The sequence below is a fragment of the Prionailurus viverrinus genome, chromosome A1 (genome assembly GCF_022837055.1).
Source record: "Prionailurus viverrinus isolate Anna chromosome A1, UM_Priviv_1.0, whole genome shotgun sequence".
Taxonomy (NCBI): Eukaryota; Metazoa; Chordata; class Mammalia; order Carnivora; family Felidae; genus Prionailurus; species Prionailurus viverrinus.
The window spans coordinates 25,881,411-26,025,589 of record NC_062561.1 but is presented as its reverse complement, the minus strand read 5'-3'; the positions used below and the strand labels follow the sequence as shown (position 1 = coordinate 26,025,589).

At 42.2% G+C, this 144,179-nt stretch overlaps 2 protein-coding genes, 1 non-coding gene and 1 pseudogene across 4 annotated transcripts; 1 reads left to right on the top strand and 3 right to left on the bottom strand.

Annotated features, from left to right (window-relative positions):
- Nucleotides 1–40,766: 40,766 nt before the first annotated feature.
- TRNAE-UUC (transfer RNA glutamic acid (anticodon UUC)) lies at nt 40,767–40,838 on the bottom strand. Its single transcript has one exon. It is a non-coding gene; the product is annotated as a tRNA-Glu (tRNA).
- A 13,368-nt stretch (nt 40,839–54,206) lies between these two features.
- On the bottom strand, nt 54,207–54,973 carry LOC125163520 (60S ribosomal protein L37a-like; annotated as a pseudogene).
- Nucleotides 54,974–69,074: 14,101 nt separating this feature from the next.
- Nucleotides 69,075–108,773, bottom strand: NUFIP1 (nuclear FMR1 interacting protein 1). The gene is made up of 10 exons (XM_047860373.1): nt 108,330–108,773; nt 106,224–106,306; nt 104,084–104,182; nt 103,282–103,344; nt 102,419–102,495; nt 90,393–90,485; nt 84,128–84,321; nt 75,674–75,790; nt 70,680–70,897; nt 69,075–69,356 (listed from the first exon to the last, which is right to left on the bottom strand). Exons 1-10 carry the CDS (start codon nt 108,730–108,732, stop codon nt 69,240–69,242), a joined length of 1,464 nt encoding a protein of 487 aa, XP_047716329.1. The 5' UTR covers nt 108,733–108,773; the 3' UTR covers nt 69,075–69,239.
- Nucleotides 108,774–108,851: 78 nt separating this feature from the next.
- Nucleotides 108,852–143,969, top strand: GPALPP1 (GPALPP motifs containing 1). 2 transcript variants are annotated; one of them, XR_007152453.1, is made up of 11 exons: nt 108,852–109,042; nt 112,239–112,371; nt 113,147–113,245; nt 115,249–115,357; nt 118,845–118,976; nt 119,427–119,591; nt 127,765–127,863; nt 131,452–131,670; nt 140,774–140,891; nt 141,426–141,481; nt 143,759–143,969. XR_007152453.1 is itself a non-coding variant. In XM_047860376.1 (9 exons), the coding sequence occupies exons 1-8, from the start codon at nt 108,955–108,957 to the stop codon at nt 131,668–131,670; spliced, it is 1,044 nt and encodes a 347-aa protein (XP_047716332.1). In that variant the 5' UTR covers nt 108,853–108,954; the 3' UTR covers nt 132,838–134,119. The 2 variants fall into 2 exon arrangements, 1 of the variants encoding a protein (XP_047716332.1); XM_047860376.1 differs by lacking the exons at nt 140,774–140,891; nt 141,426–141,481; nt 143,759–143,969 and adding an exon at nt 132,838–134,119 and having other exon boundaries at nt 108,853–109,042.
- Nucleotides 143,970–144,179: the final 210 nt, after the last annotated feature.

Sequence of the window (144,179 nt, the reverse complement as noted above, 5' to 3'; positions counted from 1 at the left end):
ATGGTTCCTCTTCTGCTGGATGTGGTTCTTCTTAATGCAGTATGGTCCCTTTTGAGGCAGAGATTAAGTAGGCATAAATTGGTATACCTGCCTAGGTATAAATTATTGCAGCCATCCCATGCCTGGATAGAGCTCCACGTCACTGCAAGGGGAATCATCATCCCCCCCTAAGAACCACATCTGGGGTCTTTTCTTAGTTACAGAAGGTACACATAATATAGAGAGAGCCGGAAAGCATCTGCCGCCCAGAGAGAAGGGGACAGTGGCACCATATGTAGTCAGTCAGACACAGGGCTCTGAACAACAAATACCAAAGGATAAGGCCAGCAATGCTCTAGGGACACAACGGGCCAACTTTTGTGTTTCAAAACAGCAGGCAAAATGTCAAGTATGACAGCATGCTTCAAAATGGCACTCAGCAAGAAAGCCAGGGAAGTGTGGGTGAGGACATAGGCTCAACCCAAGGATGGAAAGGCGTTCGGTCAGGCTGGCGGTAGTCTGGAGCAAACCCTCCCAGGACCCAGTCAACCCTGCTTGGGACATGTGGGTGAGCACAGACACGTGGTTGAAGAACGTAGGCGGCCCATGTAGTACACCTTGACCGAGCACGGCACCGAATGAAGAGTGGCGCTGCCATCTTTCCAATAACCACTGAAGCCTGCGCAGGATGAGGACCAGCAGGGGAACCATCTTCGTCGAGGAGCAAACCATGCAAGACTCGTCTCCAACAGCGACACCGTGTGGCAGTGATGTGCAACTGTGAGCATGTCTGCCTAGGCTCTCTTCAACCCTGTGCCTCAAGCTTGTGCAGAAGCTCACATCAGTTACATTCATTTCCATCTCTCTCACAATTGCTGTGTGTATAAGCACATAAATAGCTTTTAGCTGTACCGGTTTGTGGGTTACTTGTGCTGAATTTCTGGCTTTTCAGTAAATGTCAGGGCTACCCTTAAATGGCCCCAATTTCAGAGAAGGTCTCATGGCAGTCTCTCGAAGGCAGCCAGCAGCAACGGGGTACACACTGCTGGAAAAGTACAGTCCCTCCCCTGACTGGGTGGCAAAGGGACCCAATACAGCCAGGAGCCCACTGGCTGCTAGGTAATATTAAACCTCTTCTCTTCAGCCCCGTGACCGTCTACATGGCCTGCGGCGACACAAAACTGTGACCCCTGAGTCTACTCTTTGGCTGGAGGTTCTCATTCCACAGGGTCTCAGGAGGACTACAGATGCCTTTTGCAGCTTTCTAGCATCTTCCCAGGACGTTGTGAGCCTGTGCGGAGAGGGAAGCTGCTCCTGGTTCACTTGGGGACCAGGCAATCAGGTATCAATCAGACAAGCATGAAGACAAATGTCATCCCCTTTCTTCCCTAAAGTGACAGAACGTGCCCAAGAAGAGACCAAGGGGGCTGGGCTAGCCTTTGGTGTTTTTATATTTCTCAGTTATGCAGAGGCGCCACTTAAAGGTGAGTTTTAAATGGGGAGAAGGAAATGGATCTGGCAAATTAAATGGAAAGCTATTTGAAGCAAGATGAAGACAACACTCTACAATTTGCCCCCCAGCCTCAGGTCACAGATCTGCAGCTTTCCACTCCATTTCAGCGCGTCCCGTCCTTAACTCAAAAACGCGGAGGGCACCTGGGTGCCTCATTCGGTTAAGCATCTGACTTTGGCTCAGGTCATGATCTCACAGTGCATGGGTTCAAGTCCCACATCAGGTTCTCTGTGGCAGCACACAGCCCACTTTGGATCCTCTGTCTCCCTCTCTTGCTGCCCCTCCCCCCCCCAAAAAATCAACAAATTTTTAAAAAACAAAAACAAAACAAATGAACCAAAAAAGCAAAATGCAGGCACCAGGTATGCTGGCCGTTCCAGAAGACGATGAGTGAATATGAGATTATTCAGACCTTGCCACCTGTCTTAGCCTGGATGCCCCAGAAAGTAGAATCTGAGGCAGAGGGCTCACATGATTCAAAACTTTCTTAGGGAATATAATCGCCTAAGAATTCTAGGAAGCAGGAGTGAGGAAGAAGGGGAGGGAGGCAGAGAAGGAAAGAGAACCGATTCAAGGATGCCAATCACGGAGCTGCCTACCTCTACTACGTGCAAATGCTGGCTACATATGTGGGCATGCATTCAAAATGCATTTCTTTAACACTCATTAAACCCTAGGTATTACGCGAAAAGCTATAGAGTCGGTGCCTGTCCTCAGCCCCTGGTGGGTGGGGAGGGAGTAATTTACCCATCAGCTCTTGCCTCCCATTGGCTGAAGGTTCGCCCCACAGGACTCCCCCCGCCCCTGGCCACTTCCAGTTTGCACATGGTGGGCATGAGGCAAGTCTCATGGAGGCGTCAACAGAGGTGCCTGGAGCAGGGAGCTGAGAGGTGACCAGCATGCACGTAGGCAAAACACCGCTGTACCCACGTGAAGTCAACTGGAACCCAGGTGCCACGGGCTTGTCCACTGGGACAAGAAACAGGTAAGGCCAAGAGGATGGGAAACACCAGCCATGGGAAGAGTTAGAGGGACGGGACTGTAGCAGCTGTCGCAGGTCCACACTAGGACGTCTAGGGCTACGTGTCTCTGCCACAGCCAGCACAGCGTGAAGGGGCCAGACTCTCTGAGACAGACGGAAGGGACAATAAGGACATTCTAAGTCTGCGGAGCGAATGGCATTTCACAGGCCTCCAGGGTCTTCTCAAAATGTGCTTTGCTCTGACTCATAGTCCGTGTCCTCCACCATTTGAGGACCCAGCACAATCCCAGTTCCCTCCCCCTGGGAAGGCAACAAGGAAGTTTGTCGGCAGCCTGTGTCCCAGGCCCAGGTCTGCCATCTACTGGCTTTGTGACCTTCTGCAACCTTCTGTGACCTTCCTAAACCTCAGCCTCCGCGTCTTCATCTACAAAAGGGGAAACTGATACATCCACTGAGATCATTCAGTGTAACATTTAGCCCATTGCCTGGCCTACCATAAATTCGCCATAAACAGAAGCCACTGTGGTTATTATGGCACCAAATACTGTGCCTCCAGGAGTATCGTGTTTCTCTGGGAAGAAATTAGGCTGGCATGGCACTCAGAGAGGGTTCTAAAGCCTGAAATATATCAACTGCTGCTATTTTAACACCGCTGTGAGCAAATAAAAAAAAACTTGGCAAAATCACCTGAAACAAAAATATAATCAAGTAGTAAAATTAGCATCACATTTTTCCATCTTCGCTCCAGGGCACAAGTGCTCGCCAACCCCCCAGGAGTGAGTCAGTTCTGGCAGAAGAGAAATGAATGCATCCTGAATGAGAATCTCTTATTCTTTACCCCACTAATCCTTTTCTTTCAGACTCAGTGTTTCAGCCTTAAGGAGGCTGCTTGTGAATGACTACATAGGCTTAGGACTTGGCCCCACATGTGTAACTTTCCATAAACAGAGATACCTACTCCGTGACACTCAGTGGTCCCCCTCTGCTTTGTTTTTGGAGTGCGTGAGACTCTTGTTACAGCTTTTTTTCTTGCTTTCAGGGATAGATGAGTGACCTCTATCACTCACCACTGATGAGATATCAGTGATGAGTTTATCACTTCATTAGCATCCCCCAGATGTCTACAGAGCCCTGAATTCGTGCCAGGCCCTTGGGGATACGGAGGTGAGTCTTTAGGGGAAAACAGCCTAGATGGGGAAACATATGGCACAACAGGTGAGCCCAGGGGCTCAGGTGTGTGTTCAATGGATACTCACTGAGCACTTATCAAGCCCAAGCACTGTGATAAAAGCCATAGACGTGGTGCCTGCCCTCAGGGAGCTTGTGAGCTAGAGGAAGAGACTGACTAATAACAGATGATTACAGTACAAGGAGATGGACAGTGTGCCTGGGGGAAAGTGCCATTGCGCCCCTTCTAGATATCTATTCCAGGAATCCGCACCAGACTGCACTGTGGCTGAGCCACTCTACACTCAATTCTCCGGCACATCTCAATCTTTCAGTCTCTGGGTATTGGTTCAGACCATTCTTCTCTCTTGAATAAGATTTTTATGTTTATCAAAGAGGGCAAAGATATTTTTTAAGGGTTGATAAACAAGGGCGCCTGGATGGCTCAGTTGGTTAATCATCTGACTTTGGCTCAGGTCATGATCTCACAGTTCATGGGTTCAAGCCCCACACTGGGCTCTGCACTGAGATTCTCTCTTGGGAATTCTGTTTGGGATTCTCTCTCCCTCTCTCTCTGCCCCTACCCCACTGGCACTCTCTCTGTCTCAAAATAAATACATAAAAATATTTAAAAGAGGTTGATGAATATTCCTCTACAAGATACTTTCTGTCTGGCTAAAAGCCACCAATCTGGATTAACCAAACTGTCTCAGAGCCCTAGGCATAAGAGAGGGAGAAAGTTTCTCACCCTGTAAAAGACCTGCCTAACAAATTCCCATTTCCAGGCCCTAGACTGCCTCTTCCCATGTGATGACAGGGGAAAAGTCCACTCCTTTCAGTGGAGACCCCCTCCTCCCTGCCAAGCCTTTCTCAGTCTAATTAATACCCATGCAGCAGCTGTGGTAAGAGATTTATCTCTATCTCCCTAAATTACCAAAAATCACCCAAAAGTGGACAGGTCCTTTCTTTTTAAATTTTATAAATTCTTTATTGATACATACCATGCATATAGAAAAATTGCATAACTCATAAAGCATGTCTGGATGAATTATCTCAAAGGAACACCTCCCTCCCATGACAACTACCTAGGTCAGCAGGTATTTTCAGTTTTTAAATGTTTTTTTTTAATTTAATGTTTATTTATTCTTGAAAGAGAGACAGAACATGAGCTGGGGAGGGGCAGAGAAAGACGGAGACACAGAATCCGAAGCAGGTTCCAGGCTCTAAGCTGTCAGCACAGAGCCTGACATGGGACTTGAACTCACGAACTGTGAGATCATGACCTGACTCCGAGTCAGAGGCCCAACTGACTGAGCCACCCAGGGGCCCCTGTTTTCAGTTTTCTTACGTCTCAATGCTTAGGTTATTCCTAGACCTAGAGTTGAGATTCACCAAACCCAGTCCAAGTCTTTGTTATGGCTCCTTCTCCAGCATGAGGCCAAGGTAATGCCGGCATCCTCTTCCTCGGTCATGCCCTGCGAGCACCAGAGCTCCCCAGAGCAACAGTCTGCAGGCACAGCACGGTTTGGATCCATCATGGAAGAGACGTCATTTCCCAAAGGCAACACTGGCTGCGGAGAGACATCTCTGCCTCCCACAAAGAGCCTTTGAATCATTACACAGAGCAGCAATTAACTGCCTCAGCTCTAGCTTCATAATTTAATAGCCAGTTCAGGTGTACTTCCCTGAAAAGAGAAGTTTCCATCAAAGGTACATTCAAGGCCCTACCTATTGTATAACCGAAAACTATTGAGAGTGTGGAAGTGATCTTTTCCACATCTTTTACCACTCCCAACAAGGTGTCAAAGAACTAACATTCAATTCCACTTCCCCCACAGAGGGCTCTGAAAGAAGGACGCTCCTTCCCAGCACAAGGTCAAGGACAGGGAGCTCCACAATCAGCTAAACTCCCATCTCTGGTCAGCTTTTTGTGCCCACTCCAAGGGCCTCATCTGATATTTGTCATCTACTTTTTCACATGCCATAGCATCACACTTGACCTGGCACTTGATGGCCATCCAAGGTTGAGAAAACCAGCCATCCTAGACATCAACTCTGGCATCAGATACTGGGTTAGGAGCCAGGAATACAAAGATAAATGTGTCTGGGACGGCTAGCTGACCCACAAATTTCATATCCCCCACCCCCTTCATAAAGTTGTCACAGAGAACTGACATCCCAACCAAGAACAACATTTCCCAGTGCCCCCTGCATATAGATGGGACTATGTGACCATTTCTCAACAATGGAAGATGAGCAGAACTAATATGTGTCATTTCTGAGCCAAAATGTTAAGAAGTGTGGCTTCTCTTCCCTTATCCAATACTGAATACAGGATTCCCAAGACTTAAGTCATGGAAAATCCACAAAAAGGAAAGAGTCAGGGTCCCTGTATGACCATATAGAGGAAAACCCTCCATCAACCAGGAATATCTATTTTATGAGACTGAGAAATGAATTTCTGCTGTGTTAAGCTGCTGAAACGCGGGACGTTGTTACAGCAGGTGACATTACTCTAACTTTTACAATGAACAAATAAAGTCTCTACCCCCAAGATGCTAATACACCAGAATATTTGACTTGCATTTTAAAAATCTCTTTCCAGAGCACTTGGGCAGCTCAGTCGTTAAGCATCTGACTTCGGCTCAGGTCATGACCTCACAGTTTGTGAGTTCAAGTCCCACATCGGGTGAGCTCCAGCCCCACTTTGGATAAAACATGAGCCCCGGGTGAACCCCACTTTTCTCTCTCTCCTTCACTCTCTCTTTCTGTCTCTCACTCACTTGTGCCCTCTCTATCTCTAAAGAAAAGACAGAAGAAAAGAAAAGAAAAGAAAAGAAAAGAAAAGAAAAGAAAAGAAAGAAAAAAGAAAAGAGAAAAGAAAAGAAAAGAAAAAAGAAAAGAGAAAAGAAATCTCTAGCAATGGGAGGGAGAATAGACTGAAGTGGGACCAATTAAGAAAGAAGTCTGGTATATAATAAATGTTTTTAATGCATGTTAATGCATTTTTATAACTATATTGTGTGTGTATCAGCTATTTTTTTCATTGTTTCAGGCCCAGCATTTCTCTCTTCTTATAACAACACCCTAATTTTCCTCGATCCATGTAGTTTAAGTGTTCTAAAGGTTGGTTTGGACATCAGAGCCAGGTAGAGATATACTGAGACTTATTCTAGAAGAGTGACAGAAAGGCATTCTCTTTTTTGGTTGGGTTACTGAGAGGGTGAATTGTGGGACTAGGGCTCAAGGCAGACACCTTGCCTCTATCAGGGGAAAAATTGTTGAGTGGAAGGGTTGAGGTGGAAGGAGTTAAAACAGCTGGCCCGTGACCCATTTCTTCCCCAATTACTAGAGGGATCCCTGCAAGAGAAGGCAAGTGCAGCCTGGTCTCTTTGTAAGCGTGATAACGGACCTGATAATAGTTAACATTTCAAGAAGGACAGTCTTTATCTACGGAATGCTTTTAGCAGGATGTCTGTGGGTTTGGATTGTTTGTGGTAAACAACTCTAGAATCTATGGCTGTCTGAGGCACGGTTCCCTGAAAAATGTCACGTAAGCTCAATAATAATCTTGCTGTAAAATGGAGGTATTCAAACGTAAACCCTTCTTGCTGGGTAAGATGAGTGTAATTATTACCTTCGACCTCATTTTATTAAAAGCGTGCTTAAGCAGGAAGGAAGGGCCTGGTGAGCCACATGGGATGTCCCACACTTTTCTGGGTATTCACCTATCTAGTGCTGTGCAACAAATTCCCTCAAGATTTAGTGGTTTAAAACATCATCTCATCATCTCTTACAGTCTCTATGGGCCAGGAAGGTGACAGGGCACAGCAGGGTCAACATGTCTCCGCTCCATAACGTCCTGTGGGACGCGGGGTGCACAGCACAGCTGGGAGGACTTGAAAGTGGCTGACGCTGCAATCACCTGAAGCCTCATTCACTCACATATCTGAAGGTCGGTGCTGCCTGGGGAATCAGCCGTCGCCAAGGAGGGTTCCACTCCACAGCTTATTCGGCTTCCTCATGGCACGATGGCTGGGTTCCAAGAGAAAGGGTCCCAAGAGGAACAGAATGAAGCCATGCCACCTTTTATAGACCCAGACCCAAAAGTCACGCAGGGTCACTTTGCAATGGTCACAAACCTGCCCAGATGCAGTAAAAGGGAATCTAGACCCCACCTCCTGAGGGGAAAAGTAACAATGTCACATCATAAGAGCAGCATGTAAAACGGGAGATCCAGTTATGGCCTTCTTGGAAAAATGCAACCTACTTATGCGGTTTGATTATATTTTTGACATCACTGGTAAAGATCACTCATAAAGGTAAGATTGCTGATCTGACAGAGGAAATCAGGGCCAAAAGGTGATGAACCAGAGAGAGCCACGTTGACGGTGTTTGTGCTCTATTTTTTGGCTATGTTTTTTGTTTGTTTTGTTTTGTTTTGTTTAAATATTTCTTTATTTTTGAGAGAGAGCACAAGCGAGCCAGGGGGTGGTACAGGGAGAGAGAGGGAGACACAGAAGCCGAAGCAGGCTCCCGGCTCTGAACTGTCAGCACACAGCCCAATGCAGGGCTTGAACTTGTGAACCATGAGATCCTGACCTGAGCCAAAGTCGGATGCTCAACTGACTATATTTGGCTATGTTCGAAGCCAAAATCATTCTCCTGCTGCCCAACTGCATGAACCAAAAATGTCCTCCTTTTTTGTTTAAGTGGGTTTGAGTTTTCTTTCACTTGGAATCAAAAGATTTCAAATTAACATAGTGTGTATATATTATTTACCACTTTGGTGATATTTTAGGCTTCTTCTAAAAATACACACATACCATGCAGCAAGAAAAAAATGTCTTTTATTTAATTTTTAAATTTCTTTAACACTTATTTATTTTTGAGAGACAGAATATGAGGAGAGGGGCAGAGAAACAAGAGGACACAGAAGCCAAAGCAGGCTCCAGGCTCTGAGTTGTCAGCACAGAGCCTGACCCGGGGCTCAAACTCATGAACCACGAGATCATAACCTGGGCTGGTGTTGGATACTTAATCGACTGAGCCACCCAGGCACCCCCCAAAAAATGTCTTTAAAATGAGAGGAAATTAAGACCAAGAGAAAACAATAGAAAAAATTTTAGTTAAAGTAAGGATGAGATTGGAACTCACCGCTCATGCCGGAAGACCAGGAACACTTACGAGAAGGAAAGGAGACCAGCTGAGATACTGTAGAAATAACCCAGGTGAAGGTGAGAAGGGACATGAGCAGATGGATTCATTAGGGTTTGTTGACTGACTAAACGTGAAGACTAAAGGAAAGAGTAGGATATAGCACAAGTCCAAAAAGGTTCTTAGGTTTCTGGCTTGGATGATTGGGGCAGACAGAAGTACAACTCACTGAGATAGGGCTATCTCAATGAAGTATGAGTTTTATGGGGTTTACTTGCAGGTAAGCAGTTCTTTTCAGACATTTTGAGTGTAAGGTACCATGAGTTTGCAAGTAGAGATGCAAATGCACAGTTGGTTTTCTACGATAACAAATGAGGACTGGCTCTGAACTACAGATGCAAATTTAGTTTACAAGAAACATTTTTTAAGATTTATGATGGACAAGGCACCGTGTCAATTACTGGGGCTAACTCGATATGAAAAATAGGCAAGATTTCTGTCCTCGTGGAGCTGACATTCTAGCAAAAACCATCGGCAGATAAGTGATGGCTGAGGTCATGGCTGTGCAGGAAGTCACCCAGGAACATTGTCTTGGGCAAGCCATGGAAAAGGTCGCACAAAGGAAACTGAGAAGGTGGCCAGAGAAATGTGAGAAAAACCAGAAGGGATGGTGTAAACGCCACCCAGGAGAGAGAATGTGGACTATGCGCAAAAGGACTTAGTAAAGCACTATGTAAATATGTTTTATTATTATCATCTCTGGCTCTCCTCTCTCTGCCTTTTTCTAAGACCATCTTCTAGGTACTCGCCTTACCTACATCTCTTGAGGATGGGGACATTTTTCACCTTGGTGGCCCTGAGTGGCCTGGCTGGTGTCCTGCATTATACTCAGTCAGTGCCTGTGGAAGTATCGTGCCTGTTCACTATTATGAGTGTGAGTGTGTGTGCTTCTGTGTGCAGGCGTGCACACGTGGCCCTGCCTGGTCTCCCTAACCTGATCAAACTGCTCGAGAACAGGGGCTGGACAGGACCTTGGGTTCTTTGTCATCAGATCTCCATTATGTCTCTAACATGTTAAGTCACTCAATCAACACGCGTTGAACTGAATTTTCTCCCCTGTTCCAGAGGCTAAGCATCCATGTCTGACCTCTGAGCACAAATGTACTGCCTGTAGGGAAAAACAATTTGTTTTCTTCTCCCTGATCCCTGTCGTTCCTTTGCACAACATGTTCTCACAGGGCTGTTTTTATGCCAGTGTTGGAATAAAGGTTTCCAAGGTTAGTAAGCAGGGCACTTAGCCTAACCAAGCCCCAAACAAACCAGGTCTGCTGGGATCTGAAAAGTCAGCCCTAGCAACACAGAATTCAGAACCAGAGGGATATAGGAGATCATCCGGTGATGGGCTGAGTCTAGTCCCGCCTCTCTCTTACCAGCAACGGAACAAATACAGAGACTATTTCCAAAACTTGTCCAAGGACACAGCTAGTTAATGGCAGAGCTGAGATTAGACCCCAGTTCCCAGGCTCTCAGGCCTTTCGTCCTTGAACTACACACAAGTTTTCCTCTCAGACTGAGTTTTATCTATAAACCTAGAGTACTTTGCCCTAAGCTATTCCTGTCACATAGGATTTGAATAATGCCGCAGAGGGACTAATACCCAAACAGAAGCACAAGTTGAGGACTCATCACAGCATTGCGTGGAATACCTTTCATTTCCATACTGTATTTGCCACTGTTGCTACTCAACATTCACTATGGCATAACATTTGTGAAGACCGGAGACTAGAAGTTTCTCCAGACTCTTTTTACAAGACCTTCAGACTACCGTCTTTAACAGGCTGTCACTCCAAAACCTAATCTTCTATTCACAACGTTAGAATCCTCTCCAGTGGCAACTGACTGTGGTGTCACAAACAAAGGATTATAACTACTTGAGGAATAAGCAGCGGAGAGGCAAGATCCTGTTTCCGTATCAGTGTTTCTGGAAAATTTGTTCTTAAAGAAGACACAAAACACAGCAGCCACTTGATCCTCACATTTAATAAAAACAATAACGCCTAACATCTCTTGAGGCTCTTGGTGAATCCCCTGTCACGTATGTGACCCCAATTAACCTATGCAACAATCGTTCAAAAGAGAAATTATGCACAATTCACCACAACGGAAAAGCAGTTAGAAAGCTTAACTAAATTGCCTACGTTGTTATGGACGGTGAATGGCAACGCTGGCCCTGCCTCCAAGAGAGCTGGAAGAGGCAATGAGATATTCAAAATATGAAATACGATACGGACAAATTGCATAGCCTTGTTCTGAAAGAAACCACAAACGTCAGATAAAAAGGGGTCGTCCCTTTCACAGACAAACGTCCCAAGACCTGGAGAAGTTAAGGGACTGTTTCCCAAACTCCCAGAGCTGGTAAGTAGCAGAAGAATAAACTATTCGTTTCTCATTCACACTCTAGCACACTGGCCTCTAAGGTAACCTCAGTTATTACCAAGCACCCAGTGTATGCCAGGGACAGATCTGGGTGCTAACTTACCTCACTGAATCCTTGCAATAATCTCACAGGGCAGTCATCACAATACCCATCTTACAAATAAAGAAACTCACAAAGATTGGAAAGTTAGAATATGCCAGAACCTAAACACAGGGCCGAGTCTCCCTACTGCTGGCTTGTTCCCTTTATCTAGATCAAAATATGTACCACCGCAATTTTTTTTTTTGAAAGACTGAATTTGCCTTCATCATCGGGGCGCCTGGATGGCTCAGTCGGTTGACCATCTGGCTTAGGCTCAGGTCATGATTTTGCACGGTTCGTGAGTTCGAGCCCCGCCTCAGGCTCTCTGCTGTCAGCGGAGAGCCTGCTTCTCTCTGCCCCTCTCTCTGCACTCTCTCAAAAATAAACATTAATAAAAAAAAAAAAGTTGAATTTGCCTTTATCATCATCATCAAAAAAAAACAAAAAAATTCCGCCTACCTACCCCTGTGCTTCCAAGATCCACTATGTGATTCATTCTTTCAAAATCATGATATTATGGAAGAGAAGGCTAATTGTCCCTCGGCTTCCACTTTCCCTCCACATTCCTTAGCCCAACTTGCAGTTAGCAGTGGATTGTGAGAAGTGGACCCATACCATTCTGGCCTGAGCCCCAAGACCACGGCTGTGCCTCCTGGGCACACTTTCCCTTTCTTGATGGCTGCGTGTTGGCATGGAGTGAAGGAAACGTCACCTATGCGGACAAGGACAACACCCTAGGAGAGGGAGGAGACATGCAATGGAAGAAATGGAGAAGAAGTGAATGGCTGTATGGAGCAGACCCACATGCCAATCTGGGACACCTACCTCATACTATTATCTGAGACAGAAGTGAAATTCTGTCCTCTTCAAGCCACCAAATCGCTGAACAATAATACCCATTGTTTCAAGCCACTGAGTTATACTGTCACACAGCAATATCTGCTGATGCAAGTAGCAGATGGGACCTCTCTCAGGAGGCCTTTTCATGGTTCTGGCAACAGGAAGTGACTGACCAGTTGAAGCAGGAAATAATCTATTAAGAGAATAGTGAGTAGTTTACATGATCAAGGGAAGGCCGGAGAGGCTGCCTCGGGAAAACAGGCAGGGAAAAGGGCCCTCGGGCAACTCGGAGACACACTCCTGTGGCCACTGCTGGACACTGACTGGACACCAGAAATGACACTGGGGACTGGACCCCACTGGGGTCACCATGGCCACTGCTGCCCTGGAATCCACTGTTGTTGCTGCCAGAACAAACTCCCCCACCATCCCCTATTCCTTTTGCGCGCACGCGCGCGCGAGAGAGAGAGAGAGAGAGAGAGAGAGAGAGAGAGAAAGCGTGAGCGAGCAGGGGAGGGGCAGAGAGAGAGGGAGGGAGAGAGTCCCAGGCAGGCCCTGTGCTGTCAGTGCAAAGCCCGATGTTGGGCTCGAACTCACAAACTGTGAGATTACGACTTGAGCTGAAACCGAGAGTCAGACGCTTAACTGACGGAGCCATCCAGGTGACTCCTTCCAGATTCTAAATCCAAGCCAGACGATCTAATTGGCCACACCTAGATGAAGTACCCAAAGCCTTGCCTTCGGGGGTATATATCTGGCTTTTCCAGCAATTCTAGGCCCACTACGACTCCTTTGGAAAGAGGTTCAGATGTTGGGCAGGCAAAAAAATAAGTTAAAATAATAATAATAATAATAATAATAAAAGCTGCAAAGCGTCCTCCCAGAGGAAAAATGCTTCTACAGCAATATGGTTCTGTAGAAACTCCTCAGTTTGAAAAGTGCTCTCAGAGGGCGCGTGCTTCCTCCCAGCTCATTATATCCAACCTCCTGGTTTGTCTTCACCGGGACTCTCAGTGACAAATGACTGAAACATAATTAAAACTATGTTATGCTTTTTAAAAAGGAGGAGAGTTACTGGCTCAAATAAGTAAAAAGTACAGACATGTTGGGGTTTGAGGCCTGAAAGGTGTCACTGGGGCCCACTCTTTTCTCTGTTCTGCTTTCCCTGCAAGGCCCATCATCCCCACACACCTCCCTGTGTACGAGATACCTTCTGCATCCTGAGGCCTGTATCCTGTTGCAGGCTTTTTTACCTCAGACCTGGCGTTCATTGTCTCACCGCTCAAAGAACGAAGAGGTGGACACAAAATAAAATGAGCAGCAGGCAAAAGTTTGTTAGAGTATAAGATCAGACAGTAAGAATAGTATAAAAACCCTTTACAGAGAGGGGGCATCCAAAAGTGAGTGCCCGTGGACTATAGGCAAGGGACAATGTTTTACAGGGTTTGGGTCGGCCTCCTGTCCTTCTCCCCTGTTTCTTCTCAGGTTCTACCCTCATTGGGTAGGTAACTCTAAATGTCTAGTCGTTCCTTGTTGATCGGCTCATTTCTATTGTATGGGGGGCGGTCTATGGCCATACGTTCCTTGTGGGTCATACATTTCATGGGCTGCTACTTCTTTTTAGTTAAATTCCTGAGGGAAACTTGAGGGGGAGTAGGTGGGGTCCATTACATTCTTAAAAGGAACCTTAAGCCTGAGGGAGTTTGCCATAGTCAGATATTCCCAGCATTGTTCCAAAATATATGTTTTTCCCCACCCAGCGACCTCGGGTCCTAACGTTTCCCTCTCTGCCTACTGAATCCTGTCTTTTCCTATCATATCCTCTCTCCTCAGTGTACCCAGAGAAAAATGAAAGCCTCTCCCCCACAGTTTATAGAAGCTCTGGCACTAATTGGCCCATGTCCCTTGCTGACCAGCCACTGTGGGCCTGTGGTACAATGGTCACATTCCCGTATCTGCTTCCCCACAGGGACAGTGAGTGCAGCAGGGCAGTTTTCTCAGAGAAAATCAGGATACGACCACCAGAGGAAGGACGAAAGGAAACAAGAGATGTCTGTCAAAGGGTTGAATTGACATCTAGCCTAGGGCCCTAGGGGTTGCTAAAGAGGTTGAAGAAAAACATCATCACACAATACAAACCAAATAAAGAAGCCCCCCTAAATCGGAACTTCCTCCCATCTTCTGTGAAGCTTAGCTTTGCATCCACAAGTCAGACCTGAATGTTAGTCTAAGAGGATAAACGCTGTCTGCTTGCCAAATGCCCCTTCAGGGCAGAACCGCCCCCCCCCCCCCCCCCCGGGGGAAAAACCACCCTATTACAAGGCACAAGAACAGAGAGGAAGCATTCTAAATCCTCACCAGGAACAAACCCGAGTCTCCTGGTCCAGGCGGCCCGCCCCTTCAGCCCTTTGCTGGGGGCTGGGGCTGGCGTCAGCCTGCCAGGGCCTCCCCTGCAATTCAAGGTGCAGGCAGTCACACGTTTTACCATTTACTGAGCGCCAGCTGCAGACGAGGCACCACCGGGCGCCTGCCGGCCCTTCCTCACATCACCGCTCTGCCACAGATGTCAGCTTCCTTTTACGAAGGGGGAAACCAGAGCTCTGAGAAATGAACTGCCCCCAAACCACCCTTAGTAAACGCTCGAACCGAGATTCGGAACCTTGGCTATCAGACCAGAGTCCTCGCCTTTTCTGATGCGCCCTGCAGCCTGTTTCCACTTCAGATGGCTCTTTGCGTGCAACCTACCATAACTTACGATTTATATGCCAGTTTCTATTTTCTTTGAGGTCTTATTTTAGATTTTCTTTTTTTTTCTCCTGGCACTTTTTGGTTTCTGCTTCGAGAGTTTAATGCCTTTATCGCTGTGGACCTCAAACAACAAAGAACCAAATAACAATAATGCCTTTTGCTCATCCTCTGTGAATGACCATACTTCCCTCTTTCTCTTGAAGACTGGGTCACTTTCAAGATGTTGTTTCATGATTTCGTTTGGAATTCGGGGTTGGGGGGGTTCAGGCCACTGCCTGGATTTAAATTTATCATCTTAGAGAATTCATAGTATAATGAAGGGGCTTAGGCTTGGGACTCAGAAGACCTAGGCTTTCATGTGGGCCCTCCTACAAACTTGCTGTGTGACCTTGGGAAAATGATTTAACGTCTCTGAGTCTCACTTTTTTTTTCAACTATAAAATAGGAGGCCTGGACGTATTAATCTACAAGTACCCTCCTAGCAATCTGATGAAGACACTAAGTCTGAAATTAATTCCATGAAATATTTAAAATAGTCTGCAAATAAGTAGCAACTGCCGCTTTGCAGGGAAGACACTGGCAAGAGCTCCTCTGTGTGGAATAACAGCTCACAGCTGACTTTAGCTATGTTCCAAGAGGACAGAGAAGGGGGTAGGGCCGTGTCACCTGAGTCTTGATATAAAAGTTAATTAAAAATGCATGCCCAGGCTGAAGGAGGACACCTAGTGAATTAGTGATGGCCCTCGGATGTCTACATTTCAGGGGTGACAGCATGGGTACAGAAGGCACGAGGTAGGACCCGGAGTGAGACCCCACCAAGGAACTGTGTAACCGAGCACCTGGCTCAGGAGGCCTTCCTCACCCGGTTTTGGGTGTAGCCATGGTGCAGAAGGAGCCTGCCTCTGAGTATTAGGTTAACATGATTCATTTAGCAGGAGCAGGAGGCAAACTCCGTGCCTCCCACACCACCAGGGCACACATCTCGTCTCGCAGCCTGCTGGCTACAGAGAAAATACCAAGCCTGCTGTCAAAAAGGGGAGCCTCGCAGCAGGAGTAGGAACCCTACAGAGATGACAGAGTAGTCGGACCCCCCCCCCCACCCCTGCCAGGAGCCCACGACCTCTGGAAGCAGGGGAGGAGTTTGTAAAGTGGGGGCACACACACACACACACACACACACACACACCCCTTCCTACCTGTCCCTGGCATTCCCAGGCCCTAGCACAGCTACTGGCAAAATGATTCTTCCGTTCTGAGTCCTCAGAGGGAGTCTCCAATGGATCCTTCACAGTCCAAGAAGTTGAAACCCACCAGAGCTGGAGGGAACCCACCTGCTTTCCGGAGTAAAGGTGGTAGGAGGGGGTTCAAGAAACCCTCCAGGGAGTAATCAGAGAAAGGAGCGTCTTCCTCTTTCTGTTGTGCTGTGGGCCCCGGACTGTGAGCCCCACCTGGAGGGAGAAGACCCAGAGGGTGTTGGGAAATTACCCAGGCCCTCCCTGGCCCCTGGAGTCCTGGACAAATCCACAGGCCCTGGTCATATGCACAGGGAAAGTCAGTCCCAAGCAGTAGCTGCGAGGAGACAGTTCAGAGAATGATTTCACCGAGGAAAGCAGGGAGAGGAACGGCCCCGGGGCTGGCGAGGTATCTGGAAGACGCCAGGCCAGTCACCGAGGTTGGGAGGTGGAGAACCTGGAACTCCGGGATCACTGAGCATTTTGGGGTCATCAGCCACCAGGGAGTTAACGCTTGGAGGGTGGATGAGTCTGTACAGAGTGAGTAGATGAATAACAAAAAGCCTCATCCTAAAACATCCTTTGTTGAGATGCTAGGTTTTCTCTGCCAGGTCACTTTCCAGTTTTTAGGAAGGGCAATGGTGATGATTATCACATATAAACTTTGCAACAACTTTAAAGTCTCAGTTAAAAGAACAGCCAGCAGGCATTCCTCGGCACCTTCCAAGCTTTGACAGATATGCTGGGAAGCTTCCCTGACTCCCCCAGGCCCAAAGGGGGCTTCCTTCATCCACTCAACACATACGTCTTTGATTTTAAGCCTTCATGTGCTCAGTTTATCCTTGTATCGCAAGTGCCAGAACAGTCTCTGGGGCACATGGAAGGGAGTCGATAACTGTTTTATGAATGAATTAATGATTTAATCATCAATCTTTCTCCTAAACACTAAAACCCTTTTTAAAAAACCATTTCCAGGAGCCTGGGTGCTCCGTCAGTTACGTGTCCAACTTCAGCTCAGGTCATGATCTCAGACTTCATGGGTTTGAACCCTGCTTCAGGCTCTGTGCTGACAGCTCAGAGCCTGGAGCCTGCTTCAGATTCTCTCTCTCTCTCTCTCTCTCTCTCTCTCTCTCTCTCTCTCTCTGCACCTCCCCCACTTGGGTGTGCGCACTCTCTCACTCTATCTCTCTCTTAAAATAAACATTACCAAAAAATTAAAAAAAAATTTCTCTATCCAAAGAGCCTATACCAGTGCCTGTCATACAACAGTTGCTGAATAGGTGTTTCTGAATGAGGTAAAATTATCCAAAGCCAACAGCAGGCAATGTTTGCTCTCTGGCTGCTGGGGGAACAGTTTGCTCCCACCCAACACTCCCCACACCTCCCCTCATTCCTCACCTAAAGGTGAGGTGAATTTCTGAGTTGTTTTCTAGACAAGCAATATAGTCACTTATTTCTCTTCTAAAGACATGTGTGCAAATTATTTCTTTTGGCTAAAGATAAAACCAGGCAAGTGTCTACCCCCTCCAACAGCAGAGAAATAAACACAGGACATAGTAAGGATACAGCATAAAGGAGGAGAATATGTCTACCTGCTTTAGTTAATTTGAAGTGCTGATTTCCTAAGCAACTGTGTGTTTGCAGAATTATAACTGAGGATGTCCAGACCTCCCAGGCTTTATTTGGTGGATGCTATCAACCGCCTCCATTGATCCCCTCGGCAGCACGGGCTGAGCAGGACAGCACCTTCACCACCAAATCCGCATAATAAACATAATTACTACTATCAGGGTGAGTGATAGAAACCCTGTCATTAAAACTGTTGTGTAATCTTCCTTTTTTGTTTTCGCCTATGGTAAATTAAGACCATTTTCCTCCCCTCTTGAAAGGATTCAGCTGTCCTTCTCTTTCTCTCCCCCCACTCCCATTCCCCATCCCCTGATATTCCAGCCTTCTGCCCGCCCCCCCCCTTTGCTTCTCCCTCCCATTCCCACATCCACCAACCATTGACTCACCTCCCCACTGTTCCTCTCTGGGATCTGACCAGAAGCCTCCCCTTTTCCCCTTTAATTTAGAGTTGCCGCATCCTCTCCTTTAGTTAGGACACCGGGAGCCATGACCCACCAACGCCCACCCCAGAGGACTACCCAGGCCTCGCTTCTTGGAATTTTCTTTGAAGGAAGCGTTTCTGCCACGTGCAGGCTTCCGAGGGGAGACCTGTGCGTCGCCCAGGATTGCGGGCTGTGGTTTCGGTGGCACGGGAATGAAGCAGTCTCGTTTGGAACCGATTGGTGAAGCATGTGGCCGAAGGTTAGCCTTCTGCTGCAAGTTAATGGCCAGCTCTGAAAAGCAAGGAGTCTGAAGCAGAAACTAGCAAGCCCACGTGTCAACAAAAAAACTAAACCCGATTATAACATAACCATTTGTATTCATTTCCTAGGGCTGCAATTACCACAAATTAACCACAAACGGCAAGGCTTAAGACAACAGCAATCCATTCTGTCGGAGGTCTGGAGGCTATGCGTCCAAAGTCAAGGTGTCCAAAGTCAAGGTGTCCGTGGCTGTCGTAGCTCCCAGGGGGAAGATGCCTCCTTGCCTCGTCTCCACTTCTCTGGCTCTGGGCAATCCTGGTGTTCCCTGGCTTGTACTGTGTCACTCCAACCTCTGCCCCCTTCTTCACATGGCCCCCTTCCCACTGTGTCTCTGTGGGTCTCCCCTTCTTTTAAGCACACCATTCACTGGGTGTAGGATCCACTTTCATCCAGTGTCAACTCATCATAACTAATTACGCCTGCAAAGACTATTTCCAAATCTGAGGTTCCAAGCCGACGTGAATTGGGGTGGGAGGGTGGGTGAATTTGCGACTCAACCCAGTATACTATTTAAAAGACTTAGGAAGAGGGGCACCTAGGTGGCTTGGTGGCTTGAGCATCCAACTTCATTCAGCTCAGGTCATGATCTCATGGTTTGTGAGTTCGGGCCTCACAGGGGGCTCACTGCTGACAGCATGGAGCCTGCTTCGGATCCTCTGTTCCCTCCCTCTCTGCCCCTCCCCTGCTCAGGATTTCTCTCTCAAAAAATAAATAAACATTAATTTTTTTTTTTAAGACATAGGAAGATAGGTTTTAAAAATACATTTTCTCCATGGGGCACCTGGGTGGCTCAGTCGGTTAAACGTCTGACTTCAGCTCAGGTCATGACCTCACGGTTTGTGAGCCCAAGCTCTGCGTCGGGCTCTGTGCTGACGGCTCAGAGCCTGGAGCCTGCTTCGGATTCTGTGTCCCCCTCTCTCTCTGCCCCTCCCCAGCTCACATTCTATCTCTCTCTTAAAAATAAATAAACTTAAAAAAAATGTTTTAAAAAATACATTTTCTCTGGAGTTCTTCATATTCTCTTGCATATCTTTCAAATATCATCTAGAGAAGGGAAGCCACGAAGGGATATATTTCAGGGGGTGTTTTGAGGGGGAGTTAATCCCAAAGAGTTCCCACAAAGCTAATTTAAATTTAGGGGCCTGGAGGCACCTGGGTGGCTCAGTCGGTTAAGTGTCCGACTTCAGCTCAGGTCATGATCTCACGGTTCGCGGGTTCGAGCCCCATGTCGGGCTCTGTGCTGACGGCTCAGAACCTGGAGCCTGCCTCGGATTCTGTGTCTCCCTCTCTCTCTGTTCCTCCCCTGCCCTCACTCTGTCTCTCTCTCACTCTCTCAAAAATAAATAAAGATTAAAAAAAAATTTTTTTTAACAAAAAACAATTTAGGGGCCTGAAAAAAATCTCAAAACAATCCTCCTTAATGTTTTTTCAGCTCAGCGTACACATCTCCTTGCTGGAAAAGGGCCTTTCCTTCTGTGCCCCACCTCCCCCACTCCCCCTAGGGGTGGCCTTAAGGAGCTCATCCACCCGAGTAGAGGGGGACACACTGTAAGAAGACCGAAAACATCAAGGGATGGCACAGCAGAGGAAAGATCCCTCAAAGCTTGCAAAACTTCATTTTAGAGTGAATTGAAACTTATTTGTATAAGCTTTTCTTTAAGTCAAAAATATTCAGTAACTACAACTTAAGGTTGCCTTCCTATTTAAATCTGGAGTTCCTACGTCCATACAATCACAGTGAGAGAAAACAGTCAATGATCAAGATATTTCAGGTCCAAAATCTGATTTCAAAAACAAAAACATAAAGATAAACAAAACCTTTTTTTTTTTTTAAAGTAGTGGTTTCAACCAGAAGTGATTTTCCCTTCCCCCACCCCCTAGGACATTTGGCCATATCTGGAGACATTTTTGATCATCAGGACTAGGAAGGGTAGGTGCTCCTGGCATTTAGAGATCAGGGGTGCTGCTAAACATCCTGCAGTGTACAGGATCCTTCGCAACAAAGAATGATCTGGCCCAAAGCATCAATAGTGCCAAGACTGAGAGGCTACTACCTAGTTTGTAGAAAATCTTTCTAAAACCACGCTTCGATCATGCCTCTCTCCTGATCAAATGGCTGTACATGATCTTTGAGAATTCAAGTCCCTTTGCCTTCCAGAAGTTTCCTGAGGTTGCCTTTCCAGCCTTTTCTCTCACTCCTCCCATCAGGAACCCTTCTCACCCACCATCTTGGGTTGGCACAGTCCTGGCTCAAGCCCCTCAGAGCTCACCCTACTTTGCAAATGTTTCCCCTCTTGCAGACTCGAACCTTACCTGTCCTGCAAGGATCGGCTCAAGTTCCACCCTTTCCAGAAAACTCTCTGGGACCAGCCTTGTCCAGTCAGTCTCATCTTGCATCATGTCCCCTCACTCAAAACACTCCGGCCACACCAGACACACTAACACACAAGCTCTTTGCCACCTCCCTGGCTCCTGGCTTCCCATGTGGCTGGCTTCTCATCCTTCAGGATTCAACCATCACTTCAGAAAGGCCCTCACTGACCCTCCTATTCACTGCCCAAGTTCTCCATCACCGCTCTATTTAGTTCCTTCAGTATTTATCACTCTATAGTACCCTGTCTGTTCACAGGCTTGCTTTCTTCTTCCCTGACTTTTTCCTCACACTAGAATATATGCTCTGAGGCAAGAACCTTGTCCTGCTTGTTCATCAATGTGTCCCAGTACCGTGGGTCTGATTCAAAGTAGGGGTTCACTAAATAGTCGTTGAACGAATGAACAAATGAGTGAATGCCCTCATTCATAAGCAGATGTTCTGTCACTGAACTCGTGAACATACATCTCTGTCGTTCTCAATATCACAGCTGCCCCACCCCATAGGCCAGCTTGGTGCAGTGGGTACCTAGTAGTTACACATCGAGTGAATAAGTGCCTGCCACAAATTGAATATCTCCAGAGCTTACATTCTACTATTTCTAGATTTAGACTCCACAGCAGACCTGCTTTATAGTTAATTCCAAATGGTTGATGGTGGAAGCAGGAAGCAGCATTCTGACAGACTGGGTAAATTATCTGGTAGGCGCTGCATTCTGATGACTTCAAAACAGCTACTTAGGGGTGCCTGGGTGGCGCAGTGGGTTAAGTGTCCGACTTCAGCCAGGTCACGATCTCGCGGTCTGTGAGTTCGAGCCCCGCATCAGGCTCTGGGCTGATGGCTCGGAGCCTGGAGCCTGTTTCCGATTCTGTGTCTCCCTCTCTCTCTGCCCCTCCCCCGTTCATGCTCTGTCTCTCTCTGTCCCAAAAATAAATAAAAAAACGTTGAAAAAAATTAAAAAAAAAAAACCAGCTACTTAGGGTTTATGGCACTCATATGGCTTATTATCACTGGGCTTTATATTCTTGCCAGGGAGAAATGTGCAGTGGTCTGTTTATCAAAATCTATAGTTTGCCGTGCAAAGACCTGGCAGACAGCCGAATGATTTTCCTCCCGGGGAAGTTACTTCTTCCCGGGGCCAGTTGCAAAGGATAATCATCATCGTATTCACAAGGCAATTTCTTCCGCTCACCTGTGACAGAAATGCCGTTTCCTGATACATCTCTTCCTTCTTTTTCACGGTTGTGGAATTTTTAGGTGGGACACGGCCACCCAGTTCAAGACCACATTTCCCAGACTCCTTTGGACTGAGGTATGTCCACGGACAAAGTTCTGGCCAATGGGATAAGAATGGAGAGTACCCGTGCACCTTCTTCGTGGTAAGCTTGAAAGTTGAGCTCCTTCCCCTTCTTTTCCTCTTCTGGCTGAAATGTGGATGTGGTAGTCCGAATGAGGGCGAAGTCCAAAGACGGCAGAACAATGAGGAAAAGGCAATTGGATCAATGACATCATAGCTGCTGTGCAGACCTGTATTGCTTAAGCTCAGAATTTTATTTAATTGACTGTTATTGGGGGTATTGTTCCACAAGACGGTCTGACAGCCTCACCTCTTCCTACCTTCCTCACTAACACCCCTGTTTCTTCAAACCGAGGTAAAGGGCAGGGGAGGGGGCATGCCCACATCGTTCAGTAAGATCAGCAGAAATGCTAACCTGGAGCCAGTACCTCCTGGGACGTGTTTTCCTCAGCTTCCTCTGCCACCCAAGCTTCTCTTTTACTGCCTATCCTTGGCCTGCTCCTAGCCCCTTCCAACCCTGAGCTTGCCCATGGGCACTGATCAGGTGGCACAACATAATCTGAATAAAGGATATTTTGAGAGACCCCGAGCAGGCTTATCTCCTGCCAGCAGTGCTTTTGGCATTCCCAGATAGACTCACCGGATTCCCTTTCCTCAGCTTTCCCTGAGGTTTCCTGTACTGCAAGACAGTTCCTTCAGCCTCTGGATGCCTCCAGAACTGGTGATCTGAGCCTGTCACTGCGGATTGTTTTCAGGTTATCAGAAACACCTCAAAAATTAAGACTATTTACGGAATATCAAAGGACTTTCAAATGGTCTCCATTTACCTTTCCTCATTTACCATGTGTTGAAAATAGACGACTGTAGTGTCCGTAAGTGTTCTAAATGGAAGCAGCCAAGGAAGAAGGTGGGGCGAGTCAACATAGTCACACAACAAATGTATACTGAGCACCTGCTCAGGTGCCGTCCCGGGCACTGAAGATACGTCTGCAAGCAAGACCGATAAGGAGCAGCCTCATGGAGCTCCCATTTTAGTGGGGAAGACAATCAAGGAAGAAGAGGCACAAGGAAGGAGAGAGAGAGGAGAAGGGGAGGGAGAAGGGAGAGAAGAGAAATTAAACAATTTTGTATTGTGATGAAAGCACCATGAGGAAAACACAACAGGAAATGGGTCAGGCAGGCCTCTTCCAGGAGATTCTGAGCTGAGGCCTGAATGACACCAAGCCAGTGGTGGGGATGATGATCTAGGAAAGGGTTCTGGAAGACAGAACGGCAGGTGCCAGCGCCCTGGGGTAGGAACACCTGAGTGGGTTGAGGAGCCAAGAGAAGACAAGACCACCGTGACTACCGTGAAGTGAATGAGGAAGATAAAGGCATGAGATGGACTTAGCTCGAGGTCCTTCCAGCCCCATGAAAGTTCACACATGGAGTTGGAAAGGTGTGCCTGGAGTTCAGGAAAAGAGATGAGAAGCTTCCCTTTATTTTATTTTATTTTTTAAATTTTTTTTAAATATTTATTTATTTTTGAGACAGAGAGAGAGAGACAGAGCATGAACGGGGGAGGATCAGAGAGAGAGGGAGACACAGAATCCAAAACAGGCTCCAGGCTCTGAGCTGTCAGCACAGAGTCCGACCCGGGGCTCGAACTCATGGACCGTGAGATCATGACCTGAGCCGAAGTCGGACGCTCAACCGACTGAGCCACCCAGGCACCCCGAGAAGCTTCCCTTTAACTAGTGTCCTTCCTGAGAAGAGTGGAGCTTCAGAAATCTCTAGAAATCTGGCTTCAGTTGAATCCATTCAATGTCTTCTAGAGAACATTCTGCCTGTGTTCACATTTGCACATCTGGTGCCTATGGTCATGATGGTTAAGTATTGATAACTGATAGCATCGCTTGGCTTTGGTGTTGAATGTATCCTCTCCCGCCGTCTCGAAAATATGTACCTTCTAGCACAAGCTGAAAGTAAAGCTGCTTCTGCTAAGCCTGAGTACTTAATAGAACAATTCATTCTGAAACCAGAGCCTAGACTCTAAAACAAAAGATTCTTGCCTTAAAATCCTTTCTTTCCTGCATTTATTCCTGACATTACAGCCCAGATGGCCCAATCTCAGCCTTGACTGACCCAAAACAGAGGTTCTGATTGGATCTCTGGGATGACTGAAATGAGTTCATGGGAGTCACTTTCTATATCTGGGCCTCATTTTTATCGTTGAAATGAATACAAATACCTTAGAGACTAATGTTAGTTAATTGGCAAGTAGACTCTAGAATCTTTTTTTTTTTTTTTTTTTTTTGGTAAATCATGATGACTTCTGCCTCTCTCTGTGGCATACCTCCCATTCTCTATAATTTCACCAAAATTACTGATCGTTGTTCTGTGGTTAGTTATTTATTCATTGCCTGGGCAGCCACAGGGGACACCATGATGGACAGGATTGCCATGGATCCTGCCTTCAAGATGCTAAGGCTAGTGGGGAACACAGATACTGAGCAAGCAATTTCTGAAGTAAGTGCCATGCAAGAGAAAGTCAGGTCCCTTTGGAAACAGCCATCTACGATGTCCAGGCCTGAGCTTACAGAACTCGATTCTCCTTGAAGGTCTCATCCACTTTAAGAAATTTGGTTCTATCCTTTGAAGATTGTGTTGCTTCGTGATGAATTGAAGGAAATATAGGAGCACCTAGTTTTTCTTACTATCACACTGTCTCTGGAACCATGGGCCTGCCCACCTTTCTCTAAATATACTTCTAAACGATGTGACAAAAAGTGATGTGGTGTGGTGGAAAGACCCAGCATTTGGCCCAAGATGATCTGGGCTCAAATCCCAGCTCTGCCTCTGAGAAGTCCCCACACACTCTGAGGATAATAACTACCCCACCCCCAGCCCCACCCCCACCCCCACAGGATTACTGTGAGCATCCATGTGATCATTTACATGAAAATGCTTTGCAAATGACAGAGCATTATTCTCATGTCAGCTGCTATTTCACGAGTCTTAGCGTATTCTGGACTTCAGTTTTTCTGACACTAATATACAGATTCCTGCTATTCTTTTGTGACACCCTTCATGTCGTGCCCCTCCTTCCATCTTTTGTTTGTGTTCATTTAAAATCAGAGCTATGGCGGCTTTCCCTCTACACCACATTGCCTGCTTCTGCCTTTTCTTTCTTGGGATCTTTGGTAACGGTACAGATAGGATGCTATTTAAAGGTTCATAACCTTCCCAGGTCCTTTCCGTCATCCACAAATCCAAACCGCAGACATCCCCTTTTCCTTTGCATCTACCAGCTTGGAAAATCAGAAAACTCCTTTTAACCTACATCAAAATTATCTCTCTTGGCCTGATGCCAACTAAGGATTAGCACAGCCCTCAGCTTTTCCATGAAATCTATCCTGTTTGGTGGTGGTCCCGGAAGAACTACATGGAAGCCATGAGGACCAGAATTTCCTCAAGAGTCTGATAAGGCGGCTCAGACAACCTAGCAGCGGTTTATCTGGGGACTCCTCTCACATCCTGAAGCTGTGTTAGGCCTCCAAGACACCCGTCCCAACAGACCTCATCGAACCCGGAAGCTGGGCCTCTGTTTGCCGACCCTCCACTCTAGAACTTGGCCTCGGCCTCCCAGGCAGCTCAAGGCAGGATGGGGGCAAGGTGGGAGCCAACTCCTACCTGATGTAGGAGGCAGGCCATTTCTCCCAGCACCCTCCAGAGGCAGCTCAGGCGTGAGCTTCCCTTTTTCGTCCAGACAGGCCAGCACTGACCCTGGTGGCCACCAGCCAGCAGCATTATCACCTTCTCTGCTCCTGACAATCACAGGGGGCTTTGCACTGGGTCGCCTGGCATCAAAGCAAGAGTGTCATAATCCTCCACTCGGGAAGTCCCAACGGTTGCCGGGTAACACGATAGGCCCGGACTGGGGAGAGTTTCGGAAGGCAAGCAAAGAGAGGCTGTGGATTAATCCGGAGTTTGACACAAACACGCGAAAACTCAAGAGAGGAAAAGCCCACAGAGAGGAAATTGACATCACTTTTTCCCACTTCAGTGGAAGAGATCTCTGGGTGATTGCAACTCAGACCCAACTTCTTCACCGGAAGTGTCTTGCTGCCAATGACAGTGAACACGGAAGCCAGTAAGATGGGTGACAAAACTTCGGGTTGTTACCAGGAGGGAAGGGGGCAGCCTGGCGATGCCGGCATGAACACTGCTACGGAAACAGCCCTTTCTGCGCTGTGGGCACCTCGGCTGGGGTCCTCATCCCAGCATCCACAGCCTGCCTCTCTGCCTGAGCCGTGTGGTCCCGGGAAACACACACAAAGAAACATACACAAAGGGCAGCCCATTAAAAGGATGCAACTCTCGAGCAAAGAACCAAAGCATGGAGGGGCTGTGGCCACACATGGGCTCTCAGCCTCTGACCTCTGCTTTATCAGGGGACAGCACCTTTCTCTGGGGTGACTTATGAGCAATCCCGGGGGGAGCGTGCGTGTGTTTTCAAACAAAGACACTGGAGCTCTTTGGTCACTGCTCAGGACCCAGTCTTCTTTCTTTTTTCAGCCTTCTTAAATCAATCTACCCATCTTCCATAGTCATTACCAAATGTCACCGAATCCTCTGTGGCCAGAAACAACTACTGTTTGCTTGAAACACAGCTTCGTTTATATGCTGGAATATGACACATCTTAGAAACGGCAAATCAAGAAGCATTCTAAAAACTAAGCACTGGCAAGAAAACAAAATGTAACTTTATATTGTCCGAAACACCAGACCGGGAAATACCATCATTTTACACTCGCTGCAATCAGAGCCATTAATGGACCTCATCTTTCTAATTCTGAGTACACTTTTAAAATGTGTGCCCTGTAAGTTCCGGCAATTAAAGCCCGGGGTTTTTGTTGTTGTTTTGGTGACGAGTGCAGAACTGTTTAAGGATTTCTTGGAGTTGTTTAAGTGTGGCCTCATTTTCTCTTTTTCTTTCTCTCTTTTTTTTGGGGAGGGGTCAGGGGGGTGGGGTGGGGTGGGCTATGGTAATATTGACCCATGAGGATTTACTTAAATCCTCCTTGGTTATAGGCCTCCAAAGACAAAGCCATATCCATGGCAACCACAGGCGACCCAGCAGAAGAGAGAGCACATTAGAGCCCGAGCATAATAGCTGTTTACTGATGACTAAGGTCTTGAAAGCAATACTGTACATCCCAACTCCCGGCTCAGGCAGGACTCCAGCCCGTCCTCATCCTCCAGACCCAGCAATCTATGATCAGAGACACAGAAAGGAAGAGAAGCCCTTTGCCCAGCCCTCAAATGTTCCTCCTCCCTGGGAGGGAGGAATGTGCCCCTTCTCACAAGCCTCGAGATGATCCCGCAGGAAAGGAAATGGTGGCCAACATGAGAAGAAGGCAGAGATGGGGTGAGTCGTGGGGGTGCGGTGGAAGTGCACCTGCTGGAGCCCTCACTGCCCTTGGGCTTCCCTGCCTACCTGGGCACCCTCTGAGGGCGGTCCCTTCAGGAACAGCCTCTTGCAGAGCCAACCCCCTGAGGTAGAGGCGCACACAGAGGCCAGTTCACACTAGACCTTAGTGCACAGCCAAGTGTCTTGTGATTGACCCTGTGACCCCCTCCTTGCACCAGCGTGCCTAATCCTATGTCTTTTTCATGTGCCAATAAGATCTGGTAGGCACACCAACTTGAGCAAAGAAAGGGCTGTGCAGTCCAAATATTTCCCCCGTTTCTGACGCAGGAGCACAAAACAAGAACCCTCACTGCTCTCGTCCAGCTCCTGCACAAGAACATTCGCACCTCAGGCTCAGCAAGAGCTCCCAGGCAGCTAGTCCCACTGTTCCTCAGAAAAGTGAATTCATCAGAAAAAACACCAGAATAGAAAGAACTCTGACTCAAAGTGCTTTCATTTAAACCCAAAACACACCAGAGCCCTCCATGGGAAGATTTCAGTTGTCAGGATCTGGGAAGAGTGGGGAGCAGCACGGGGGGGGGGGGGCACCAATCAAAGGTGCCCCTATTCCACAGGGTCTCCCAGCACATGAGAAAGCCCACCCCGATGGCACTGAAATTGCAGGAAGCTTCTACCAAGGAGAAGAGGGGACAGAGCAGGTGCTTCCTTGGTAGCAGCTTGGGATTTTTATCTGTTTTCTATGTTGGGCTTCTACATACACATTTATTTGAATTTTTAAAAAGTTCCAGCAGTGGGGAGCCTGGGTGGCTCAGTCAGTTAAGCGTCTGACTCTTGCTTCCAGCTCAAGTCACGATTCCACAGCTCATGGGTTCCAGCCCTGCATCAGGCTCTGCGCTGCCTGCTTGAGGTCCTTTCTCTCCTTCTCTCTCTACCCCTCCCCTACTCAGACTCTCTCACTCTCTACATAAATAAACATTTAGATAGATAGATAGATAGATAGATAGATAGATAGATAGATAGTTCCAGCAGTTAAAACAGTTTGAAAATCATAGCTCTAGAGAGAGGAGAAGGGGGTGGAGATCAGGAGGAGAGAGAGGGAAGGCTAAGACTCTTGGAGTGCCTCCTGGGCACCTTCCGTGTTTATTCATTCATCCTCACATTGACCTTCTCACACAGGCATTGTGTTTTTACTGTTTTTTAGATGAAGAAGTCAGATTTGAAGAAAATACAGAATTTCCCCTAAGGTTACACATTGGCAGATCTCTTCCAAGTCCTCTGTCAAAGTTGAAGCTGTGCTCCCCCCCACCCACCCACCCCAGGCTATTTGATTCACTCCAGCTTTATTTCTCTATAAAACTAGTAGCTGTTTGCCTATTACTACAGATGACAAAAAGAAAGGTTACACAGTCTGGGACAGCTTTGCCAAGAAATTCAAAATATTTGGGGACCCACTAAAGTCCCAGCAGGCCCCAAGTGGAAGCAATCACTGTGACCAAACCTTTGATGCCAGATCTAAAGTCTGAAAGCTCCATGCTGAAAAGTGGGGCCCTGTTTCTTGTCACGAGTGCCCCAGGGACTCTTTGTTTTAGATCCCAGTGATCTGAAGATGTTTAGGCTGCTCCATTTTTGCCATCACAGAGACAGAACTTCGTAGAATTGCTAGGAAATAGAGCCAGCTCTCTATGTCCGGGGAATTTTCCACAGTGTCCTTGCCAGAAAGGGAGCCTGAGCTCGAGTTACAGGGTAAAGCAAAAAGGATTTGCCAAGGGCTCCATTCAGAGCTGTGTGCTGGGCAACCACTCACTGTGTGGGACCAGCTTTTGTGCTCCAAAAGCCTCGTGCAAGTAGCCAAGGCTCCCTGACCAGAAATGCTGGCTTTTTCCAAGTTCAGACTGGTTGAGAATTTTGCCAAAAAAAAAAGTCTGGTCTAGCTACAGCATCCAGGGCAGGCAGAAACCGTGAAGCGACATTGTCCCGCGGGCAATGCTTTCTGCTCAGCATCTGGTCACTGAGGTCATTTTCCTCGCCAGTGGCTTGTGGCCCAAGCAGAAGCTGGCGAACGAATCCATGACATGAACTTAAGAAAGAGTCTTTCGTTGGCTGCACACTTGATCCCTCAGAACACCCCCGAGAGTCGTTATACTTGTTTGACCCGACTCGGCACTGGGCGTTGGGCAAGTCAGTGGGTAAGGAAAGGAACAGAGGACCTCGAGTGTCCACAGTGGAATTCAGCTGCAATGCCAGGGACAGGCATCGACACCTCATCCTCTAACAGTAAACAACAAAACAAAACATAACCCCGCACAACCAACTCAACTGCCGCCCCTCCTCCCCAACCACACCTCACCCTGAAAATGTTCAAGGAAATACAAGTGTTGCTTCCTCTGTCTCCTGGTGGAAGAGTGCAACCCTAGGTTTTCTCTTCCAGTGTCTCCGTATGCTCTCCACCGTCTACTTCCAAGCCCATTACCCTCCACCCACCAGCATCTACCTTGACCTCTTGGTCACACACCTGAGGACCGCAGCAAAGTTGTAATTGGTACCTTGAATCTACATAATCCCCTGGCTCCTTATGTTGACCCTCGTCACTTAACTTCTTGTAACTTTTTGTTTTGAAATAGTTACAGACTCACAAGGAGTGGCAAAACATTTAAATTTTAACAGTAATTTACCTGAGGGAAGAGCTGTAGCCTTGTTCACTATGTCTCCCTTCCCTAGAAGTCTCTTGACCCTGTGGTGGATACAACCTGAGGAAAGGACTCGTTGGATAGGAGACTGGAAATGTATGAACTCTTGGGGTCTAACTTTCTTGGAAGAAGGGTGATTACCTATGTATATATGTATATGTATGTAGCTGTATTTATATCATGCCCTCAGAAGATCATCTTTATTTTTTTTAACGTTTATTTATTTTTGAGACAGAGACAGAGCATGAACGGGGGAGGGGCAGAGAGAGAGGGAGACACAGAATCGGAAGCAGGCTGCAGGCTCTGAGTCGTCAGCCCAGAGCCCGACGCGGGGCTCGAACTCACGGACCATGAGATCGTGACCTGAGTTGAAGTCGGACGCTTAACTGACTGAGCCACCTAGGTGCCCCGTGTTTATTTTTTTTTTTTAAGCTTACGTATTTATTCTGAGAGAGAGAGAGAGAGACAGCAAGTGGGGCAGGAGCAGAGAGAAAATCCCAGCACAGAGCCTGATGCGGGGCTCAAACTCACAAACCAAGAGATCATGACCTGAGCCGAAATCACAAGTCCGATGCTTCACCGACTGCGCCACTGAGGTGCCTCAAAGATCATGTTTAAAAGGTAGAGAGCTCTTTCTGAATATCCAAGTTTTTCACTGTCTTGTCATCACTGCGGACCCTAATATGGAATGAATTCTATTTTCCCCTTTTATTGTCTTATTTGCAATATCTGACATTGGCCTCTTTACAACTTGTGAAAGTACCAGTTGTTTCTGCTAACCCTCAAATAAGAACTCAAATTATTGTGACTCCCAATATAGAAATTCATTTTGATAAAACTCCCCAGGGCCTTCCACATCCAGCTAAGGAGTAATGGATCAAAACTCAACATGAAAATAATTTTAAAAGGAAAAAACCCGACTTTTTCATTTGTGACTGAGCACTAAGGCAAGGCAGTGCCCTGAAAAGAAGTTTCCAGATGAAGAAAATCCAATCAGATCTCAGTCAGGCACTTAAAAAGTCTCTCAACTCTGGAGGAGGGCTCTTACTGAAGGGTTACCAGATAATCTTGGTTTATTAAAAGAAGGTCACATAAGGGGCGTCTGGGTGGCTCAGTCGGTTAAGTGTCTGACTTCAGGTCATGATCTCGTGGTTTGTGAGTTCAAGCCCCGCGTCGGGCTCTGTGCTGACAACTCAGAGCCTGGAGCCTACTTCGGATTCTGTGTCTCCCCCTCCCTCTGCCCCTCCCATGCTCATGCTCTGTCTCCCTCTGTCTCTCAAGAATAAAATAAAACGTTAAAAAAAATTTTTTTTTAAAGAATGTCACGTACCACTCACCATCCTGGCATTTCCTGTGAAAGGCCTAGGGCAATCCAAGGTTTGTTTCTGGATAAGAAGATGGACTAACCATTCCTCCCTGGGTGAGGACACAAGGGACTGGTATAGTGGGCCTGGAGCCTTGTCCCTTCACTGCCGGCCCCACCCACCACAGGGGTCAGCCCAGAACCCCAAATCTGAAGGGTGAGAACAGTCAGTAAAGGCTGACAGAAGGCTGGAGAGCTCTGAAATCCCCTTCTGCAGGGTTTCTGAGAGCCTATGAAAGCCCCTTTCATACTACTCAACACAGATTTCTGGGTTATAGCATTTTCTAAAAACATCAGCCTTCTCCTGGTTAAGGAGGGCCTAAATCGATTTTTCTTTTTCCTAAAAGTCTTGGCGTTCCCACACCGGGAGTCGAACCCGGGCCATCTGGATTTATTTCAGGGGGAAAAGTTTGTGATTATAAAAGCAATTATAGGGGCGCCTGGGTGGCGCAGTCGGTTAAGCGTCCGACTTCAGCTCAGGTCACGATCTCGCGGTCCGCGAGTTCGAGCCCCGCATCGGGCTCTGGGCTGATGGCTCAGAGCACGGAGCCTGCTTCCGATGCTGTGTCTCCCTCTCTCTCTGCCCCTCCCCCGTTCATGCTGTGTCTCTCTCTGTCTCAAAAATAAATAAACGTTAAAAAAAATTTAAAAAAAAAAAAAAAAAAAAAAGCAATTATATACTCACTTCAAAGAAGTTGGAAAATTAAAATAAGTGTAAAGGGAAAAAAGATCACTTGTAATTCTGCCATCTGGAAATAGCCACTGTTAACTTTTTAGCGTATTTCTTTCCAGTTTTTACATGTGTTTACTTACATAAACATATTAATACGTGATACAAAGTTGGACCCACACTATGCATATAGTTTGGGATTCTGCTTTCTTCTGTATCATAAAATCATCTTGACGGTAAATAACAGCAGCTGTACAATATTCCATCATATGGATACACCACTTGTTCATTCATTCTCCTATTTTTATCATTTTATCGTTTTACACATTTTTTGGTAAAATTTTTTAAATGTTTTATTTATTTTTGAGAGAGGGCAAGTAGGGGAGGGGCAGAGAGAGGAGGACAGAGGATCCAAAGGGGGCTCTGCACTGGGAGCAGTGAGCCAGATAGGAGGCCGGAACTCATGAACCATGAGATTATGACCAGAACCAAAATGAGACACTCAACTGACTGAGCTACCCAGGTGCCCCTCACATATTTTTAGTGATAGATGATGCTGTAAGGAAAAATACCCTTGCTCATAAATCTGTCCTTGTTCATAAATCCGTTTCTTTGCTCTTCTCTGATTCTTCCTTTGATGCTGATTTCTGGAAATAGAATTACCAGGTAAGGGGAAGAAACATGCTTTTGGCTCTTGAGGTATATTATATGCTAAGCGGTATTCCATGAAATTTGTACAACTCACCTTTCCGGGGTGTCGCACAATTACACACACAGCACATGCAAGAAGCTATGTGCAGATGTCGAAGTGCCCAATTTACAAAATAATTAGTAGCAGAGGGTCTGTGACTCCTCACATAATGTAGCAAGATCGGAAGGGACTGGAAAATTTGCAAGACTTATAAAAAAAAAAACCTAACAAGCACCCCAGAGCCTCTGCTAGCTCATACAGTACCTTTGCACAAATTAGAAATAGTCACACCTTCCTCAAGACGCTTTGCTGCCATCTGCCAGGAAATCGTCATAAGAAACATCAAATCTATGGGGCGCCTGGGTGGCTCAGTCGGTGAAGTATCCGACTTCGGCTCAGGTCAAAATCTCACGGTCCTTGACTTCGAGCCCCATGTCGGGTTCTGTGCTGTCAGCCCAGAGCCCGGAGCCTGCATCGGATTCTGTGCCTCCCTCTCTCTCTGCCCCTCCCCCACTCACACTCTGTCTCTGTCTCTCAAAAAATGAATAAATGTTAAAAAAAAAAAAAAAAGAAAGAAACATCAAATCTATGCTGGCTGCAATGGGACCAGAGCCCCATGGAGCTCTTGAGATGTCTGTCACTGCGGGTCAGATATACACAGCACAACCTCTACTACCTTCCTTTGCACACACTCGTCCCTCTCCCCCTTTTCCACCACCCACCGCTTGCAACAGCCAGGCACCATTCAGTGAGAAACTCCTAAGCCTCCTATTTGCCTGAAAATGACAATTGCCCCCGTAGGTGTCTCAGCTTTCACAGGTGTTCCAGCCTGGATTTCCTGCGCTCTTAGGTTGCTCCATTTAGATGTCCCGGCAGTGCCTCAAATTTGTCAGAGGAGACAAATCTCATTCTCTCTGCCCCACTTCTCTGTCTCTCTGGGGATGCTTATCATCTCGGGGTTGTCAACAAATCATCCCTTCCCTTCACACCCCACCGCTGAGCTGTTGCCAGCTTCTGATCGTTCCTCCTTTCCTTCCCTTCGTGCGCCACTTTCTCTGTCTCCCTTGAATCCATTAACCCCAATCAGGACATTAACGAGCACAGGTTATGGAAAATTACTCCAGCTTCTGATAACTGTCAGGTTCACTGTTTCCACCTCCACTCAATGAACACATTTGATGCTTACAGAATCTCCTGCCTTCCTCTCCACTCCCCCGCTTCCAATCTCTCTATATTAGAGCTTAGAATGGAAAACAGCACTAGACCAAGAAGCACCCAGAGGCAAGAAATAAATGATAGGGGCCATTGCCTTTGGCAGATAGATGTGGGAAGTTTATACACCGTGAGAAGACCAGGGTAGAAGGTGATGCAACCAGACTGCTGCAGATGTTGGCTGACGTACCCAAGACCCACAGTGGCGGGGGGGGGGGGGGGGGGTGAACTCCCCAGGTGCCAGACCTGGACAAAATCCTTACAGGCCTCCAAATGCCGCATGCAAATCTGTTTGCTTTCGAGCTTCCAGTGGAAATCCTAATGCAGGTGACATTCCTCAAACTAACCTGTGGTTCTAATGAGGCATTAGGCACACCCCAAGGGCCCACTGTTCCCATTTAAAAATCAGAACATGGGGTTGTAAGGCAGCCAGCCGAAGAGCGTGGGCCTCAGAGAAAAGCTGCTATTCCCCACAGCCCCTCCAAACCCCTCTTTTTGCAACTTCCCTCTGGGAAGTCTAGTGAGAAGCTGGGAGGGAGGCCAGAACCAGAATGAGCTGCTGTCCTGAGCACTTACTGATGTTTTTGGCAAACAGTCCATGGCAATAACCAATCTTCTCTATCTCTAATGAAGAGACACTTAGGGAGAAAACATGCTACGTAGTAAAGAATCTGGACTTGCCCAGAAAGAGGTCTGGCCTTTACCCTCAGCTTCTGGGATGTAATCTATGTCATACCTGATAGGAGTGTCTTTCTTTAGGAGCAGGTGCTGGAAACACCTGATCATTTTAGCAGGGAGCTCATCCTGCCAGAAAGACCATGTGACTTAGGGTCAGGGCTCTGGATCATTTGTTATCAGTCAACCTAGAGACTGATTCAACCATGTGGGTGATCCATCAATCACGCAACACAATAAAGCCCCAATAAAAACTAGGATGAACTTCTCTGATTGGCAATATTCAATGCACACTGTCACACATCGATACTGGGAGGGTAATGCATCCTGATTCCATGGAGAGAAGGCAATGGAAGTTTGGCATTTGGAACCCTTCCAGACTCTGCCCTGTGTGTCTCTTCCTTTGGATGACTTCATTCTGTATCCTTTCCCTGTAATTAACCACAACCATGAGTACTACAGATTTCAGTGAGTTCTGTGGGTCCTTCTAGCACAGCATCAAAAACCTGAGGGACCGCAAACTTGCAGTCCAAAGTAAGGGCAGTCTTGGAGCAGCTGGGTGGCTCAGTTGGTTAGCTGTACAACTCAGGCTTAGGTCATGATCTCCCCGTTCGTGGGTTCAAGCCCTGCATGGGGCTCTGTGCTGACAGCTCGGAGCCTGGAACTTGCTTTAGATTCTGTTTCTCCCTCTCTCTGCCCTCCCCCACCTGTGCTCACTCTCTCTCTCTCAAAAATAAATAATTTAAATTAAAAAAAAAAAAGTGATGGCAGTCTTGGGGACTGTGCCTTCCAACTTTGCAATTTGGCTGATTTCGGGCAAATGGGCTGAAAGCAAAGTGTAATGTTATCTAGGTTAGCCCAAAAGGAAACTTTATTTTATGACAAAGTTGCCAAGTTCTGAAAGTGAGGTTATCGACGCCATCTCGAGAGACTTGTTAAAACATTCTCATCTTCCTACAAAAGTGTGGTTGGTGCTGACCACAAGCATAGCGCCAGGCAAGAAAATTCTCAAAGCCAGGGAGTCTCCTCATCCTGGGGTAGAACTTTTTCCATACTTAAACCCCCAGAGATTTCTCACCACATTGAGAATGAAATCCAAACTTCTTTTTTAAAATAGTCTTTAAATGTTTTTTTTAATATTTATTTATTTTGGGGAGCGTGCAAGTGGGGGAGGGGCAGAGAGAGGAGGGGGACAGAGGATCCAAAGCAGGCTCTATGCCGACAGCAGCTAGCCCGATGCAGGCCTCGAACCCCCCAACTGTGCAATCACAACCTGAGCTGAAGTCAGACGCTCAACCAACTGAGCCACACAGATGTCCCTGAAACCCAAACTTCTTGTCTGATTTGTGTGTGTGTGTGTGTGTGTGTGTGTGTGTGTGTGTGTGTGATTCCCCCAACTAAAATGTAAACCTAGGTCAGTGCTGGCACATCATAGGCACACTATAAATGTTGGCTGAATAAATGAGTGGCTCGAATAAAAGAAATATAAAAATGTTTCTTTTGCCAGCAAGATTTTTATCTCTGGCTTACTTTTTTCTATTCTTTTTTATTGAGAAATAATTCACATTTCACAAAATTCAGTCTTTCACAAAAGAGAGATTTTTAGTACATTCACAAAGTGGTGCCACCATCACCACTATTTAATTTCTCTGGCTTCATTTTGATACCTATTCCTCCTTCCTCTCCACCATGTGATTCCAGAGAGGGCTGCCAACCATAATACCCCACGTGCATCAGCCATCAGAGAGCATAGGCCCGGGTGAGGCCGAATTCCTCCCCAGCACTTTCCAACAGAAACCAAGAAATGCCTTCCTTCTCTGCTGGGAAAGACGCAAGGAACGAATATAGAGCTGGCAGTGTCCAGATCCCTTGCCAGGTGGAAGCGGCTGCTCCATAAGAGATGAGAGCAAATCTGACAGAGAGACTGAGGGAGAGGGAGAGAGAGAACACTGGCTCCGGTTGTTCTCGAGGCCAGCCTCCCTACCCCTCTCCCACAGTTCTGTTATATAAGCCAATGATTCCCTGGGGCCCTAACTAGTTCCAGTGGCTTTCTGTAACTTAGAACCTAAGGTGTTCCTTAGGACAATACAGTCCTTGTCTGGCTCCCACGTTCCCTCAACACGTTTCTTAAGTATTTACTGTGCACTGGCCTTGGAGCCTGTCATCTAGTGGGGCCGTGGCAAGTGCGGTAAATGCAGTGAGAGAGAAACGTGCAGAGTGGAGCATCTCACCTACTCTTGGTGGGGCAAGGCAGACCTGCGGAGGAAATGACATCTAAGCGAAGACCCGAAGTTAGACAGGCATAAGTGTCAGAGGGGAGGCACACAGGATACCAAAAGGAATCAGAAGAGGTTCCCAGTGGCAGGAAAGGTAGGGGGAGTTCCGTGAAGGATGGGACATGTGAAGTAAGCCTGAAAGGATGGGTAAGATGCAGATATTTGGAGAAAGGGCACAAGAGCATTTCAGCAGAGGAAACACTGAGTAAAAGCAGAGAAATTAACCGGAATCTGTGATGCACGGAGGGAAGACATAGGAATTAGGCTGCAAAGGTAGGTGGGGAGCTCACAGCAGACAAAGCGGTAGAATGAGAGATGAAGACATGGGTGAGACGGGGACAGAGGAACCAGTTCAGCGCTTATTCCAACAGTCCAAGGAGCAAGACAATCTGACCCAGCAGAGCGGCAGGGGAAATAGGTGCCGACACACGTGGGCACCACTGAAGAGATAGAAATGGTCAGATTTAACACTGTGATTGGAAATACAGGAGAAAAAGGAACCAAATGTGGTGATGTTGGTGACGTTCGTGCTGATGGCGAGGGCAACCCGTGGCCACCGGCCCCGACCTGGGCCAAGCCCTTTACCTGATCCAATCTTCACAACGCCATGAGGTGGGTCCTATTATTACCCCCATTCTAGAGTCCAGGAACCTGAAGAACAACCGATGAGGTCATTTACGTAAACAACACCTGAATGACACTTTAAGGAATCCAAGCAGAGGCCTGGGAAGAGCAAGGTCATTTTTGCACAGACTGAGTATAAATTGCCCAACCTGGGCGAAGCCCAGCCCTGAACTTGGGTTTGACATGTCCCTGCCAGACAACAATAGCCTTCCCTATGTTTTCTTCATGAGGACACAACAAAGTGCAGAATCCTAGGGTTTCTTAAATCAGGAGAGATTATCTTGGCTGCTCCCCCCACCCCCATTCCACTGTGCCTGTCACTCTGGGACAGAAGGAAATTAGATTTATCCGATAAGCTTTGTTCTTCACAAAGCTATGTGTGATGATTACCCAGTACCCTGTGGTCTTCTAGGTGTTTGCAAATTGATTTTTTGATTATTTGTTCCAGTGATTTTCCAAGTATTCAGTGTTTTTCCAAGTTATTCAGCTTTACAATGTGGGTGAGTAAAATTTTATATTTGCCTTCCCTTTCCTGTATTAATATGAAGTTTTAATGTTGTGATTAAGATACTTTTTGCACGCAGCACAGATCTCTGAGGGAAGATACATACAAACCTATATGACTATAAATACACGTGTGGATGGGCATACGGCAATCTTTATGCAGACTCCCTCAGAGTTTATGACCATATGCAGAAATGGAAGCATATTGAGAACCTGTGACTAGTTCAAATATCCAAATAAAGATCTTCACTTTCTAGAAATGTTTATATAATGAATTTTTTAAAAACTCAAAAAGTGTTATGACCATGCTCACATAGCTACTCCGGGAACACTGACCAAAAAGCCTGATACAAAATTTAAAAATTCATGTTTCTTGCACCCAATCCCCCTCCCTGACGACAGGATTAGGAGAGAATGGTGTCTGGTCAGGACACCATACAGAGATTCCATTTTTTTATGGCTAAATCTACAGTCCAGTACCAAGGAATCAGAGGAATAAAATCCCAGACCCAGTGCTTCACGACTAAAATAAGGGGCTCAATTAAGGCACTGTTAAGGAAATTTGGAGCTTAAATAAGCTATGAATCTAAAGACTGGTTATGAGGATGATTAATGAAAATTATGGCAAAGTGTTTTGCAAAAATGCAAGGCTATAAAAATGCCAAATATAACTCAAACAACCATCTCTCCACAAAATTAAACTCTTTCATTTTATTAGGCATGTCTTTAGAAGTATCACCTATGGACTGAGTCTCAAGGACCATAGGCATCTAAGTATGTAAGTGATGAATCACTGGGTTCTACTCCTGAAATCAATATTACACAGTATGTTAACTAACTTGAATTTAAATAAGTAAATTATGTACTTAAAAAGAAAGGTTTTGTCAAATCCGAGAGCCCCCAAATCTATTTTATGAAAATGATTTATTCATAGAATGAGTACATTTGACAGCCTTCATGTGAATGGAACTCACCTGCTAGATAAAGGCAAAGTTTAAAAACAAATGAAAAAGCACAGTTCCCCCTCCATGCCCTCCCCACCCCCCCCAGCCCTCTCCACCAGCAGCCCTCCCTCCCCTCACCCTGAGGACTGATGCATTATCCTTTGTTTCCCTAAACTCTAAATAAACCTTCAATAGTCCCTTTATTAAATTCTCTGCTCAGAATTTGTCATCAGTTTCCTACAGGGCCCCTGGCTGATGGAGGCATAATAATATTAATAACAAAATAAGAATTCAATAGAAAAAGGTATATAAAGCATTTAACCTCATTCATAGCAAGTGCTCAATAACAAGTGCTCAATAAATATTACCTATTATGATGATTGGGCTTTTTATTTGCCTATCAATTCTCTCCTAATTGATTCCATAAATGTCAATTACCTATTGATGATAAATCTCTCCTCCAAGCCGTTTGTTAGGAACTTTGAACGAATGTATAATTTCACCTAGTAATTTTCTTGTGAGGGATGACATTTGTTTTTGCATCCCTTAGAATCCCAAAGGACTTTTAAAAAGAGAGCAAATTTCAAAGTCGCATGGACACCAAGTTATTTTCACAATCATTCCTCAGTGTTAGTGGCAGTCTGGGAACAACTGGGGAAGCTTCAAAAAACTCGACACCAGTAGGAAAGGGGTGTGGCTTCTGAACGCCTTGAGTATTTTCCGAATGGCAAATGTTTGGAAAAATAAGCATGATAAACGATTAAAGCAGAGGAAACACTTCTTTGGGTAACAGTTGGAAGCTGTCTTGTGACACACCAACGCGAAGATTCCTAATTCTAGCTCGCATATCATGAGTTCCAAAAGTTTTTAAAACAGAATGTGCCAGAGAAATGTTAGGGCATGAGAAGTAAGTGGTTTTTTGTTTTTGTTTTTGTTTTTTGTTTTTTGAGGGTTTTTTGTTGTTGTTGTTTGTTTGTTTGTTTGTTTGTTTTGCCGTCGCCTCACTCCTCAATATCGATAGGAAACTAAGTTTCTTTTCCCTTCCCTCTCCCTCCCCACACAATTGACTTAGCGAACTCTTCGAATCGCAAAGGCTACAGGCTGTATGCTAAACTCCATCTGCCCTTAATAGTGTGTCTTTTCTGGCAATCTTGCTGTCCTTAATGGAATCGTTTTAGGCAACTTAAAAGCCTTATAATGTCCCAAAATGCATCTTTTCTTTTGCTTTCAAAGAAGAGCACTTTTTTGGTCATTTGCTCCATACCCACAGTACAAGGAGCAATTACATCAGAAGTACCAGCTGGAACACGTATCTTAGCAAGGGACCGATTTTCTTCACCTGGGTTCAAATGCTGACTTCTCACTGCGGGCACGCTACTGCCTTCCCGCCAGCGGCACCGGGTTTGGGGTGGGAAGCCTGATTTCCCTTCAGCCCCAAGCTTTCTGGGTTATAGCATTTTCTAAAAACATCAGCCTTCTCCTGGTTTAGGAGGGCCTAAATCGATTTTTCTTTTTCCTAAAAGTCTTGGCGTTCCCACACCGGGAGTCGAACCCGGGCCGCCTGGGTGAAAACCAGGAATCCTAACCGCTAGACCATGTGGGAGACGACGAGCGTCGCTGTACATCTAGATAAATTGAGTCGTTCACGGTGGCTTCCGCCCGCCCCGACACACCCGGCCTCCGGAGTCAGAGCTGTTTCTGCGCCTGCGGAGAGCCTGAAACCCCTTAACCCTTTCCAGCCCGCGCTCTACTCCGCTCCTCGCGTTGGACAACTGAAATCTTTCCACTCTCGCGTCCTTTGTGATCTCATCCAGTCTCCTGGTTCTAGACAGCACGTCTACACCCAAGTACACCCCAGATTGGATGAGTCATTGTTCCTAGTTCCGCACAGGAAATCCCGCAGGGTGCAGAAGGACTGGTGTTTAGACTCGGGAATAAGAAACCACTGCCGCGTGGAGTCGTCGTACCGCCACTGCGGAGGCCAGATTGGAGCGGGCGGCGCTGACCCCGAGGGCCGCTGCCTTTGCGTCCCAGCCGCTGACCAGCCGCTCCGAGCCCGCCACCCCTGGCTCCGGGCCTCCGCCTCGGGAGACGCTGCGCGCCGGCGCCCCCCACCCTCCCCGCTGGACTTGCGGGCCGGCAGCCCCCCTCCTCACCGCGCTGCTCGCGGCTGCCCCCCCGCCCCGACGCGGAAAGTTGATCTTTCCTCTCAAGAAATGGGAACAAGGGCTGCCTGCAAGCCCGGAACATTCCAGGCTCTGTTGATTCAACCGCCAATGGCAGATTTGTGTCACCAAAAGTAGGCGATGGTGGTTTGCAAAAGTAGCTTATAAACCTGGAGAAAGCCCCTCCTGCAAGCAGTCCTGGTCGATGGAAATTCTTTGTGGTTTCCAACCCGTCCTCGGGTTGAAGGAGCATTTCATGCGGAGCAGTTTATGCATTACCGATCTACTGTTTGGATTAGGCAAGTACAAAGAGTCAGTTATTCGGGACAGCCAGGGTGGGGGAGCTATGGTCCTGGTGTCCTCGTTGTGGCTTAAGCTACACAGAAATTGTTTTTGCAAGCGGCGGACACTTTGGAGCCCATTTAAAAACCCACTCCCCACCTGCCAAAGGAACGTGGAAGGCCCTGGCCATCCCCCTACCTAATGAGGCTCTCTAAGGCTTCGATTGTGACATTCATCAGCAAGAGGGGAGCGGCGACGAGAGACCCGAAATAGAAACTATTCTGCCTAGCATTTATTAACACAGATGAAGCTCCTTAACAGGGAGGGAGCCTAACCCAACACCACCGGAACTTAATGAAGCTCGGAAGAAAAACTAGAACCTACTGACTGCAGACCTACTATGTGTGTTAGACACATTCAAATACGTCTGCTCTCGTAATCGTCACATTATACCTATGAGAGAGGTCTTATCCCAGTCTTTGGTGGTTCTTCCTGTACTATCTTTGAGCAGTTTCATTGGTTCGTTTTTTAATCAGTGACACAGTTGTCTTCCTTTTGGGGACATCTGTTTGGGAACACTAAAGAAAAGTCTCCAAACGAACCTCATCAATTAACAGAATCCCTTACATCATGTGGTTCTCAATTTAGGGCCAAGATTTCTCATGTACCTTTCAGTTTTGTATTTCCATTTGATGATAATCTTTTTAAAAAGTATCTTACAAGTTTTTAAGATAAAATTTCCCACTGTAGCCCATATGTCGGACAGGCACCATCTTTAGGATATAACCAAAATGCAATTTTATTTTTGTCTCTGACTATCCCCAAGCTGAAATTTATTCAGTTTTTCTCCGTGCCACTGGGTGAAAACTTGGGCACTAATAGAAAGCCCTATAGTCACTTTAAATAATAAAGCACAGCCCAGGACAATATGCTTTTCAACAACTCAATCTTCATTCTAGATAGTTCTGCCCCACCATCCCAGCTTGAGCACGATTTCAGGCTGGGAACACTGGCGTGAGCTGGCTCAGGGTCCTGTCAGCTCATATGATCCAACTGCGGGCTTCTCTCAGCTCTGCGTTCAGTGACATCACATCGGTATCCTGAGATAGCCATGCTGGGAATATTGCACCACAGAAATCGGCAAATGCACCAAGGCAGGGCTTTTTACCCGGGGAGCTGGTGTGCTGGTTAACAAATAGTGGTGTACTGGTTAAATATTTACCAGCACCACACTGGGCCAAGGTCTACTGTGGGGGGAACAGGGTGTGATCCACTTCTTACCTCACTCCATGCCCTTCCTTCTGAGGCTCCAAGGCCCTCCAAGATTGGAGTGTAGGGAGGGCAAGAGACTAGGGAACTGAAAGTTCCTCCTGGACTGGTGCTATCAAAAGTCCGCTTCCTGCTTTCTGGGCCTGCATGTGTTCTAGGGCTGACTCTTTCTCAGTGGCTCTCTGTGGCTTCATCAGAGGCTTCCCTGCTTGGGGCCTTCCCAGGAAGCCAACAGTGTTCTCCCAGTGTGGGTCTTACACCAGTTACACCAGCATCACCAGTGAGTGGCATAATTTAACTGCAGATTCACAACTCTACCCAGAACAAGAACCTCTGGGAGTGGGGACCTGGGAGTCTGAATTTTAACCAGCACTCCCCCCTGCAGTGACTCTGATGCCACTGGAGTTTGAGAAACACTGAACTGCATAACTAAGTTCCCTAAAACTGCTAAAGTCTTTAAAAGACCATGATCCCTAAAGCACAATGTCCATCATTTCCCTTTTCTGCTCAAAAACCTGAAAAAACTGGCTTCCAGTTGACTATTGAGTATGTGAAAGGTGAAAATGAATTGGGTTCACTTACGTCAAGGGGTTTTAAAATGGAGCCAGGAGGCCATTAAGGAGATAGGCCTTATGCACATCCTCTCTAGTGGAACCATGAACTTTTGAATTGGGCCAAACTGCAAATATTCCAAGGGCTGAGCCCCAGCACCTGCAACTTGCTCCAGTGAGAGAGCTTGCTTGGTGAGAGCCTTAGCAACCAATTATATTCAGTGAAGACTAGCTTCCTGCCACCAACACCAATCAAAAACCCTCTGTAGGGGCAAAGGGTGGCTCAGTCACGTGTCCAACTCCAGCTCAGGTCATGATCTCAGTTTGTGGTTTGAGCCCTGCACTGGCAGTGCAGAGGATGCTTGGGATTCTCTCTTTCTCTGTTCCCTGCCACTTGTGGTCTCTCTCTCTCTCTCTCTGTCTCTCTAAATAAACTTAAAAAAAAAAAATTCTTTGTAAACAACAGATACAAGAATGGAGCGCCTGGATGGCTCAGTCAGTTGAGCATCTGACTTTGGCTCAGGTCATGATCTCACAGCTAGTGAGTTCAAGCCCCGCATAGGGCTCTGTGCTGACAGCTCAGAGCCTGGAGCCTGCTTCAGATTCTGTGTCCCCCTTTCTCTCTGCCCCTAACCCACCCATTCTGTCTCTGTCTCTCTCAAAAATAAATAAACATTAAAAAAAAAAAAAACAGTGGATACAAGCATTCCCTTTTTGCTTTAAAAATCCTGACTTTTGCTCCCTAGTGGGACACTACTTAGGTTGCTACGAAAGTCTGTGTACCCTGAATTGCAAGTCTCTGATCCCTGTAAAGGCACAGTCTTGCTCAATTATTGCCTCCTGACAATTTTAGGCTGACAGGTAAAATCTAAATTCCCTGACCAAGGCTTTCACGCTGTCCACAATCCAGCCCTCCCGTACCCGGCTAATATTATTTTCCCATGTCCCCCTTCAGTGAGCACATTCCAAATCACCCTCCGTGCTCTGTCCCACGTGTACCTCGTGCTTTCCCGCCCTGACCCCTTCACTCCATCTGTGTACTGCCCTCCCCTCTTTTCTCTCCACATCTGACCCCAACTCCAAGGCCAGCTCACTCCCGTGAAGCCGCCTTGGGTCCTCCTGGTCACAAGTCACTCCCGTTTCCTCTGAATCCCAAAGTGCAGGACTTTCTAAAATGGTGACGTGGGCTAAAATGCCTTATTATTTGAGTTATTTAATAGGAAAGCCCATGAATAAAAACTGGACTCCATAATCCCCCTGGGAACCCAGCCCTGCGCTCAATCATTCTACCAAATAGTCCTTCCTTGTAACCAACTTAAATACTTCCTGCTGCACTTCAATGTGAAAGCTTCCCCCTTTTAACCACCAGCGTGAACAAAATGTTCCTGGGAGGAGAAAAAAAAAAAAAAACGCACAAATTTTTGAAGTTTAGCCAGACCAGTGAGTGAGCTGTGTTTCTTTAGCTCTGCACACACAAAACAAGCCTCCTTGTTGACATAGGAACAGCTCTTCCTGTTCCCATGCGTCTAAGGCTGCCTCGCCCCAGCCTCATTGATACTGGGAAAAAGCCCCAAACATCTTGTACTTGCTGGGCATCCATATTAGCCAACGTGCTGGGTGCGATTCAGGTCCCTGCCTGCAATCACTTAGGAGTTAGGATGGTTTCCATTTCAGTGGGCCCAGGAGTCACCCTTTCTAAGGGCATTGGAAATCAGCACCAATTAAACTCTGCTCTCCCCGGGGAGAGCTCTGGCCAGCACAGATCCAGCTATGGCACACAGTTAACCTTAAAGCTCTTTTGGGTAACAGCACCTGCCCCTGCTGACCAGTTGGGGTGAGTTAATCTTTGTGGCCTAACACTAGGTTCAGTTTCTAAAATTGGATCCAAGCTCAGGAGGCCACCGGGATGACAATTTCCTCAGGGCTGGTTTAGATTATATAACTCTGCCCTTCACCTCTACCCCAAATCTAGCAACTCCTAGTCGTCCTATGACTCAGGGCAAATACCCTTGAACTCCTGGAAATGGGTTAGGTGCTGTTCTGTGCACACATCCCATTAATCACTGGGCTGGACGAACTCCCTGCTTCCCTCTGTATGGTGGCCTGTAAACTCCGGATGGTTGGGTCTGGTTCTTACTCTGTTGTATCCCCAGCTTCTGGCACAGCGCTTGGCCCACATAACCATTTACTGAATGAATCAATCTCCTAAAATATCTTCGGTTCCTTGGGGACCCTCATATAAGGGTTACTTTTTTCCTTAAATCAACAGATCACAGGAAGAAACTACTCAATCAGGTAAAAACATCTCCACAGCACGGTACCTTCCCTGGCAGATCAGCAACACTCAGTAAATGTTTGAGTGGTTGCTTACTTGATTCATTCGTTCATTCAGGAATCAGTCAGTCAATCAGTCCCAGAGGAATAGTCTTGGTCTTCAGTTAGCACGTGAGTGGTGAGCCAACGAAGAGTCTCAGTGGACCATAATTCCAATATCTGATCAACTACAACATAGAACAAGAAACCACAGCGCCGTCTGCTAATATCCTTCTCTACCTTGTAGACACTTTTTCCTAATGCCCTCCTCTCCTCTGCTTTGCTCCCACAAGACAGGGAGCACTCTGGCAGACCATCCTCACACTCACCCTGTATGTGTGTTCCTACCCCGGATGAGCCCTGGGGAGAGACAGAGTTTTTTTCATTTTTCGGGAGAACCACACTCCGGGCTGGTGTGAGTCCAGGGACCCCATAGCCTGGCATCTAGAAACCGTGCTCAGCATTGTAGTTTCCCTTCCATGTGGCAATTGTTCAACTATCGAATTTATGGCCCTCTGAGACCTTCAGTTCGTTTACTCTGCCACTCGAGTGCTAGGTGGAAATCAAGCTGCATAGGAGGTTAAAACCATTTCTGGTTCATTTTCCCACCAGCAGTTCTGGGTGGAGTGAGCTTTCTAAAGTCATTTTCTTCTTTCCCCTTGAGATACTCTGTCTCAATTACCATCAGTAGGTCCACAGCCAGGAATTATGTCAAGTCCAATGTTCATCATGGCACCCGGTATATATCTGACAGTGCTTGATATAAAAATAATAGCTATCACATATAGGATTCACCACATACCAGATAATTCTAAACACTTTAATATATTAACATTTTGATTCTCACGACTCCATGTGATAGGGACTAATAGTACTCCCGTTTTACAGATTAGAAAACTGGAACACAGGAAGGTTAAGCAACTTGCTAGAAGTCTCACAACTTAGAAATAGTAGAAGCAGAATTCAAGAATTCCAGAATCTGAACTCATACTAACTGCCCCCACTATTATACAGAGTGCCTAGAACCGGGGGCTGTCATTGACAATAATAACCACAGTGCCTTCAACAATGACAACATGCATTCCGAGGCCTGATGGCATCTTCAGGGGAGAGGAAAGATGTTATAGGCTCTTTTTAAACCAGTGAAAATAAGCATATCATGACCTAAGGCTTCATAGATGCTGACCTTGGCACAGAGATGGCACCCTGGCCCCTTGTGTCTAATCAGCTTCCCATTTTCAGAAATACCGCCTTCACGGTTATCCAAAAACAAATTGATGTTCTCCCTCTCTCACAGTCTAGGATGAAAAATCTCATAACCCTTTCCCCTAACCTCTATTCAGAGATATCGTTTCCTGTTGATTACTTGGTTGATTCATGCAATCAGCAGCCTAGGCACAGATTCATGAGGGGACATTCTGCCCTTCTGAAGCCACAACCTCCTTGCGATCTGCACGTGGATGGCTACTGAGCATCTCAAACTGAACATGTTTATTTATTTTTTTATTTTAGAAAAAGCACACGAGTAGGGGAGGGGGCAGAGTGAGCGAGAGAGAATCTTTTTAATGTTTATTTGTTTCTGAGAGAGAGAGAGAGAGAGCAAGCAGGAGCAGGGGGAGGGGCAGAGAGCCTGATGCAGGGGCTCAAACTCACAAACCATGGCATCATGACCTGAGCCGAAGTGAGACAATTTTTTTAATTTTTTTTAATGTTTTATTTATTTTTGAGACAGAGAGAGACAGAGCATAAGCGGGGGGGGGGGGGGGGGGGGGCAGAGAGAGAGGGAGACACAGAATCGGAAGCAGGCTCCAGGCTCTGAGCTGTCAGCACAGAGCCTGACGCGGGGCTCGAACTCACGAACCACGAGATCATGACCTGAGCCGAAGTCGGAGGCTTAACCTACTGAGCCACCCAGGTGCCCCAAGAGAGAGAATCTTAACCAGCCTCCCACGCCCCTGGGATCATGACCTGAGCCGAAATCAAGAGTCAGACGCTCAACCAACTAAGCCACCCAGGTGCCCCCCAAATGGACATGTTTAAAACTGAGCTCCTGGGGCGCCTGGGTGGCGCAGTCGGTTAAGCGTCCGACTTCAGCGAGGTCACGATCTCGCGGTCCGTGAGTTCAAGCCCCGCGTCAGGCTCTGGGCTGATGGCTCAGAGCCTGGAGCTTGTTTCTGATTCTGTGTCTCCCTCTCTCTCTGCCCCTCCCCCGTTCATGCTCTGTCTCTGTCTGTCCCAAAAATAAATAAATGTTGAAAAAAAAAATTTAAAAAAAAAAAAAAAAAACTGAGCTCCTGAGCATCCAGCACCTGCATTCCCCCCAGCGAGCCTCTTTTGCCATCTTCCCCACTTGAATTAATGGCAGCAACATCCTCCAAGTTGCTCTGGCCAGAAATCCGGAATCACCCCGGATTCCATTCTTTCTCTCCATCCAATCCCTCAGGAAATCTTATTGGCCCAATCATGAAATCATGAAAATATAGCCAGAATTTGATCACTTCTCCCCATTCCTCTGGCCCGAGTCCCCATCCGCTCTCACCTGGATCACTGAAACAGCCTTACTCCTGCTTCAGCCCACAAGCTCCCCACCCCCGCAGACTATTCTCAACACTGCAGTCTGAGGGCTTCTTTTAAAACAAATCAGATCATGTCACTTCTCTCCCCGCAACTCTCCAGTGGCTTTCCATCTCACACAGAACAGAAGCCAAAATCCCGACTATGATCTACAAGGCCCTACAAGGCCACCACCCCCTCCCCTCTCTTATCCCCTCCCCTCAGCCAAGTGCATTGGGCTTCAGACACACTACTCTCTTATCATCTTCACGTCCTCTAGATATGCTGCCACCTCAGGGCCTTTTCACCTGTGTGGGGAGAAAAGCGCTTTCCATAGCAGGGGAACATCTTCATAAGCTTGCTCCCTGAGCCCTCTCAAATCCTTTAGAGATTATCTCAGTGAGACATTTTCTGCCTACCCTACCCCAAATTTCAGTTACCTGCCTTTTCCTGCTTTGCCTTTTCTCATGAGCACCTACTGGCACTTGATATACCATGTGTTTTATGTATGTATGTATGTACGTATGTATGTATGTATGTATTTATCTTGTTCATCACCTGCCTTTCCTACCAGAATACAAACATTTCTGCTGTTTTGATCACTGATATATCCCCTGCCTCGAACAAAACTGGGACTTTAATGGGCATTCAGTAAATATTCGTTGGGCAAATGAACAAAGGAAGACAGTTAGACAGATGTGCCCACTGAAGGGCACTCTGGGTGGTGTGGACAATAACCACTACAAGAATTAAGAGGTAAAAGATCACTTCTTGTAAGGGCAATCACAGAAACAAAAAGGACGTAGAATCTGAGCTGGGCTTCTAAACATGAGGAACCTTTGGGCAGGTGTAGGTTGTGGGGAGAACATGGCGTGTGAGATTGTAACATGAGCAAAAGCCTGGAAGCAAGTACCTACAAGACACGCATGTGCACGCAAGGTGCCTGGAATGGAGGTTCCTGAGGAAGGGAATGCCGAGAGCTAAGCTGAGGCGACTGAGGAAGCTTCGTGTGCAAGCCAAGGAGCGTGGGCTTCCACATCAAGCCTTACTTCCCACTTCATTTGTCCCCGCTGTAGTCATAGCTGGCTCTGCAGCCGCAGCGTGTCAAACACCTGATGTGATCATAGGGCACAAGAAGAGTAGATATCCCGATCTCTTGTCAGTCAGATAGCCATGTTTATTGACCATTCACTGTCCTCAGAACCTGTGCTGTTCACTTCCTGTTCCCAAGCACAGAGTGGCAGCTTCAACCCAAACATCTGGAGGCTGGGACTAGGACTTTTAGCAATGCACAGATTAGCATTATAAACAGAAAACTCAAGGACAAATTGGAATTCTTCTTACAGTCAATATATTTTGACTGTATATATTATTTTCGTTTACTACCATTAGGCATAGATGGCTGAGACTCAGCAAATTAGAAAGCAGTCTAAGTAAGTATTGCCCCAAATCTTTAAGCAAATGTGATTTTCAGAGGGGGCGTTCAGTAGAACATATAATTAACTTCCATGCAGCTGAAAGACAGTTCCCAACAATTAGACACTGTGGAACCACAATATATTTCTTTGGAGCCACTCTTAGAACAATAAAACTTTTATAAGGAGGACTGGGATGTGCTACTAAGTACAGGGTAAGTCAAGAGGAGTTGAATGTCCCCTTAGCAATCCTTTAAAATTATAAAGCTATTCAGACCACATCAGAACAGCGCTGTCTCCCATTGCCCGTTCCATGTGAGCCCATGTTCTTGCCACCCTACCTAAAAGGAGACACTCAACAGCATTTCCTAGTAACCCTAAAAAAGCAGACTTGCCTCGGCATTGCTGTTAATCTAACTTTTTCTATTATTTTCTTTGGGCAAAATGCCAAGCAAAAGACAAACGATGCTTGTTAAAGTAGAAATAGAAACACAAGGGGGAAGCTGTGCAGCACATGAATCCCGACCAGCAGCAGCAGGATATTCCTGTGGAAATAAAGAAAGACCAACCAAATGAGAAAAGCAAAGGCTATTTTGCTCAGAGCTCGCTGGAGCAAGGTTGTCAGCCTCTGTCGCTTGCGTTCTGGCAGGGACTCAAAGGCAGGCAGGGGAGAGGGTGAGTTTTACAGTGCAACAAAGGGAAGGCTGCAGGTGCGCCCTGGTTGCAGGCTGTTGGGGAAGCTAGAGGCAGGCTAACTAGAAGCAGGTCGTCCCATGGGGTTGGGTAGAGGGTGCATATTTGGCTTTCTCTGATTGGTCCCTAGTTGGAAGTGGAGATAAAATAGGGCAGCTGTCAGTTATTAATCAAGTTCTGGCCATTTGGGGCTGATTGTTACAGGGGTAGGTGTTTAGCTTCCTGGATTGTTAGTAGAGATAACAGTCGGACTTCCTACAAGCCTGACCTGTAGCAGGCTGCCTTCCCGGGTGTTTTCTTGGAGAGCATGGGTTGCTTCCCTGGAACCTGTAGGGAAGCTTCCCTTGGAAGCTGTAGGGTGTGGGTCAGAGTTCTATGTCTATATATGGTCTGGCCACACGGTCTCTGATTACCCAGAGAGTTAGCATCTCTGGCAGTTTCAAAACACCTCTTCAGGCCAAGACACATAATCCAGCTTCTCCTCACGCCTTCCTTCTGCTTTCCAGACTTGCCCCTCACCTGTGGCTCGGCAATGTGGATTCTTCCTTCATTCTGTCGGAACCATCCCTCCCACCTTGTCTACATGGGCAAGAGCTCTCCTTTACACTCAAAACCACTTTGAAAGCACCTGATGACAGGCCTCCCCGGAAGGCTCCGGTTCCCCTTCTTGCTGAAGTGTTCACACGTCATTCACTTATTTACAGGCACTCGTACTTATCATATAGTGTTAACATAAACAACAGTGACTGTGTCCTTTTTCCACGACTGTCAGGGGGCTGGGACAGTGCCACTATCAGACAGGCGTATAGCAGAAGATTGGCTCTGATGCATTAGGAGGGTGGGAAGCAATTCCAGTCCAGCAGTCAGGAGCGTTTCCAGTAACCTGTTCAACTTCAGCTGGTATCTTTCTCTCCTCAGGCGCTCTTGTTAAATTTACAAACGCAGCAAAGGCATTCCAGACGTGTATGCATCCTCTATGTTTGGGGGAGAAAAGTTTCCCGGCTCTGTTTGAGGAGTACTTATTCTGTATACATATCTTATCCAGCTACTGATTCAATGAAATTTTCACTGATGATAATGTTTTGTTGTTGTTGTTTTTGTTGTTTTTAGAGAGAGAGGGAGAGAGAGGGAGCAAAAGCAGGGGAGAGGGGTAGAGAGGGAAAGAGAATCTCAAGCAGGCTCCACGGCTCAGTGTGGAGCCTGACATGGGGCTTGATCCCACGACCCTGGGATCATGACCTGAGTTGAAATCAAGAGTCAGACACTTGACTGACTGAGCCACCCAGGCGCCCCACTTGTGATAACTATTAAACTAAAAGTCATAAGGCAATAAGAATGAAATAGGCCTCCCCACATTCATAATCTAAACAACAAAATAAACTGGGTAAATATAATAAAGGCTGATATAGCAGCACCCCGTTCTAACCATGCCTATCACATGAAACACCTCAGACCTCACCATTATCCACCAGGAAAGTCTGATGTGGCATGAGCTATTGTCCAGCTTCTGGTACCAGACTCTAAATACATTCCATTCAATTAAAATAAAATGGAGTTTGATGGGGCACCTGGTTGGCTCAGTTGGTTGAGTGTCCTATTTTGGCTCAGGTCATGATCTCGCATTTGTGGGTTTGAGCCCCGCGTCAGGATCTGTGCTGACAGCTCAGAGCCTAGAGCCTGCTTCAGATTCTGTGTCTCCCTCTCTCTGTTTCTCCCCTACTCACGCTCTGTCTCTCTCTCTCTCTCTCAAAAATAAATAAACATTAAAAATTGTTTAAAAAAATAAAAAATAAATGGAGTTTGAAAAGCATGTCTATTATTAAACTTTCAAATACTTACATAGTCAAAGTCAGTCACTGCTGTTTCAAATACATGGACTAATGCCCTCTATTGAGATGTATGTCTAAGTTATCTGGGTCCAAATTCTGACTTCAAAAAAGAATGGTCAGGAGGGCCATTATTTATAAACACCAAATCTTAAAACTGTAAAACTGCTCTGTTAATTTTGTTAAGTTCTGAGCTTTTGCTCTCTGTTCTATTTATTTCCTCTGAAATCCTCCCTGGGATACAGAAACCTCTCTGGAACTCCGCCAAGGACCAGAAAGAATACAAATAATAAATACCACTTGTCGTTTGCATTATGCTTTACTGCTTATAAGTCAGCTCATATACAATGAAGTCATGTGGACCACAAATTATGGGTGAAATATAATCAAACATCTGTGGTTTTCTATCTCTTAAAAAGGTATGAGTCTTTATCAAGGTGTGGGCAGATATGGGAATTTGCACAAGCCCATAAAATTGTATGCAATCTAATACAGTTGCCAGTGGGCCTATCTCCCTGGATCATATGAACATGTTCCATCCAGCGTACTCCACAAAATAGGCCAGGTAATTGCCCACAGTACCAAGTAATAATACAGGATATCCAAGTCAGCCGTCCATGGCTACTCCCTTCCCTGACCTAGAGAAAGATACTAAGTTCAAGTTAATGCTGGAGACTCTTCAGGCAATTTCCCAACTGCCCCCAGGTAATAAATTATTTCCTTCTCTCATTTTGCAACCTTTGGTCAAAACAGGCTTTTAAAAATCTTGTGCTGGTTCTTTCCATCCTCTGTTCTGTGATGCTGGGGCATCACTCTGTAGCCATGCCTCTTTGCCAGCTGGCTTCCTGTTTGGTTCCGTCGGTAGGAGGCAGCAGGAGGACACTGGGAAGTTGTTTACTTCCAGTTTCCGAGTGTGACCATGACCACGAAACACTCTTCATCCTAGCAGCAGCAACTGTTCCCAACACTTCCTGAACAGCCTGATCACTACCACCCCTCCCTGTTCAGAGACCCCCACATTAACTGGCCAGCATCCCCTCCTCAGACGTCTGAGTACCAGCTCAGCAGAGCCCTCCTCTAAGCTTCTAAGTTTCAAAAACTCCCAGCCTCTTACTTTTGTTACCCCAGCCCTAGGCGTGACTGCCATGATTCTTACCGCTATGAAACCCCGGTGCCCCCTCTTTGCCTTTTCTCTTCTCTAATAACCTGGCTTATAATCCTTTATATTAAGTTCTTCACAAAAATACCTGCTGTGGTCTTTGCCTCCTGATCGGATTCTGACTGATGCAAGGCCAGAGAAGGAACCCTTTCAATCTGATTTCATATAAATTCTCTAAGAACACCACTGTTGGTTCTGTCTTCCAGAAGGTCTTTGTTTGTCTCTATTAATTCATTCCCCAAGGCCAGGAACTGGTCCTCAGCTTGGTAGAATCAGAATTGACAATGCCAGCAGGTAAAAGCAAATCAGTCCGTCAGTTCACTGTCATAAGGGAAGAGACACGCAAGTCACCGTGACCATAAGCGAGCCAGCTTTGGGTCAGCCAGTTTCATGGATGCCAGAAGACACAAAACTCCTGGATCAGAGACAAACGGTTTCTACTCATGGCAATAGTAGTAGCCAGAGTGTCAGCAGGGCGTCAGCCCCAGTTCTCACATGACCCTGAGAAGAGGGCTAGGTGACACCTGCACATGCAGTGAGGTGAGTTAGAGGACAGGAAGTCTAAGCTTAGGGAATCTAATTTTTTTATAATGTGCAGTAAGTTTGCTTGCCCTGTGCTCCAGAGAGCTAGTATGTCTTTCAAGGCCAGTTGCTATATATTCTTTTTGTTGTTGTTTTGTTTATTGTTATATCAATTAACCCATTTATTATAAGTAAGCAATGTTTCAAATGGTGGAGCTTCTTTCTACTGGTCCTTCAACTCCTTCAGTCTCCTGATAGCCGACTTTACTGTGACAGTAGAAATGGTGTTGTAGGTCCAGGTACCACCTGCTATGGTTTTCATGCAGGAACCACAATGTCAGATCTCCAGAGCTCGTCTTTTCATCTTGGTTTTGCCACAGAAGGAGCAAGTGTACTTGGCGTGCTGGCTTATTTCAATCTTCTTCACCATTTTCCTGAAGGAGGTACCATAACGGGTCCAGTATTTATTGGCAATTCTGACCTTCTTGGTCGTGTTTAGCCATGTTGCCACAAACTAGGTCCGAGCCCAGAGAGCTAAACATTCTTGAAAAGACAGTCCAGAAAAAAGGAAACACTAGAGACCCCGGGAGAACTCAGCATTCATCTGAAACTTGCATGTAAACACATATTTACATAAGAATAATTAATTGTATAATTGAATTGCTTATGTTTCCACACCAGCAATTTCTCTCTAGGACCTAGAATGGTTGAGTCTTTGGGCCGGCGTCTCTCCTTTCTTATTTAGTGTTCATATGTCTCTTTGAATCTATTTTTCTAAATTATAGCCTATCAATCCCTTTTCTTATTGACATAGATGTAATCGGGATATATATTGTTACTCAGGTCCTGTTCTGGCCAGTAACTAAAGCATCCTGTCTCTACAAAATGAATGCACTTTCCAGATGTTACCCATTATAAGATTCCACTCTATGGAGAGAGCAGTCACGTTTGCAAGTAGTTAAACATTACCTTACTCTCCCTTGGTACCATCTATCCCCAATCCCAAAAACCACTTCAGAGACGGTGGCTTGAGCATAAAATTGCTTTCTGCTGCTCTTCCTTAATATAGCATTAAGGAAATATATCTTCTATCTATAGATCCTATCTTTATAATACACATTGGCTTGCAGAATCATAGGAAAAAGTAACACCCAAGATATTAGCAGGCTGAGATTCTTGACTTCCTAGATCGGTGCCCAACATGAGACTACATAGCTGGTGCTTCACATATGTATGAAGCACTCAATAAATAGCGTACTGTAAGGGCTCTGGCAAATAACAGAAACCAATAAGTCCGGTTGCACAAAACAGGGAATTTATTATAAGAATAACTGTCTTCTGGAAACCCACAGGCAGGAATGCAGCCAATTTTGGAATGCCTACCCTGCCCTTACTGCTGTTTGTATATGTGACCCCGTTCACCGCTACTCATGCAGCTACTGTGTGTCAGGCACAGTGTTTGTGTTGTGGCCAGAACACAAAGGGAACACAAACTGATCGACTTTTTCACAGCTTGAGTCCCAGGGTTTATAATCTAGTAGAGAGACACAATTAAGTTATCACACAAGTAGATATAAAACTGCAGGCACGTGGTGCTGAGTGTGTAAAAAGGGAGGGCCTGACCTACTGAGGGAGGTCGGGAAAGACTTTCCTCAGGAAGTGATTGCTGAGCAGAGATCCAAGTTTAAGCAAGCAATAACGAGACGCAGGGGAAAGGGAAGCACTCTCCAGGTATGGAGGAGAGAAAAGGCATCCTGGCAGGAGGGAAGCATGGCAAGCAACCAGGACTGGAGCTCCATGGCTGGAAAGCAGGTTAGGTAACCTGCCCAAGATCACAATAAAACCAGGGTCAAGCACAGAAATCTCAGCCCAGATCTGCACAACTCCTCAGCTATTTTCATTCCCCTGCCCAGCCACCCTAACCAGCGAACATCATCTTCTTTCCACTCGAAACTTTTCTCAGGGATAGAGGTCTATCAATTAATGCTCACTCCAGAGGAAGAAAATCACCAAGTAGAACATGACAAAGAAACGCAAAGGCTTGAACCAAAGAAACCCAAGACCTTGCCACAGAATTCGGTTTGTTGTTTCCCAGTCTGGGACTGGGAAGTCTTGGGAAAGATCCATGTCAGTAGTTCTCAAAGTGTGTTTTCTGGACCAGCCAAAGCAGCAGCAGGGAACTTAATAGAATTGCAAATTCTCAGGCCCAATCAGAGACCTAGGAGTCACACACTTGGGAGGAGGGGGACCCAGCAATCTGTATTTTAACAAGCAAGATGTCCACACACACGGGGGTCTACATCAGTGGTTCCCAAACCTGTCAGCCCACATTCATCACCTGCGGAACTTGTTAAAATATTCTTAATATCTACAAAAACCAGAATCTCAGGGTAGGAACCTGTATTCACATCATCAGCCTGGTTTGGGAGCCACTGGTTGATATCAAATAATAGAGTCTCACATGGTGAACAATTAATTTTCAAATGCCATTTTCCCTTTCTACGCAATTAACGGTAATAAATACCACAGGCTCTACGAGTCTGACTCGGTACATAATTTGACTGATACCTTATTTTGACTTGATACCTTTTTTCTTATTTTGATGTTTTTTGATGAACGTCTCCTGTCTCAGTTTTATATCATCATATCCACCAAAAATAGTGTGAGATCTAATAAGTGCCTACCAAATTCAAACCTTGTTATTTTAATTGTAGTCTAAAAATCTGTCCTTGAAAATGTCCCCAAGTTTCAAAATACCCAAAAGAAAGCACCCAGCCTTGTAATACAAATATGTATCTAATTCAGAGCTTTTTCTTTTTCCTGCTTCTGTAAGGAAGTAGATGTTCTAATATAGTGATTCAGCATTGTTTTAAATATATATACAAACAAATATGGGAGGAACCGAGCCAATATTATGTCTAAAAGCAAAATCCAAAAATACTTTCCTAACTGAAAGAACAGATACCATAGATTCATTTTCAAGCAGTAACATTTTCAAGAATTTTCCCATTTTGGAATCCTTCCATATTTTGGGATTTATGCGGCTCATCTGCAAATCATATTGACTGGTCTACGGTAGCTAATTTTGTGTGTTTTTAGACAAAATAATAATATATGACTTACTTCCTTCAAGATATAAAAACGCCACAGTCTAGTGAGAAAGACCAAAAAAAAAAAAAAAAAAAAAAATCAGTGGTCATTGTGACATTAAAAAAGGCCCCAGTTATTGGTTATCTTCAGATAGTCTGGTGTCTGGGGCCAGCAGTCTTTGTGTAAAATCAAAACTCGTGAAGTAGTTGCTGCTACCATTCCAATAACACAAGGAAGCAATTACAGTAGTTTTTAAAACATAGAAAAGAGGGGCGCCTGGGTGGCTCAGTCAGTTAAGCGTCTGACTTCGGCCCAGGTCATGATCTCGTGGTCCGTGAGTTCGAGCCCCGTGTCAGGCTCTGTGCTGACTGCTCAGAGCCTGGAGCCTGTTTCAGATTCTGTGTCTCCCTCTCTCTCTCTGCCCCTCCCCTGCTCATGTTCTGTCTCTCTCTGTCTCAAAAATAAATAAACGTTACAAAAAATTTTTTAATAAATAAATAAATAAAATAAAACATAGAAAAGAGCATGGGAAGAAAATGCAGCCTTGATTAAATATCTCTGCCTCTTATGACATTACAAAAAAATCACTGTGGAATTACATAATAAACATGGATTGTTTCCTATTATATGGTATCATCTTCAAAGAAGAAAACAAAACAAAACAGAAATCCTTCTATAGAGCACAGAGCCTAGAAGGCAGCATCAAGATTGACACTTTACCTGTAAAAATAATAGGATTAGAACAACAGCAAAAAAAGGTCGAAGCTCCTCTTCTATAGTTTTATCGAATAAGGACATAAAAGTAACAGATCCCTATATCTCATACTATATGCAAAATAGATTAAATCAAAATATAGTATCACAAAAGTTTTAGAATATATCTATGTATGAGGATGACACAAAGCCACAAAGCCATCGAAGAAAAAGTAACAGAATGAACTTCCCCCCAAATTAAAACACTTGCAAGAGACTGCAATATTTAACAAAAGATCGAGATCCATAACTAAGCATTTGTACAAGCCAAAAAGAAAAAACCAAGCCCCCAACAGGAAAATAAAGAATCGGAACACACAAGTCACAGAGTGCAATGGCCAAAAAAAACATAGGAAAAATGATTAGCCTCACTAGCATCGGGAAAATGCAAAACAAGATAGCATTCTCTCACCTGACAGAGGGCTATTTTGAGATGTTTTTGTCCCTACACAAGGTTGTCTGCATATAACCTGTGTTACATGTGAAAGGTCCGACACCAGGGACCTACTCCTGCTCTGGACAGGCAGCTGCTGACAGGCCCAACTCACGGGTAGGAGCATTCAAAGGAAACACACACCTCCTCCACAAGGTGCTACCTGGGATATGGAAGGGGAAGCCCGGGAATCACCTAGTCCTTCTTAGAATCTAGAACCCTCTTCAAGCATCTATACGGAAAGACTCATTGAACTCTGCGGAAATGTTTACAATTTTTTTTTTTAACTTTAAGTCTTACAAACACCCTGGCACATCTCATGCACCAGGAAAACCAGTAAAAAGATGTATAATACATTGGTGAGAACATGAGTAAAAAGAAATTCTCATGTAGTGGTCAAAGAATAATTTTCAAGAAGTTGAAACATTACATAGTAAGCACAGGTCAAAAGATGTCTTTAACTTATTACCAGAGGACCCCAAAGGATGACAAAAGAAGATACTAGAAAAGAATGTGGGAGAGTAAGATTACAAACAAGTCAGACAATTAACGTCCCACGAGGCTAAACAACTATACCCTCCTTTCTACCAGAGAAAACGAACAAGTCACTCTACCAAAAATAAATCATTTGCAGCTTATCAATATTGTACAAGTTAACATCAGGCCTTACAGAGTCTGGGCCCCAATCAATCAGTAAAACAGAAAGGGTCAGTTAACCATTAGGTGGATTTTTAGGCACTGCTCTAGTTCAGTGACTTCCCAAACATTTGGCCTAAGGACTCCTTCACACTTTTAAAAATAATTAAGATCTCCAATATGGGTTTATATTTATTAATATAATGCTATATGCACCAGAAATTAAAATTTAAACATATATAAATGGGTTATATTTATTAATAAACATAGCATTAGAAATTAAAATTTAAACATTAATTCAATTAAAAACAATAAACTACATACTAACATAAATAACATTTTTTAATCTCTATTTTCTACTGCAAAACAACTATGAGTGAGCTGAGTGGCATCATTTTTAAAGTTTTCCAAATCATTAGCATTTCAAAATAACAATTTATTGATGACATTAATTCAATAATTACAAGGTTACAAAGACTATTAACAGGCATAACCAAAGATAGCTTAGTAAGAGTACTGAGAACAACCTGAGTCAAGCTCTAAAAACTCATGTATGTTTATTCTCAAACTACCACTTTAGAAAATTCTAGACAACACAAGAATTGCCAAGGACACCTCCCAGTAGCTGTCATAGTAGTGACAGCATCACATATCATATAGCTTTGGAAAACTCTACACATTCATAAAAGAATGAGCATGGTAAAGGCAACTAATGTCCTAGAATTATGAAAATAGTTTCCATTTCACACACCCTCAAAAGGGTCTTAGACACTCCCAGACGTCTGATGCCACACTTTGAGAACCACTGCCTTTGTGTGACACTGAAAGAGGATGCAGTAATCTATTTTCCTTCTTTCAAGTTTTGATATGTTTTCTAACCATATTTTTAATAAGAATGTAATCTGATAAACAGCCTTTTAAAGGCAATTTGACCTTTGAGCCCAAGACTCCTACAGAAATATTCATAGACACACACACACACACACACACACACACACACAGTGAATCCCTGTAAATTCAGCAGTGTTCACTGTAGTCTCATTAACATTAGAGACAAATTGGAAACAAGTTTCCTCACAGAGGAATGATTTAAAAAGTGAAAGCATATATATGCATACATGCATATATTTACATATGTATGCACAAACATTCCTAGCACACTGCCAAGTGAAAAAATTTGCAAAGCAAGATCTATGATGCTTTTCCTATTTAAAAACAATTTATATGAGCATATTTAGATATTTGTAAATATGTGTAACTGAAAAGTCTGGAAATATACACCAAACTGGTAACGGTGGTATCTCTGGGTAGTAAGAGAATAGTATAGGGCAAAACAAACCTCATTTTTAAAATTTTATATACTACTAGATTATTTGAATTTTTACAATGAGCATATCACTTTTGTCATTAAAAAAAAAAAATGAAAAACAAGGTAACCAAGAGACATAGTGACTAAATGCAATGTGGTATCCCAAACTGAATCATCAAAAAGGACATGATGGAAAACTGGCGAAATCCAAATAAAGCCTCTAGTTTAGTTGTACAAATTAAATAAAAACATTAATATATATAGATAGATATAGATAGATAGATATTAAACTGCAAATATTTGACCCAGGAGATGGTGGCACTGTCCTCCAATAGCCAGAGACAAAGACTGCCAGAAACCACTAATTGGAAACCACACCCCCTAAGAAAAGTTCTCAAGTGGACACCGTAGGTTGTCCTTGGGGTATACAGAGACATTTGAGAAAGTATTCCAAACACCAGCCACGCTGGTGTTTCATAGGATGCAGTGCATTGCAGGGCATAGTCTAGGGCAACAGCTGTAAAGAACAGAAATTTCAATTTAGGGTCTTTTTTTTTAGGGTTGTTTTTTTTTTCTATATGCTCTTAATATCTGTCTTCTTTACTCCTCCATATACTCACATGTACTGATTTTCTCCTCTCTCAATTTTGAAATAATCATCGTTTCCTACACCACTCCCAAGAAGCCTCCAGCTATGCTAACAGGAGAAGGTTCTGGAACAAGTCTGCCCTCTGAGAAGGTTCTGGAACAAGTTCGCCCTCTGAAGCTCCCGCTTCCATCACAGTTGAAGTGGCTTCTCCTCTCCCAGAATGACCATTCAGTCCATTGCAGCCTTGTGTATCAGGGAAATAGTTACTGGACAAAGTCCGTCCACAGGGCAACTTTCAAATTCTTATTAAATATGTGGCAAAACCCCCCTGCCCTGGTCTGTACCTTCAGCAGGACTTTTCTATCTTCCTCTCCCCTGGGAACAATAGTAACGCCGAGCGATACAAAATGAAATATACAGAACAATCTCAACTATGTTATCTTTTTTTAATTTATTTTTCAGTTTATTTATTTTGAGAGAGAAAGAGAAAGAGAGGGGGAGAGCGAGAATCCCAAGCAGGCTCCACACTGTCAGACGTGGGGCTCTAACTCATGACTCATGAGATCATGACATGAGCCAAAATCAAGAGTCAGAGGCTTAACTAACTGAGCCCCCCAGGGGCCCCTCAACTATGTTATCTTAACAAGTTATAGAAAATTCATCTGACTGGGCAGTCGATTATTATTAAGGAATTATTGATTTTAAAGACATGAGGGAGAGGGCACCTGAGTGGCCCAGTTGGTTGAGTATCCGACTCGGTTTCAGCTCAGGTCATGATCTCAGTTTTGTGAGTTCGAGCTCCACATAGGGCTCTGCATGCACAGAAACTGCTTGAGATTCTCCCTCTCTCTCTGCCCCTCCCCCACTCATACTCTATAAATAAACAAACAAACAAACTTAAAAAATAATAAAGATATGGGGGGGGGTGAAGTCTTACCTTCTAGAGATACATACTGAAATACATATGAATAAAAATAAGATGCCTGGGCATGTGCTTCAAAATAATTTCTGGCAGGGTGGGGAGGAATGAGTGAGGTACGGATGAAAATAAGATTGGCCACAGACTGATAAAGTATTGAAGCTGCGCGACAGCTGGGAAGAGGGGTGTCATTACATTACTCTCTATACTTTTACATGTTTGACATTTTCCAAAATAAAATGCTTTTTAAAAAGCCATAAAAAGAAGAAGAATCTTTAAATAAAGATGCTTACTCTAAAACTGAGGAACACAACGAATGAAGAAATTAAGTTAAAAGTCTAGGTTAAAGCCGTGGACTAGCCCTCTCATGCTCCAAATTCCTTGAGATGGTATTTTTAAAAAGAACTGGAGATTTACAACAGGGAAGGAATACAAGATAGAGGGTAATATTGGGGTGCCAGGGGTTTTGAGAAACTCCTAAGTTCCGCAAAATGATTCTCAAATGTGGTCCTCCAGACAAACCTCATCAGCATCGCCTATAAACTAGTTTTTAGAAATACAAATTCAGAGGGGAGGGGCCCAAATGGCGGAACAGCATAGAAGTCTTTTTTGCAGCTCCAGTCCCTGAAATACAGCCAGATCAACACTAAACCATCCTGCACACCAAGAAAGCTGATTCGAGGATTAACACAACAACCTGCACAACGGGAACCACAGAACTCAGCAGGTACATGGCGCGGAGAGGTGAACTGGGGGAGAGTGAAGCCACGGAGGTCAGGGAACTGTTTTTGCTTGTGGAGAGAGGACGGAGACCGGGGGGAGAGTATGGGAAAAGCACCTCCCCCCCCCGCCCCACACACACACACAAAGGCAGCTGGAGAGAAAGTCGAAAAGTGGAAACAGCCGCAGGGACTGAACAAAAAACGGAGAAAGGAGAGGGTTTAAACTCCACTAAGACTCTACAAACAGGGGGAGCGCGGAGGCTGAAACTCTGCAGCTCTTTACCTGGTGGAGCTCTGGTGGGAAGGGCGAATCCCCAGCAGCAGAGTGAAGTTCAAGGGTTCTCAGGCCACGGGCAGAGGCGGTTCACCTGCTGGGAGGACATCTGGTAGAGGCCGTGCCACACGTCCTGCGAATGTTCCTGGGTACGGCCGGCACCCGGCGGTTGCTTGGTGAGACCCTCCCCCAGAAGGTCTGAGCAGGTCAAAGCCACAGTCCCTCGGAAGTGAGGGGTCGGGAAACAGCCGCATGGGAGATAAAGCTCAGGAGGGAGGTGCCGCCTGGCAGCCTGATGGCTGGGCCACAGACAGTGTAAAGGCGGGGAGTGGATGGAAGCCGGAGCCAAAGGACGGGTGCGGATGGCTGAGCCCAGAGAACAGAGTTCCCATACTGGAGACTGGGTAGTTGGGTCACGCCATTTTCCCTCCTCACAGGCGCATAGGGACCGACAAGCGCCGCAACAATCCGCCTCAATAAGCTAAGCAGCGCCACCTAGTGGAGAACGGAGCCATTACACTAAGCCCCGCCCAACTGGGCCACCCTCGCTCTTCAGGAACACCGCAAGTCTCTCTGCCTGCTTAGTTTACAGACTGTAACGTGCTTCATAGTTTCACCTCTAGGGGAAAACGATGTAATTTCAATTACACTTCAGTCTGTTGGCTGGTCCATCTATTCAATTTTTTTTTCTTTTTCTTGAATACAGAAAGAAAAAATTTGTTTTTATTTTCAATTATTAAAAATATTTTTTAATTTTTTACTATATTTTTTACTTTTTTGTAAATTTTCCAAACTCTATTTTACTTCCATCTTTTCATTTTGTTCTATTTCATTGTATTCATTTTTTCAAATTTTCAAACTTTTTTTTTCTTTTCTTATCTTTCCCTTTTTTCTCTAATCTATCGAGCTCCTTTCAACAACCAGACCAAAATACACCTAGGATCTAGCATCATTTATTTGATTTTTAAACATTTTTTAATTTTAGGTTTTTTGTTTGTTTGTTTGTTTTTTACCTTATTCCTTTTCTTCCTTCAAAATGATGAAATGAAGGAATTCCCCCCAAAAGAAAGAGCAGGAAGCAACAACAGCCAGGGACTTAAGCAAGCCAGCAAGATGTCTGAACCAGAATTTACAATCACGATATTAAGAATACTAGCTGGGGTTGAAAATACATTAGAATCCCTTTCTGCAGAGATAAAAGAAGTAAAAGCTAGGCAGGATGAAATAAAAAATGCTGTAACTGAGCTCCAATCTCAAATGGATGCCACGGCAAGGATGGATAAGGCAGAGCAGCAAATCAGCAATACAGAAGACAAACTTATGGAGAATAATGAGGCAGGAAAAAAGAGGGAGATTAAGGCAAAAGAGCACGATTTAAGAATTAGAGAAATCAGCAACTCATTAAAAAGGAACAACATCAGAATCATAGGAGTTCCAGAAGATGAAGAGAGAGAAAAAGGGGTAGAAGGGTTATGTGAGCAAATCATAGCGGAAAACTTTCCTAACCTGGGGAAAGACAGAGACATCAAAATCCAAGAAGCACAGAGGACTCCCATTAGACTCAACAAAAACTGACCATCACTCTGGAAAACAGTATGGAGGTTCCTCAAAAAATTAAAAATAGAACTACCCTACGACCCAGCAGTTACACTACTATGCATTTATCCAAGGGATACAGGTGTGCTGTTTCAAAGGGGCACATGCACCCCACTGTTTATAGCAGCACTATCAGCAATAGCCAAGATATGGAAAGAGCCCAAATGTCCATCAATGGATGAATGGATAAAGAAAATGTGGTGTATATATATACGATGGAGTATTACTCAGCAATCAAAAAGAATGAAATCTTGCCATTTGCAACTATGTGAATGGAACCAGAGGGTATTATGCTAAGTGAAATCAGTCAGAGAAAGACAAATATATGACTTCACTCATATGAGGACTTTAAGACACAGAACAGATGCACACAAGGGAAGGGAAGCAAAAATAATAGAAAAACAGGGAGGGGGACAAAACATAAGAGACTCTTAAATATGGAGAACAAACAGAGGGTTACTGGAGGGGTTATGGGAGGGGGGATGGGCTAAATGGGTAAGGGCCATTAAGGAATCTACCCCTGAAATCATTGTTGCACTATATGCTAACTTGATGTAAATTTTAAAAATAAATAAAGGGGGGAGGGAGAAATGCAAATTCACAGGCCACATCCCAACCTCCTTAATTATAATCTTCAGAGGTGGGGACCTGCAATCTGGATGCCCACTGAAGTTTGAGAACCACTATAAAGCTGATCAGACTGACAAAAAACAAGAGTGGAGAGCCTCAGCCCAAATCAGCCCTGGAGACACCAACAGAAAAGGTAAAACCAATTCCAAGGATACTCTAAGCTGAGTCAACAAGGGACAGAAGGTGGAGGCCTCCAGCTAGCTGCAACTGTCAAGTCCTAACCTTGCCCACCTCCAAAACCAAGTGGTGGGTACAGTGTGAGAGCTCTGCCCCACATAGAAGAGCTATATCCTCAGAAGAAAGCCCGGTATATTTTGGCAAAGAGATGGGGGTGATGATGGGACAAGAACCTAGATCTCCTGCCCATTCCCCATCCATGTATTCTAAAAAGTCTGCATGAACAAGCCCCCCTTTCTAGGTCAAAAGTCTTTTGGAGACAAGAAGGCTTATACCAATGTGGGGAAAGTCCACACCCAACTACCAATACATTCATCAAGTAAATCTTTCATATGTAAGAGTGACCCTTTAAAGACAACAAGTAGTGGTAAAGATAATTAATAAACTGAACAAATTAGAAGTTGGCAGTAGGAACAAAAGTAATTAGAGGAATAGAAAATAAAGTGAAAATCCCAATTGCTATCCTCAGAAACAGAAGGGTACTCCAGCTATGAAAAAAGCAATTAGAACAAGAAATCTTGAATATTTAAAAACAAATTACTAAACTTAAGATGAAATGGAAAAGCTAAAATACTAATGTCATGGACACACCTGAAGAGAGAATCAGTGATCTGGAAAATAACATCTGAAGAAGTCTTCCAGAATGGAGCAAAAAGACCAAGACAAAATATAAATGTCCAATGACAGAAGATGAAGGCAGGAGGTCCCACAGTTACCCAGTAAGAGGTGCAGAAAAATAAAACAGATAAAATGGAAAGAAAGTCATAAAGGATGTCTTTCTAGAAGCTGCCCTCAGTGCAAGAATGGTCCAATTCTGCAAAGTGAAAGGACCATGGGGTATGGGAAATGTTCCACATACCCAGACACATAAGGGTGAAATTTTAGGACTCAAACCATGAAAAGAAAATCCTAAAAGTTTTTCAGTGACAGAAAAGCAGGTTTCTACCAATAAATAAAAAGAGAAGGTGAGAGAATCAGATTGGTGTCTGGGTTTTAAATCAGCAATACCAGATGCTAGCAAACAATCATGTTAAGGCTTTACAATTCTCAAGGGAAATGATGTTGAACCTAACACCCTAAACTCAATTTTAAAAAAAATTCAGGGGCGCCTGGGTGGCACAGTCGGTTAAGCGTCCAACTTCAGCCAGGTCACGATCTCGCGGTCCGTGGGTTCGAGCCCTGCGTCAGGCTCTGGGCTGATGGCTCGGAGCCTGGAGCCTGTTTCCGATTCTGTGTCTCCCTCTCTCTCTGCCCCTCCCCCGTTCATGCTCTGTCTCTCTCTGTCCCAAAAATAAATAAAAAACGTTGAAAAAAAAATTTTTTAAAAATTCAAATGGAGGATTCAACATTTAATGACCTGATGATATGCTTCAGTACACCAAAAACCTCACCCTGGGATGCAAGAAAAAGCAGTGAAAAGGACACAATAAAACTTAGTTGTCTAAATAACGACGCATACTGTTAAACACACACAAACACACACACCAAGATAACAGAGATTAATCTGAAACAAATACATGATCACACCAGGAGAAAAGGTCCAGGTGGGCAAGTGCAAGAATGCTAAGGGAGAAGGGTGGAGGACATGGCCACTGTAACTGCAAACACAGAGAAAAGGGTAACCACTAAAGGAACAGCAATATGGTTAATTATTTCCAAAGCACTAGAAAGAAAAACGAAGAGAAAAAAACAACACTCAATCGTGCCACTGAAAAGCTGAAATAAAATGGCAGGGACAGTCCAAACATTTCAACAATTTCCATTAAATGGATTAAATTCCCCAGAGACTATTAGACTGAACTCCCAAAAAGCTGTTTTGACTAGAGTAATTAGGGAAAATAGAAGCCAGTGCAGGACTGAGGACAAAAAAAAGAGCACTGCATAGTTATAAAAAGCACAACTCAGCAAGAGTCATCATAGAATGCTTTCACATCTCAGAAATCAATTTACTATATGAATAGGAGAGGAATGCAGAGGTGCCTGAGTGGCGCAGTCAGTTAAACATCCGACTTCAGCTCAGATCTCACAGTCTAGGAGTTTGAGCCCCACGTCTGGCTCTGTGCTGACAGCTCAGAGCCTGGAGTCTGCTTCGGATTCTGCGTCTCCCTCTCTCTCTGCCCTTCATGCTCATGCTCTGTCTCTCTCTGTCACTCAAAAATAAATGAACATTAAAAAAAATTTTTTTTTAAAGAGAGAGAGAAATGTAGACTGTATGAGCAATTAACAAGCTAAATCCAAAAATCCTTCTATCCAAGAACAGGCACCCCTCCCCTCAAAAAAACTCACAGAACATTTACAAATATTGACCATGTATTCCATGAAGGAGAAGCAGTATGGGCTGTATTCTAGGTGCCTGGAAATTTTAAATGCACTTGAATAATTCCTGGGTTAAGTATAAAGGTAACTGAATCTGAAATTACCCACTAGAAATTAACAGCAGTCACCAGAGCTCAAGACTGCCAGACGCAGTCAAGGTAGTACTCAGAAGAGCATTTTCAGTCTTAAATACATTTATTAGAAAACAAGAGAAATTGAAAATCAAACGTTGCACGATACACTTTAAGGCAGCGGTTGTGCACATCCCTGGAGACCCAGGGGTCTGTGAAAGTAGCCCTGGAGTCTGGAATCATTTATGTACTTACAGCCTATGGAATGTGCATGCCAACCTGTGATAAAACTGCAGACTAAGTCATGTTTTACAACATCAACCCCATTTGTAACCCTGGTTACTTCATCACGATGAGATGACGGGTTAAGAGTCACAACTATGAATAATACAAAAATTAAACTGAGTTCCTTAAAGTCAGGCAAGGCCTCGTTCATGTTGATACCTTTAATCCATGTATAGTGGTGGCACATAAGCAAGCACTCAACAGTACTGTATGACCTGAATTAAGTAATGTACTGGACAGATGATTTTCTAAAGCATTGGATTCACTGGAAGAGGAGAATAAAAGAGACTAAAACGGTCTATATGGTGGTTACAAAGTTGGGACACACAGACCTAACATGAATTTTAATCTCAGCTCTGTAATCAAATAATGTTACATGCCAGGTGTTCCAGGATTCTGGATAAGATGAGGTCTTCCTTCAAGGCTCCCATCAGCTTTCTTGCCTTTTTCTTGCAGGCAAGATTCATAGACTTCCATAATCACCATGTCAGATAAAATCAGTTTTTCAACTACAACAGACTGATTTTTAAAAACCCAGTCAAAAAGGGAAAGTTCCTGCTCTAGCTAGCACAGGTGACTACAACGTAAAATCAAAATCTCTGGTAGGACAGGACTCAAAAAGATCTATTTATTTAAGACATTTTAAAAGGGTTCAATTAATATGTTCATAGGATGAATTTTAATTAAATCTTAAAACTGAGGCTTTCCGTTATTTCACAAACTACTGTTTTGGCTATAAATTAGTTGGACCTCATCCAGTACCATGCTTTACATAGTTTTCAACAGAAAAATTAAAAAGGTACAATTCTGAACTATACCAAAAAGAAGTACTTTCAGTGACTCCAAACACACATGGAGGACATATCTATATTAATATACCAAACTTGAACATTAATTAATAGACTTGAATTACTTAAGTAGTGCCAATAGGTGAATTTCAAAATGTCCTTTGAAATAAAGAGGGAAATTTTAAATTTCAAGACCTTCGAGTTGAATTCATTGATAGGGTTTATTTTTAAAATAATCCCCCTTGCTATAGTTAAAGAATGATTCTTGCTCTCCGGCATTAAAAGCAAAATGACTGTATTTCTCTCCCTAACCTACAGCTTAGCTCAGCTGAATTCAACATTTTTAAAGCTTTTTTCTCTACTACTAAACCAGTATCTTCCATTCTTAACTGGTCCAAGAGCAAACTACCTTATGTGACAGCAATACATACAAATAAATAAAAATAAAAAGTAGAATTCTGCCAGCAATTATTATGCACAACCCCAACAATACAGACACACTCTTAAAAATCAGTGATGTATTTATTTGCATAGATTCAAAGGAAAGAATTAAAAATCCAACATAATATCCCATGAGGCTGACAATTTAATTATTAATCCAGTTTTCTTTTAAAAATGTTTTCCTCTACTAACTTTAGGAGTTACATGAGCGCTGAAACATCAGGTACCTATACATCTTTAGTTTTTGCAGAATTAGTATTAAGTCCAAAAAAGTCATTTTTGATGATGTACCGAACGCACTGCAAAATAACATTTCTTTCATGTCGAATGTCTGGAGCTAAAAGCTAAAACAAAAAACAAAACAAAACAAAAACAATAAAATGATTAGCTGGTAAATAAAACATATCCAAGAAATACAATCTAAAATATTATTATATTTAAATTATTTGTTAAAAAATAATGCAGGAACATTTCCTTTTAACTTATACCAAGACTATCTAGCTTTTTAAACAGCACCAATGTTCACATTTGGGGTCCTCTCTAGGAATATCTAACAAAGGACAGGAAATATAGGTTTAAAAGTCTGCAATTCTTTAATCTACAAATCCTGTCAAAGAGGACCCTCCTAAAACCAAACCTACAAACAGTATAGAAACTGATAAGCAGATATATAAATACAGTAATAATGAAACCAGCAGTAAAAAATCCCAACATTCCTGGAATGTTACAACTTTTCATTTTTGTGCTTATTGTAATCAAAAGAAATCTAAAAATCCCTGATTTTTAGAAGAAACACATAACCAAGGAATCATATGTGATCTGTAGAAAAGAGGAAGATCACTCAATTTCTTTTCTGATGTCATTAGTGTAGTCTAGAAACATCACAGAGGAACAAATGTTCAGTGGAGAGAGGATTTAAGTTACTACTTATAAGGTAAGTATTTTAAAAATGCAATTTATATAAACACTGAAATTTACATTTCACATCAATTTTAAGAAGAAGCAACAGTGTCTACATGTAACACCTCAAAGAGTGCAGGCACAGAACACTTTAGCTACAGCATAAGCACTTACCTGACGGAGCAAAAACAGACTTTCACACAACAGTTCAACAATGTCAACAGTTCTACAACTCTAGTAAAAAATTTGGAATATTTTCTATCACTCTTAGCATGAAAGTCCTGGGTCAATGAACAGCTTCATGTCCATTACTTAGAATCAAAAGATGTGATGCTTCCTCTTTTAAAATTTGTTGAAGAAATAAGATTTTTCAGCATATCACGCTGAGAATAAAGTCAATAACGCACAAAATAAATGCATAAAAACCTCTTTCTCCCTTTAGTCTGCCACTGCATTTATCTGTGCTTTCAATGAAAACTTTAAGAATGTCAGCACACCTCAATACATATTTCCTTGCCAATCAGTTAAATCTAGATTCTCTTATTTTAAGCAGTTTTGAAAAGTGTAACTATTCTACACATTTACCAGACGTCAGCTATATGTGAAATGAAGCTTCAAAGTTAAGATACACAGTTGAGTCGTCAGGGAGCAAATGTTGTTGGTGACCTTAAAAAACACGCATCGTGAACCCACACACAAACCCAGTGGCTCTGTCTTCATCATCTGAGAAAAACACAAAGATTACAATGTAAAGAACAGTCATTTACCATTTCCAGGAGATATGGATGGTGTGTTCTTGGTTCAAATAATGTTTGATAGTTGTGATAATCTTTTCTCCTCTTAGGGTTTGTCTTTTTAAAACTTTTCTTTTGGCTCTCATACTTTCTAACAGTCACTTTAACATCTTGACTTGGTTTCTTAGGAGTTTCACTATGAAGAACCTCATCTTCCACCAGAATGTCTGCTTCAGTCTTAATGGGAGCTTCTAAATGTGATGAACAAAAAAATACAAAAATAAATAACAAAAAAAACCTGGTAAACTTACAATAATTAAAAAAAAAAAAGTCAATAATTCCCCCCCCCCCCCAGCAGCCATAATACTGGCTACTTAGTAATAAAAACTAGGCATTTATAATATAGCACAATATTTTTCAAGTTGGGAATATAATTTGCCAAGAATTGAAGAGATTACCATAAAGAGCTACAGAAAGTGATCCCTATGAAGGAAATAATACCAGATGGAAACCTGGATCTACACAAAGAAATGAAGAGTGTCAGAAATCGTCAATATGTGGATAAATACAAAAGACATGTTTTCTCATTTGCAAAAGGTTTTAAAGATAACTGTTTATTCAAAGCCAAAATAATAACAATGTATGGGGGATTTATAACATCTCTCGGAAAACCCATGATAACAATAGCACTAAGGAAGGGAAGAGGAAAGTGTAAGTATATTGCTATAAAATTCTTAAACTATCTATGAAGTGGTGCAATATCATTGAAACTATATGGCAACAAGTTGAATGAAGATGCATACTATAAACTCTAGACCAATTCCTAACAAATAAAAAAGAGGTTCAACTAATAAACCCATATTTGCACTACCCTAAAAATAAGACAAGATAAATGCAAAGGCAGGAAAAGAAGGAAAAGAGAACAAAAAACAACTGAGACAAAAAGAAACAAGCCAAATCAATTACCATATATATAAATAATTTAAACATCACACTTAAAAGGGTGAGTGGTCAGACTGGGGAGAAAAACGCAAGACCAATTACACAACGTCTACGAGAAACCAACCTTAAACTGTAGCCAGTCCTTGCCTTGCACAAACAGGAATGACATTAAATCTCAGTTACCAAGGAAGTACTTGCCCCAAGGTGTTGGCACGTTGATTTTGGCTCAGGTCACGATTTCATGGTGTGTGGGTTTGAGCCCCGTGTCAGGCTCCCCACTGATAGCACAGAGCCTGTTTGAGAGTCTCTCTCCCTCTCTCTCTGCTCCACCCCCACTTGCATGCTCACGTGCTCTCTCTCTCTCTCTCTCTCTAAAAATAAATAAGTAGGGGCACCTGGGTGGCTTAGTCGATTGAGCATCCGATTTCGGCTCAGGTCATGATCTCACAGTTTGTGAGTTTGAGCCCCACATCAGGCTCTCTGCTGACAGCTCAGAGCCTGGAGCCTGCTTCGAGTTCTCTGTCTCCCTCTCTCTCTCTGCCCCTCCCTGCCCCTGCTCATGCTCTGCTTTCTCTCTCTCTCAAAAATAAATAAACATTTGGGGCGCGTGGGTGGCTCAATTGGTTGAGCATCCGACTTCGGCTCAGGTCATGAGCTCACCATTAGTGAGTTTGAGCCCCGCGTCGGGCTCTGTGTGGACAGCTAGGAGGCTGGAGCCTACAGCCTGCTTCGGATTCTGCGTCTCCCTCTCTCTCTCTCTGCCCCTCCCCAGCTTGCACTCTGTCTCTCCCTCTCTCAAAAATAAATAAACATTAAAAAAAAATTTTAAATAAATATATAAACATTAAAAATAAATACATATATAAATAACTTTTAAAAAAAGAATTCAAAGTGGTTTATAGAGTTCAAAACTATGGGAATAATAACAAATGGCAAAAAGGGCACGATTTTCTATTATTTCCTTCCCCTCCAAGTATTGCTCTTTCAATTCAGGAACACGAAAGTCAAATGGACCGGAGCTCACACTGTCAATCTTCTGCTAAGGAATGAGGAACTGGGACCAGTTATGTTTTTCTTGAGGCTCACAACATTTCCCAGCTTAGTGTCATATTTTAATGCAATATTTATCAATCCAAATGAATTTAAAACATAACCGTTCAAGTTTTTCAAACCTATAAATCATACTTTTTTGGTTTGTGGCCTTTTAAAATGAGTTTTCAGTTTAGAGGACCACCGGTCATAGCCCAAACCAGTTTGAAAAAACGATTCTGAAGAGCTTATAAAACTGCACTTAACTTCTAACATGGCAAAACAAAAACAAAAAGCTAACATGCAAAACCCAGGACAGATATCAAACTAACCCACTTGGAAACATTATTCATTGAAATTTTCTTTCCTATGTATATCTTAATGATTCGGAGCCAAGCACAGCCTCTTGTTTTGCTTCAATGTTTCTTGAGGGACCCTTTCCTTTAACTCTTTCTGGAAAAGCACTATTCATGTTTAAGATCCTCTTCACACCTTTGTATTAATTCCTAAATTGAGACCGATCTTAATTATGATGATACAATTGTTAAAATCTGTGATGAATCAGACTACTCCTCTCTATTTAGAATCCACTTGAATAAGCAGCCTTCTAGATGCTATTTCATGGTTCAGCGAAAGCCCCCTTTATTTCTTTGGTTTACTTCTTCCGAAGTCCCTCTGTGTCAATATTCTATCCTGTGGCCCAGAATTAACCATGAAAGTTGGAAACTTGCTAGTGACCTGGGCGACTATGTACAATAAAGCTGAATTCAAACTACAGAAAATAATTCTTAAGCCTTAGGAATGTGAAGCAAGGTCTTTTTCCTTTAGGCAGGGAATTTTAGACAATTAGTAAAAATAAGTTCATATAAAATCAAATGTATCTTTTAATAGATGATATCTTCTATTATCTATAAGAAAAGGCTATGCATTTCTGTTCAGGAACACAGAGCATGACTATAATGAAAGGCAATATAGTTGACTTTTTTAGATTTTTAAGTCCCTAAACCTAGGCTTTATATCAGCTCTGACACATACTAACTTCACAAACTTGTCTTCTTTAAATTTAAGTTTCTAGGGGCGCCTGGGTGGCGCAGTCAGTTAAGCGTCCGACTTCAACCAGGTCACGATCTCGCGGTCCGGGAGTTCGAGCCCCGCGTCAGGCTCTGGGCTGATGGCTCGGAGCCTGGAGCCTGTTTCCGATTCTGTGTCTCCCTCTCTCTCTGCCCCTCCCCCGTTCATGCTCTGTCTCTCTCTGTCCCAAAAATAAATAAACGTTGAAAAAAAAAATTTTTTTTTTTAAATAATAAATTTAAGTTTCTATAAATGAAGGAGTGGGACCTCTCAGTTTCCTTTCTTCCTTCTAACTGGAAGATGGTGGCAGCCTCAAAATGAAGACATGAGAATGAAAGTATCAAATGTTTTATCTTAAGAGAGAGAGAGAAGAGAGCATTAGTGCAGCTTGTTTTTATGAGATTCAGTAATCTGGTAACAGCTTTCATTGCTATCACCTGTCATAAATAAGAGTGATAAGCAGGAAATACAATATGTGTTTAAAGAATAACTCCATAATCGTATCAGTGTATTGGAAACAAGAGTAAAGAAATAAATACTTTTTCTTAAAGTAAAAATAAAAATAAGAAGAGGCAACCATCTGTTAAGAAATACTCTGATAAAGCCAAAGTAGTTTATATATCAAAATTCAAGTAGCTTTTAACCAGCTACCATAGTAAATTGTGGTCCATTAAAAAAGAGGAAAAGTCCCTATGTTACGGATACATCTAAACATTATCCTTCATATTAAAGCCCAACTCTTTCTCCTTCAACATCTTCCAACTATACAAACAGTGATTACCTGTAACCTAATTAATATTAAAAGTGCTGCCTTCTTCATCCAATTACACTCAAATCCTCCCTTCTTTCTACACACTCACTTGTAGACCCTATATTCTCATCTTCGGTATAGCTCCTACTGTGATTACACATCTTGTCCAGAGACACACACAAATGAATTCTCTCATGGATGGTAAAGCCCAAATAAATTTACCATGCAGAGCCAGGGTTCCACAACAGAAGGACACGGGCTTACTCAGTAAGCATATGCTGATTATTTATATATGAACCCTGGGTTTAGAACTGCAACACTACGACGATCAATAACCTACTCACAACTCTTTTAGGTGGCCCTAAAAAAGATGCTAGATTAAGCTGGTTTGTCAGCATCTTTAAAGGTTAGACATGTATCCTGTACATCACTGACTTCTCAGAAAGAACATTCAAGGATTCCATTTCGTCCAGTCTTTAAAACACATAGGCTAATTCAACCACAAGTACAGAGTTACTGTGTTCCTCAAATGAGCAGTTTACATAAATGCGCTCTGTAAAGAACAATGCTCCATACATATCTAAGGAATTCTATTATCCATTTGGTCACAAATGACCTCTCTCTACCTACCAAAGGTGCTAAATAATTTTTTTTTCTTTTTAAAGTTTATTTATTTTGAGAGAGAAAGAGCGAGCGAGCAAGCATGCACACCAGGGAGGGGCAGAGAGAGAAGGTGAGAGAAACCCAGGCAGGCTCCAGGCAGAGCCCGAAACAGGGCTCAAACTCACAAACTGTGAGATCATGACCTGAGCCAAAACCAAGAGTCAGATGCTTAACTGACTGACCTACCCAGGCATCCCTGAATAAACATGTTAAGACAAGTGTTCTTGAGAGTAAAAAAAAAGAAATTAACTTTCTTTGTCATATCTTTTAGAATTTTTATTTCCTTAATGGAATATTTCTCTTTCTCTTTCTCTTCTGTCATTATATTATTTTTGCTTTTTTCTCCCAGGCCAACAATACATTTCCTCATTTCTCCAGTTTTCCTTTATCCTATGCTAACTTCACTTCTGAATCAGATGAAAAAAGTGAAGATTAAATAAAGAATATACTTGACACATCTTGCCCTCCGAAACACACACATGAAAGGATGCTACTGATGCACAGTATACACCAAATTCAAAAAGCACCAAAACAAAACAAACCGCCTGTAACAACTGAAGCCACAACTTACCTTCTGGCTCACTCTCTGACCCTGAGAGACTGCCATAGCTGCTCATTAGTGAGCACAGGGCTGGTGTTACTTCCTTAGGTATGACGGTACTCTGTGGTTTCTCCTCTTTATCAGACTCTGAAACAGAACAGGAAAGAAGGGAAACAGTCAACCAGAAACATCCACTGCCATATTTAAGAAAGCTGACAGCCCCCCACTCCCTCAGATGTTAATAAAAAGGAAGCAATTTCTGATCATTTCCCTAATCCTCCCCAAAAACAAAATTCAGGAAACCTAAAAATGTCCCTTGGTTTGAAACCTTCATGGTCAAAGAAGCTATCTGCCCCAAAGAGAAGACAGAGGGTCAATGGAAGCTACAAAGAGCTCAGTTACTTACCATGCTTCACAGGTTATGGAATTTGGGCCTTCTCTAAATTAATTACACAGTCTTTGCTATTAATTATTTTACTTCATTTATGCTACTGTGCTAATAATTAATTTCATTAAGGCAGTGGAAAGACCAAGGCCAGAAATTTATTTAACTTCACTAGATTGGGATGGTTGACTGTAAAAATTAGATTTAGGAATAAGTAAACTATGAAAAAAAAAATCTACCTCTTTTGTTTTTAAGACTGATTTTGAGGGCACAAGTAATATTTAACACACTTTATACATAAAGGATTACTCAAAGAGTTACACTGAAATGAATTCACCCAAAGTTTTTATTATTTAGAACTTCCAAGAACTTAAGTAAACAAGTTAAACCAGAGAATTGAGCAAGTCTCAAAGAGCCTGCCAAAGGTAAAGTGTTTGATCATAGCCCAGTGAACCTGGCAGTAGCCTCAGGACACTGCCTATTACATGTGTTTTTGGCAGCTCTAAAAGTGTATTAAATCTCTTCTAACCAACCAATAAAAAGAAAGCCTGACTGAAGAATGAAAACAGGAAGTAACCTGTCTATGTAATAATGAACCAGCTCAACCCACAACCAATATGAAATGTTTCAAGACAGCATTTAACATTCACCAAGTCAGCCCAGGGGAAAATGAAACATGCTAGTAGGATATGGGGTATACGTCTATGTGAACACGGAACTACCACCTGCTGATGTATGAAGTTAAATCCCCTCTCCTCCACCCATCCATACTAATCAGCACCACAGCCCCCAAAACGGCTCCTTGTCAATTTTAAGCTATTTTATTATCTCTTCTCATGAATTAAATAAGGGAAAAGAAAAATACACAGTTTTATATACAAATTTCTAGTGGACTAAAGAGAAATCTACAGCAATATTAGTATGGAGACTGTTCACCTCATTGTTTGAATGATGAGATGCCAAACTATTATTTCCTTCTAAGACCCAAAGAGAGGTACTGAAAAGCACAACACAGTTGACTATAATGCTCTCTAAAAGTATAAGCTTGTTTAATTCTCAGGAGGTGTCATATGTTTTCACTATTCATTACAGGTGATGAAATCAAAATTCAGAGAATCTAAATTACTTTTCCTTCAGGTAACAAAACTATACAACAGTTGGATCAAATTTAAATCCGGGCTATTTGACTCTAAATCCCAATTCTTAATTAGTGGGCTAGAATATCTCCTATAGATACATAAAGTCCTCTTCTTAAAATGAAGCCATCCTACCAAAATGTCTCCATGGACGGGGCACCTGGGTGGCTCAGTCGGTTGAATGTCCAATTCTTGGTTTTGGCTCAGGTCATGACCTCACAGTTTGTGAGCTGGAGCCCTGCATTGGGTTCTGCACTGACAGTGCAGAGCCTGCTTGGGATTCTCTCTGTCCTTCTCTCTCTCTGCCCCTCTGCAGCTTGCTCTCGCTCTCTTTCTCTCAAAAAAAGAAAACTAGGGGCGCCTGGGTGGCGCAGTCGGTTAAGCGTCCGACTTCAACCAGGTCACGATCTCGCGGTCCGTGAGTTCGAGCCCCGCGTCGGGCTCTGGGCTGATGGCTCAGAGCCTGGAGCCTGTTTCCGATTCTGTGTCTCCCTCTCTCTCTGCCCCTCCCCCGTTCATGCTCTGTCTCTCTCTGTCCCAAAAATAAATAAACGTTGAAAAAAAAAAATTAAAAAAAAAAAAAAGAAAAAGAAAAATAATAATAAAAAACATAAAAAAGTTTTAAAAAATTTCTCTATGGTCAATAATAATGCTAAAAAATATCTTCTTCCAGCTATGGTTCCATTTCTCTGTTCCTTATTCTAGCAAAACTCCAAACAACTACCTGATCTACTTGGAGGTCAACAAGCACAAGTTACAGGGGGGAAAGGGTTCGGCTTTGTTCAGTACTGTATCTTCAGAGCCTAAAACAATACATAAATGTTCAACAAATATTTGAAGAACAAACTGTTGCATGAATGAATAACGACAAGTTCAAAAAAGGCTAACTAGTACAGAACAATAGGGTTAGGAAAAGGTAGAGCCTCAACACAAACCTAGTTCTGTCTGGATTCAAAGCTTTTTTTTTTTTTTTTTTTAAGTAGTCTCCACGGGGTGGAGCCCAACCCGGGGCTTGAACTCACGACCCTGAGATTAAGACCTGAAATGAACCACCCAGGGGCCCTTCTTTCTTTTCTTTAATAACATGATTCCATTTTTATTTTTAAAAATCATATACACGTGATAAGAAAAACATTACAAGGATATACAACAAAATGTGAGCAGTGGCTGTCTCTGTAAGTTAAGAAAAAGTAGGGTGGGTTTTTTTTTTTTTTAATGCTTTTCAGTTTTTTCTGTTTTTATAATCAGAACATAATAGAAAAGCACAGGGAAATAAACCCTGGAGGATAGTGTTTCCTCACAACTCAATTCAAGAAGTGGAGGGCAAGGCTTTGATTGGCCTACATATCACACCTTTTCCTGCCTTTTGTTTTTTTATAAAAAACTTTGTATTTGAAACAATTTTAGATTTACACAAATGTTGCAAAGATAGTACAAAGAACTTCCACATACTCTTCACCTAGCTTCCCTTACTGTTAACATCTTACATAACCATGGCACATTTCTCATAGCTACCACATTAACATTGGTATAATACTACCTAATCTACAGATTATATAGTAATTTCACCACTTTTGCCACTAATGCCCTTTTCTTGTTTCAGGATCCAATCTATCATGTCACAATGCGTTTAGTCATTACGACTCCTTATCTGTGTCTTCTCCAAATTTGTGACAATTTGTCAGGATTTCCTGGTCTTTCATGAACTTGAAGATTCCAAAGACTACTGTCATTGTAGAAGGCCCCTCAGCTAGGGTCTGCCTGATGTTTTCTGATGATCACACGGAAGCTACAGATTTTAGGCAGTGCCGTTCTCATCACATCATTTCAAGGGTCCATGACATCAACATCACTTATTACTGGTGACATTAACCTTGATCTCTTGGTGGTCTGACTGGTTTCTCTGCAATAAAGTTACTACTTCTCTCTTTTATTATTCTGTTTTTTCAAATCATTAAGTCCAGCCCACATTCAAGGGAAAGGGAATTAAGCTCCTCCCTCTTAGATAAGGAATATCAAAGAAACTTGGACGTATGTTAAAACCACCACAGTATTATTTTACTAATAATTAATAAGGGGGAGATATTTTGAAACTATATTAATGCCCTGTTTTACATTAAAGTTTTGCCACTAATTTTACCATTCCTCAGTGGGTCTTGCTTGAAACAATTACTGCTGTCGTGTTTTAATGGTAACTTTCTATTTCCTTCATTTCTCCTACTTTTATCAATTAGAATTTGTCTGTAAAATCTGTTCTTCCTTCCTCATTTTTTATTTCTATCTGTATGGACTCATGGATATTTGTTCTTTGGGTTCTAATCTATTATTCTTTATTTTGTGGGTAGAATTGTTCCAACTTTGGCTCTTGGGAGCATTTTCCAGTTGTTCCCTACATCCTTTGGACACGTCTGCATCCTCACATTTTTCTGAGCACTTTCTTCCCTTCTGGCACTATTAAGGTGCTCTACGTTCACTTTGTATCTTCTCTGTCCCAGCTCTACAGTCAATCATTTCTCCAAAAGGCCCTGGTTTCTTCAGTTTGACAACGGTAAAACCACAATATGGATGCCTGGTGAACTCACTACCAGGACTGTCACACAGTTCGCTGTACTTGAGTACCCTCCCCATGGGTAAGAGCTAGGAGTCCACACAAGTGAACAATTGCTCCCCGCTTTCGTTCTCCCTCAGGCATGTTTTGGAAATCCATGATATGCAATAACACTTTGAAGAGGGGGATCGTCTTTTTGCCCCTATCAAAACAGTCCTCGACCATGACTTTTCATCTAAAAAAATAAATAAAGAAAAAGCCATTCCCGAAGTCCCTTGGATCTACCAGCAGTTCAAACGCAGGCATTTTTAGCAGCTGCAAAGAGTATGCTGAAGGCATTGTACTGGCTGACAAAATAATACTCAACGAAAACTCACTCACTTTTTAACAAAAGCAGCCGAAACACCTCTCTAAACCAAAAATGCCAGTATAAAGACAGGAGCAATGAAGATGATAAAATCAAACTTTAAAATGATTACAAAATACTAGCTCAAATAATTTCTCTTACTGTTAAAACCCTAGCAATACTTTCCTTAGGGTAAACCTCACCTCAATCTCTCACAATACATATCATATGCCCTCTGACCAAAATACACATATATGTAATAATCTAAAATTTATCACTGGACTATGAATTTCTTGAAAGCAGGGAGAAACTTCTCTAAATTACAATCCTGAACAAGCAGAATGTGGGACCTCAAGTAAATCCTTACTGAAATGAAAAGTGGGGAAAAAAGGCCCTCTGTAAGTCTTGCAGACTTTGTAAGTATAAACCCTAGGTGTAAACGCTTCCCATCTGGCTTCTTCCTACAACTTCTTTCTTTACGTGTCTCTCGCCTTCGTCCCCCTCCTATTTCCTATAGCCTTTATGAAGCAAAACACAATTACACGCTCTAGCTCCGTGAAGATTTATCGATTACGTACCCTAAAGAAAACGCAGTATGTTGAAAAAGTCACCCTAAAAAATGGAAACCTTGCTTTACAGTTTCCAACTCTCAAAAACAAGTATTAACAACAAGCATTCATGGCAACTGACATGCTGGCTTATTTTCTTATTTTCATATCTACCTTTTAAACGCCAGAAGCCCACCTACCTTAATGTCAGTGTAGAGACTGATGTCCCCCAGCGTTCTATGACAATAGCTATATTTATACTATACGACTGACAACTTGGATCTTTTTTGTTTTGTGGATGCTGAGGCACTTCAGTCGGCGATGCTTGACACACACCAGTTCTTTTCTTTCTAGCTCAGACAACACTTACTAAAACCACATGTCAGGAAAGCCATAAAACATGTTGTATATATACTTAAACAACAAATAAACATGGTCCCAATGAATGAGACACCAAAAACAGATTTGCGACAACACCTTGAGAGACGGGTTAGCAGAATATGCAAGGAACTATTAAAAAAAAAAAAAAATACAGCACCATTAAGGACATCTAGTAACAACAGGCCATATTCAAAACTGATAAACTGGGAGACTCCAAATGATAGGCTTTCCCTGTGTAACAGTATCAATCCCCAGCTAAAGCACCTGCCCAATTAATGAGTGTTCACATACTGCCAACTATCACAAAAAACACTGGTTTTCTAAGCATGATCTGAAGTCTATAAAGATCCTTAAAAACTGTCCTTGTTTAAGATGTGAATGCTGATGTCTACATAAGGTTCTGAGCCTAAAAAAGGAGAGAAAAAAAAAAAAGTAAAGCATTGAGAAGTCTTCATTGTAAAAGTGAAATTAGTGATGAAAACTGCCACCTGAGAGCATGAACAGGGCCATATTATTACAATGGTGCCCTGCCAACGATAACCTGGATAATGAGCATGACAACCGATCGTAAGATGGGCCGGCTCAGGCCCATGGAGAAGGAAGCTGCCTGCAAACAAGTGTAGGACTGACAGATTGGAGAGCAGACATGCTGACAATATCTGGGCATGTGAAAATACGGTACACATAGCTTTTTGTAGCTACAACTGGAGTGAAAAGTTGAAGAACCAATGCTCTAAACATTGTTTTGGAAAATATAGAAGTCCAGAAGAAATCCCAGGTAAAGGATAACATAAATTTAAATGGAATCTCTCCCACAAAATAAAGCTGCCCTAATTTGATCAGTTTTTTTTTTTAATTTCCTTAAAGAACATTATCATAAACTTAAAACTTACTTGTAAGAGTTTTATATTCAAGACTTACATAATCATCTTTGACCCTCAATATAGGTACATTGCTATCTTTGATCCTCAGTATAGGTAAAGGTTTCAACATTTAAACCAAAAAAATTACTTGAGATCCCTCATTTAACTGCTACTAGGAATCTGACTAAATGCTTTCTACCATGAAGATGAAGGTATTTACATTGTTCTCGCATCTAAAGTATCTCCTGAATACCTACATACAGGTTTAATAGAGCAAAATATATGATCATCTTTTTGTTGGTATTTCACCAGATCACCACATACTAAACTACTTCTTTAAAAATGAGAAAACAGAAGGGGTTCTTTCTGGCTCAGTCAATAGAGCATGAAACTCTTGATCTCAGGGTTGTGAGTTTGAACCCCACATTGTGTATAGAGATTACTTCCAAAAAGAGAAAGAAAACAGAATTACCCATCTACCAAAGCTAACAGGATGAAGACTATGCAACATTACAAAGTCCTTCAAATGTTCATTTAGAAAAGTGCATGAAGAATTACATAATTTTCAAATTAGTAACTTACTAATTTTAACAGTAGTCTTTGTGTTTCAAGTATTTTAATGACATGAAAGTTTATACTTGAATACAGATGGTTTTTATCATCAAGGTCACACATTGTGAATCTGATGAAGTGTGTGTGGGCTCTAATATCTTTGAAGGGAAAAAATCAGTGCCCAAGAGTAAACAGCCCTGGCCCAGATGTCATCTGCCTTTTCCTTGCTATCAACAAGGATAAAAAGTTGCCTTTTCTAAACTCTCTCCTACATCTCAACTATCCTAGGCTCGTACAATATTTTTTTAGATAAATTCAGACTTCACATTTAGAGGAAGTATAGTGTCCGGTCGAGTCAGACTCTTAAATTCAAACTTTGGCTCTGGCATTAGCTAGCAGCTGCACTAAGGTAAACTCCTTACCCTGCGTCCCTCAGTTCTAAAATGGAAGTAGCAACAGTACCTATGCATTTGAAAAGGTTTGCGATGAGAAAAAGAGTTATTAACACGTACAAAGCACGTAGAGCACAGTAAGTACCTTACTCAATAAGTGTTAGTTGGTGTTAAAATAACTACTATCATTCTAACTAAATTCTATCTTATTCTTAGCCTAATACTCTCTTATACCAAGATCCCTTCCATCCTGATTCAGTCACTGAATGAGTGACCCCATCTCTTGCCATCCGTAAGTTTAATAATTTGCCATGTGATTATCACAGAAGCCATTGTCTTCCAAGCGGAACAGAGCTTGCTAGCAAACTTCTAATGTAAAACCAGTCCACTCACTAATAACACTCCTTTGCAGAAGAGAACATACATACGTTATTGGAAGGAAAGATGGTAGAAGTATTTACACCTACATTTTTGTTTTTCAAGACACTTACATCTACATTTTTATTTTTCAGAAGGGAAAATGGAGCCTCAGAGGCTGGAGGGTATCTCTATGTGGTTAGCAGCATTCTAGTCCTTTAATTTTTCAACTTATTAAGCAAGAATAAGGGAATTTAAGGCTAATATAAATATATTCTATGGGCTGAGGAAGAACAGTATCAAATACACTGAAATAATATCATTTACCCAAAGAGATTATGTTCATGCTTAGCTGCATAAATAATACTGGCTTCCGCTGGAATTACCCACTTCACTGGGGGAAAAATTAACATAACTGGAAGATTTTGAATCTATAGCATTGACACATTCAGAACAATCTTAAGAAAGTTCCCAAGGGGCGCCTGGGTGGCGCAGTCGGTTAAGCGTCCGACTTCAGCCAGGTCACGATCTCGCGGTCCGTGAGTTCAAGCCCCGCATCAGGCTCTGGGCTGATGGCTCAGGGCCTGGAGCCTGTTTCCGATTCTGTGTCTCCCTCTCTCTGCCCCTCCCCCGTTCATGCTCTGTCTCTCTCTGTCCCAAAAATAAATAAACGTTGAAAAAAAAATTAAAAAAAAAAAAAAAGTTCCCAAGATTACACCATACTATGAAAATTATCCAATAAATACAACCTTCCTTTCATATCTGTCTGCCTCATGCACCCACTCCCCAAGATTCAGAAAAGATGACCTGAAATGAGGGTTTTGACAAGACACTCCCATTATGAAGAAAAAGAAAAGCATCATTCTACTTTTGTACATATTTGCCATTAAACTCTCCACAAATAACACTGTGAAGAATCAAGTTCAGCACCATGGCCTGTAAGCTTATCAACATGCTGCTTGCCTGTTTAGCTTACCAGAGTCCGTGTTTACCAAAACACCCAGAGGGTCTGCATTTGCCTTGGGCGGATCTTCAGGCTTCGAATCACGCAAGCTACTACCAGATCCAGTGGCTGCTGTCTGTCCAACACAGTCATTTTTCCATTTGTGATGCCTGCCAGGACTTCTGATCTTTGCCATATGTGAATGTCTGGACATCCCTTTCATCTTGCTGGAGTGAGAAAAATGCAATTCTTAATATGAAAGGCACTGACCCCCCAAGAAAAAAAAAATTTTTTTGAGAGAGACCACAAGAAAGCACCAGTGGGGGAAGGGCAGAGGGAGAGAGAAAGAGAGAATCTCAAGCAGGCTCCTGCCCAGTGGGGAGCCCAATGCAGAGCTCGATCTCAGGGCCATGAAATTATGACCTGAGCCAAAACCAAGAGTCTGACGCTTAACACACTGAGCCACCCAGGTGCCCTCCCCCCAAGAAAAATTTAAAGGAGAGTACTGAATGCAAAAGAAACCTAGCCACCAAATCAATCATTTGTAGCCTACTACATTCAAGAGATAAAAGAAATAAACTCAATGGCTTCCAAGGACAGGGAACTTTATGGCAGAACTTTAATAAAATAACACACGACAATAAATACCACTTTATGAATTCCAAGATGCACATTTCCTCCCGTATTTTAGCCCCTCTGAAAAGGGTCTATGTTGTATGATCAACAGGAGGTGAATTTAACTGGCAGAATTTTCATTCTGATTGTGCATAAAAGTGTTTCTTAAACTTACAAAGTGTGTTGACTCTTGTCTATTCATTCTACAGGCGTCTTAAAGTTTCTGACGCACTTACAAATATGCTGCCTTGTGTGATCTTCATGACAGCTCTTTGAAATTGGCTAGACAGGTACTACTCTCTTCACTTTGTAAGAGGATAAGCTTAAAGATCATAAACTGAGCACGGTTTCACAGCCATCTCAAATCAAGTGCCCTCTCAATGACTACAATTACTCCTCTTAGAAGGAAAAACAATGCTTATACAAGCATATTCTGATGTAAGCTACGTATAGGGAAAAATTTCAAAAAAAGGTTTGTTACACATTCTCAATAGAAAATACAAAGTATCCTTTGGTGGGGATGAATTTTCACAAAAAATACATTTTTTTTTCTAATTTGTCATTTACCAGAATTCTTTTTTTGTTGGTTTTTGTTTGTTTGTTTTTCATTAATAATGGAGGCTGCAGTTAGGAATATAGAAATTAGAAATCTGGGTTCAAATCCCAATTTTGCCACTTACTAGCTGTGCCTCTTGGACAATATTAATATCCCTGAGTCTGCTTAATCCCTTGTTTGTAGAAAGGGAATCATAGACACATAGAATTAATATAAAGTGCCACACTGAGCCCTTAATAAATGATAGTTATTACCATAACATTTTCTAAATAACTTGCTAAGCCAACATATTCGGTTAATATTTCTGTAATCCAAAGGTTCTTAATTCTTTTAGGGTCACCATAATCCTTACAAAGTCTCATTCCAAAAAATCATATACAGGCTCCAAATTTTGCAGAAAAGCATGGACCAATTTCTAATGTGCAACCGCAGACGTCAGGCCTCAACAGTTTCATCACAGGTAAAACAAGTTAAGAGTCTTGCCTCTGGCTCACAGTCCCCATGAGGATGATGAAGAGATGCCACTTTCCATAGGCTCCCATTCACAGAAGCCTTCCCTGTATTCTGCTCCTACAGCACCTCACCACAGATGACTTCTAAATGATCATTTTTAAGGTATTCAGTAATAAGCAATGAATTAGAATGACTTTTTTTTAAAGATTTTTTTTTCAGTAATCTCTATACCCAACATGGGGTTCGAACTCACAACCCCAAGATCAAGAGTCTCATCATCTACTGACTCAGCCAGCCAAGTGCCCCTGGAATGACCTTTAATTGATGAGATCAATAAGACTTCACTGAAAAGTGATGTATCTGGAAGTTGCACTGCCCCACCTTTGAGGGAGTAGTTCCTTTACACAGTTGTCTAACAATCATTTACAGGGAAAAGTTTAGGGGCGCCTGGGTGGCTCAGTTGGTTGAGCATCTGAGTTCAGCTCAGGTCGTGATCTCACAGCTGGTGAGTTCAAGCCCATCGAGCTCGCTGCTGTCAGTGCAGAGCCTGCTTGGGATCCTCTGTCCCCCTCTCTCTGTACCTCCCCCACTTGCACTCTCTCAAAAAGTAAATAAAACATTAAACATAAATAAATAAATAAATAAAATAAAAAGTTTATTTAATCAACACTTTAAAACACTTAAAGTATAACATAAGTTAAAGTGTAGATGCACATGAAGTGGAGAGATAAAGGAACATTTACAACTAAAAAGCTAATAGAGGGGGAGCAGAATATTAACAAATTATTCAATTATTCCAAAAGGAGGCAAGGAAGGAAACAACAACAAAAAAAACGGGACATGTAACAAAAAAAATTAGGGCACCTGGGTGGCTCAGTCGGTTAAGTGTCCAACTCTTGATTTCAGCTCAGGTCACGATCCCAGCCAAGGTTGTGGGATCGAGCCCCTCATCAGGCTCTGCGCTGAGGATGGAGCCTCCACTTACGATTCTCTCTCTCTCTCCCTCTGCCCCTCTCTCCCACTTGCATACTCTCTCTCTCTCTCTCTCAAAAAAAAAAAAAAAAAAAAAAAAGGATACGAAAAGAAAGGCAAAGAAAAACTTTTTCAGACACACAAAAGCTGGAAGAAGTCACCTCCAGCGGTTCTTTACTATAAGAAATGTCAAAGAAAGTGTTTTAGCAAAAGGAAAATGCTATTAGACGAAAAGATGGGTCACCATTAAAGAATGAAGAGTACCAGAAATGGTAAATATGTAGGTACCCCAGCCATCAGCCAGGGTAGGTCAGCCATCAGCCTACCAAACCCCAGCCGTGACTGAACTTTGTCAAGATCTAACTGAACCCCAACTGACTCCAGATGTCTGAGCAATTAATACTTGCTATTTTATTGGGGGGAAAAAAGGACACTCATTAAGAGAGTAAAAAGGCAAGTCACAAGTTGTGAGGGTATATTTGCATACATACACTCTACTCAAAATAGGATTTGTATCTAAGTAAATAACTCCTACAAATCAAGAAAAGCAACCCAATTAAAAACTGGTCGAAAACTTGAACTGGCACTTCACAAGAAAATAGCAAAATGGCCGATAAGCAAATAAAAAGGTGTCCAACATCAGAGGCACCTGGGTGGTTTGGTCAGTTGAACGTCCAACTTTTGATCTGGGCTCAGGTCATGATCCTAGGGTTGTGGAACTGAGCCCTGCGTCAGGCTCTGCACTGAGCATGGAGCCTGCTTGAGATTCTCTCTCCCCGCCCCACCCCTCTTCCCTGCTCACGCACTCTTGCTCTCGCTCTCTCTACCTAAAATAAAAATGGGGGGGGGGGGGTGGTGCCTGAGTGGCTCAGTCAGTTAAGCGTCCAGACTCTTGATTCTGGCTCACTCACGGTTTGTGAGTTCAAGCCCCATGTCGGTCTCTGCACAGCCAGCATGGAGTCTGCTTGGGATTCTCTCTCCAACCCCTCTCCGCCCCTCCCCTACTCACGCTCTCTCAAAATAAATCAACTTTTTTTAAAAATAAAAAGTAAAATAAAATAAAAATTAAAATAGGGGCAACATGGGTGGCTCAGTTGGTTAGGCATCTGACTTGATTTCGACTCAGGTCATGATCTCATGGTTCATTGGATTGAGCCCACATCAGGCTCCATGCTAACAGCATGAAAGCCTGCTTGGGATTCTCTCTTTCTCTCTGTCTCTGTCTCTCTGTCTCTCTCTGTCTCTCTCTCTCTGCCCCTCTCCCACTCATACACACTCTCTCTTGCTCTGTTCCTCTCAAAATAAATAAACTTAAAAAAATTTTTTCTTAACTTTTAAAAAAGGTGTCCAACATCATTAGTCAAGAGGGAAATGGTATGACATGAGGAAAAGGCGTAACTAAGCATTAGTCAGGAAACAAGGGCAATTAGATACACAATCAGTACGAGTGTAAATTGGTACAACCATTGTGGAAAACTGTTCGACTTTACCTATCAAAGCTAAACATACAGATGCCCAATGATCCAGCATATATATGACCAGTGAAAATGAGTACTTATGTTCCCAAAAGACATGTAAAGGAATGTTCGGGGTGCCTGGGTGGCTCAGTTGGTTAAGTCTGACTTCCACTCAGGTCATAATCTCACAGTTCGTGAGTTTGAGCCCTGCATTGGGCTCTGCACTGACAGTGCAAAGCATGCTTGGGATTTTCTCTCTCTCAAAATAAATAAACTTTAAAAAAAAAAAAAAAAAACGATGTTCATTAGTAACAGCTTATTCATAATAATCCACACTGGAAACAACCCTAATGTCCAACAGTAGAATGGATATTCTTACAAACGAGTTCTACACAAGAATGAACAGTTTATAGCTACACATAAAATGAATGAATACAACAAAATAATTCTGAACCATAGAAATCTTACACCAAAGAACATATATTATATGATTTTTATATGAGGTTCCAAGAGCAGGCAAAATAAATCTGTGATGACAGAAATCAGAAGAGAGGTCATCTTTGCAGAGAGGCATCGAACTAGGGAGAGCTTAAGAGAGATTTATGAGACGAAGACATTTTGTATATTAATCTGTGTGGAGGTTGCATGGATGTATAGGCGTATGTGGGTATGTGTATAAATCCGAGTTGTACACCTGAGATTTACAGATTTTATTTATATTAAAAATAAACTTTAGCAAAAAAATAAAATGGAAACAATTTTTTTTTTAATTTTTTTTTTTTAATGCTTATTATTTTTGAGAGAGAGACAGAGAGCAGCAGGGAAGGGGCAGAGAGAGGGGGAGACACAGAATCGGAAGCAGGCTCCGGGCTCCGAACTGTTAGCATACAGCCCGACGCGGGGCTCGAACTCACGGACCGCGAGATCATGACCTGAGCTGTAGTCAGCCGTCCAACCGACCGAGCCACCCAGGGGCCCCAAAATGGAAACAATTTTGAACAAACTTCTATGAAGGTGAGGGACTAGGGAAAACAGGGCGTCTCATAGACCGCTGGTGGGAGAGCAAGCTATGACAGTTATTTGGCAGTTAACCATTAATACCGCAAATACACATTTTATCTTTTGACTCAGCACATCTACTTCTAGGAATCCATCCTTAGAAGTGTTTGTACATGTGTAAAATGTATGTGCAGGCCAAGCACGGCATATTTTTATTCGTAAAAGATTGGTAAAAACTTAAGTACCTGTCACGGGAAATTAGTTTTAGAAAAGAAAAAAACAAAAACAAAAACAATAAAAACCCTGTGGGTTACCCTTAGGGTTCTATACATCCTTGAAGAATGAGGAGGCTTGTTATTTATTAATATGGGACAATCTCCAAATATATCATTTGGCTAAAAAAGCAAGATATAGAAATAGTGTCAAAAAAGGAGAAAGAGAAAAAAAAGACTACTATCTTATGTGCTACATGAAGTATCTCTGGAAGGAAAAATGGGTTGTCTCTGAGAAGGACAACTGTTTAGCTAGGACACAAAGACAGAAAATACTTACTAACGAGTCTTTGTGAAAACCACGTGAATATGGGGTATTATCTGTTTAAAAACATAAAGAAATCCTGAAGTTAAAAATTTATGAAAGCAAAGATTTCAGATTCAGAAATGTAGAAATTTTAAGATTTTGGTGTATGCTCGTTTATTAATTTTAAGCATACTCGTTTAAAATAAGCATTGAGGGGCGCCTGGGTGGCTCAGTCAGTTAAGCGTCCGACTTCAGCCAGGTCACAATCTCGCGGTCCGTGAGTTCGAGCCCCGCGTCGGGCTCTGGGCTGATGGCTCAGAGCCTGGAGCCTGCTTCCGATTCTGTGTCTCCCTCTCTCTCTCTGCCCCTCCCCCGTTCATGCTCTGTCTCTCTCTGTCTCAAAAATAAACATTAAAAAAAAAAAATTTTTTTTAAATAAATAAATAAAATAAAATAAGCATTGAGTTGGGGTGCCTGGGTGGCTCAGTCTGTGGAGCCCCCGACTCTTGATTTGGGCACAGGTTAGGACATCATGGTTTGTGAGTTCAAGCCCCATGTCTGGCTCTGTACTGAGAGCATGGAGTCTGCTTGGGATTCTCTCCTCCCCCTGCCCCTCCCTGGCTTGTGCACATGCGGGCACGCTCTCTCTCTCAAAATAAAGAAATAAACACTTAAAAAAATAAAATAAAATAAGCATTGAGAATGCAAGCGATTTTAAGGAACTTACCCATACTGTGTTGTTGTCAAAACTGCTCCTCTCTTTTCCTTTTCAAGTTTTAATTTTTTCTTTCTTTCAATATTGGCCAGAGTCGGGTAGTTTCTAGAAAACAAAAAATCAATTATAAAAAGGCTTTTAGAGTACAAATTTAATTATCTAATCAAGCAATTACTGCACTTAGCAATTTCTGTTTATTTAATAACTAATGCAATAAATCATTGTAAACCTTTAATTCTTTCTAGAATTTTTTAAGAGAAAAAAAGTAGACTGTGACAATGCTACTCAAGTAGACCAGCTGTCAGTCCACAAACTGTCACCAGTCAATGAGTAGATAAGGAGCTTATACTAGAATTTGAATTAAATATATCATAAAATGTGCTCAAACTGATATAGTTCATTTATTTGTCATTTATCCATAAATACTATTTAAAAAATGTAAGTCTATGCAATTACTTATGCAAATACATACTAGGTACACCCAAAGTTACCAAAATGAGGAAGAAACAGTTCTCAAAAAAAGATAAGAAAAGCACACAAATAGCTATTACAAAGGGCAAAATATAATAAAAGTACCCCAAAGAGGTACAAAGACTGGGTGGGAGGAAATGATCATATCCAGCAGGAGAAATCCAGAAGAAAGATGAAAGAAATTAGTCTTACATGGTGTTAATAAACAGAAATCAGATGGAAAAGCTTCAGTGTTCTAAGCAGAATAAACAATACAAACAAACCAAAGCCTCAGAAGGTGTGCAAGATATCCAGGGAATGGCAAGTGGTTCATTTTGTACGAAACAGTTACAAGCAATCAGACAGAAAGGCAGGCTGAGGCCATTAAATGTGCCTTGAAACCAGACTAGAAAGTTTATAGTTATTTCAGTGACAATAGGGAGCCACGGAAAGTTATGAACAGGGAGAGCTATGTGTAAGGCAGTGATTAAGATTAAATCTGACAGCAATGTGCAAGATGAATTGCTCTGACAAAGCTTTCTTTGTTCCTTGGCACAGTCGTGTGGAGATGCAAACTCTGGTGGTGAGGGGAACAGATCTTAGGAGTATAAAAAAAGCACAGACAGAGGGGGAACACAGCTCTCTACCACTCAGCTTGGCTGGTCATCAGAGTAAATATTTTAAGAAATATCAACAAATTGTGTTCTGCCATTGTTTCTGGGACATTGTTTCCACCCCCAACTTCCCTTTTTTTTTGTTTTTGTTTTTGTTTTTTAACACCTGCATCACTGATTTGAATGGCACAGACAATATGAAGCCTTTGGGTTGGCCACATTGGAAGATAAGAATGGAAATGACATTGAGTAAGTGGTGAAATAATCAGAAAAAAGGCAATGAATTTCAATGAGGACCGTGCAAAGCAATCTATTCAGCCAAGGAAAGTAAACTCCATAAACAAAAGATGATGAATGTACAAGCTATAAATAAACATAAGAGGAGAAGATCAAGGTGATAGGAGACAAAAATCTGACAGCCAGTCAGCACCATATGACTGGACTTTTGGAAAGCAAACATAATCTAAGGTTATGTGAAATGGAGTCTGGCATATGTACAAGTGTGAAATCTTCCTCTCATGATATTCAAAAGTGGTCAGAAACTCTCAGGGCACTGTGTTCAGTTTTGTGCCCCTACACTGAAAAGGAATGTTGAGGAAAAATAAAACTTGGAAGGGATTCAGAAGAGATTCAAAGATGATTAACAAGATGAAAAAGAAAACCTCTGAAGAAAGATGAAAGGAACTGGAACTATTTGCAGCCTTTAAAAGAGGAATAGAAATGACAATAAACGCTCTTACAGAAAGGATGGCAGCCAGCTGGTCCCAATCTGAAGACAGAAATACGCAGACGCAGAAATGGTGAGAAAAACGGTGATGACGTTCACAGGCCCCACAGTGTCTAGGCAAGTGACTCACAGCCACTCAACACCCTTCACATCTCCGAAATTCACTTCTTCTTACTATGAATGTTTCTTCAACACTTTTCTTCTGAGTACTGCAGACCCTGACCATGTTGAGCCATACGCCAAGCACTAAAGACTTGGTGCTACAGTGGGCCACGAACAAGCAAACAGAGGCTACCTACGTGCTTCCCAAAGGTAAAGAATGTAAATGTGATAGCGAGGGGATTTTAGGTGAGATCTAAGAAAGAATTCCTTAAGACATCAAGGAGGTTGTGCAAACTCCGATGGTGGAAGTCTTTTAAAACAGCTCACTTTGCTTCTAGCCGATACTAAAGTAACACTTTCCTAAAGGTAAGGGCTCTTTTAATATCCCTTGAAAAGCTATAAGATGCCATTTTTCAGTGCTTGAATTAATAAAACCCTCTTCCAAATTTATGCTATTCCTATTTACACATTCCCGAAGACTAAAAACTAGGAAAAGCAAGGGCACTAGAAAGCAAATTATCCAAAAAAAAGGAAAACCAGAAACACAAGACCTTGTTACATATAGAGCAACATTAATACTGAAACACAAGAATAAGGAAGAGTTTGCAGCTTTGATTTAAAAAGCCATATGCCCTTCTTCCTTCTCCTCCTTCTTTCCTGTCTTCCCTACTCTGTCTTCCCCTTGCCTCAGCCTTTAGCCTGCAGTGATGATCCTTAAGCACTGAGGTCGATAAATGGTCAAAACTATGCCAACCGTGATCTCGGCACACATCATTCTGGTTATACTCTGACTCTTTCCTTCTCAAATCACCACCCATTTGTTGACTTTTCCCCTAAGCTTATTCTCTATATAAACACAACCCTTCTTTACTGGCACTGACCCACAACTGCTTCCACACAAGCCATACTACCGTATTTTTATTTCAAAGTCTTTCTGGACTTCAAAAAGACGTAGCATGTTTTAGAAGCAGGCCCCTTCTGGTGGAATTCTGAAAGAACTGGGGTTACAATTTAAAAGAATTTCCTCAGCACCACAGTAACTAGTGAAACATATATCACATAACTACTCCACCTAGTGGACTCCCTGTCTACTGTGAAATATGTTTCAAGGTTTCTAGCAAACTTCCACCACTGTTTCCAGATAGAGTCTGTGTTCTAGAATGCCAAATCACAGCATTTATACCTCAAAGGTCAGGAATTAAGAAAGAATTGCTTCTGGCAGGGGGGGTTGCAGACTATTAGCAGAAAGCCTTAAAGTTGCTTTTTGGTTTTTTATTTTGAGAGAGAGAGTGTGCAGCATGCGCGTGCAAGCAGGGGAGGGGCAGAGAGATAAGGAGAGAGAGCATCCCAGGCAGGCTCCACGCTGTCAGCACAGAGCCTAATGTGGGACTCGATCCCATGAACCAGGAGATCATGACCCGAGCTGAAATCAAGAATTGGACACTCCACCGACTGAGCCACCCACGCACCCCAGAAAGCCTTAAAGTTTTTAAACACAGTGGGCATCTCCAAGTTTGGCTGGATAAAGGAATAAACGTAAAGATGTGCTTCCTTTAAAGATAAACCAAATCTTTAGCATTTTCTTCCAACTCTAAAATTCTTACCGTACGAAAATCTTTTACAACGTTTTTTAACATAGCAATTACATAAAGGCTTTACCTTCCCTGTATGTCAAAGAATACAATGCCTTCCTCAGAAAGAAGGTAGCACTCAAAAGATAAAATTCAAGACATAAGGATTATTCTGCCACATTGATGTGAAATTTATTCTTTTTAGGCCTTCAAATAACATTTTTTAATAGAGAATGATAGAATTTTAAAACGTAAATATATTTTTATAATTGGTTTTTTAAAAACTGCTAGTGGAAAGAATATTCACGTATTCTTAAGAGATCTATCAAATGTACCGAAAAAGAAATGTTTCCCATGCTTTTTATTAATAAAGTACACTTAGAGAAACAATGTATGAATATTTTCAGAGAAAGAACTTGAGGAACAAGATATGGAATAACCTCAGATGAATCAGCAAGTGCGAAGGGATCATCTCAGAGCACTTTATTTTTTTTTTAATGTTTTTATTTATTTTTGCGACAGAGACAGAGCATGAGCAGGGGAGGGGCAGAGAGAGAGGGAGACACAGAATCCGAAGCAGGCTCCCGGCTCTGAGCTGTCAGCACAGAGCCCGATGCGGGGCTCGAACCCACAGACTATGAGATCATGACCTGAGCCGAAGTCGGACGCTTAACCGACTGAGACACCCAGGTGCCCCACAGAGCACTTTGTTAATAAGGCAACATCACAGGTATAAACTTCATCCCAAGTTGTCATCCTCACCCAATATCCTCATTCTCTTTCAACATCTCTAAATTTCACAAATCCGTAACTTCATTTATTCACTCCACAGGTTGACCCATTCCTTTCCCAAGGCATTTCTGTCCACTGTCATGGGATACTTTCAGCCTACATTCTAAAAACTAGAACTATACTCTATCCCCTCTGCCCCCACCTATCTTACATAAAAATCATCACCAATAAGCATATTAAACACTTGTTCAAGTCCATCCTTTATTCAGGACAGAGCTGCTTCCAAATACCACTTAAGAGGTTTGAAATTAAAAAAAAAAAAAAAAGAGTTTTGAAATTCAAGGAGCTTTAAACTTGGCCACCAAGCACCGAGGCAAACACTACGAACTGCCTGTTCTCCCCTCTTCCTTAACAATTTCATTTGGGGATGCTCCACCAACTCTGTCGTCACTAAAAGTGGTCAAGCAACCCACTTATAGCCAATGAGCGCTACGTGGGAGTCTCTTGGTCGGGTCTAAAAACAGAGCTACTGTTCTGCCAACGAAAAGAGGCAAACTCAGCTTTGTGTGTCTTTTGCCTTTTTCTTGTCGTCTTGCCTAGAATGAGGGCTTAATATTTGGATATGCAGGAACCTTCTAGCGGACATGAAGAAAGCCACCTACTAAGGGGCAACAAGGAAGAAAATGTGCCTGATGGTGCTGCTAAGCAGCAGTAGCCCCAGACTTTTTTTTCCACTTGGGAAAAATAGACCTCTTTGTGCTAAGCTAAGATAGTAAGGTTGCTGATCCATTTACTGAAACAGGATCCTAACTGATGTAATCACCAGTGCATCCTAGCCATCCTCTTTGATCCGAATGCTGTCCATGCCCAACTAGGCATATCTGGATTTAAAAACTTGCCTCCTAAAAGCAGTTCCTTATAAAGTTAAACATACGCTTCTTATAAAGTTATACATATGCTCATCCTATGACAAATCAATCCCACTCTCAGGTATTTACCCGAGTCAAAAAAAAAAAAAAAAAGTCTAAACAAAACAAAGACCTGTACATCAATGTTTACAAAAGCTTTACTCATAATTGCCAAATACTGGTAACATCCCAATGTCCCTCAGTTGAGAAGTAAATGAACAAATTGTGGTACATCCATACAGTGGAACAGCACAGCAACAGAAAGGGACGAACCACTACCACATACAACAATATAAATGAATCTCAAAGGCACTGTGCTAATAAGCAAGAGTCAGACTCAAAAAGTCACACACCGTATGACTCCATTGACATGATATTCTGCAAAGGCACAAACACATCAACGGGAAATGTATCCGTGGTTGTCAGGGGCTAGAGCTGGGCTAGAAGTTGACCACATCGGGCATGAGGGGATGTGGGGGGATAATGGAATAGTTCTATACCTTGACTGCAGTGGTGATCACACGACTATATACATCTGTCAGAACTATGCATTAAAAAGGATGAATTTCACTGTGTAGACAACATACCTTAAAATAAATGGGGAGGAGAGGTGAGCGGGCACTATACCTCTTATAAGAAGTTTTGTAAACCAAATTAGTAACCCTGCCTGCCTTCCAAAGATTCCAAGTACACGTTAACCAGTCATTATTATCCCTACATGGCTAAAATTCAGCCTTTAGTTGCCTGTGGTCTCATGGCCACCTCACATATATTTATCTTAGAGCTCATATTAGGTTAAGAGTGTGAAAGGCAAGTGTCTACTGCTTTAAGTTTTTGGTGACCTCAGCCACATACAATGTTTGCCTTTTGAAATACTGAATGTTTCTAATTTTTAAGCTAACCGATTGTCAAGAAGTTAGTCAAACATACATTAACATAAATTCAAAGGGTACTAGGATTTCTTGCTACCATTAGAAAGTCAAACTAGCCTTCTACTAGGGATTTTACACAGGCTACCTACCTAAGCTGGTTTTCATCTTCAAAGGCTAAAGCATTTTTTACACAAAACCACAAGGGGGCAGAGTTCATATGCATGTGGGGAAAGCTACTTTAGAAAGAAATGCATTCAGACACACATGGATTTGGCTGGTCTAGTGATGGTCTGTCCTATGTGGTGAGAATTTAATGTTCAAAACCACAGAAGTTTAAGTACTATTAGCTATTATTACTGGCTTCCAACCACAATTATTAATCAGATCAACACATTTCTGCCCAATTTCTTTAAAAACGACAAAGGTAAAAAAATAAATAAAAACGACAAAGGTATGGTTTAAAACAGGAATTAAAAATATGAATCTCAGCAAAATTTCTACAAACACTTACTTGGATATACCATAAGAGAATTACACCCATAATAAAAACATTTTCCAGTCCCATAAACATATACCAACACTTACAAACATCCCTTAGATCTATGGCACCAGGAGGTAAAACAGCCACATATTTATATTTCTAAAGACTATAATTTAGTTTTTTTTTAAAAAAACACATATGCAAAGAAGTTCATTAATAGGATCATAAGGGACATCTGTATTAAAGTGGCAGACAGAAAAGAAGGACAAGATAGTCCTCTAGCCAGATTGGGGGGGGGGGGGAAGCCCTCAAGAGGCAGGATTTAGCTGGTCTAAGGGCAAAACTCAAAGATAGAGTAGGTAAGATTTTTCTAGAAGTAACCGCATGAGCAAAACTGAAGCTGAAAGGCCAGAAAACCTGTTTGGGAGACGCTTAGTAACAGGTCTTGCCGGTACAAAGAGCTCCCAGGAGCAAGAAATGTGGAAATAATCAGAAAATGCATGTTAAGCCCACATTACAGAATCCTGACTGCCACTTTTAAGGAGCTGTTTTTACTGGCATCTTTGTTGGCTAAACTAAATAAAATCAGTTTGACAAATTTATTGAAATTTTATTCTACATAGTCACCTATATAACCAAGAAATGTATGCCTATTGAACATCTAATTTTGCACAAGGAACAAATACTAAGAAAATGACCCAGCCTTCTCATCAGTTAAGTCAGTTCCTTGCAGAGAACACTTCAACGATGTGATTTTCTTGAACAGCGCTCAGCACCTGAGCCAGAGCTGACATTTTTGCCAGGTGGCTACAACGAAGGATGAAGGAATAAGGAGCTGAGATATTAACCAGAGGAGCTGAAGCGAAGGGAAGACAGAGAGGATGATGGAAGAAGAAAGTAAAAGGGGTAAGGGATGGGAGGTCTCAACTAGTCCCAGACCAGGCAGAGGTAACAGAGCTGAACAGAATGGAGGTTATGATCAAAGAGGAATATGCCCAGGGGAGCCTGGCTGGCTCAGTCAGTAGAGCATGTGACTCCTGATTTTGGGGTTGTGAGTTCAAGCCCTACATTGGGTGTAGAGATTACTTAAAAAAAAAAAAAAAAAAAAAAAAAAAACTTTAAAAAAATTAGAAAAGAGGAGTATGCCCAACTTTAAGATTTTCAGGACAAAAAGTCCAGAGAATGACCACAAAAGAGGCTAAAATTGCACACACAGAGGTGAAGGACATTGGAAATCCGAATATGAAAAGGTACTGAATGAACTATTACAATCTGAGTCTCAAAAAGTCAGGGGAATTCAAAGTACACACACTTCTGTTGGAGCATCAAATATGTCAAGGGCAGGTGGCAAAGGCAGCTGCAACCATCTTGTTAGGAATCACTGGGGAGGGTGTCAGAACTGCAGAGACCTGTGTAGACAGATGGCAGGAAACTCAAAAGGAGAGCGAAGGAGCAATCAATCACCTGTGTCCACATCAAGGAGGCCCTACATGTCACAAAATCAAATACTCACTTTTTGTTCTTGCTTTATCTGACCTTTCCACAGCAAACTACACTGCTACTACTAACCACATCTTCCTTCTTAAAATTCTCCGGTCCACTGGCTTCTGTGACATGTCATGTTCTTAGCTCTCTTCTACCTCTCTGGCTCTCAACTCGGCAGTCTTGTTGGTTTTTATCCTGTTAGGCTGCCTTCTCCTTTCACTCTGTCCTCTCTGTCCTCTCTGGGGAGAATGTCTTTACATTTGTAATTTCATGATTTAAAAATATCTATCTCCAGCCCAGTCCAGTCCAAGTCCCAATATCTACGCAACATCTTGAAGTAAGTATCTCAGAATCTCCTCATACTGAACAATGTCCAAAATCAGTATCTCCACACCCTCTTCCAGGATTCGCCTCTCAGATTCACCAAGTTCCTGTCAGGAACTTGGAAGTCTCCTCAAAACCTGTTTCCTCCTCTACCTCACATTCTATCACCAAATAGTGCCCATTTATCTCCCAAATGTTCTGTACCCACCTAGTTCTCTCTGTCTGTAACACTGCCATCTTTCAAGAGCTTCTATCATCTCTTACCTATACTCAAGTCCCTTGAACATGCCAGTCCATCTGGACACTACTCTCTGCCTCCCCTCATCTTTTCCTAGTTAGATCTGAGTTTAGCTCAACTTCCCTTTGTCAAGGAACACTGCATTCCTCCAGACTAGATTGAGGTCCTTCTCTTACAGGCTGAGAAGGAAGGAAGGATTGTGAGAGAGTAAAATAGCTAGACTTGTAGCAGAGAGTCAACGGAGGTGGTGACCATTAATATAATAGTGGTCTAATATTCCCAAAGTTCATATAATGACTCCGTTTATACACTGACTACAGATAATAGAACCAAAGCTGACAAATCAGAAACTCATCAGACTTTTCCTACTGACTTAAGTGAACTCAAAACTTGAGAGATTCAACAACTAAGTTTACTTAGTTAACTTCTTAGTTGCTTTATAATCTTTTCTGACTAGCAGCCATTGCTACTCTCCTCAAAAGAATTAAACATTTATGAAAGCGGATGGCACCACTGAGCTACACTAACTTGCAAATGATCAAAGTCAGGGCTAAGTAGTAAGGGGACTATGTTAGTGTTTTAGCAGTCAGGCCATTTCCACCCCATCTAGCAGGATACAATCTTCAACATTGGTAGCATCAGCTCCTGAAAAACTAAATATCAGACAGAAAGCGGAGTTAACTCCTCTTGTTTTACTATTCCTCTGTGTAAAATAATCAGAAAAACATTAAACCAGGTGACTAAAACGAAGAAGCAAAACAAAACAAAACAAAACAAAACAACAAAAAAACCATATACTTGATAAAATGCTTCAAAATTCTTCACCAGGTCAAACTACATCATGGTCCTGACTACTTTGACAATGCAACTGGCTCCCTCATGCCAAGACTGGGTCTTCCTACTCTGCACCACTTAACAGGAATTCAATCAACAACAACAACAACGAAAAGAAATTCGATCAACAAGCATTTATCCTCCACATACTAAGCTCCAGGCACAGTGCGAAGTGCAGCAGAATCAAAGATGTCCAAGACTAGGGCCAACTATAATAGAAGGCAACACGCGCTACTGTGGTCGTATTAGTAAGCTACGTATTCACAAACGAGGTAGCAAATAGTGCTTTACGTTAGGGCAGGCCATGGACTGGCAGCCAGTCCACACGCTGATGCCAGAGTATACGTCAACTCTGTCGCTCAGCAAAATGTTTAGATCAGCTGCCATCTTTTCCCTAGCAAGATTTTCTGAATAATAAAAGTAATGAATAAATTCACATTCTGGTACAAGTTCCTTAACTTGTTACAGACTAGCACTCTGGCAGCACCGAGATAAGGGAAATGAAGACTGAGAAAGAGTGACAAACCAAGTGACATTTAAGACAGTCTTTCAAGATAGTAAGATTCTGCTAAGGAGATAAAGAGAAAAAGGCATTCTAGTATACTCTCTCCGAGAGGCCTAAATTCCTTCGTTTGTAAGCCAAAGATGAGACTGAAATTCTATTAAATCCACCAAGTCCATGCTGAAGTTTAAAAGTGAGACAGTGAGCGCTGTATACAGCATAAGATAACTCCAGGGTGTATTTCATTGGAACATTTAGTCACAACCTCACACCGTACCCAAGGCATGTATTAATCCATGGCTACACTCTACTTGCTTAAAGATTCAATTCTTCTGATTATCCCTTCACCCTCTCCATCTCTGCACACTATATTAATAACCGACACAACTACACACATCTACTAAATTCTATTTGCTCTCAGTTGGCCCCAAATCTTTATGCTTAGCGGGCTTCCCTCAGAATTACCTCCGAAGCTTTAACGGGCAGTAACTAACTTTTTCACCTAATAGTATAACGTCTGGCACAATACTACAGGTAAGTGGATTTAAACTAAAAACTTAAGACCTGAAGGGGATTATGGTAAGTGAAGTAAGTCAGAAAGAGAAAGACAAATACCATATGATCTCACTTATATGTGGAATCTGAAAAATTAAGCAAATTAAATAATAAACAAAAAGTTCCCTATACACATACAGATAACAAACTGATGGTTGCCAGGGGGGAGGTGGGTGGAGGGATGGGTAAAATGAGTGAAGGGGAGTGGGAGACGCAGGCTTCCAAGTATGCAATGACTAAGTCACAGGGCTAAAAGGTACAGCACAGGAATACAGCCAATGGCACTGTAACGGCATTGCATGGCGACAGGTGGCAGCTACACTCTGGTGAGCAAAACATAGAAACCTATTTAATCACTACGCTGTACACCTGAAACTAATATAACATTGTATGTTAACTATGCTCAAATAAAAAAAAAAAAACCATGTATTTTAAGAAGTTTAAAAGCGCGACAGTGAGTGCTATATAAAGCGTTAAGGTAACTCTGGGGTGTGTTTCACTGGGACATTTACTCAACCTCACACCGTACTCAAGGCAGCTTTGAGGATGATGGTAGTGAAGATAACAAATACCTATAATTTGACTAACATTCTTTCTTTCATAAAGTACACCGTCTCAAATAATTCATTACACATAAAAATGCTGAATTTAAAAATAAACTAAAATCTTAAATTAAGCTGAACAAAGTAAAAATTTGACCCGCCAGTCAAAAGTTTCAAGTATCTTTCTTGACCTTAGAAGAGAACTATCCCCTTCTTCATCTCAGGCTCTCTTCATTTTTTAATGCCAGAAAAACACTGTTTGACTTCAAAATGCGTCTGACCATTCTAAGAGTTCTGCCTTAGCTTCAGCTTCAGGATGATATTATAGTCCTTTCTGAGAAGACAATAAAACAGTGTCCCACTGGGGTTTTTCATAGAATATCCTAGCTAGACATCTAGTAAATGTTCTTCCTTAATAAGCATAAAGCCCTAAGTCACATGGCCAAATTTCTTAGACATTACTTAAAGGAAAGAATTCCTGGCCTTTTATAATTAAGGATAAACCCGTGTATCATTGTTGTACTCCCTCTACCTAGCATGCTGCAGTCAGTCAACAAATTTTTGCTGGGGGAAAAAAAAAAAAAAAAATCAAAGGAAAAACACAGCAAAGCGTTATATATTTTTTTAATAAGAGTACCCACTCATTACTGCCTCGACATTGAACTTCTGACACAGGGGGCATGTAGTAGCTCCCCTCAAAGAGTAGACTACAGTCCCATTATGTAACCAGTCGTTTACAAAGAACTCCTATTAGGTTTTCTAAAAACTTATTCAATAATAGCCTCATACAATATAGCTTACTGTCCTATCCCCTAGCACCAACATCATAAGGGAATTCAATGAATCAAAACTACCCTAATAAAACTGTAATGCTTATATTTGAAACATCAAGTAACAATCTCAAAGTCACTGTATACCAACTCGGAAGAACAGCAAAATTAGTCAGTACTAGTCGTTTTCAGATGAATATTTGCAATGTTAAAAAACACCAAATTTCCTTTTTCAAATTACTCATTAGAGCCAGAATGGCCATTATTTGGAAGTACTCAGCCTTGACACAGAAGAAAAAATTATGTCACTAGTTCTGAACTCTTGACTCACTTCCTTCTTTCTTCCCTCCATCTTGCAATCTCCTCTGGAGTGTCTAACTTGATCTTCTTCATACCAGGAGCATGCATCTAGGGAGAAAAAGCCTGATGAACATCAGGAAGCATATTGTACATGTTTGGGTTTGGGGTTTTTTTTAATCTTTTTTTATCTTTAAGCAGGCTCCACGCCCACGTGGGGCTTGAACTCACAACTCTGAGATCAAGAGTCGCACACTCTACTGACTGAGCCAGCCAGGCCTCCTCATATCGTATGTTTCTGACTAAATTTCAATTATGGGGGATAATGGAGACTCTGTATTCAACATTAAATTTACTAGCAGAGACAAATTTAAAACTAAGTTAGCAGGTTTTATCCATCCATATCGTGACTTTCCCTTTAAAGAAAAAGGGATAATTTCTCATGTGTTCAGATTAGTGCAACTGATAAGGAAAAAAGGAGTAATGCACTTTTGGTTACAAAGTAGGTATGTCACCCATATCTCAACTAACGTCATGTACCCAAATGAATGACCCATCACCCAAAATTGAGTGAGGTAGCTAAAGAAATAATGAATACACAGAACAATTTGAAGCAGCATGGCGTAATAAAGCAAGCAAAGAATTTGTGGTCAAGAAACTCAAGTGCAGGAATCAGTTCTAAAGCGCTCGGTAAACCTTTTTTTTTTTTAAATGTTAATTCTGGCCAATATTTATCTATTTCACATAGTGGTCTGTGAAGATAAAACTGAATAATACAAAGTACTCCATGTTACTTATTACTAGGCTATGTAAATGAAGAGCTCTGAAGATAACAAATCAATGAATTAAAAAGAACGTGAATTAAAAAACAAAACAAACATTCACACAAGAACTTACATTTCTCCAATGGAACTGGACAATCTTCTCATGTGCACTGAAAGAACAATCTACCTCAGGACACTGCAAGAGTTTAAAGAAAAAGACTATTCAATGTTTTCTATGTTAATTTTACCCTACTACTGCATATTCAAACATAATCTCACTGACCTACATAGTTATCCCATCTATGTGGGATAGACAGCATCCCAAACGGTGTCAATAGCAAAATAAAGAGCACTCCAAACCAGGTTGTATTTAAAAAGGAATGACATTCTCAAAGCATATAGTACAGTAACACATATCATTTACTTCTCTACTTAGTATATACATGACATCGGCAATGTTATAAAATTTTCTTAACTCCTAAAGTTGAAGAGGCATTCCTATTAACTGAAAAAGAACCTTTCCAAATTAAGAGCATTTTTTTTAAAGTACTTAATAAGGTCCAGACCAACCTTAGAGAGTGATGGGCCATGGCAAATTACACAGTGTGAGTAAATGGTCAAGGGCAGCCTTAAAGGGGAAAAAACACACAAAGGTACAAAGAGCAACTGGGGTGAGGCCCAGCACTCTTACCAAGCAGAGGAGGTGAGCACTCACAGTTGTCAGACCTCCTTTCTTTACTGCCATCTTGCCTCTTCCTGAAGCGGTAGGCTCCCCACCCACCAACTGCAAATCCCAGGGTCCCTATCTCAATGTGTCGAGACATCAAATGACATTTCTATGAAAACTATAAACTTTTAAGGAAAAAAGGCTCAGAATTTCTACCAAATAGACTCATTGTGTTAAAGACACTTCAGGGCAACCAAGAAAAACCTACTTTTGTATGTTCAGACATGTGTTTATCATACTTCTCTTGATTTTTAAAACCACGATCACAGGTATCACAAAAACAGTGAAAAACTGGTTCCTTTCTTTTCTGCAAACAAAAACAAGCATTAGATTTTTGATAAAAAATGTTTACTCAATGATGAAAATATAACTATCCTCTCAGTAGTATGTACTTTCTCACATAATCCCTGTATGTGGGGAAAACTTCTGAATACGTTTCCAATGAAAGAATAATTCTGTTTTGTTTTCTATAGGAAATATATTAGGAAAAACAAGCATTATAAAAAAATTGTTAAATCTGAGTAGAATATAAACTGCGAGCAGATCAAATTGGTAATCTAATTAAGGGCACAGCATATGTCAAAATGGTCTAATCAATACTCATGGTAAAACAGCATTTTGGGGCACCTGGGTGGCTCAGTTGGTTAAACGTCTGACTTCAGCTCAGGTCACGATTTTGAGGTTCATGGGTTTGAGCCCTGCATCGGATTCTGTGCTGACAACTCAGACCCTAGAGCCTGCTTCAGATTCTTTGTCTCCGTCCCTCTCTGCGCCTCCCCCACTCACACTCTAGCTCTCTGTCTCTCAAGGATGAATAAATGTTAAAAATTAAAAAATTAAAAACAAAACAGCATTTCAACTTTTAGGAAAAACAACTGTATCAGATTTTTTTTAACCCCAAAAAAGAATCATTTAGTAAAGGCCAGTTACTTATTCCCAATTTGCTATTTTTATTCTTAAATTTAAAACAAAAAAATTATTTACAATGAGACTAGGAAATGGCCTTCTATTGTTTAACATTGGGATTATGTTAATATACTTGTACAATATTTTGTTAATATTAGCTATACAGTTTTCATGTCAAAATGAGGAATACTAATTTCATGCTGTAGACTTTATTTGACTCATTCTAAACTAATGACATTATTTGTTTTCCAGATTTTATTTTTAAGTAATCACCACACCCAACACGGGGTTCAAATTTACAACCCCAAGATCAAGAGTCACATGCTCTACCAACTGAGCCAGTCAGATGCCCTGACACTAATTAATGCACATCTTTAAAACAGACCAGATTTGGGGCGCCTGGGTGGCGCAGTCGGTTAAGCGTCCGACTTCAGCCAGGTCACGATCTCGCGGTCCGTGAGTTCGAGCCCCACGTCAGGCTCTGGGCTGATGGCTCAGAGCCTGGAGCCTGTTTCCGATTCTGTGTCTCCCTCTCTCTCTGCCCCTCCCCCGTTCATGCTCTGTCTCTCGCTGTCCCCAAAATAAATAAACGTTGAAAAAAAAAAAAAAAAAAAAAAAAAAAAAACAGACCAGATTTATAAATTTCCTCAGAAAGCAGCCTATTTTAAGATTTGGTCCCTGAAGCACAACAAAGAGTTGATCTTGATTTTTAAAAAACAATAACTTTGTTCCTAAAAATGATAAATATCTACTACTGAAAAGAACTGAAGCAGTACAATGAATTAAAATAAATAAATAAGGTAACAATAATAACACAAAAAAATCTTGCCTGAACAATTTCAGACATGACTTCAGGCACAGAGGAAAAATTAAATATAAACTATTTTAAATTAACATTAAATTTAATTTTAATTGATTCTGACACAAGAAGAAGAAACTGCTCTTTTTTCAATCACAGAAGTATTTTTTCCTAAAAGATCCCTGTGTCAAAAAGAAAAAGATAATGAAAAATAAAGAGTTTATGTCATTATAATTTGTTCTTAACTCCATACTTTCAATTTTATAAGAGAAAGTTTGGACTTCTGTTCTTCTCCCTAAATTCCATCCTTCCCCTTCCAATTTGCTAATATATAAATATTTAGTTCACCAAGGTTTAATAACATTTATATTTACTCATAATCACAATTCTGTTATATTTATTTTTGAAAATATATTGAAATGAGTTCAATGTTTTCTCTTTCTACAATTTCTCCATTTACTTCTCAAAAATATTTTGCTTAAAGTTTTTACTTAAGGCTAAGATCTTTAAAGATCCTATTATAGCAAGGCCCCACTGTGTCAATAATGGATGCAAACAGTGAAACAGTTACGTTAGAAACGCAAGGCATGAAACAGTGACATAGGGACCGAAGTGTCCCATTCAAGAATATCTTCAAAAATACCTTTTTCTTCTGTTTTCTACTGGGAGGGAAGTTGACGTCAGTGAACTTTGCATCATATTTTCGTGGAAAATAAGAACGCTTAACTAAGAAACAAAAAGAAATCCATAAATATTTGCAACTATACAATTTTTTAAATTTGTATTTGCTCTATCATGTCACAAATACTTGGGTAGAAACTACCTCTTCTAGGAAGAAAAGTAGTTCAAGCAAACTAACGAAGATTAAGACTAGTCTACCAAATAAATATTTTTCAAATGAACACATAATTGGTAAGATTAGATGTCCATACAATGCTTCAAAGGCATCAAAGAAAGGAATGGCTACTCTAACCTTGATGACATTTCTTGTTATTTCAAACATTAGAAATGTAAACAATACTATCCCAATACAGCTTTTCACCATCAATTTTATACCAGGAAAACAACCTTGTGAAATACATTTTCTCTCAAATTCTTTCCTTTCTTATGGCTGTGATCCAGCTCTGAAACCCCGATCCTTCACCTAGATTACTTTGACAGCCTCCCAGACTGTCTTCCAGTTCCTAAGCCCTCTCTTCCAATAGACACTGTGCACTGACACCACCGAAAAATAATCCTCCAATGGTCACAAGCTTGCTGGAAAATCTACGAATGACTTCCCAGAATCCTTCAATGAGACGCCGGTATCTTTTCTCATGCTACTCTTCCCCCATACCCTCCACTTACTCGGCTTCAGTCGCAACAGAAAGTGCAATCTTTAGAACTCACCTTGTACTCACACCTCTCCGCCCCGACTTACAAAAGTATCTCTTCCAAAATCCTAAACATCTCCCAAGACACTTCTTCCAAAAACTTTCCCCAACTTCCTCCACACTCTGAAATCACCTTTCATATGCCTCCAGCACCAGTCATGCTGTGTTGTGGTTATTATTTATGAACCCATCTCACCTGTCTCAGGACCGTCTCAGGCGCATTCATTTTCCCAGCATTTGGCACACAGTAAAGGCTGATTTGGCATCAAGTTAATGTAAAATAATCTTAGGCAGAGTTGGAGAAGGTTTTAAGTAAACAATCTCATGGCTTTAAATATGATCTGCATGCAGATGACACCCAAATTCACAGCTCTAGCCACAAATCTCCCCTGAAAGCACAAACTAACAGCTTATTTGATATATCTTCTTGACACGTATTCCAAACTGAACTCCTGGTCTTTCTTCCAAATCTGTTCAATCCACATCTTTCTGCTTGACTGGCAAAAAACTAAGTTATTCTTGTCTTGAGTTTACCTCACAGCCTGCAAATCGTGTTGGCCCAAACCTACCTTCAAAACAGATCCAGAATCCAACACTTCTCATCACCTCCAGAGCTCCGCCCTGGTCTCAAGTCCCCAGTATCTCTCACTTGGATAACTGCAATAGCTTCCTAACTCATCTCCTTTTAAGTCAATTCCCATGAGTAGCCACATTAATCCTTCTAAAACATAAATTATGCCACTCCCCCGCACTATCCTTATCACAAGAGTAGAAAGTCAAAATCCCATCGTCTACAAGGCCCTAGCAGGTCTGTCCTCTTCCCCAGTCTTCTACAATTCGACCCCCGAATTGCTCCCCTCTAGCCACAGCGGCTTCCATTCTGATCTATAGCACCTGCCTCAAGCTCTTTGCACTTGGAGTTCATTCTGCCTGCATCCTATTCCCCCAGCGGTCCCCATAGCTCTGATCACTCACCTCCTTGAAGTCTCTGCTCAAATGTCACCTTCATTATGACTGACACTGACAATTACACCAGAACTACCTATCACCTTCTTTGCTTTCTCTCTCTAGGTAGCACTCACTGTCTTCTAATACACACTGCTTTTTTTTTTTTTAATTCTGTCTCCACCAGGAAATGTTAAGCTACATAAAAGTAGGGATTTTTCTATGTTTCGTTCACTGCTATATTCCCAGTTCCTCAGCGGCTAAACAGACTGAACAATCAGAGCAAACATTCCGGTCAAATTGTGAGACCTTAACTGACCAGACCCCCAAGAGTGCAGGGCAGAATCAAAAGTAGAGAAAGGGAAAAGTGGGAAAGGGAAGAAGGGAAGAAGAAAAGTAAAGGGGCGGTAAGGAAAAGAGTAATAGCCTACCCGGAGTGTTCTGATATCCAGGAAAAACACCAGGAGACTGTCTCCAGTACCACGATGTAGAAGCCTGGAAATTCCAGGAAGGCTGGCCGTTGAGTTGAGGCTGAGAATCAAGGGGGGACTGGGCGTCGAAGGGAGGCTGCGCCCCGGGAAGAATCTGGGCGTCGAAGGGAGGAGGCGCCTCGGGGAGAGCCTGGGCTTCCTGGGGGTGCTGCTCCCCTGAGGAAGGCTCTGACCCTCGTACGGGAGGCGACGACGAAGGCGGTGGTGGCGGAGGCAGCATTGCCCAGAACATCCAGTTGTCGGACAGTGAAGCAGTGTCTCTCAGAGGCCCCAACGTGGGGGTCAGCTCGGATGCTGGAAGCCACCCGTTAGAAGTCACGAAATCACCAGCAGGCTCAGCCATGCCTCCAGCCAGGTAGAGAACCTAGCATGCGAATATGGAGCAAGCTTTATGCGTCACTTCCGGTCTCGTGAATTACAGGACTCTGCCAACCACGGGCTGCTACGTCATTGGTCGGCGCCGGAAAAACTTCCTGCCGTTTGCGGCGGATCCCGGGCTGCCTTTTGGGTAGGTTTGACGCTGCGTGGATAGGGTTGTAGGCTAGACCGGTGTCCGCCACCGCGGATGGCGAGGGATCTGATCGGGCCGGCGCTGCCGCCCGGCTTCAAGGCTCGCGGGACAGCAGAGGACGAGGAGCGAGACCCCAGCCCTGGTAAGCGGCCGGCGTGTACGCTGCCCGCCAGGCCTGTCCGCCCCTTTTCTGGCCCGGTCCCACTCTCGGAATTGAGATCTAAGGCCTGAAACGGTGGAGCAGTGGCAAGTGGGCGAGGAGGACCGGAGCTAACTTTGCTTCTCTAGCGGTAGCGGGGAGGTGGCGCTGGAACGGGGAGAGCATGGGGGGTGGGGGGGAATGGTAATCATTGTAATGAAGATGTATTCCCATTTAACGGTTAACGGGCCGGACCCTGTGCTAAACGATCGGTACACATTGTCATTTAATCCTCCTAGAAACCGTATGAAGTAAAGATGATCATTTCAATGTTATAAACGGGAACACTGAAGCCCAGGCTGTTGCCCGTATCACACGGCTGGTAAATGGTGGAGCCCAATTTAGAACACAGCCAGTGCTCCTAACCTCTGTGCCATATTGCCTTCTGACGAGCAGTGCTCATGGCTCTTGCAGGGGATGCTTTGCTCCTTAGCCCCCGACCTGCCTTCCTAGCCTCTCCTCCTGTCATTGTACCTGACACACACAGCCCAGTATTGAACTAGTTCAGTACTGCGCAGTTTCTAAATTCTCTAGGAGCTTTCTGGCCCCACTCTGCATTTTTTGACATACCTGACGAACTCCTACCCCATCCTCCGAGGCCCAACTTCAGTGTCAGCGAAGGCTTCAGTGAAGCATTTCCAAACTGTCCCAAGCATTGTCACGCCCTCTTTTTCCCCCACAGGGTTTTCTTCCACTTAATTACATCATATATTTAATACACTTTTTTGAATAACTTGTCAGCATATCTGCTTGCACCATTATGGTATGGTCTTCTAGCCTTAATACAGAGTGGGCACTTTGTATTTGCCAAATAAATGCTTTATAGACTCTTCATGCATTTCTATCTCCTTTAATGTTTGCTCTACCTTTTAGTGAATACATGTTGCATTCCTTTTGAAATTTTTGGATCACTGGATATGTCTACATTCAGCTTTAGTACATACTGCTAAAATCAGTCTTTTGTTCATTTTTCCACTGATCTGTCTTTCCTTACTGGCCTGTTGAGTTCTTTGTTGTTTTTGTTGTTGTTGAGTTCTTTATGTAGTCTGGACAAGTCATTTTTTCAGTTATGCATGTTGCAAATATCTCCTCTAATTCTGTGGCTTGCCTTTTCCCTCTCATTTGTATGTGTTGATGAACAGAAGTTTTTAATTTCAGTACATTCTGATTTTTAGTTTTTCTTCTTTTATGGTTAGAGCTTTTTGTACCCTCTTTAAGTAGTCTTTGCCTCTTCTGAGGTTACAGAGTTATTCTCCTTTGTTTTGTCCTGCAAGCATTACTGTTTTATCTTTCACGTTTATATTTGCAGTCCATCTGGAGTTGATACTTGTATATGGTGTGAGGTAGGGGTGAAGATTTATTTTTTTCCTCACAGGTTTCTAATTGATCCATCACCCTCCCTTCCATACTGCACTATAATGTCACTTTCTTTGTAAATCATGTGACCACAAATGTGCATCTAGTTTTTTTCTTTTTCATTCTGGTAGAATACACATAACATTTACCATCTTAACCACCTTTAAGTGTACAGTTCATCACTAAGTACATCGACATTGTGCAACCATCACCACTATCCATTTCCAGAATGCTTTTCTTCTTGCAAAATTGAAATTCTGTACTCATTAAACAGTAAGTCCCTGTTCCCGTTCCCATTTCCCCCAGTTCCTGGAAGCCACCATTCTACTTTCTGTCTCTGTAAATTTAACTACTCTAGGTCTCTCAGATAAGTGGAATCATACAGTATCTATCTTCTTGTGACTGGCATTTTCACTTAACGTAACGTCTTTGGAGTTCATCCATGTTGTAGCATGCACCAGAATTTCTCTCAGGTGGGGGATTCTTGAACCCAGTCTGGTATCTGTCCTGTGTTCCTCACACTCAGCTACCCTCCTGAAGGAGATCACTGAGTTTGGAAGAGGGAGTGAGCACACAGGTCTGAGATGGAACAAATTAACTTTACTCAAATACCTTGGAATATTGAATGCTGGGAAATGTCCCCTGAGATCATGTCATTAGAAAACTCAGGGAGAGGGGTATGGAGATGTTTTCTCAAGACCGGTCCATGTACTCCAGATGCTGCCTTGTGGAAAATAGGTGGAGCCTTCACTATTTTGACTCCAACTTCAGACTCTGCAATGACCATCACCTCCACGAATTTCAGCTGCATTTCTAATCACACACTGGACTCTGTTCTATCTCTGAAAACTTAAATTCAAGTTTCTTTCTCAGCAAGAACCCCTTATCATTCTCATTCAGTTATTCTTGTTAGACTTTGTTGTTGTTGTTGTTGTTGTTGTTGTTGTTGTTTAACCTCATTGAGCTCTGCAGACCCTGCCTTCTATCCTTTTTGGCCTCCTCCTTTTAATTGCTTCTGCCCCTATTTGACTTAGACCTCACAGTCCATCAATTCATCCATTCTCTTGCAATGTTTTCAGCTGCCTTACCCATTCAGTATTCTGTTAAACTCATCTGGCAAAAACCCAACTCTAGATCATTCCAAATGTTTACCTTCTCATGAGCCTACATCCAGCCTTCCAAATGCTGCTAGAAAAAACTTCACAGCTCCACAGGCTAATGTTATGAAAAATTACAGTCTCCTCCCTAATTGGGTTCTCAGCTATGCCCAGCAGTCCTCGGACAGTTTCCCCATGCAGTTCTCTCCCTAATCTCAACCATGGTTTTTTAAAAGCCTCTTTTTCTTCCTCAGACTGTCTTTCCCTCTACTTCACTGGAAGAGTAAATGCCATCTTAAAAGAACTAACTCTATTTTCTGCACTATGCCTGAAAACTTCCCTGAATCTTTGCTCAGCTTTTTTGTCTTCCCTGTGATTACAATAGAAAAGGTGCACTACCTTCTTCTAAGGCTAGTCCTTCCATTTTTAATCTGAATCCCTTCCCCTATTTGTTTTGTGCACAAAACAGGAACAAATGAGATAAAAGTTCATAATAAGTAATAGCCAGCGAGTGCTGGGAAGATGTATAGTAAGAAAATATAAAATGTATACTTTTATAAAAATATAAAATAAAGTATAAAGTGTTGGCTAAGGGGTTCATTGAAACAGTTTATGCATTATTGCACAGTTATGCATAATTGCAACAATTATGACCAATTGTGACTTAAACAAGAAATTTCCTATAGTTGCAGGACCAGCTTTACCCCCTAATTATAAAAGCAGTAGCTCAGAGTCATCAGACAGTGATGAGGACAGTAGTTCATTGTACGAAGAAGGAAATCAAGAATCTGAAGAAGATGACACTGGTCCAAGTGCAAGGTCAGTTACTTAAATAAACCAAGCTTCAAACCTAGTATACTTTGGCTGGAACAGATAGTCAGGAATGCCATATCTGTATTTTTACAGCACAGGAAGAAATCGTTTCATATGGCATTTCGTCAGGAACTACACCTTCTAGAAGGAAATTTATTGTAGTAGATAGTTGTGGAGACATCTAGGATTTCAATTAAATTCTTATCTAAAAGATTTTTTCTTAAGGTATTGGCTGAAGTGTCTAAATACATATTCTAGATGAGCCATAGGATTTCTTTTAGAAATTATTTATGCAGTGTACGGTTTTTGCTTAAGTAAATGAATGATTTCCTTCTAACTACCCTTCCTTGCCATGGGTCCATGTAAAGAAAAGTGGAATTTTTGTTTAGTATTGGGTAGCAAGGGTTTTTTGATGCGTTTTAAAGATAAGACAGAACTAGCAACTTAAAACCTTCCTGCATGAGATAAAAAGCTAGCGTCAAACTTTTTGCTCAAAAACATTCAGCAAGTAGACTCTTCGAAACCTCAGTAAAGTGGAATCTTTAACGCTATAGAAAATATAGAAAACTGCTGCCATAGAAAATATGGCGCTATTTTAGGCCAAAAATAAATTCCAGGAAAAGGTTGATATAAGATCAACTGTGGTGTCCATTTGTTCCATTGGGCAAGATGAATTTATTGTTTCAGTGTTCATACAACTAGTTGGAGTTAATGCTTCCTTTAAAACTTAAAATTCTCTGTGAAAAAAAATTTGCGTAACGTTGTACTACTGTGTTTTTAGAAAACAGAGGAGAACTCAGGATGATGACGATGATGATGAAGGGTTTTTTGGACCAGCTCTTCCTCCCGGATTTAAAAAGCAGGATGATTCTCCTCCAAGGTGACAATGTGTAGTGTTTCAGGCCAGTCTTTTCCAACTATTTCAGTAGGTGTTTGTTGATTCAATAAAGTGCTGTCCAAAGTTGTTTTTTAACTTACAGATTTATAGAACATTTGAAACACATAGGGGAAAGTAACTGTTTCCTCTAACAAAAATGATTATTTACATGCCTATAAACACTTCTGTAGTTTATAAAAAACCTCCACATCCCTTCGTTGATGCTCACAAGAGTGCTCTGTGATAGACTGAGTGCAGCCTTATCCCTCTTCGCCCTTTTCTTAAATAGATAAGGTTGCACACATAGTAAGCAGTAGGCCTGGGGCTGGAATCCTGGTATTTACCTTTAAGATTAGATGCTTTCTTAGTTATTTGGTGACAGAAAGAACAATTCCTGTGTGCCACGTTAAACAATTTGACTACTCTGTACCTCAGAATTGCCATCTGAAAAATAGGATAACAACACGTACCTTTCAAAATTGTGATGATTGAGATTTCATATTTACATACATGCACATACGTGTGTGTGTGTGTGTGTGTGTGTGTGTGTGTGCGCGCCTCTTACATGATGCCTGGCCCCAGGTAAGCATATAGTAAGTTTTGATTCCTATCTTCTCAGAATTATAAAGTCTTTAATGCTGAATACGTAATTGCACACCACCTTGTTTATAATTCAGAGCACTGTTACCAGTATGCAAGAACAAGTCAAAAAGACTTGTATATTTTAATGTGGTTTTTTATTTATTTTTGAGACAGAGAGAGAGAGAGCATGAGTGGGGGAGGGGCAGAGAGAGAGGGAGACACAGAATCCGAAACAGGCTCCAGGCTCCGAACTGACAGCACAGAGCCCAACGCAGGGCTCGAACTCACAAACTGCATGATCGTGACCGAGCCGACGTCAGATGCTTAACAGACTGAGCCACCCAGGCGCCCCAACTATTGTATATTTTATATTCAAACTTTACAATCCTATCTATCAGCTCCAATTTTCATGTTAACTTTGGACCTTTTGGAAATAAGGCTAGACTCTCTGCTGCCTGATTTTGTATGCCACCAAGCCAAGAATAATCTTTAAAGGGTCATCTAAAAAACAAAGACCGGCATGCCTAAGAGACCCATATATGGCCCTCAAAGCCTAAAATGTCCTCTCTGGCCTTTTACAGAAAATTTGCTAACCACTGGGTCATAACATTCCTTTCAAGAAAGCACATTATTAGAAGTACAGCAATGTCTTTCTTGAGAGTTGTATTTGGCTGTTCAATGGCCAGGATCAGAACCCAGACCTTCTGAGTCAGTACCAATTTTCCTCTGCTACGAAGCCTGTCTGTGAGGCTCTGATTGAACACAGTGCAACCTGGAAAAGTCAGCTTAGGACTTCATTGCCATCTTGCTTGTTAATAACTGGTACAGCGACATCTCTGGGGAAAACATTGGTATGAAAGAAAGAATTAAGAAACGTAAAGTATGAAAGAGAGTAGAAAATATCTTGTCTCTGTTATTTTTTCCCTGAAGTAAGGCTTTCTCTTTGTAAGCCCCAGATTTTAGGCACTTCTCCCATTTGGACTGATGTCAGTTCCCTCAGAAATGTAGCAATAGGTCACCTTGAAAGAAAATGAACTTTGGCATCGAGGAGACCAGGGCTCAAACGCCAGCACTGACACTTGCTAGTTTGTGGTGTCCTTGGGCCTTATTTTGCTCACCCAGAAAATGGAACGACTTAGGGGTTGTTTGAAGGAAACAGAAATACATCACTGCCATTGAGAATTACTGGTTTAGTATCTTAGCATTGACTAACAAATAGAAAATAAAAATGAGAAAATCGTATTTTTTTAAGATACTATAGAAAAATACTAGGTTATAAAATACAAATAATATGTTACATGAAATTCTCATCTTCAACATTTGTTAGTATTTGTTGTTTTTTTTTTTTCTTTTTTGTGAATGCTTATTCTAAAAACTGCTTTTGAAAATCAGGGAGAATGTTAAAGGTACATTTTATTTTTCAGGCCTATAATAGGTCCTGCATTACCACCTGGTTTTATTAAATCTACTCAGAAAAGTGACAAAGGCCGAGATGATCCAGGACAACAAGTATCATCATATTTCAACTATGAGGTTTGGAAATTTTTTGATTAAAGCATAAGATGTAACAAACTCAAGACTTTGCAGAGTAATAACTATGTAATCATTTGGCTCAAATGTAACTAACACGCAGTCACACAGTTGCATCCACATTAATCTAGGATTGTAAGGTATACTAAATCAGAAGCTTGTCACAGAACTGAGATGTTAGAAAAATAACAAGGCAGTTACATGTTGACAGAATGTGATCTATTCATGCTTCTCATCCTTGAAGGCAATGTTTACAGTGCCAGAAAATACAACATGATGAAAAGTTTAAGGAATCATGGTGATTTGACCTGAAAAAAAGACAGCTGAGGAATTTTTTGATAATGGTCTACCTTGAAATTAGTTCTTATCCATCCATCTCTGGTGCCTGTATTTAACAAAGCTGGTGGTTAAATGATTTTATGAAAAGATAGGTCAATGATTTTAGAGTCAAGTATGAAAGCTGTTTTCTTGTTAGAGGTCTGGTCCTTACCAATAGCTGAGATTTGTAGAGTACTTTATAATTTGTAATGCTTTTTCCCCATATATGAATATTATTTTCTCTGCAACCTTATGAAATAAATATCATCCGCCATCTGACAGATACTAAAAACCAGAGAAATTTGGTAACTTACCCAAGATTGCACACTTTGCACTAATCAAAGCCAAAGCTTAAACCCAGTTTTTTTTTTTTCTTTTTAAGTTTTTTATTTTTAAAGATTTACTTTTAAGTAATCTCTACACTCTACAAGGGACTCAAACTCACAACCCCAAGATCAAAAGTTGCTTGCTCTCGGGGCGCCTGGGTGTCTCAGTCAGTTAAGCACCGACTTCAGCTCAGGTCATGATCTCACAGTCCGTGAGTTCGAGCCCTGCATCAGGCTCTGTGCTGACAGCTCAGAGCCTGGAGCCTGCTTCGGATTCTGTGTCTCCCTGTCTCTCTGCCCCTCCCCTGCTCATGCTCTGTCTCAAAAATAAATTTAAAAAAAAAAAATTTTTTTTAAGTGTTTTTTTTTTTTTTTTTTAATAAAAAAAAGAGTCGCTTGCTCTCCTGACCGAGCCAGCCAGGTGCCCCTTACGCCCAGTTCTTAATGCTTTAGATCACCTGTTCAGTCTGTTATTCTGTAGTAACTTCCTGGGTGTTCATCTCTATTGAGAACTGAGCAGTTACACTGTGGCTGTTACCAAGGAAAATATAATGCAGTGGTTAAGACCATGAACTTCAGAGTGATTTACTCCTTCCTTCAACAGCTACTTAGAGAGTACCTGCTACAGTGTATGAGGCACATGGTCATAGGAAAGAGTCTGTCAACAAGTCTAGTTCCTCCCACCTTCAAAGGACATCCACAGTCCAACCATTTCTGCTCCTCCCCTAGTCTAAGTCAAATCATAGTTCATCTGTTTATCGGTCTTGATATTTTAAACCTTGTTTTTCGGTTACCTCCTCTCAACACGGCAGCTAGAGCCTGAGTAAAATGAAGTCAGATTGTGTCACTCACACTCAGAACTATCACACTGCTCCTCCTCTCTCTACATAAAAGCCAAGCCCTGGGGCACCTGGCTGGCTCCGTAGAGCTTGCGACTCTTGATGGTGGTGTCATGAGCTTGAGCCCCATGTGAAACGTAGAGATTACTTAAGAAAAATGAAAAATAAAAACAGAGCCATTACACTGTGCTGACAGCTCAGAGCCTGGAGCCTGCTTCGGATTCTGTGTCTCCCTCTCTCTCTGCTCTTCCCCCACTCATGCTTTGTCTCTCTCTTCTTCAAAAGTAAATAAATATTTTTTAATTAAATATTAAAAAAAATTTTTTTAATAAAATTAAAACTAGAGCCCTACACATTGTAATGTCTCCTTGAGCTCTGTGATTTTCTCTCTTAACGTCAATCTGACCACACTGTGCTCCTTGCTGTTCCTCCTCACTTACGCCCAGCAGGCTCCTGCCCCTGACTGTTCATTCCTGCAAAGTCTCCCCAGAGTGGTCTTCCCCTAGATATCTATGTGGCTTGCCTCTCAGAGCTTCCATGTTGGGCTGGAATGTCACCTTAGTGAGGTAGTTTCTGACCTCCTAGCCCAAAATTACTATCTCCTCTTCCCTTTGCTCGTCTCTCCTTCTGGCCTTTAATTCTCTCCATAGCATCTGTCAGCACCTCAGATACCATCTGTTACTGCTTCTTTCTGTTTATTGTTGACCTCTCCCCACTAGAATGTTGAGGACGGAGATTTTGTCTTCTCCCTAGGGGCATTCGGAAGTATTTGTTGAATGAATGAGTACGTTAGACATAGTCCCAGATGATCACACTAATCAACCTGCAGGGTAGTGGGGAATATGGACATTACACAAACATCTAATATTATGAGTGATTCAGAAGGTGAGACAAGGGGCGCCTGGGTGGCTCAGTTGGTTGATCATCCGACTTCGGCTCAGGTCATGATCTCACCATCCATGAGTTTGAGCCCCGCATCGGGCTCTGCGCTGATAGCTCAGAGTCTGGAGCCTGTTTCAGATTCTGTGTCTCCCTCTCTCTCTGACCCTCCCCCATTCATGCTCTCTCTGTCTCAAAAATAAATAAACGTTAAAAAATTTTTTTAAAAAAAAGGGTGAGACAAAATACTATGGAACCATGACAGGGGAATCTAAACTAACCTAAAGAAATGAGAAAAACTCTTTGTCTCTGAGGAAATGTCTAACCTGAAGACTGATGAGTTGGAGATGTCTCAGCAAAGAGGGCAGGAGAGATTGTTCCAGAAAGCACAGATAGCTTATTTGAAGAGAAAGCAATGTAGAGAGGAGGAAAGTTAGGGCTTTAGAAGTTCAGTGTGAGGGTACCCGGGTGGCTCAGTCAGTTAAGCACCCGACTTCGGCTCAGGTCATGATCTCGCAGTTCGTGGGTTTGAGCCTCGTGTTGGGCTCTGTACTAAAAGCTCAGAGCCTGGAGCCTGCTTCAGATCCTGTGTCTGTCTCTCTCTCTCTGCCCCTCACCGACTCACTCTCCAAAAATGTAAACATTAAAAAAATTTTTTTTTTTTTAAAAGAAGTCCAGTGTGGTTGGAGGGAAGAAAACAGGAGAGAGAAGGCAAGAGCCATTGGCGCCTGGGTGAGCTTAGTTTCATGTCAGTATCGTGCAGGTTTGTTATCCTTGTCTTAGAGGGTTGTTGGTGAGGATTAAGTCAGAACATTTTCAACTTATAATAGCTCTCGTCATTGTTGTTACGCTTAACACCTTCACTACTGATACCATCAGAGTGTTTTTTTCTATAATTCATTTATTTTTTTATAATTTACATCCAAGTTAGTTAGCACATGGTGCAACAATGATTTTAGGCGAGGAAAAGGTCCTCATTGCTCAGTGATTAGCCAGCAATACATTGTTTGCGTTTTTGTCTTATTGTCTCTAAGTAATCCATTGCAGTGAAATTTTGAGTATTTTAGGATCATTTTCTATAACCTATGGCTCTGCTCCTGGTTTAAAGGCAATGTCTTATTTCAAAAGGAAACAGATAGCAGTGAAGATGAGGACATTGTTGGACCCATGCCTGCAAAAGGACCAGTTAACTACAGCATCACGACAGAGTTTGAAAAAAGGGCCCAGAGAATGAAAGAAAAACTGACCAGAGGAGATGATGTAAGTTTTAAATATACTATACTCTGAGAAATTGGCTAAATGGATTAAAAATCTAAATTTTAAAATCGAGATGAAAGAAAATATATGCATTATGTATATAAGTAATATAAATAAATAATAATATAATATAATTAATAATATAAATAAAATATATGCAATATGTATGTAAAGAAAACTTAGGAGCAAGGTAATCTAGAAGCTGTAAAAGGAAAAGACTGGCAAATTTGCCTATTTAAAAATTTCTGTGTGGCAAAAGAGAACAAAGTCAAAAGAACAATAAATTGGATGAGGTAATTGTAACATATATGACAAAATATAATCCTTTATATTAAATTCTTCCTCTTAAAGCCTCAATTGAGAAACCTGACCACTTATACAGTATCTTACAAACACTTTCTGGGCTACTTTTCTTTTTTTTTTTGACTGTTTGATTTTTTACTTCTCTTAAAGAATTCATCCAAACCAATTACAAGAGAATCATGGATGACTGAGCTTCCTCCAGAAATGAAAGACTTTGGTCTCGGGCCCAGAACTTTTAAGAGACGAGCCGATGAGAAATCTGGGGATCGATCCGTCTGGACAGACACCCCAGCTGACAGGGAGAGGAGAGCTAAGGTGAGAGAGCTTGTTTGTGCATGTATTTCTGCCCATGTTGGCTGTATTTTGAAAACATAGAAGGCATGATGATTTAAAGGTACTATTTTTAAATTATGATTCCAAAGGGAAAATACAGATTTCTCCCTGAAAGAAAATAAGGACAGTGACACCAATTGCTTGCGATTTCCCAATGAATTATCTCATTTAAATCTCAAGAAAACCCAGAGATCTGGACTTACTGACTTCATTTTATAGAGGGAGAAACTAACTTTTATGAGGTCCACTTTTCTGGAATTAGAGGGCTGATTAGTAATGAATAATAATTCTATTCTAGACCTTTCTATAATTCTAAATTCTCTAGTCCTTATACATCATCATACTGTCTCCATGAAACTAAAGCCACGGGTTCACCTAGGTTAAATGATACATAGAGATTCTCCCACAAAATGACCTTACTTCAGGTGCACTATGTTTTGTGTTACTGTCAAAATAGGCAAGAAATTCTTTCATTGATAGTGCTGAATACTATATGATCTCCCTTCTGTACAGAATCAAAAAACAAACCAGAAAAAAAAAAAAAAGTCATGGATATAGAGAATAGACTGGTGGTTGCCTGGAGGTAGGGGGAGGCAAAATGGAGGAAGTAAATAAAACTCATGGGGACATATGTACAGCATGGTAACTATACTTAGTAATACTGTATCGCGTATTTGAAATTAGCTAGGAGAGTGGATCTTGAAAGTCCTCATCACAAATGGAATAAATGTTGGTAGCTGTATATGGTGATGGATGTTGACTTATTTTGATTATTTTACAATATATAACAAATATTGAATCATGTTGTACACCTGAAACTAATAAAATGTTTCATCAGTTATACCTCAGTTTTTAAAAAAAGAAACGCTTTCATTAGTGCGTTAAATAATTTGCTAAAAAAGAAAAGAAGTGTGGATAGAATGCATTATTGACTCTGCTTTTTACAAAATCTTCCATTATAAATTGGGAATTGAACCACTGTGGGGCACCTGGGTGGCGCAGTCGGTTAAGCGTCCGACTTCGGCTCAGGTCATGATCTCGCGGTTCGTGAGTTCGAGCCCCGCGTCAAGCTCTGTGCTGACAGCTCAGAGCCTGGAGCCTGTTTCAGATTCTGTGTCTTCCTCTCTCTCTGACCCTCCCCTGTTCATGCTCTGTCTCTCTCTGTCTCAAAAATAAATAAACGTTAAAAAACAAATTAAAAAAAGGAATTGAACCATTGTAAATTAGAAATACCCCCAGCACTACTTCTTAAATTTACCCCATCCGAAGGTTTTTACTCCCTTTAATTCAAATTTGAATGCTTGAGTAATTGGCACCCGAAGGCTACAGCTTTTTAGTTTTGACTTCCATAGTTCCACACTTCATTCATTCCTCTACTCTGTTTATCTTCTCCATCAGTACCAAGAATTATGAGACCTTCTCTTTTCATTCTGTAACTATGAATTGAATACCTTCTCTGCCAGGCATTCAGTTTGGTTGTAGGTAGTAGCAAAATGGAAAAGCTTTGTTTTTTTTCTCAAGCTTATTTATTTTGAGAGAGAGAGAGAATGAGAGAACACATGTGCACACAAGTAGGGGAGGAGCAGAAAGAGAAAGAGAGAGAGAGGGAGAGAGAGAGAGAGAGAGAGAGAGAGAGAGAGAGAGAGAGAGAGAATCCCAAATAGGATCCAGGCTGGCACCCAGAGCCCTATGCAGGCTCGATCTTAAAAACCATGAGATCATGACCTGAGCCGAAATCAGACACCTAACTAACTGAACCACCCTGGTGCCCTGAAAAAGCTTCTTATGGAGTTTTCATTTTAGTGGAGAATTGGTTATAAAATACCCCATGTTACCCTTTTTTTTTTTTTTAATGTTTATTTATTTTTGAGAGAGAGAGAGGGACAGAGCACGTGCAGGGAAGGCCCAGAGAGAGAGACACAGAATTCGAAGCAGGCTCCAGGCTCTGAGCTGTCAGCACAGAGCCCGATGTAGGGTTCAGACCTACAAACTGTGAGATCATGACCTGAGCTGAAGTCGGATGCCTAACCGACTGAGCCACCCAGGCGCCCCCCATGTTATTCTTAAAATGTGGATGTAATGTCTCCAGATTTTAGCACCCTACCTTGCACATGAGGCAAAATTGTAAATTCTCTTTGGTCCAGAAGATTAAGGGACGTCTAAGAGTTGTAATAGAAAGTTGAGGTGAACCAACACACCTGAGGCAGAAGAAGCAACAGAAAAGGTGGTGTGGGGGCACCTGGGTGGCTCAGCTGGTTGAGCATCCGACTTCAGCTCAGGTCGTGATCTCACAGTTCGTGGGTTCGAGCCCCGCATTGGGCTCTGTGCTGACAGCTCAGAGCCTGGAGCATGCTTCGGATTCTGTCTCTCCCTATCTCTGCCCCTCCCCCACTTGTGCTCGTCTCTGCCTCTAAAAACTGAATCAACGTTAAAAAAAGTTTTTTTTTTTATGGGGCGCCTGGGTGGCTCAGTCGGTTGGGCAGCCGACTTCGGCTCAGGTCACGATCTCGCGGTCCGTGAGTTCAAGCCCCACGTCGGGCTCTGGGTTGATGGCTCAGAGCCTGGAGCCTGCTTCCGATTCTGTGTCTCCCTCTCTCTCTGCCCCTCCCCCATTCATGCTCTGTCTCTCTCTGTCTCAAAAATAAATAAAACGTTAAAAAAAAAAATTTTTTTTTTTAAATTTTTTTTTTTTTCAAAAAAAATTTTTTTTTTTTAAAAAGAGGTGGTGTGGAAGTAAGCCACATGCTTTGAATGACTAGTGTTGCGGTGCCTGTCTACTCTTTCTTAACTGGTGTTTTATAAAAATAATATATTGGCATTTTTATAATTTAGCCTTTAAGATTGTCTCCAGAAAAGACATTCCCTTGTTTACGTGAATTTATTCATGTCTATGTTAGTTGTGCTTTTCTCTCTCCTTCTGTTCCTCACTATAGGTAAATAGATGTCTAGCCTACAGCCAGATATGGAGGGACTCTTCTTCCGAGGAAAATATCAGAAAAATGGAGCAAATGGAAATTAGACAACCCAGTGATTTTAGGACCTATGATTAAGTTCTTCAGATCTTTTTCTTTTCAGTACTTGAAAGTGTTTTGTTCAGTTCTACAGCAAATTCATAAAGAGATTATTAATACTCCTTAAATTTTATGGGATACTATATTTAGCATATAGTACCACAGAGGCGCCTGGGTGGCTCAGTCGGTTAAGCATCCGACTCTTAATTTTGGCTCAGGTCATGATCTCATGGTTTGTGAGTTCAGGCCCCACATCGGGCTCTGCACTGACAGTGCGGAGCCTGCTTGGGATTCTTTCTTTCCTTCTCTGTCGAAGGCTTGTTCTTCCTCTCTCTCTCTCTCTCTCTCTCTCTCTCTCTCTCTCTCTCTCAAAATAAATAAATAAAAACTTTAAAAAGTAGCGTATAGTACCACAGACTCATATTTATGGTATAAACTATACAGTATCGGAGAGCCATTCATTTTCTTGTGTATTTCATTCTGTGTAAAGTTTGTGACTAATTTTTGTCACAGATCTTAGCTAAATTTCCTTTTTGACAGACTTTCTCCATCTTTCCATTTTTGTTTCTTATGATGCCATCTTTTTTTTAAGCTTTTATTTAAATTCTAGTTAGTTAACCATACAGTGTATACAATATAGTGATTCAACACTTCCATACAATGCCTGGTGCTCACAAGTGCCCTCCTTAATCCCCATCACCTATTTAACCCATCCCAACACCCACTTCCCTTCTGGTAACATCAGTTCTCTAAAAGTCTGTTTCTTGGTTTGCCTCTCTTTTTTTTTTTTCTTCATTTGCTCATTTATTTCTTAAATTACATTATGAGTGGGGCGCCTGGGTGGCTCAGTCGGTTAGGCATCCGACTTCAGCTCAGGTCACGATCTCGCGGTCCGTGAGTTCAAGCCCCGTGTCAGGCTCTGGGCTGATGGCTCGGAGCCTGGAGCCTGCTTCTGATTCTGTGTCTCCCTCTCTCTCTGCCCCTCCCCTGTTCATGCTCTGTCTCTCTCTGTCTCAAAAATAAATAAATAAACATTAAAAAAAAAATTGCATTATGAGTGAAATCATAATGGTGTTTGTCTTTCACAGACCTATTTTGCTTAGCATAATACTCTCTAGCTCCATCCATGTTGTTGCAAATGGCAAGATTTCATTCTTTTTTATGGCTGGGCAATATTCCATTTATATATATACCACATCTTCTTTAGGTCCATCAATTGATGGACACTTGGACTGTTTCCATAGTTTGGCTCCTATAAACATCAGGGTGCATGTATCCCTTCAAATTATTATTTTTGTATTCTTTGGATAAATACCTAGTGCAATTGCCAGATTATAGGGTAGTTCTATTTTTACCTTTCTGAGGAACCTTCACACTGTTTTCCACAGTGGCTGCACCAGTTTGCATTCCCACCAACGGGCCACCAATGGTGTAAGAGAGTTCCCCTTTCTCCACATCCTCACCAACATTTGTTGTTTCTTGTGTTGTTGATTTTAGCCATTCTGATAGGTGTGGAATATCACGTGGATTTGATTTGTATTTCCCTGATGATGAGTGACGGTGAGCATGTTTTCATGTATCTGTTGGCCAGCCATCTGTATGTCTTCTGCCCATTTTTTAATTGGATTATTTAGTTTTGGGGGGTTGCGTTTGATAATTTCTTTATAGGTTTTGGATACTAACTCTTTATCCAATATGCCATTTTCAAATATATTCTCCCATTCCATAGGTTGCCTTTTAGTTTTGTTGATTGTTTCCTTCGCTGTGCAGAAGCTTTTTATTTTGATGTTCTGGTAGTTTATTTTTTATTTTGTTTCCCTTGCAACATATCTAGAAGAAGTTGCTAAGGCCAGTGTCTAAGAAGTTACTGCTTGTGTTCTCTTCTAGAGTATTTTATTTTATTTCATTTCATTTCATTTATTTATTTTTAGAGAGAGCATGAGAGCAAGGAAATGGGGCAAAGAGAGAGAATCTTAAGTAGGCTCCATGCTCAGCATAGAGCCTGACGTGGGGCTCAATCCCATGACCCTTAGGATCTTGACCTGAGACAAAATCAAGAATTGGACGCTCAACCAGCTGAGCCACCCAGGCACCCCTCTTCTAGGATTTTTATGGCTTCAGGTCTCCCATTTAGGTCTTTAATCCATTTTGGATTTATGTTTGTGTTTGGCGTAAGACAGTGGTTCAGGCTAATTCTATTTCATGTGGCTATCCAGTTTTCTCAGCACCATTTGTTAAAGAGACATTCCTTTTCCCATTGGATATTCTTTCCTGCTTTGTCGAAGATTAATTGACCATATATTTGTGGGTTCATTTCTGTGATTTCTGTTCTGTTCCATTGATCGAGGTGTCTATGTTTGTGCCAGTACCATACTGTTTTGATTACTACAGCTTTGTAGTATAACTTGAAGTCTGGAGTTGTGATGCCTCCAACTTTGTTTTTGTTTTTGTTTTTGTTTCAAGGTTGCTCTGGCTCTTCGGAGTCTTCTGTGGTTCCGTACAAATTTTAGGAATGTTTGTTCGAGCTCCATGAAAAATGCGTTGGTATTGTGATAGGGATTGCATTAACTGTGTAGATTACTTTGGGTAGTAATATTCTTCCAATCTAGGAGCCTGGAATGTCTTTGCATTTCTTTGTGTCATCTTGAATTTTTTTCATCAGTGTTCTATAGTTTTCAGAGCACAAGTTTTCTACCTCTTTGGTTAGGTTTATTCCTAGGTATCTTACTTTTTTGGCTGCAGTTGTACATGGGATTAATTCCTTAATTCCTCTTTTTCTTGCTTCATTATTGGTGTATACAAATGCAACAGATTTCTACACATTGATCTTGTACTATGCGACTTTACTAAATCCATTTATCAGTTCAGTTTTTTGGTGGAGTCTTTTGGGTTTTCTATATAGAATATCATGTCATCTGCAAAGAGTGAAAATTTCACTTCTTCCTTGCTGATTTGGATACCTTTTACTTCTTTTTGCTGTCTGATTGCTGTGGCTAGGACTTCCAGTACTGTGTTGAACAACAGTGGTGAGAGTGGACAACCCTGTCTTACTCCTGACGGTAGAGGAAAATCTCTGTTTTCCCCATCTAGGGTGATCTTAGCTGTGGGTTTTTCATAGATGGCTTTATTATGTTGAGGTTATGTTCCCTCTAAACCTACTTTCTTGAGGATTTTTATTACGAATGGATGTTGTACTTTCTCAGATGCATTTTCTGCATCTATTGAAATGATCATATGGTTCTTACCCTTTCTTTTATTAATGTGATGTCTCACCCTGATTGATTTGCAAATACTGAGCCACCTTTGCAACCCAGGAATAAATCTCACTTGATCATAGTGAATGATTTTTCTCATGTATCGTTGGATTCAGTTTGCTAGTATTTTATTGAGAATTTTTACATTTATGTTCATCAGGGATATTGGCTTATAGTTCTCTTTTTTAGTGGTGTCTTTATTTGGTTTTGGTATCAGGGTAATGTTGGCTTCATGGAATGAATTTGGAAGTTTTCTTCTCTGTTTTTTGGAATAGTTTGAGAATAGGTATTAATTCTTCTTTAAATGTTAGGTAAAGGGTGGCTAACCTGGGTGGTTCAGTTAAACCTCTGCCTCTTGATTTCAGTTCAGGTCATGATCTCATGGTTTGTGAGATTAAGCCCCATGTTGGGCTCCTTTCTGACAGCACAGTCCATTTGGAATTCTCTCTCTCCGTCTCTCACTGTCCCTTCCCCACTCGGACACTTTTTCTCTCAAAATAAATAAACATTGTTTTAAAATAAATAAATAAATAAATAAATAAATAAATAAATAAATAAATAAATAAATAAATAAATAAATAAATAAAATTCACTGACATCTATTATTACCTTACCTCCCAGTCTTGATTAGATCTGTTAACTCTTAAATATTAAATGGTCAGGTTTTTATCGCCGTTTTAACATAATATCATTTTCCCCTTAATATTAATAAACGAAAGCATGTTTTCTAGGAAAATTTTTACGAGAAAACAAGAACTGAGCTATGCCTATGTTTTTAACATACTTTAGCAAATGCAGTGTTGTTTTGTACATGTGTTTTAAGTAGGCTCCACACCCAATGTGGGGCTTGAACTCAAACCCTAAGATCAAGAGTCATGTGTTCTACCAACTGAGCCCGCTAGGAGCCCCTGTTTTGTATATTATTAAGGTAAACATTATAGATGACCTTTTTGGTTTTCTTAAGCAGAAACCTTTTTTCTTAACCAAAACCTTTTTGGTTTTCTTTAATAACAACAATATTAAAATATGCTTTGAGAACAGTGCTTTTAGGTTGTTTTTATGTGGGCTTTTCTCATCCCTGGTTGGGACTGTATTCTCTAGAATTTTTTTTTTCTAATTAAAATTTGTTGGAAATCTATCTAAGTACTTCATCTTGTGTATACACTATTGTTAATTTTTTTTTAAGTTTGAATTCCAGTTGTTTGTTGTTGGTATATTTTGTATATTGACCTTGTATCCTGCAGCTTTGATCTAGTGTACTTATTAGTTCCAGAAGTATTTTCATGGATGCTTTGGAGTTTTCTACATAAATAGTCATGTCATCTCTGAATAAAGATACTTTTATTATTTCTTTTCCAAACTGTAAACCTTTTCTTTTTCTTTATTATTTTCCCTCAAGCATGATATTACTACTTTTAAAAATAGATAATGTAAGATTTCTTTTCTATTTTTTTTAAGGCTTTATTTTCAAGTAATCTGTATATCCAAGGTAGGGCTCAGACTTACAACCCTGAGCTCAAAAAGTCACATGTTCTACCCACTGAGCCAGCCAGATGCCCCTCTCAGATTTCTTTTAAAGCCTAATTTCCTCTCCTACAATTCATCATTATTTGTCAAACTTCTTTGTGAATTTGACACACACAACTAAGTAAATAGGTTTTTCTATTGATCTGAATAGGTTTTCTTCTTGTTGTCAAGAAAATCACTGAGTAGAACATGAACTGATCCCTTACCAACTCTATTCATATTCCTAGTGGAAAAGATTCAACAAACTTACTCTAGTCTCTTATTTAGTCAATCTGAGTAAAAATAATAGTATTTCTTTCTTTTTTTTTTTTTTTTCCTTAACTATATGGTTCAGTAATGTGTTAACCTGTGTTCATTCTTCAGGAAACACAAGAAGCAAGGAAGTCATTCAATAAGAAGGATGAAGAACATACATTGTCAGGAAGGGAAAAGAGATTGGCTGAGCAGGTGTCCTCATACAATGTGAGTAAGAATAAAATATACAAGCTTTTCTTTTTTTGTATCCTTCAATGCTCTTCTTATATTTTCTTTCTTGTTTCTCATTCTTTTATATGTCTTCCTTTTTACCTCAGTGTTTTTCTGTACATCTGCCCTTAGAAATATTCCATTCTGTTGTATAATGTATAGTTATATAAAATCCTTTTTATAGGCTTTTTGTAGGATTTTTTCATGTATTCATGTAATGTTTTCAGTTTGTAGTTGAAGGAAGGAAGAAAGGAAGGAAGGAAGGAAAGAAGAAATCATTTTTACATAAAGAAGTGGATGAGAATGGAATGCAGTTCATTATAGCGATCCATTCAATTCTTTTTTTTTTTTTTTTTTAATTTTTAACATTTATTTATTGTTGAGAGACAGAGAGACACAGAGCATGAGCAGGGGAGGGGCAGAGAGAGGAGGAGACCTAGAATCTGAAGCAGGCTCCAGGCTCCAAGCTGTCAGCACAGAGCCTGACGTGGGGCTCGAACTCACAAACTGTGAGATCATGACCTGAGCTGAAGTCAGACGCTTAACTGACTGAGCCACTCAGGTGCCCCTCCATTCAATTCTTTAAACAATTTCTGAGTTATTTACTGAAACCTCATAGAGATCTATTAACAGAAATTATTAATGATCTCTCAACTGTCAACTCATTAGGACCTCCTTCAGTATTTTTCACACTGGTCCAGTTACTTTATTTTCTTAATTTTTCTTTCTGGATCTATATAATGAGAATAACTTTTAGTTTGCGGAGGTAATGTGAAGATTACATTATAGTAAATGATCAGTAAATCTGACACATGGCATTTATGAGTGATTCTTATATACCTGACACTACTAAATCCTTTTTAATTATGTCATTTAACTCCTCCCCACCCAAATATTTGAAAATGATTACTACCATTTTACAGCTGATAAAATGAAGTTCAAATTGTTTGCCCAAGGTTACCAGTGTTGAAACTAGCAGGACCACCATTGCAACCCAGATTTTTCTGAATCCAGAACTTAAGTTCCTATTTCTCCATGCTCTATGTATTGAGAGCTTATTTTTTCTTAGCAATAACTAATGAATGTTTTAAATTTCCTTCAATTTTCCTGAAAATAAAGAATTAGAAAGCATTTGACTTGCACATCTATTTTTTTCTAAAAGATTTGACCAAGATTTATGAAATGAGTGAGAGGGATTAAGAAGATGGAAATAGGGGCGCCTGGGTGGCTCAGTCGGTTAAGTGGCCGAACTCGGCTCAGGTCATGATCTCACGGTCCGTGAGTTCGAGCCCCGCGTTGGGCTCTGTGCTGACAGCTCAGAGCCTGGAGCCTGTTTCAGATTCTGTGTCTCCCTCTCTCTGACCCTCACCCGTTCATGCTCTGTCTCTCTCTGTCTCAAAAATAAATAAACGTTAAAAAAAAATAAAAATAAATTTAAAAAAAGAAGATGGAAATAGTGGTAATTCAAATAAATACTCAACTAACATAATATCTTTTGTACATTCTGCTAAAACCTGCAGCTCCAGATTGAGCTTATTCAATTGATAGGGAATAACTACCATATAACCTAATTGACAAAGTCAGTTCTGATTTGTCAAATCAGCCAAGTAAGACTTACTTTCTATCAGAAACTCTCACTTCATTTTTCCATTCAAATAGATGTGTTCCTGATTATTCCAGTGGCACTTCTGAGTTCTAAAGTAGATAGATATCGTGAGTTTGTCTCCTGGATGAAATAAGATGCTACCATTTTTAACGTTTCTTACCAACGCCTTTTTCTGTTGCTTTCACAGAGCTCTTTTTACTTCTTTGCTCTCACATTTTTTAACAAGGTAGGGCCTGGAAGAGATGTGGTTGCTAAGCAAAACTTGCCCTTTCTTCCATTGCCCGTCTATTCAGTGTCTGCACACAGATCATTCCAACAAAAAGCAAAACATCAATTTCCGAGGGACACCACACACTTAAGAGAAATTTGTTTCAGACACAGAACACAGAGCCCTCCTGGGCTTACAGTTCCTCAGTCAGAGGAAGTTCCCTCATGCCAGTATTTCACATTTTTTGTTCGAAACCATGGAGACTTGCTCTCCTAGGCAGTATTCTTACAGGGAGATTCTGAGAGGCCTCTCCCTTGTTAAATGGCAGAGGGCTATAATAAAAGGGGAGAGATCAAGATAAAAAGAGGGGTGCCTGGGGGGCTCAGTCCATTGGACATCTGACTTCAGCTCAGGTCACGATCACTCAATCAGTGAGTTCGAGCCCTGCATTAGGCTCTGTGCTGACAGCCCAGAACCAGGAGACTGCTTCGGATTCTGTGTCTCCCTCTCTCTCTGCTGCTCCCCCACTTGTGCTCTGTCTCTCTCTCTCAAAAATGAATAAACGTTAAAAAAAATTTTTTTAGATGGGGCGCCTGGGTGGCGCAGTCGGTTAAGCGTCCGACTTCAGCCAGGTCACGATCTCGCGGTCCGTGAGTTCGAGCCCCGCGTCAGGCTCTGGGCTGATGGCTCAGAGCCTGGAGCCTGTTTCCGATTCTGTGTCTCCCTCTCTCTCTGCCCCTCCCCTGTTCATGCTCTGTCTCTCTCTGTCCCAAAAATAAATAAACGTTGAAAAAAAAAAATTTTAAAAAAAAATTTTTTTTAGAGAGATAAAAAGATGCATCATCAACCAAATCAATTTGAAGTGAGGTTACATGAAGAAGTTGAGAGTTGTGGGTGGATAATCTTAAAATTAGCCATACCTTCCCACCATGTGTAATCCACTCTCTGTAGCCCCCGGGCCCGCATATGCCCTGTGCCCCAGTTTGCAAGCTGCCGGTCTACACTGCCTACCTCTGCTGCTGCTTTCCACTCCCTGCTTCTTCAGTCTAGGGCCCTTCTGTCTTGTACTTCAGTCAATACTGAGAAGTCTACAATGAATCTCTAATTGATGAAGCCAGTTGCCTTTGCCCAGACCTCATCCTACTAGATATATTTGAAAATGTGAGCACCTGTCCCAGCTAAGAAGAAAGAAAATAAGGGATGTCGGAGAAAGAACAAAACTGGAAGGAACAGAACTCTCTTAGCGTATGGAATATGCCACTGTATATCCCGAACAGGCCTTGAATTTGATCGCTTCGGTGCCATTACTTTTCTGGTTTGCCCTTGTTCTCGCTTCAGCCTGGCAGGGCCCTTCCTATTCCCGTCCGCTCGTTCAGGTTTCACAGACCCACGCATCCGTGAAACTCTAACCAGGCTCCTAGGCAACGATGGACTTGCTCCTCCTCTCTCAGCCGTGTTCTTGGTTTGGACTTTGTGGCACATCGCAGGATGCTTCTCATTATGGTTATTTAAACATGTGTTCCCCCTCTGTCTTGCTTGTGAGTGTGTGTGGCAGTAGTTAGTAGATAACCTTCATTTTGGCTGATTGAATTTGCCCCTGTTACGTATTTGTTTCATAGATGCTGTATTGGTTTTGGCAAAAATTGTTAGGGTTTGTGAAAAGCCCTCTCTAGTGTTCGTCATCACTGCTTAATCATTTTGTTCGTGATCGTATTCTGTCCGTAGTCTATACCAACAAAGATTTTCACTTCTACTCTCCTGCTCTCCCCAGGAATCAAAAAGATCAGAATCTCTTATGGACATTCATCATAAGAAATTAAAGACTAAGGCTGCTGAAGAGAAAAATAAGCCCCAAGAACGAATACCATTTGATCGTGATAAGGATCTCAAAGTTAATCAGTTTGATGAAGCTCAGAAAAAAGCCCTGATAAAGAAATCTAGAGAACTAAACACCAGATTTTCACACGGCAAAGGCAGTATGTTTTTATAAGTAAGTATACTTCAGTGAGGTATAGTTTCAAACTGATGAACTTGAACTTTTCTATATAATCTGTTATCTGCGAATGATTGCATGTAAAAATCTATTCCCTTTTATAATAAAGTAGATTATAAACCTTAAAATCTTTTTCTATAAGTAAACGGTGATTTTTTTTTTTTTTTTTAATATTCAGCCTTGTGTGATAAAAAATGTAGTTTACTGGAAAAGTAGCCTTGTCCTCATAATAACCTAACCAGGCATTACCATTAAAGACACTAAAATTTAAGTTTAGTTTAGAAGAAATGGCAAAGGAAAGAGTGGTTTGAGGCTGGGGTAAATGTGCATGCTTTTTTTGTTTTTTTTTTAAGTTTATTTATTTTAAGAGACAGAGAGAGGATCCCAAGCAGGCTCTGCGGTGACACAGGGCTTGAACCCATAAACCACGAGATCACTACCTGAGCCAAAATCAAGAGTCAGATGCTTAACCTGCTTAGCCACCCAGGCACCCCAATATGCGTGCTTTTTTAAAGAATGGACAAAGGAAATGTGTTTGCAGTCTCTGTGTTAAATACGATCATAGAACGTGTTTAGTGCTTTGAAAGCTTCTCTATGAGTTAAGGTTCAAAATGATTACATCCTTCATCCATAGCCCAATCTGACAAGGGCTCATAATGGTGATTAAGGAATTATGTAAAAGCTGAGGTTGCTTCTTAAAACCTTTATCATTTTTAATTGATGTATGAAACCTACATCAATATTGAATTGTGGCTTTAAAGGAAAATACAGGAGTGCCCGGCTGGCTCAGTCAGTGGAGTATGTGACTCTTGATCTCAGGGTTGTGAGTTTGAGCTCTACACTGGGTGTAGAGGTTACCTAAAAATAAAATCTTGGTGTGCCTGGGTGGCTCAGGCAGTTAAGCCTCTTACTCTTGATTTGGGCTCAGGTCATGATCTCAAAGTTTGTGGGTTTAAGCCCCGTGTTGGGCTCTGCACTGGTCACGCAGAGCCTGCTTGGGGTTCTCTCTTTCCCTCTGTCTGCCCCTCCCCTGCTCTCTCTCTCTCTCTCTCAAAATAAATAAACTTTAAAAAATAATAATAAAATCTTAAAAATAATAAAGGAAAATATAGTTAAAGTTAGAAATATTTTCCAACTTACTGAACTTTCTTATTCTTACTGCAGGGGGATTTCCCTGTGCAATGAAGAAAAGTTGAAGAATACTCTATTATCTGTCTGTCCACCTTCATTCCTTTGTTTTGAGTTTAAGATTGGAGATTATTTTAGTCTTAAAAACCATACAAACTTACCTTGTGCTGTCCTTTACCTTGTCCTTTAAAGTCACGTGGAAACCTAAAGTCAGTATTTCTTACGTGGAATAGAATTTCATGTGCTTTTGGCTTCTGATGAAGTGTGGGCTTTTCTTCAAGTAATTATTTTGAGGATTTCCCCCCATCTCCTAATTTGTGTGACGTCTCTTAAGTACCCTCTAAGGTCTGGTCAGGACTATCTGCTAAATCTCCACAAGAGCTTAGACTTCCTCGTGAGATACTATTAACCTGCCCTGGAGTAAGTGTGTCGGGTCCTTGCAGTAAGTCCATGAATTGGAAGTTATTTGGGTTTTCCCTCTAAACTTCAGCCAGTGAATGCACATTTACAAATAGAGGGTTTGGAGGTTTTGTCCTGTTAACATTTTGCTTGTTTGGGCAAACGGGGCTTTTTGTCTGTTGTTTGGGTTTTTGTTTTTTCATTGGTTGGTTGGTTGGTTGGTTGGTTGGTTGGTTTTTAAGTCAGAAAGAGGGACCTCTGCATTGTCTCATGTGCTAAGGAAAAACTATTTCGATTTTTCCAACTTTAATAAGTATTTCTAGGGGAGGAAATCTGAGGGACAAAATATGCCATTAACCATTAACAGTGTGAAGCCTAGGACTTGGTCTCTATGGTTTCAATCAAAGCTTTCTAAGTCTTTGAACTTTGCTTTGAGATGATCTAACTTAACCCATTTGTATTTAACAGATTTTAGCTAATTTATTGGGGACTGATCTTTTATATCAATCATGAATATTTTTTTAAAAAAATCAAAATTAGCCCTGAATACAAAAATATAAATGGAAACTCTAATCATAACCACTCTAATGAGAGTATATTAGTTTGTAATGCTTTAGGTACTGTTTCTTAAAATGTCAAATAGAGCATTCTAAATAGTTAAAGCCTAAATCCAAGTCCTCTAAATTATGTTTTCTTACAGAGTAATTCTGATTGTTCACTAGTTCTGTGTCCTAGTTTTGATGAAGTATGAGGAGTTTTGTTTTCTGTGGGGAAAAAGAACACAAACCAGAGACTAGGTGGGAAGTGTGGGGTTTTAATGGAAAAAATTCTGATTCCTAGGGTTTTTTTAGGCGTTATGAAAATTGAGTGAACTGTTCAGATTATGGCACAAATCAGTCTTCTTTACTCTCTTACAATACCAGTGTAAGATATTATAGCCTACTCGAGGAGTGTTGCTATTAAATAGATTAATTAAGGGTGCCTGCGTGGCTCAGTCAGTTAAGCGTTGGGCTTTGGCTCAGGTCATGATCTCGCAGTTCATGAGATTGAGCCCCACATTTGGGCTCTGTGCTGACGGTGCAAAGCCTGCTTGGGATTCTCTCTCTCCCTCTCTCTCTGCTCCTTCCCTGGTCACACACGCGTGCTCTCGCTCTCAAAGATAAATAAACTTAAAAAAAAAAAAAAAAGATGAATTATTCTCCTAAGGAAATTGAAAAAGCTTCTTGTCTAAGCAAAATTGAACTAAAGATGTCATTTTTAGTGGGTAATGCCTTCTGAACACAAAACTTTGTGTAAAAGCATCCATTGCTCTCATTTAATTTGGTTATATTTTTTTCCTTGGTGAAATGAAGAAATGTTTTCCAGTTCCTCATCCTTAAATAAATTTCTAACATTATGTCTTAGGGAAACTTGGTATTTTTTAAAGTAAAAATGTCACCATTGGTTACTTATTTTTCCTTGCTTTATTCATCTTAAAGGGATAGGATGTTTCTGTATCGCATATTTACTATTTTTTTCTCTCACCCTTGAAGTGTCTTTGTCCTTAGCAAAAGTAAGAAAAACCTTTTCTTTCTGCATAATGCCTTCCATAAGTTGCCAGCTTACTGCCCCTTTAGATGTAATGCTCTTTCATGCCACCTGAGGACAATTTTAATAAAATATAAGGCCAGACCAGAGGGTTTTTTGTCCCTGTGAGAGATTAAGCCCAATATAACAACACTGATAATAAAAGAACAGAGTTGCTATTTACACAGGATACAAAGGTGCTCATGTCAGCCCCTCCCCCTTTCAAAATGGTAAAAAGCCTAATTAAATCAAGTCTCCATCCATCTGGAGGGAAATTGGCATTGTTGACATCTTCTAGTAAGAACTCTTTAATTACCTACATTTCTTGGTCAAGTTTTATAGAACCATGACGTCTTTTGAAACTTAAAAATGAAGAGGGGCGCTTGGGTGGCTCAGTTGGTTAAACGTCTGACTCTTGACTTTGGCTCAGGTCATGATCTCACGGGTTCATGAGATTGAGCCCTGAGTTGGGCTCTGCGCTAACAGCACAGAGCCTGTTTGGGATCCTCTCTCTCCCTCTCTGCCTGTCCCCTGCTTTCACACACATGTACACACGCTCGCTCTCTCTCGCTCTCTCCTCTCTCTTCTCTCACAAGCTCTCTGAAAATAAATAAATGAACTTTAAAAAAGATGGAGAAGAAAAAAGCAATACTAAGTTCAAAAGGTGAAGCAGATACTCCAACTTTCTTTATTGTTGAAGGTGATATCTAAGTTCAGTGTATCTGAAATTATATGATTTTTGTCTGCCTGTATAAATTGTCATCTCAGATAGATTTAGTTGCTTCCACTAGTAACCACAAAAAAAAAAAAAAGCCATGGTCTTACTAAGAGTTTTTAATCGTGTTTGGATGTAGCAACCATTTGACATTTAATTTATCTCTTGAAATTTTAATGGTTCTATGAATTAACGACTTGTTTTAGAAGTGAGATTGAGATTTACCTGGTACTGAGGCTTACATGCCCCAGAATAGATTAATACTTATTCTATAAATTATTTGGTCCCCAAACATTATGACGCTTTATATTTCTTACATAGGGTGGATAATGTTAATATTATTACTCAGAAATGTGTGATCTTGGGAGATAGTTTTCTAACTATTTACAAGAGTCCTTGTCATGTCTCTTTCACTTCTTCCATGGTACTAAGTATTGTTAGAAAACAATTCACTGTTAATGTATCTGAGAAGAAGAATTAACATAGAGAGAAGTGGTCAGAGATAGTGCCTGTGCTAACATCAATGCCAAATCTCCTCTATCGTGATAGTAATTCTACTTTGGCCTTGAATGGCATCATGAGATTTAAGTATGCAGTTAGAGGTCATGTATTTCCTATTATAGGACAGGTGTATGTTTTGTGGCTTAAAAAATTGTTTAACTGTGACTGTATTATGTACAAAATCAAAGAGCTATCCACTGCCTCTTTGAATCTTTTCATTTTGAGCTTTACAATAAAAGACTTTTTAGAAAAGAATTCCTGATGTATAATTTTTTATGTACAAATAAAGTTTCATCTATATCTCAGGAGTTGTGGTCTTTTTGTTTTGTTTTGTTTTAATGTTTTTTTTATTTTTGAGAGAGAGCACGCGCAGGGGAAGGCAGAGAGAGGAAGACAAAGGATCCGAAGCAGGCTCCACATTGACAGCAGGGAGCCCCGATGTGGGGCTCGAACTCATGAACACAAGATCATGACCTGAGCTGAAGTTGGTTGCTCAACTGACGGAGCCACCCAGGTGCCCCAATTTTTGTTTTGCTTAAATATTATTAATTCATCTGGAGCAGGCAATATTAGTAAAGAGAGTATTTCACAAAAATCTACTCTGGCCAACCAGAACATTTTAGGAAGATGGCTCACTTACCAGGTTTTCCTTATCCCAACATAACGACAAATAGTAATATTCCTTAGAAATTTAAGACAAATTGGAAATGCTTTTAAGAGCACCGTGGCACAAGAGGGGTCATCCTGGGTTATAACTAAGATTCCATTGTTCTGCATGTTGTAAGGTTCTATAACAGTTGGTGGTGTTTTCAGGAGTGTTTTATTAGCAGATTGTTTTTTCTTTCTCTCCTTTCCAAATGCTTTGCAAAAGCATGTATTCTTTTATAATTTGGAGTGGGACATTATCCCCCCCTTTTTCAAGTCCTAATTTTGTATTACATATGCCTCTTTAGGGAAAGCAATAAGGAAAGTCTCTCTGAGATATCATTTAAGCTGAAACCCAAAAAATGAAAAAGGTTTGGGGCACCCGGGTGGCTCAGTTGGTTCAGTGACCGACTCAAGTCCTGATCTCACAGTTCATGAGATCGAGCCCCGAGTCAGGCTCCGCACTGAGAGCATGGCACCTGCTTAGGATTCTCTCTCTTCTCCTCTCTCTCTCTGCCCCTCCCCCACTCACACTCTCTCAAGATAAGTAAACTTTAAAAAAAAGAAAGAAAGGAAAAGGTGCTAACAGTGTGAAAAGTGACTGACCGCACAGGCAAAGGCCTTGAAGTGTTAATTCTGAGGTGTTTGAAGAACCGCACCAGTGTGGGTGGTATGTAAGAACTATGGGGGCTTAGGGTTGGTCCTTGCTACCGGTGCTAGGAATCCCACATAAGGGCATCTAACCCAGTTTTAGTAGATCGAAGGAAGCCTCCCAGAGGAGAATATACTTTAGCCAAGTCATAAACACCAGAGAGGAGTTACCTAGATGGATTCTAATACCAAAAATCTGCCCACCTGGCCTTCTAGAATTTCCCAAACATGCATGAGTTCACCCTTTAGGCCCTTGTTCTGAAGACTGTATGTACTCCATTACTAATGGTCATCAGCAGAAAATCAGTGCATTGAACTTGTGCCCACACCTGTCACCGAAACTGTAATTATTTTAAGCAGATCTGGGTTTTTCTCTTTTGTCAAAATGTGTTATAAATTATTATTCATTTCCTTCTCCTAGGCCTAATTATTAAGGATTGTGTACATTCTTTTAAAGAGCTCAATAGCACCAGAGGAATGCAACAGATACCAATTGAGTAATTAATCTTTAGAGTTCCAGGACATGGAAGAACATTTTCATTTAGGGACAAGAATACAGTAAATCCATCTATTTCTTAATTTGTAATCCTTGAGCCACCATCAAAATCACCTGAGGTCGGGGGGCCGTGTGGGTGGCTTAGTCGGTTAAGCCTCAGACTCTTGGTTTTTGGCTCAGGGCATGATCTCACGGTCATTGGAGAGTTCAAGTTCAAGCCCCACGTTGGGCTCTGCGCTGACAGCGAGGAGCCTGCTTGGGATTTCTCTCCCTCCCTCTCTACCCCTCCCCTGCTCATGCTCGCCCTGGCTCTCTCTCTTTCCTTCTCTCTCTCAAAAGATGAATAAATAAACTTAAAAGGCATGGTGGGGAGCCTGGGTAGCTCAGTTGGTTGGGCATCCAACTTCAGCCCGGGTCATGATCTCACCGCTCACGAGTTTGAGGCTCTGTGCTGACAGTTCAGAGTCTGAAGCCTGCTTCAGATTCCGTGTCTCCCTCTCTCTCTCTCTCTGCCCCTCTCCTCGCATTCTATGTCTTCCTCTCAAAAGTAAATAAACATTAAAAAAAAATTTTTTTTAAGACAAAATTTTCAAGAACTTATGCTAAAATATTAAAAAGAACTTCAAAACTCATTTCCAAGTCTCTCTGATAAGCACCTTTTTTCCTGTCCAGCCCTTCCATTTGGTTTCTTTAGGATGAGGTCAGGTTGGACAAACAGGCCATAAGATAAGGTATTTAGTTGTAAAGTTTTCTCTTCGTACCGTCCATGTGCTGAGACAAAAACAAATGTGCTCCTTTTATCACTGGGCACAAATGCCCTCACTAACAAGTTATGCTAATTAAGAGCATAAACATTGGAAACAGCAGCCTGGAATCCAATCCTGGCCCTGCCACTGGCTGTATAGACTTGAGAAAGTTCCTTAAGCTGTCTCAGCAGTAATTGGTCTTAAGATGAAACCAATAATGCCTCACAGAGTGTTACGAGGATTACAGAAGATGATGCATAGAAACAGCACAAAATCCAGCAATAAATGATGGTTATGACTGTAGACCCCTGGATAATAAGCCCACTCAGACAACTTTTTGGAGACAGATCTGCTTACTTCTTACGATCTCAGAATAGTCCTATATTTACCAGGACTCTTGGCAACAAGTGAGAGAAGCCTAATTCAAACTGGCTTAAGCAAAAAAGGATAATTTATCCCTTCGTGTAATACAAAGTCCAGAGGGTAGCCCTGGCTTTAGAGACAACTGGATCTGAATGCCTAAACTATGCCATCAGGATTCTGTCCCTGTCCCTCAGCCAGCTTTCCTTTGTGTGGACTTCATCATTAGGTGGGCTTCCTAGTCGATGACAGATGTGGATAGCGGCACCTCTAACATGACATCCTACCATCTTAGCAACCCAATGAGAAGAAAACTTATTAAATCCAGCGAAAGCCCAAGGACTGATGCCAACTGGCTGTAAGGACAAGCTATGGTCATTTGTTCCTCCATGAATCGATCATATGGTCAGGAGACACAATACCCGATGACCCAGGCTGGTTCGCATCCCCTCTTGTGGAGCTAAACCCTCCCCAACCACACAGACTTCAAAGTTGGGAGGGCAGTTCCCTAAAAGAGAAGGAAGGTGCTGTAGCTGGAAACAAGGTAGCACACGCTACAAAGGCAGAAACATCTGATGCTTGCTTTAGCTCTCATCTGTTTTCATCCCCACCAATTTTCTAATGAGAAAACCAGTGGTCTGCCAAAATGGGATATCACCACCTACCTGTCAGTTCTCCCCCGGTTATCAGTATTAGTGTCTGGCCATTGTGAATCTCCTTTTCATCAGTTATCGTCTAGTCCAGGTCTCAGGGTTATGAGTCTGTGTTGGGGGAAGCGTGGGGAGGGCACATCCATGCACTGAAGTGCTTTAGAGATGCCTGAGACAGGTAAGGTTCCGCCCGGTAAGACAGCTCTGCGTGTCTCCTACTTAGTGGCTTCCATCGAATCCTCTGGATAATACAATTCAATACACAATACAATTCAAAATGATGCATTTAGCCTTTTCTATTTACAAACCAGACGAGAAAAAGAAATGAAAAAATGTGAGGAATTGCCAGCTTCAACCCAATCAATAACAAGGAAGCTTGCCTGACATTGCTAATTAATCATGTATCTTGGATAGAAGGTGTTCAGTGTCTGGGGCAGCTGGTGAGAGGGGTTAACCAAAGTTGGGGCCACAAACCCCCAAGTCATAAAACGAGGTGGAGTCAAGAAGGGAGATGGGGGAGTCTCACATTCCTCTCCTGAGCACTGGAGGTCTGGGTCTGGAGAAGTGCCAGGGGTAGTGGCTGCATAGCGGCCCCCAAAAGTCACATCTACCCGGAGCATCAGAATGTGACTGGTTTGGAATAAGGGTCTTTGCAGATGTAATTAAACTCGGGATCTCAAGATGAGATCATCCTGGATTTAGGGTGGGTTCCATCCAACGACAGGTACCCTTCTTAGCGGAAGTGATACTCTCCACAAGCCAAAGGAACTTTACAAGCCACCAGAAGTTGTAAGGGGCGAGGAACAATTCTCCCCTGGAGACTTCAGAGGAAGCGTGGCCCTGCTGACACCTTGATTTCGGACTTCTGGCCTGGGTTTTCTTTTTCTTACGTAGGTAACGATTTCTCAATGAGCTGTATTTGTACTGCCTCCCGAGCAGTTGCACTTCGATGGGGGCAGTAATCACATCAATTTAGGTGTTAATAATACAAATTATACTTTATTAGAGTATGAGCTTTGAATTCCCCGTTATAAAGCAGAAGAGGGTTCAGGAGTCGTTTAGACCGACGCACCGTGTAGCTGTAGCCAAAAGAACACATTTTTTTTTTTTTTAAAAGCTCGTGGAGTACTGCATGACGTAAGAGAGAAAAGAGGTACAAGAAAAAAAAAAAAAAAGAGGTGCTACATTTGGACAAACCCGCCGTGTGCCTACCCAGAAAACGGTTTCTTGTTCTAATTTCTAGGCCTCAAGAAAAGACAGGAGAGGAGAGGGTCTAGAGAAGAACTGAATCGATTAACTCCTGACTACAAATATTGATCGAGCTTCCCATGGTGTGTGAGACATTGGTCTAGAGATATAAAGTAAGATGTGGTCCTCAATTTCACAGTCTCACAGGAGAGACAGCACAGCTGTAATAGTGCAGGGCGGGGGGCACAGGACAGAAATGCACGGGATACTGCGAGACCACAGAGGAGAGGCCCCCGACCTGCTGAGAGCAAGGGAGGGGGCACCAGGGTGCTGGAGTGTGGTGTTGCTGCTGTCCTGTGTGGGCCTAGGAGCGAGAGAGGCCAGTGTGAAAGGCAGGAGGCGTGGAGGGGAGGGGAAGGAAGAGTAAGTAACTCAGAGAAAATAATCCGGCAGAAAGGCTGGAGTGAAAGGGTGATGTATGAGACTGGCTTTGAAGAAACAGGAAGAGGAATCCCATGTCCTCCAAAGCAGAGAAAAGGAAATGAGGGTGGTTATGGATATATATATATATATCTAAGTTTTTAGGTAAAAGTTAAAAAGCTCAAGGAGATTATACCTAGCATACTCGATTTGCTGAGGGAGAAGTTTTCTGACCTTTCGGGGTGTTGGGAATCTGATGAACACTGTGGATATTTCACTTCTCACAGATTTTGACACAGAGCTTCTGTGAACCAGCCTCTTGAATCCCTACCGTGGACTCCGGGTGAGCACCTGCCGTCTACCCAGATGAGACAGGCCGTTGGCTGGGAGGAAGGGGCCAGAGCCTGGGAGGTTTGGAACGAACACCGAGGGGCAAGTGAGAGGTACCTAAACAGAGAGGAGCAGAAAGCGAGATGGGCAGTAACATTGGTCCAGGCTGCGCTCTGAGCCTCCGAGAAGTGCAAGGAAGGTCCATGAGAGAACACTTGGTCAACAGACACAGATTCCCGACGGGGTGGCCAAGAAGAGGCTGACAAACTGGGAGGGGGGGCTACGCGAAGCTAAAAGGGAGGAGACCTCACACTATGCAAAAACCCTTTGAGAATCCAGAGCACACACTCCCCTGTCGGAGGTGGGCATACCAATGAGCTGTTTGGATCTGTCATAATGGTCCTAACCTCTTTGCCCTTCATGGCCCCGTTGGTGCCTCCTCTGTACTTTCCTTTGCCACCTGCTCTTCCCCTCCACAGACAAACATTCTCAAGGCTCTCCCATTTTTAAAAATAAAACAGTAACAATGAAGCTTTCTTGGTTGGACAATGGGTTGGGAATGGGGTTAAAGCTCATCTGTCATAGAAAGTTCTGAAACAGACACAAATACAAAGAAGGCATTTCAAGTCAGTGAGAAGGAAAATAGATTACTCAGTAAGTGATGTTGAGACTCCTGGGTAGACATGTAGGGGGAGAATTGGGTTAGATCTCTGTCTCTCACTGTAGATCAAAACAAATTCCAGACAGATCACATATTTTATAATGTCAAAAAAATGAAACCATAAAAGTACTGGAAGAAAATGTGAGAGAATTTACTTTTATAATCTCAGAATTGGATTGCCAAAAAATAAGTTAACACCCAGAAGCCTTAAAATAAAGCGTTGATAAATTGAACAATATTAAAAAAAATTCTGTATAGAAAGCAGTCAAAAGACATATGAATATTTGCAACTCACATCATAGACAAAAGCATAATTTCCTTAACATTTGAATAACGGACAGAAGTCGATAAGAAACTCAACAATGGGGCACCTGGGTGGCTCAGTCAGTTAAGAACTGGACTTCAGCTCGGTCATGATCTCATGGTTCGTGAGTTCGAGCCCCACTTGTCTCTCTCCCTCTCTACCCCTCATGGGATTCTCTCTCTCTCCATCTCTCTCTCTCTGCCCCTTGCTCACTTGCACCCTCTCTCTCAAAAAAAAGTAATTCAACAACAACAAAAAATCAACAAGCCAACAGATAAATGGGCAACAAATACGAACACAATTCATAGAAATAAAATAATTTAAGCTTAAATATATGAAGAGAAACTCAACCTTGCTCAAAAAAGAAATGCAAATTAAAACTACGGTAAGAAGTCGCTTTTCAATTAATAGATTCGCAAAAGTAAAAAATATTAAAATACCCTGTTGGCAAGAGTGGTAGGAAATGTGTTCTCCACATTGCTAGAAGGATGTAAAGTGGTGTGGCCTTTTTGACAACTTGTGAATATTCATAAAAATTACATACAACAGAGAGACACAGTCGGTTAAGCGTCTGAGTCTTGATTTCCGCTCAGGTCATGATCTCATGGTTCCTGAGATTGATCCCCAAATAGGGCTCTGCACCGTCAGTGCTTGAGATTCTCTCTCTCCCTCGCTCTCTGCCCCTCCTCTGCTTGCTCTCTAAATAAATAAATGAACATTAAAATTTTTTTTAATTTTTTTTAATGTTTATTTATTTTTGAGAGCATGACAGAGCACGAGCAGGGAAGGAGCAGAGAGAGAGGGAGACACAGAACCCGAAGCAGGCTCCAGGCTCTGAGCTGTCAGCATAGAGCCAGATGCGGGGCTCAAACCCACAAACTGTGAGATCATGACCTGAGCCATAGACGCTTAACCGACTGAGCCACCCAGGTGCTCCAGAAACCCATATCCTTTTACTTCTGTGACCCTATTCCCTAGCTTTGTCTCCTACTGGTTATGCTTCATCTAAGTCACTCTATAGTATTAGGATGCAGCAAAGGTCAGAAGCCCAATTCAAATTAAGAGGCGTTTGTGGGAGAAACTCCCCATCATTCAGAAGTAAACACAGAGCTCAGGAAGGGTGAGGGTGCCTGCAATCAGCGTCTCCAGCCCTGCGGACTCTTTCTTTTCTACGTCTGCTCCCCTATGAGTTTCTGTGTCATCAACCTCAGGCCCCACAGGCTGATCTTCTCCATGTGGAAAAGACCGTGGCCATTAACAGTGTTGAATTGGACATCTCACAGCTTTAGCCACACCAAGAACACTGCCTCCTTCTTTCGTTTCAGCAGGCAAATTGCCAGGGAGGACAAGCTGGCTCTCCCCCATCTCCACTCCAGGCCCTGGCTACTGGAGCAGTTCATCACGGCTGGTGCCATGCTCTAGGCCGCGGCTGTGACTCACGTCAACCGCCTCCTCTCCCGTGACCCACAGATGTCACACGAAGGGAGATGGCCTGCGGGACCGTGCTGCAGAAATTGCCTGCTGGCAGGTGAGCATCTCAGGTAGCATCTCCTCCATATAAGCTTCCCAGGTCCACCTCTTGAAAGGCTTTGAGCTGTGCAAAACCTCAGTGCCCCCCGTGCATCAACACCTCCAGAAACTGACCTCAAGTGTGCTCCAAGATGGGGCGTCGGAGACCTAGTACGCTTGCTACGTTTGGAAAGATGATTGTATTCTCCTGGGGTTCACCAACAGACCTGCCTGCTT

Coding starts and splice junctions, on each gene's coding strand:
- GPALPP1 (XM_047860376.1), top strand. CDS start 108,955: ATGGCGAGGGATCTGATCGGGCCGGCGCTGCCGCCCGGCTTCAAGGCT. Junction 109,043..112,238: donor GGAGCGAGACCCCAGCCCTG/GTAAGCGGCCGG, acceptor AATTTCCTATAG/TTGCAGGACCAGCTTTACCC. Junction 118,977..119,426: donor AACTGACCAGAGGAGATGAT/GTAAGTTTTAAA, acceptor CTTCTCTTAAAG/AATTCATCCAAACCAATTAC.
- NUFIP1 (XM_047860373.1), bottom strand. CDS start 108,732: ATGGCTGAGCCTGCTGGTGATTTCGTGACTTCTAACGGGTGGCTTCCA. Junction 90,486..102,418: donor TGGAGGGAAGAAAGAAGGAA/GTGAGTCAAGAG, acceptor TTTGTTTTCTAG/AAACTACCCGACTCTGGCCA. Junction 69,357..70,679: donor ATCCATATCTCCTGGAAATG/GTAAATGACTGT, acceptor TTTTTGTTTTAG/CTTTTAGCTCCAGACATTCG.